Source organism: Heterocephalus glaber, unplaced genomic scaffold (assembly GCF_053883595.1).
Source record: "Heterocephalus glaber isolate CG9 unplaced genomic scaffold, H.glaber_assembly_v1.0 deba00001806, whole genome shotgun sequence".
Taxonomy (NCBI): Eukaryota; Metazoa; Chordata; class Mammalia; order Rodentia; family Bathyergidae; genus Heterocephalus; species Heterocephalus glaber.
The window spans coordinates 2,482,734-2,626,912 of NW_028258481.1; the positions used below are offsets into that span (position 1 = coordinate 2,482,734).

At 38.7% G+C, this 144,179-nt stretch overlaps 4 protein-coding genes and 5 pseudogenes across 4 annotated transcripts in view; 4 read left to right on the top strand and 5 right to left on the bottom strand.

The window, feature by feature from the left end:
- Positions 1-18,666: 18,666 nt before the first annotated feature.
- On the top strand, positions 18,667-19,137 carry LOC147820721 (olfactory receptor 14I1-like). Its single transcript, XM_087203794.1, has one exon. It carries the CDS (start codon positions 18,667-18,669, stop codon positions 19,135-19,137), a length of 471 nt encoding a protein of 156 aa, XP_087059920.1.
- Positions 19,138-26,170: 7,033 nt separating this feature from the next.
- Positions 26,171-27,121, top strand: LOC147820722 (olfactory receptor 14I1-like). Its single transcript, XM_087203795.1, has one exon. It carries the CDS (start codon positions 26,171-26,173, stop codon positions 27,119-27,121), a length of 951 nt encoding a protein of 316 aa, XP_087059921.1.
- Positions 27,122-42,576: 15,455 nt separating this feature from the next.
- Positions 42,577-45,708, bottom strand: LOC106008665 (small nuclear ribonucleoprotein-associated protein B pseudogene; annotated as a pseudogene).
- A 5-nt stretch (positions 45,709-45,713) lies between these two features.
- Positions 45,714-50,879, bottom strand: LOC147820723 (olfactory receptor 2G3-like; annotated as a pseudogene).
- A 754-nt stretch (positions 50,880-51,633) lies between these two features.
- Positions 51,634-52,484, bottom strand: LOC101713005 (arginine and glutamate-rich protein 1 pseudogene; annotated as a pseudogene).
- A 1,267-nt stretch (positions 52,485-53,751) lies between these two features.
- Positions 53,752-74,327, top strand: LOC110347500 (protein PET100 homolog, mitochondrial pseudogene; annotated as a pseudogene).
- Positions 74,328-109,176: 34,849 nt separating this feature from the next.
- Positions 109,177-110,121, bottom strand: LOC101712295 (olfactory receptor 14K1). The gene has a single exon (XM_004875059.1). It carries the CDS (start codon positions 110,119-110,121, stop codon positions 109,177-109,179), a length of 945 nt encoding a protein of 314 aa, XP_004875116.1.
- A 26,721-nt stretch (positions 110,122-136,842) lies between these two features.
- Positions 136,843-137,931, top strand: LOC101711941 (olfactory receptor 14K1-like; annotated as a pseudogene).
- Positions 137,932-141,491: 3,560 nt separating this feature from the next.
- The window catches only part of LOC101711573 (olfactory receptor 14A2), a 2,906-nt gene continuing 218 nt past the window's right edge, over positions 141,492-144,179 (bottom strand). The window contains 4 exon segments of the mRNA XM_004875058.3: positions 141,492-141,730; positions 142,793-142,933; positions 143,438-143,477; positions 143,480-144,179. The exon segment at positions 143,480-144,179 is cut by the window's right edge and continues 218 nt beyond it. Coding sequence (XP_004875115.3) covers positions 141,492-141,730; positions 142,793-142,933; positions 143,438-143,477; positions 143,480-144,179 — 1,120 coding nt within the window.

Sequence of the window (144,179 nt, forward strand, 5' to 3'; positions counted from 1 at the left end):
TTTCCATTTTCTTATATCCTCTTCAATCTCCTTTTTCAGAGAGCTGTAGTTTTCAGTGCAGAGGTCTTTTACTTCCTTTGTTAGGTTGATTCCTAGATATTTCATTTTGTAGATGCTATTGTAAAAGGAATTATTTCCTGAATTTCTCTCTCAATGGGTCTGCTATTTGCATATAAGAAGGCTATTGTTTTTGAGTGTTGACCTTGTATCCAGCTAATCTACTGAATCTGTCATTTAAGTCTAGCACACTTTTGACTGAGTTTTTTGGATCTTCTATGTAAAGTATCATATCATCAGCAAATAATGACAGTTTCACTTCTTCCTTTCCTATCTTTATTCCTTTTATTTCTTTCTCTTTTCTAATTGCTATGGCTAATGTTTCCAAAACAATATTGAACGGGAGTGGTGATAGTGGGCATCCTTTCTTGTTCCTGATTTTTGCATGAAAGTTTTAAGCTTTTGACCATTTAATATGATGTTGGCTGTTGGTTTTTCATAGATAGCCTTAATCAGGTTGAGACAAATCCCTTCTATTCCAATTTTCTATAGCGTTTTTATCATGAATGGGTGTTGGATTTTGTCAAATGCTTTTCCTGCATCTATTGAGATGATCATGTGGTTTTTGTCCTTGACTCTGTTAATATAGTGTATTGCATTTATTGATTTACGAATGTTGAACCATCCTTGCATCCTTGGGATAAATCCGACTTGGTCAGGGTGTATGATATTCTTGATGACCCTCTGTATTCTGTTTGCCAGTATCTTTTTGAGGATTTTTGCATCTATATTCATTAGGGAGATTGGTCTGTAGTTCTCTTTTGGGGTTAGGTCTTTCCCTGGTTTGGGGATCAAAGTAACACTTGCTTCCAGGAATAAATTTGGAAGCCTTGTTTCCCTTTCAATTTCCGTGAGGAGTTTAAGGAGTAATGGCGATAGTTCTTCTTTTAATGTCTTGCAAAATTCAGCAGTGAAGCCATCAGGACCTGGGCTTTTCTTGTTGGTAAGCTTTTTATTACATTTTCAATTCCACTCATTGTTATTGGGGTGTTTAGAGTTTCTATATCATCTTCATTTAATTTTGACAGTTCGTATGTATCTAGGAATCTGTCAAATTCTTCTCTGTTTTCCATTTTATTAGAGTACTGTTTCTCAAAATAGGTATTGGTGATTCTTTTAATTTCTGCTGGATTTCTTGTGGCTTAACTTTTTCATTCTTAACTGCATGGATTTGAGTCTTTTCTTTCCTTTTTTGATAAGGTTGGCTAATAGATTTTATTTATTCTTTCAAAAAACCAACTCTGATTCATTTATTTTTTTGTATCATCCTCTTAGTCTCCATTGCATTGATTTCTGCCTAGATCTTTATAATTTCCTTTTTTGTATGAGCTTTGGGCTTGTTATGCTCTTTTTTTTTTTTCTAGGAGCTTGAGGTTCTGCATTAGGTTATTTAACTGAGTTCTCTCTGTTGTCCTAATATGGGCATTCACTGCTATGAATTTCCCACGTAGAACTGCTTTCATTGTGTCCCAAAGATTCTTGTATGTTGTACTGGCATTATCATTTACTTGTAGAAACTGTCTAATTTCTTCTTTAATTTTCTCTGTCACCCATTGGTTGTTCAGGAGGGTGTTGTTCAATTTCCATGTATTTGTGGGAATTTTGCGTTTTCTTATGTTATTGATCTCCAATTGTATTGCACTATGATCTGATAACATACAGGGGATAACTTCAATTCTTTTACATTTACTTAGATATGTCCTATGAGGTAGCATGTGATCTATTTTGGAGAATGACCTGTGTGCAGCTGAAAAGAATGTGTATTCTGATTTTGTGGAGTGGAACACTCTGTAAACATCTATTAAGTCCAGTTGTTCAATAGCTTGGTTCAGTTCTAGAATTTCTTTGTTAATTTTTTTTCTAGTTAACCTGTCTATTTGTGGTAGAGGGTGTTGAGGTCCCCCACTACAACTGTATTAGTGCTTATTTGGTGTTTCATGTCCATTAATATTTGTTTTATATAGTTGGGGACATAGTTGGGGGCATTCGTATTTTGTGCATATATATTTAGGATTGTCATCTCTTATTCTTGAATTATTCCTTTCACAAGTATGTAGTGACCATCTTTGTCTCTCTTAATTAATTTTTGTTTGAAATCTACTTTGTCTGCAAATAAGACTGCTATGCCTGCTTTTTTCTGGGTTCCTGTCATGTGGAGAACTGTTTTCCATCCTTTTACTTTCAGTATATGGATTTCCTTTAGAGTTAGGTGTGTTTCTTGTATACAGTATATTGCTGGGTTTTGCTTCTTAATCCATTCTGCCAGTTGATTTCTTTTGATTGGTGAACTGAGTCCAATAACATTGATAGTTATAATTGACAGATATTGACTCATTATTTTCATGATGTTTTACTGTTGTTGGCTCTTTTATTTCTTATTTTACCCCCTTTTGCTTTAGTGTCTTACCTTGCATGGTGCCTTCTCTCTGCTGGGCCTCATGGAGTTGTGACCTTCATTGTCGTTTTCCAGGATATTGCATAAAATTGTTTGGAGTCCTGTTTTCGTTCTCATGAAGTTTCTCAGGTGTTCTTTGTCATGAAAGTATGTAATTTCCCCCATCGATTTTGAAATATAACTTTGCTGGATACAACAGACTAGGTTGGCAGTTATTTTCTTTTAGGGCTTGAAATACTTCACTCCTGACTCTCCTTCGTTTGAGGGTTTGTGTTGAGAAATCTGCCATGATTCTCATGGGCTTTCCTTTGTAGGTGATTTGTTTCTTTTCTCTAACTGCCTGTTAAATTTTGTTCTTCTGTTTGGTTTCTGGGATCTTGACTATTATATGTCTAGGTGTAGATTTTCTTTGGTCATGGCTGGTTGGATTTCTATATGCCTCACTCATCTGTAATGTCCAATTCTCTACCTCTGTCTGGGAAGTTTTCTACTATTACTTCTGTGAACAGTTTTTTATGTCAATTGTACTTTCTCCTGTTTTTCGTGGAGTCCTATGAGTCTTATGTTATTCTTCTTTGCATCATCTAGCAGCTGTTGGATTGATTTCTCATGGTCCCTTACTATCTTTAAGAAATCTCTGTTTTCATGGTCCTTCACTGCAATCCTGTCATCTATATCTGATATTCTGTCTTCAGATTCTCTTAGTCTGCTCTGCATGCTTTCAATAGAGATTTGAATGTCTGGAATATCTCTTTGAATCTGTTTTATGGATTCCATTTCTATCTTATGTTGGGTGATCATGTTTTTCATATCTTTCTTAGGCTGAGCATTCATGGCTTCCAGCATGTTTCTGATCTCATCTATTTTCTTATCTGTTTCTGCTCTAGAGCTTCTAATCATGTGTTTCATTCTGCTCACCATGTCTGTATTTATCTGGGAGATTATTTCTGCTTTGATTTTTTTCTAGAGCCTCACGCATCTGCTTTGTCACTTCCTGTGCTATCAGTTCAGGGTGTCCAAGTGGTTGCTTATCAGATTTTCCACCTCATTTTCCCCAGAATTTCCTTTTTGTGGCATGGAAGCCTGTGTTTGTGCCTTGCTTAAATGTCTTCTCATTTTGTTTTTGGTACTGTCCTTGGTTTAATTCCCGGGTTGATATTTCAAAATTGTTTAATGTAGGTATCTTTATTGCTTGTGTTTAGAACCTTTGTGGAATGATTGCTTTTCAGAGATGTCTTTTAGATATAGCTTATGTTTGCCTATTTTATTTTCCTTATACCAGGAAGGAAAGCTAATTAGATCGATCACAACATGTTAGCCCAAATGACATAATCAGCAATACCATAGCATCAAGCACAGCTTAGAAAATGACAATTTGTGGTAGTTATTAATCTATCAATTTTACCTATGTGAGTTAAATTAAAAACAATAACCAACCTAACATAAGTTTATAATAAATAAGCTCTTCAATATAGCATCCTTCCCCATCGGGTGGGGAGTTAAAAGGAGTTGAGGAGGGAGGGACAGGTATAAAGAACAGGTAAGATTAGTGGTGAGGCCCAAAGACACAGAAAGATCACACAAACTCTAAGATGTTGTTAAAGGCAAGAGAAAATGGCAGAATGAAAGAACAACGATGTGAATAGAATCACCTAACAGCAACAGGGAGGCTAGATACCAAATTTCCTTTCCTTTAAACCTAATGATAATTAAGAGAAGGAGAAAGAGAAGAAAAAAACAATAAAGGAGAAATCTGAATTCAGTGCAGAAAGGATCAAATGGGGAGCAATGTGGGACATCAAGAGAATGAGTGAGAGAGGGAAGAAAAGATAAAAGAAAGAAAAGAAAGAAAAGTATAACTTTGCAGAGTAGAGAGAAAGTAAAAATTAGGAATTGAAAGTAGGAGAAAATTTTTTTTTTCTTTTTTGCAAATAGCACTAGAAATTATAGGCCTCCTTCAGGGTATGTCTCTGCTGTCACAATAGGCAACATAGGAATCCATGTGCATATATGAGTCAATGAGTCTCAGCAAGCCAGCACACACCAAGTATAGTGGTCTGATGTGCCTTTATTGTATAGCTTCTATTTACTTTTCTGCTGAGCTTCAGTTTTCATCTAGGATTCTGAGAAGCCCTTTTTCTGTTACTACCTTCTGCTCTATCTTGTGGTGCTCAGGAAAAGGGTCTTTATAATCTCCTGTGCCTCTGTAGTGTGGGACCAGGTAGCAGAAAAGCCAGAAGGCCAGAGGCACACTGGAGGGTGGGGGAGTATTGGGCCTTGTAAGTTGCCACGTGGCTAAGCAGACCTCACCATGGCATGGGCGGGGCCCGGGATGGCCACGTAGCTTCAAGCTGCTCCTCTCACCTAGCCAGTCCAGCTTAGAGAACTTCAGATGGGGGTTGGGCTGTAAGATGCCCCCCGGACCTCACCGAGGCATCTGCGGGGCCCGGGACGGCCATGTAGCTTCAAGCTACTCCTCTCACCTAGCTGGTCCAGCTTAGAGACCCTATTCATAGTGTTTTAAAAGCATTTAACTCCTCAGAAATACTGAGGAACTTTCTAGACCTTATATGAGATACTTGCAGCAAACCTACAGCAAGCAGTATATTTGATTTTGAAATTATGAAAGATTCTTTCTGTGACAGAAAATACACAAAACACTTTCTGTTCTCCTTTCTCTACCAAGGCAATAAGGAAACAAAAAGGAATAAGAAATATAAAGACCAGAAGAGAAGAAATGAATCTGTGAGCAGCAACATAACCTTGTATGCACAAAATTATGTCAGCTACTAACAGTAATGTTTCTAGGAATATTTTTGAAAATGACACTGTTTAAAGCACTTTTACATTACAGCAATAAATAGTTAGAAAAGCATTATTTTTTTTTATTTTGGTACTGGATATCGAACTCGGAACCTTGCACTTGCGAGGAAGGCTTTGGAACCACTGAACTAAATTCCCAGCCCAGAAAAGTGCTATTTAAGAAGTGGAGCTGGGAGATGAGGGGGCTGAGAACAGCGCTGACAGAGTCAGGACACTGCACCAGAGGGTGGCCAGGGCTCAGGAAACTGAGGGCTCATGGGGAAAGGGGGAGCAGCAAACACTACAAATCACAGGAGCTGAGTCTCCAACTCTGGGTCAGAGAGTCACAGACATGGAAATGGAAAAGGCTGGAATTAGTCCTGTAGCTGAATTGCAATGGGAAGAACCAGTGTTAATTTAGTTTTTAACAGCAGCAGACAGAAAAGCATAGACACAGTTGTAGCTGTGTACAAGAATTTATAAAGGCCTTAAAACCCATTCTTTTTTAAATTTTATTTTATTGGTACATTTTAGGTATACCATATAATGACATGAATCATTGGAAATTTGCACCTTCACATAATCTCTCTTGGTTATTATTTTCCTCCTTCCCCTGCCCTCCCTTCAACCCCTCCATCCCTCCCTATTTACAAAGACTTTGTTTGCATTTTTAATTTTCCTAATATTAACTCCATTCCCTTCTTTCCTTTTTCCTTCCCCTTCAACTTCCCCATCCCCTTTGCCCCTTTTCTTCTTATTTCACATTATCTTTTATAATTTACAGTCCTTATATACGCTTTCAGCTTATCACACTAGAGAAACTATTCTATATTTACACATGTATGTCCTATTTATTTCATTTAACAGTAGCGCCTCAATGTGGATCAGTTTAGCTATGTCTCTAATTTTTCATTTTTATGGCTGAGTAATACTCCATTTTATTAAAAAAAGACATTTTCTTTATCCAGTCTCCAGTTGATGGCCATTTGGGCTATTTCCAAGTTTTAGCTATTACAAATTGTGCTGCTATGAACATGGGTGCACATAGATCACTGTGGTATGATTCTTTTAATTCTTTTGGGAATATACCCAGCAGAGTAATAGCTGGGTCAAATGGGACTTCCAGTCCTAGTTCTTTGAGGTATCTATGTACTGATTTCCACAGTGATTGCACCAGACTACACTCCCTTCAGCAGTGGAGCAATGTTGCTTTTTCTGCACAACACTGCCAGCATTTGTTATTGGTTGATTTCTTAATAGCAGCCATTCTTTCTGGAGTGAGGTGGAATCTCAGTGTTTTCATTTGCACCTCTTGAATGACCAGTGATGTTGAACATTTTTTTATGTGTTTATTTTCTATTTCTACTTCTTTGTCTGAGAAATGTCTGTTCATTTCAGATGCTCATTTTTGGATTTGGTATTTAAATTTGGGAGGTCTGATTTTTTAAATTTCTTTAAAGTTTTGAGATAGTAGACCTTTGTCTGAGGAACAGCAGGTGAAGATTTTTTCCCAAATTGTGGGTTGTCTCTCCACACTTCTGGTGATTTCCCTTCCTGTGCACAAGCTTTTTAATTAGAAGAGATCCCATTTGTTGATTATTTGTGCTTGTTCTCAGGCAACTGAGATTTTGTTTATAAAGTCTTTTCCTACACCAATGTCTTCAAGAGTTATACCTAAACTCTGTTCCAGCTGATTCAGCATTTCTATTTTAATATTTAGATCTTTATTCCACTTTGATTTTAGTTTAGTTCAGGGTGAGAGATATAGGTCTAGAGTTAATCTTTAAAAAGTTGAAACCCAATTTTTCCAGCACCATTTATTAAGGATAGTATCTTTTCTCCAGTGAGGGTGTTTGGCTCCTTTGTTGAAGATGAGGTGGCTAAGTGTATCTGGAATTGTTTCTGTATCTTCTAATCTGTTCCGTTTGTCCTCAGGTCTGTTTCTTTGCCAGCACCATGCTGTTTTTATCACAGTAGCTTTGTAGTATTGTTTCAAGTTGGGGATTGTGACACTGCTTGCCATATGTCTGTTACCTAGGATTGCTTTTGCTATTCTGGGTCTTTTTTGTTCCAAATGAATGTTTGTATTGTTTTCTCAAGGTCTGTGAAGTATACTGTTGAGATTTCAATTGCGATTGCATTAAATCTATATAGCAGTTTTTGAAGCATGGCCATTTTCACTATGTTGATTCTTCCTACCCAGGAGCAGGGGATGTCTTTCCATATTGTGATGTCATCTTCAATGTCTCTTTTCAGAGTGCTATAGTTTTCAGAGAAGAGGTCTTTGATTTCTTTTGTCAGGCTGATTCCTAGGTATTTCAGTTTCCTGGATGCTATTGTGAAAGGAATTGTTTGCCCTATTTCTGTCTCAGTGAGTCTGTTGTTCATGTAGAGCAGGACATACCTAAGGCTCATAGAAGGGAGGAAATTATAAATATCAGAGCAGAACTCAATTCAATTGACACTAAGAGAATGATACAAAAGATTAATGAAGCCAAGAGAAATAATAAACAAAGAATAAACAAGATTGACAAACTCTTAACCAAACTTATCAGAAAAAGGAAAGAAAAGGTCCAAATCCATGCAATTAGGAATGAAATGAATGAAATTACCACAAACTCAGCAGAAATCCAGAGGACCATCAATACCTATTTGTCAATAAGTTTGAAAACACAGAAGAAATGTACAGATTCCTAGATATGTATGAATTAGTAAAATTGAATGAATACATAAAATTTCTAAATGAACCAATATCAATCAATGAAATTGAAAACCAAATTAAAAACTTACCAAGTAAAAAAATCCCAGGTCCTGATGGCTTCACTGCTGAATTCTAGAAGACATTTAGGGAGAAACTACTCCCACTACTGTTTAATCTCTTCAATGAAATTGAAAGGGAAGCAATAGCCCCAAATTCATTTCTGGAAGCAAGCATCACCTTGATCCCCAAAGCAGAGAGTACTATATAAAAAAGAGTACTATAAGCAAATCTCACTAATGAACACAGAGGCAAAAATCCTTACTAAGATACTGGCAAATAGAATGCAGAAGATCATCAAGAAGATCATGCACCCTGACTAAGTGGGATTCACCCCAGTGATGCAGGGATGGTTCAACATATGCAAATCAATCAATGTAATACACTATATCAATAAAGCCAAGGGCAAAAAACTATATTATGATCTGAATAGATGCAGAAAAAGCATTTGAAAAAATCCAACATCCATTTATGATAAAAACTCTACAAAAATTGGAATAGACAGTATCAACCTCAATCTGATAAAAGCCATCAATGAAAAACCAACAGCCAATATCATACTAAATGGTCAAAAACTGAAGTCCTTCACGTTAAAATCAGGAACAAGACAAGGATGTCCACTATCACCACTCCTGTTCAATATAGTCTTGGAAACATTAGCCGTGGCAATTAGACAAGCAAAAGAAATAAAAGGAAAAAAAGATAGGAAATGAAAAAGTCAAATTGTCATTATTTGCAGATGACATGATACTCTATATAGAAGACACCAAGAATGCCATCAAAAGTCTTCTAGACTTAATAACCAAATTCAATTAAGTAGCTGGATACAAGTTCAACACTTAAAACCCATTCTGCCTAATCAAAATCTGATCCAGAAAAAAGGAAATGAAACACATCCCAGTTCACTTTAAGAGACCAATGTTACTAGGATAGCCAAATCAAAAAACAAAACAAAACAGAACAAAAAAAACAAATTGTTGTGTGGTGGCTCACACCTGTATTAGCAGCACATGGGAAGCTGAGGCAGGAATATCACTGCAAGTTCCAGTCCAGCCTGTGCTGCATAGTGATTTGAAGGTCATCTGTAACTTCTTAGTGAGACCCTGTCTCAAAAACTTAAAAACAAAACTACAGCATAAAGAAGAAAACCATAAGTCAGTACTCCCCAGGACCATATACACAAAAGTCCTCAAAAATATTAAGGAATCCAGTCAACAATACAAAGAAGAATTCTAAATCATGTCACATTTTTTTTCTAGGAATGCAATGCAGTTCTGCATCTCAAACATAGCCCACCATAAAAAACAGGCTAAACAAGAAAAACAAACTTAAGAAAAACTTTCTCATCAAATATTTTCTGACTCAGCCACAGAAAAATAGAAACTCTAGTCTTACAGGTCCACCAGTGGCCCCCCTTTGCTGTACTTTGAGGTGCACATATTGTATCTTCTATGTTACAACCATCTGTTTATTTTTACCTTGTTTCACCTTTTTATGTCTTTTACAGAAGCTGGAAGAAAAATTGAGGGCAAGTGTAAATCTATAACATTTTTCTATAAACCTTTTTATTGTAATTGCTTTTTAAGCCAGCTTACAGCATAAAAAAAATGCAAAGTGCAATTATACTCTCTCTGGATTAGTTATGAAATTTCCTCTTTTCATTTGTTTCTTGTGAATTCAGATCCCTGTCTGAGGTCACCTGCCTTCACCCCAGATAACTTCCTTTAACATTTCATGAAAGGAAGATCTGCTAGCAATTAACTTTGTCTGCTTTTGTTTGCCTGTGCACATGTGTATTTGCCCCTCATGTTTATACTGTAGAAATGCTCTTTCTCTAGATGTGAGGCTTTGTTCTTTGAATGGATTGACAATGTCTCCCCCTGCTTCAGCCTCTTCCGCTTCTGGTGAGAAGTCAGAAGTTTTTCTGGGGCTTCACTCCCTGTGCTGTGTGATGATGAATCATTTTCCTCTTACAGAACCCAGGATTTCCCTCACTGACTTTCAGGGTTTTTTTCTGTGCTGTGTTTGGAGCCTGTCTGGAGTGTATATCATTTCTTGGATGCGTAGGTTAAAGTTTTTCCAAAAATTTGGGTGTTTTCAGCACTAAGCATTCACTTTGGATTTTTTATTTTTTTATGCTTAAGTAGCTTTCACATTTCTCTGCAGGAAGAGCTGCTGGGGTAAATGTCTGGTGAATCCTTCAGGAATCAGAGCCTGTTGCCTTGGAGTCCAGGGATCAGGTGTTTCTCTCAAAGTCCACCTGACTTTGCAGCTAAGTCCTGGCTCTGCCCTTCTCATGGACTGTGCTGAGCCTGTGTCCCAGTCCCCTGAGAGGAGGGAAAGGCCTGCTCCTCCAGGGCCCTGCCTCTCAGAAACCCATTTAAACTTGCTGAGCAGCCTCCTCATCAGCTGTGGGCTCCTCTGCCCTGCATTTCAGACCTGAGCAGCGGCCTCTTCAGGCAGCACTGAGCCATGCATCATGGTGGACAGATGCTGCTGGCCATGCTGTCCTGGATGCTGGGCCCTACTTCACATGTTCTCATTGTGAAGTGGGGAGAAACTATACATGAGAAACTAACTGGTGTGTCATTCTCCCTCTAGAAACAGCAGCGACATTTAAAGGTCTCTGTTTTCTGCTCACAGAGGTCTTTGGGAGGCAGGTGAGTTTGCTCACTGAGTTTCTTCTGACTATCATGCCCTTAGTGAGCAGGGATTCTCCTCAGCTGCAGCACGGAGAGATTGGGGGCACAGAGGCTCAGTGCTGGGCTGCATGCCTCCCTGTGTCTACCAAGGCTGCTGTAGCTGATGCTTTTCATAAGAATCATGCAGACTGCATGTGTGAGGAGGGCTATGAAATATGAGAGCGATGGAAGAAAAATGAAATTGCACCAAAGCCTTCTGAAAATTAAATTGATGCATGTATAGACTGATGTTTTGTTCAAACAATGAAAACCTTTAGGCAAAGTTTAAGCAATTTAGAGAATCATCCAGGAGCTTGTGCTACATTTAGGCCAATCCTTTGCTTATTCTACCCAGGCCTGTGGAAACTGGGCAGGGATTTCCCAAGTGAGAGCTCCCAGAATGATTCCTCATAGCATTACTTTAAAAATGCCATGTACAAGGCAATGACTAACTTTCCACATTACAGAGAGGGCAGACAGAATTTATACTCTTTTTACATTTCTAAAATTTGTATGACTCCACATCTGCAGTGAATAACAGTGGCCCTGCTTGTGGGGAGTTGGTGCGTGTACAAAACACAGCACAATGCTTTTCACACCCCTTCCCCTCCCTCACTCCTCCTCCTGCATCTATTGATTCCCTTGTCATGGAGGTCGCATCTGAGGAAACCGAGGCAGGATGGGCTGCAGTGGCATGGGGTGCCCATGTGAGGCTCAGGTCCAGTGGAGAAGAGGTGAGCCCACCCCATCTGGAGGCTGGCTGCCCTGGGAAGCAGACTGCAGGCTCAGGAACCTGCAGTGGGCCTTGCAATCCCAGGCTGCAAGGGGGCTGCTGAGCAGGGCAGCACACATAATCTTTCCTCTACAGTAGTTGTATGTATAAACCAAGTAAACCCTCTTCTCCTTTAATATCTTTTTAACTGAAGCAGAACTTAGTCTTGTGAATTGGACTGGTCCAGGACAGCACTAGCTAGAAGCTCAGAAGGGCTACATGGAGAAAGTCTTCCTGGTTTCAGTTTCTAGAGTGCAGACCATGAAGCACGTGAGGTTATCTGCACAGTGCCTGGTCTTTTCCTGTTTCTTGTCTTGTTTCTCAGATAAGGACAGGGAAGACTGGGAAGCTGCAGATGCTGACTCTAAAGTCCCAGAGCTCATGAAAGGTTCCTCTCCAGGTCCTTCAAGCCCAGGCTTTTTGCCTTACAGTCAGGGGCAAATAAACCCCACAAATCACTTCCCACAGTGCAGACACCTGCACTGCTCAGGGGCCCACCTAAAGTTCTCAGGCATTTTTCCTGTCCACCTCCCACAGGCATAGGATGGACCCCACCAGGTCTCCAGGGGCAGCCTTGCTCTGCTCCTGGGCAGTTAGGGTCCTGGCACAGGGCTCTGTGGCTCACCAAGAGAGAGGCTCTCAGTCTCTCAAACTGACCTAGTACATAAATGTTTTAATATCTAAGTTTTTTCTGATTCCATTTCAATTTGACTTTATTCTAATGATTTCAATTTTTGGAAATGCTGAAAAACTAGGAACACAGACAAGACTTAGTAATATGTTTTTATGTTCAATTTCAACAATGTAAAACCTTATCTTGACCTGTTTTGAAAACCTCTCACATGAAAACATTTTAATATGTATATAATGAGTTGAAATGATGTCTCTGATATGGAAACAGAAAAATAGTATTCAAGTGTATCCTGCACTGGAAGCCCATAGCTATAGTCACCTTTATAAACTGAGATATCATATTTTTAAAGGGACATTGAAAACAGCATGCCATGCAAATACATGAAACTGGAGCATTTTTGTAGAAATCCACAGAGGAATATACATAAGAATTGTAAAGGAAACCCTGGCACACAAAAGGATGAAGGAAAACATTATCCATCTTCATAGTATGAGGGGTTTAGTATTAAAAAGTAAGAAGATTGCTTCACAGAGATTGGAAGGGCCAGGAGGAGGAACATGGGGTAGGTTTGATCCAAGGCAGGACAGAAGTTCCCAGCAGCAGGGCTCAGTGTTGCAGGAACATGGCTGCTTTTTTGCTTGGCAGAAGCCTCACCAGTGGTAACCTAGCATCTGCAAATTATAAACAGAGTTAACTGTCACTTGATATGAGTGATTGGTATCATGATCATCATAGACCTCCTCTGGGATTCCATCCTGCCTTCAAACTGCAGCCATGGGGAAGACAGAATTAACTGTGGGTGCTCAACCAAACATGTACCCCATAAATCCAGGAGAGGATACTTGCTAATGTCAGCAAGGAATGAATGCATGGCCTTCTAATAGTGTGTGATGTTATGTAATAATCAGTAACCTAGTGAAGCCTGAAAGACTATTTTATTTAATAGTCATGCCATGTTATCCAATAACTTTTGTTTCTTGGGTACAATTTGCAGGCCAAATATATCAATGTTCCTCATAGACATGGATTTCTTGCAGGCTTAGTTACACTGCATCTATTTTTTCCTAAAAATTTCCACTAATATCATTTCCTTCAAGTCAAGGGATGTTTGAGGAAAAAGAAACAGATTCCAAGTGCTGAAATGTGCTTTGATTCCCTGCCTTTACAGACCTGCCGATCAGGAGGTATTTACCACTCAAATTTAGATTTTATTTGAGTATCTGGATTGTTTAAAAGACAGATTGGTAATTCTCACACAATAACCATTAGTGTTGAAGAATCACAATATGCGTATATCATTGGCATTCTGGTTTTTATTGTATAAAATATTTTCACCTATAAATATAAATTTCTTATTTACTCCCTATAGCAGTCCTGTGTGCTTTATTAGCCCAAACTTATATATAGATAGTGAGGCTCAGGGAACTCGAGGACTCTCCAGGGTCACAGAATTAGGTCATCTGGTGAGGAGGAGAAGAGCTCAGGTCATCCAGCTCTGCGCTTTGTCTCACTGTGTGTCTACTCCATCACTGCAGAGAAAGCTTCCTGTGTAAAGGCACAGAATCAGTGAGGATTCCTTCTTTTCATTTCATACCACATCATAGCAAAGTGACAGTCTGTGACCAGCAACATGTAAAGGTCCATCTCATTATTCTCCTCATAGTGAGAGCAGATAATACACTGCACCAGATATTTCCTTTAGAATTGGAGTTCACATTGCGGGGGGGCTTACTTTCTGGCAAATTAGACCTTTTATGAGCAAAAATGCAAAGCTGGTAACTTGTAAAACAGAAGTAGCCATCCATAGACTAGCTGGAGAAGAAGGTAGACAGCCTGAGATAATAAAATATATATAGACAAATAAGGAGCAAAATAGAAAATAGATACAGAGAAAGTAGGAAGAAGTTCAAATAAACCCCTAAATTACCTACTGTACTGACTCAAAATTATTTTAATATATATGCTAATTTGTTTCATTTATACTACTAATTTCTCTTTGTTCATTGAAAGCTTTTGTACTATTACATTTGTTTCCTTTTTGTGAGAGAGAATCTGTTAGGTCTGTCTTGTAATTTTGAGTAACTGCTTTGAAGATAATAGTATATCAACTATTGTTCTCTTATAATTTTGTTATGAAATTGTTTCTTACTTTCAGGTAATTTTTTTTAAGATTGTAAAAACACTGAAGTGTGAGTATGGACAGAGAGCCTAGAAACATATTTAATGATACAACAGCACACATTTGTTCTCCTTGTTATTGAGGATTTAGGACAGGATACAAGTTAAACCTGAAATGCAGACAGTGTTGAAGAACTGATATGTAGACTATTCCTCAAACTGCATAGTATTTTTTGTAATGCATGGTTTACTAGAGTACATGTATAGAAGACACAAGGCCTTGAGTTTGATCCTCAACATTGCAAATAATAATAGTCATAAGGCAGAAGATACAGATTGTAAATGTGGTAAAATTTCACATAGTATTACAAAAATTTATGAAATCTGGCACCAGTGAGTCTGAAATAATGAAATGAAGTGGATAACATTATTTGTACTCTTAAAAAAGGAGTCCAGATAGTAAAAAGTTATGTGAATACTCAAATATGAACATTTTTCACTAATTGAATTAATGATTATATCCAAGTAAAGTTTTTACAGATTTACAGGGTTCGCACATGTTATTTGGTGGATGCAGTCAAGGTGTAGCTGTTGTTCTGGGCATGGGTGGAACACAGAGTGAGCTGACATTGCTGGTCCAAACACTGTCTCACTAACAGCCTGACCCCAACATGACCCTCTGATTTCTGTGCCAAAGAAGAGGTTTCCCAGCTCCCTGCTTCCTGAGTTGATCTTGGAGACCAAAAATTAACAGATACAAAACACTTCTTAGCACACCTCTGGCAGAGAGTAAACTCTTCACAATGCCATCACCACTGTGGTCAATAGTATAATTTTTTTCCGTACAATTGACTAAAATGTTCATAATTTTAGAATATTAGAGGAGTATTAGATTAGCTTGGTCAATTTAGCTTACAGTTTGGAAAATATCTTGTACATGTTTAGCCTTAAAAGGTGAAATATTCATTACTTTCATAAAGTGTTCCTGATTTTTATACTTTAACATATCCTAAAATTATATGAGATACAGTACATGAGGCACGTTGGCCTAGTTTAATGGAGGAGAAAAGAACAAGTATTGTACAATTCCATTCAGATGAATAATCTAATTCATTCAAATTGAAAGAGAGAAAAAATACTGTAGAGACGTGATTGACAAAAGCTTCCCAAAGGCAGGGAGGGAAAGTTGTTAAAGGATAGAGACTTTCAGTTTTGCAAGATGAACAGAGTTCTGGAGAAGAGTTTCCAATGTGAATGTACATAGCACTGGTGAGCTCAACACTTAAACCTGATTAGCATAGGAGATTTTATTTTAGGGACATTTAATTTTAATTTGAAGAATTCTAAAAATTAAAAACAGCTGAAAACACTATCCACATAGTGGGAGAATAGCTAGCAAAATACATGTCGAATAAGGAACTGAAAATTAGAATAGATGGAACCTGCTATAATTCAATCATAATATCAAATCACCCAATTAAAAGCAGGTGATATCTAAGTACATATTTTCCAAGAAAGATTTAGAAATGTCTGTAAGTACATAAAAATATAATTCATATGACTTGTCAAACAGAAAGTGTAAGTAAAGCCAGATGAGATAACACTCCACACCCTGAGGAAGGCATAGGTTCTATGGAGATAAAAATGTGGTAGGGTAAACGTGGAAATTGGAACTTTCCTAACTTACTCATACTAATGAAAATTTGCAGCCACTGTGGAAGTGTGGCAGTTCCTTACATGATTAAGTGTAGCATTACCTTGTGACTTCAGAATTCTGTTTCAAGTGAACAGTTCCACACCCAAGACAAATAGCAACAGCTGTCCACAAGAAAATCTGCTAAAGTAGTATTTATAGCAATTTTATTCATTGTAGACAACAGTTGGAGAGGTACCAAGTATCCCTAACTACATGATAGATGATGAAATTGTGCTATAGACAAGGTACAATTGAAACCTCCAACGGGTGTTTTAAATTTTTAGATTCACTCTAAATAAAAATAATTGCCATTAATCACTGTCAGAATACTCCTCCTCAATTCTAACACCTGAACACCATTATTCTCCCACTTTCTGAAGAAGTTGTGGAAGTCCCTTTTCCAGAGTGTGTCTATGAGTTCTGACCAAAATATGATGACTGCTGCTGCCAAGTATCATCCAGCAAAAGTGCAACTTATAAGAACATGACAGTGTGAAATATGCATGACTTCTAGTCTATTTCCTCATACTATCTTCATTCCTAGTGAAACCTCCAGAGCCTCATCTTTACTGTCCACATTCTCACTAGCATTCTGATCCTGTGAACTCTTACCAGAATCACCATTATACTCTGTGTACAGCATTCTAGGGCTTCCCTAGTGTGCATCTTCAAATCTTTCAAAACTCCTACATCAAACCAATTCTAAGATTTATGATCAGACAGAGTCACAGAAATGACTCCACTCCAAGTCACTATTTTCTGTCAGGTCCCGACTCTGGGACTGAATACATGACACCCACAATGTAAAAGAATAGAGGATTAATTTGGCTCTTGGTTTTAGAGAATTCATTCCTCGCTCAGCTGGTCCCAGAAAAGCAACATCACTGAAAAAGACTGTGACAAACATATCAGAGAAAAATCATCAGAGAGGAACGAACCAGGGACCAAATATCTGAGAAAATTAATCAAGAAAATTCATGAATCAATGAAGCAAGTGGAAATAAACCCTAAATAAGCCAAAAGAAGGACTTGAATTGTTGACAAAACAGCCAAAGTGTTGGTTTCTTTCAGCAGATATTTTACCACAACAGATGTATTTATCGAGCTACAGTAGGAGGTGTTGGCTGCCACTCCTTTCTACCCTGTTCTCCCAACAGATAGTGCAAAAAAATCTTGTCATCTAAAACAAATTTAGCAAGAAAATTGGAGTTTTCTGGCAACAATAGGCTCTGCAATAAGCTCAGGGAAACTTGAGAATTTGTTCACACTGAGAAGAAGGACATGTAATAAGATGGGATGGAGAATGAGTCTCAGAGTTTTGATGACACCATCTGTCATTTTGACACAGGAAATTAAATCTCCATAGTGTGGTTTGCATCTGTGATCCACACCATGTCAGCAGTAGGAGCTTAATCAATTAATTTGGTTTGATAGTGACATTCTGTGCTCAAATGATTGTCTTTTTATTACAGATAAGACTAAGAGAGGAAGCCAAATATAAGTCAAAGTATTACCAGACAAAACACTTCCTATAAAACATTTTTTTAAACACTGAAAAGCCACATGAATTTACCAGTATAAGAAAATAATTATTATTATAGACATAAAATCCAGGAAAATGATAAATTATTTTCTAATGCCAAAGTAATAATCTACAAAGTATTACAAATGCCACTGAAAATAGTTTCAATGTTATAATACTTCAATTCTCTTTATACCAATGAAAATAAAATAATACAGATTGATCTCTTGATATGATTAATTTAAATACTGAAAATAATTATTAAGCAGATATTTTATTATTTGAATGCTTAAAACAAGTAGAGATAAATAAATTAAAGTTAAATATTTTAACCATTAAGAGATTTTACAAAAGCTCCGAAATCAATTGGAGGGGAGATCGTCAGAGAAAGATGTAACCTCATTAAATATTAGAATCCTTGTCTAGCAAAATGTTGCATCATGGAAGAGCATTTCAACAATTTTTTTTGATAAAATATGCAGTCAAGGAAGGATGAGAATAAAATAGGAAATGTATTGATGGAAGGGAAATAGAACTTTGGCGTCCAGAATGGCATCACTCCTTGCATAGATGAAGGGGGCAAAAGTTAGCGAAAGGGCTCAAACACTGGTCTAGAAGAGCATCTGAAGTGAGAGAAAGGTGCAGCATGATGGGCCTCATGTCCTTTAAATCAAAGCTATTGTCAAAGGTGGCTCAGGTTCATGCACTAGATCTTTTAGGGAAAACAAAGGAGAGCATCAGTCACAGAAGGGCCATATCACACTCATTCTCCACCCAGGACCTAGAGAATGAGGAGCAAATGAGGGATTTCCAAATCCCAGGGCTGACAGACATGCTCTCATAGAGTAGGTGTGAGACTGCCATACAAAACTGAAGCAAATGGGAAAAATATTTGAGGTGTCCAGGTAAAACTTAAAAAGTCATTTTGCAAATACTGAAAAAAAGGAAAGATTGTTGGAACTTGATTTCATTTTAAGTACTGTATTGCTTAATTCTCTCCTCCTATGAGTATAGAAACTAAAAGGATATCAACCATTTGAGGAAAGAAAATCAAAACAGAAATATGTACATTCACTAGATATGAAGATACTTTATTTTACCCAGTTATTTTCTCCTGAGTTCCAGAGTAGAAGACACACTGTAGGTATAATGGGTGCTCAGCATTCTGCTTGCAGCATCCTCTGCGCACTTTAAGCCCTGATTCTCCAGAGACCACAGCAGGTGGGCAGACATGGATAAACTCACTTACTGCACAGAGTTCCTTCTCATGGATGTCAAAGGCTCCTGGAAGCTCCAGTTTCTGCAGGGTGCCCTGTTCTTAGTGATTTATCTTGGAGCACTAACAAGGAATCTTGTGACTGTCACTGTCATCATGACAGACACACATCTGCACTCTCCCATGTACTATTTTATAAGCAATGTGGCCCCAATAGGCCTTAGCAGCATCTCAGTTGTTGTTCTCAAGGCTTTAGTGAATTCTATGACAGGCAATAAAACCATATCCCTGACAAAGTGTGCTGCTCAAATTCTCCTGAATATCCTTTTTGCAGAAATGGAGATTGCTATTCTGGTAGTCATGTCCTATGAGTGCTATGTGGCCATTTGGCATCCTCTGCACTATGGTCTCATCATCACCCTGAGTCTGTGCTCCCAGGCTACCACTGGATCCAGTTTGCAGTGGAAGATAGAGAGGGACATCTGAAGGTGATGGCCATGACTTGAGCTCCTCTGAAGGAGCAAAATGGAGAATTCCCTCTTACCTTCTTATTCCATCCAGGCTACAAGCCTACACCCCAGCAGTGGTTTTCCTCTTCAGTAAGTTCCATCCAGACACACCCAGATCTGTGCCAAACCCATCACCTGGGCATGTCTTATCCATCCTGACATCACAGTTAGCTATCACACATTCACACACTGTTTTTTTTCCTTGAGAAATATGTCTCACCTTGCTTGTATACATGTATAGAGAACAGTTTCCTTCACTGTTTGGAGTAATTTTATATACATATATCAGTCACAGAGCTTACTCTTGATCATTAGTGATGTTAATTTCCAGTGATCACTACAAGCAGGCAGAAGCAAATCATGTTGCCCCACATCCTGCAATTTGTAATTTTTTCTTTCATCTTTTCAAGAATCCTGGGCTTTCTTGTGGTACAATTCATCAGCACTGGGACACAACATGTATCCTAGCAGTCCCAATATCATTAGTCACACTGTCTTTTGAAAGGATACAGGGAACAGAATTTTATTTTTTTCTACTTGTATATATATATATATATATATATATATATATATTTTTTTTTTTTTTTTTTTTTTACCAGGGATTGAACTTGGGTCCTTGCACTTGAGCAGCAGGAGGTGAATCCACTGAGCTAAATCCCTGGCCCTCTATTTTTCTATACTAGTCCCAGTATTAAATTGCTGGTACAGATTTTGCTCAGCTTCACCTTTTTGTCATTTACAAGAAAAAAGACAAAGTTGTTCCATGTTTGGAGGATATATATTAAGTGTAAACATATTTTACTTATTTCTTATTAACTCATGTGACTTTAAGTATGGGTTATTTATGCAGATGATACGTTAAACAGCTCCATACTATATTAGTTTTTCTACTGACAGTTTATCAATTTTGAAATATTATAAGTTAATTTTATTATTAGGAAAATATTGGAAAAGTTATTACATGAACCGCTTATAACTGAAGATGTGCCATCTTAACACATCAAACCAATATTGACATAAAATGACAAGCAGCACTCGCATGTAAATTTTATTCATCAATTTTACTGGGCTCATGAAGGCCCATATATCAAGTAAAACATTGTTTACACAAGTTCTGTGAGGGAGTTTCCAGAAAATAGGAGCACTTGAAACAGCAGAATAGGAAAAGAAAATAATCCTCACTAATTCAGGCCAGTGTCTTTGAACACAGTGAAGGCTGTGATAAACAAAACCAGGGGAGAAAGGAGTAGGTTCCCTGTGAGATTGGAGGTCCATCTGTTCCTGCCCTAGGATGTGGGAGGTCCAGGCTCATGGCCTTGGATTTAGACTGGAGCTTCTGTCCTTGGATCTCCTCCATGAAGGCATGCATGAGTAGACTAAATTATTCACCCATATGACTGATTCTCTACCTGAAAGGTGAAAGACAGTGGAACATCTTTGCCTCCATAATTGCCTAATGATTCTTTTAATATATTTTAATTTCTGAAGATTCATTAGTTTTATACTTTTACAGGGTCAGAAAAAACCCCTATTTTATTCATAAGTGTTTTTCTTGCTTTTGTTTGTTTGGAAATTTGTTGTGTTTTATAGATCAATGTGCTTCTGTCATTTTTTTTTTTTTGTACCAGGGCTTGAACTCAGGTCCTTGAGCTTGCACAGCAGGCTGTGAAACCACTGAGCTAAATACTCAGACCTGTTTTGTTTTGTTTTAAACTCTTCAACAGGAAATTCACAGATCTCTCTTTGTTCCAGATCAGCTACATGAGCTCAAGTTTGTTTGGTTGTTTGTGTTTTCTTTCCTTCCACGATTCCTTATGTTTCTTGGATCCTTGAGCTGCTGTTGTATGTGATATAGTCTCTTGCTCCAGATTTTGTCAGAGCATACCTCCAACAGACACTCTCCTATAGATGTATGGTGCACATTCAGAACTTTTCCATGAATACACCTGTGCCACTCCTCTTGCTTTCTCTTGGGGTTGGGGCTGGATCTTAGGATGTGTGCCTTAATGGAATCCCAGAGTCATGGTGTATACTGAAACATTTTTTAATTTTTCCCATGGGCAAAACTTTTCATATCATGGGAGGGATACAGACATAAATATTCAGGAAGTGACAAGATGACAACCATGACAAAACCAAAGAAAAAAACATAGTACAAAACATATTATAGATTGTGAAAAGGAAAAAGAGAACCTTGAAATCAGCCAAAGAGAAGAAAGGCATACAGGTGAAAAATATACCAAATCTAAGCTTACTTCTGACTAGAAATATTTCAACCCCAGAGAGAATGGGGCGATGGCCTCAAAGTGCCGAATGGAAAAAGAATCTCCATCATGAATATTTTACAGTGTGATTCTCTCCTTTAGAAATCGAAGAGAGATAAACACATGACAACTCCACCAAAGCTGAGGGAGCTTGCTGACCCAAGGGAAGCCTGACAAGACAGCCTCAAAGAGTTCTGTACATTGGAACAAAACTGAGAAATAACGATAGGACAGCAGCAGTAGAGACACACCAAGGTAGCTTCTCAGAGAAAACAAGAAAAAAACCTTAACAGCTGAGGGAGCTCTAGGGCAGGCAGCCACAGAGGTGCACAAGCTCAGGGCTTTCTATGGAGACTTCAGTAGGTAGGCTGTGTTGCTGAGCACATGAAAATGAAACCCTGTACTTGCCATTTTCAGCCAGGCCTCTGATGTCAGGAGAACAGTCTCTGTGCATGCTAATGTCTGGACAGATTTCTGGGAGGTTCTGTTCCATGTGCTCCTGCTTTCTCAGGGCTTGTCAAAGTTTCCTCAGGTCCTTGTTCTCCCTATCCACTGTTTCTCCAACTCCTGGTCTTCTTTCAGTCCAACAGACAGAACATATATTGTTCTCATGGAAGATTCTCAAAGGGAATCATATTTTATTCCTCAAAAATCTTCAGTTTTTGGAATACTAAAATCATATAAGCTATCATTTCTTGATATATTAGAATGAAACCACAAATCAAAAACAGGAGGAATTCTGGACACTCACAAATACTTGGAAGTTAAAATGTATGTTTCTGAATACACAAAATTTCAAAGAAGAAATTAAAAGGGACATTTAAAAATGTCATTTCAGTGAAATAGAAATACAGCACATAAAATAGAGGGTAAAGCAAAGCCAATCTATAGTAGATTATTTTAAGGCTATATTCCAAAAATATCTTAAATTAATATACATCTCAACAGGAAAGATGAAATGAATGAAGCCCAAAAATAAAATATTGGAAAATTCAAAGGATAACCATAAATAAGTGAAACACAGAATATAAAGTCAATAGAAAGAAGAAATATAAGTAAGAATTGATTTTTTGAAAAGATAAACCATAGCCATCAAACTTTTATCCAAAATGTTTTTGAAGGAAGGAAAGTAGTGAAATGAATGAAGTGAAAGAAGATAATGCAACTGATAGAGCAGAAGTACAAAAAAAATATAGTACTATAGATAACAATACTCCAATACATTGGTTAACCTAGAAGAAATGGATATATTCCTACAAACATATAGTCTACACAGATTCAGATAAAGAACAAATGGAAGATATGAAAGGACAAGACTGAGTAAAGAGAGTGGATCAGCAATAAAATGTATTCCATCAAACAAAAGCCCAGGACCAGGTAAGTTCAAGCCACAGTTCTACAGAACATTTTACATAATAATACCGTCTCTTCTCAAACAATGCTCAATTTTTAAAAAAAAAATGTGTGCATTCTGTCACATAATCCCAGAGTAGATTTTTTGAAAAATGCATTGTGTCCCCAAACTAATATTAAATAAATAAGAAGGGGAAAATTTATTTTCTTGAAAATATGCTTGATTTATGACTCTGTAGATGGCAGTTGAATGTCCATATTTCTTTATTCATTATGTTGCCCTGTGTGGGTTTATTTCAACACAAATACACACACACACACACACACACACACAGACACACACAGACCTGCAGCACACTGATTTATACTTATAAAGAGGAAGGGAAATTTTAATTGTAATTTCATAAAAGTGGTGGTATTCTTTGTTTATTCCATAACAACACAGAACAAGAAAATCATAATAAATTAAAGAATAATCACAGATTGGGAATTTAGGGCTATTGATGAATATTTCCAACTCTGACTTGAATTTTTTATTTTGGTGCATGGCACATGACTTTCTGCAACATGTATTATTTCTCTGGAACATGTCCACCCACAGAGCAAAGGCACACTCCCATATTGGACTATGTGATGCCAAATAGATTTACTGTAGTATAGATAAATTACATTCATAATCAAACATAATCTTGAAAATTTATTGAATCTCCAGTGATGTAGGAATTATTTTTGAATGACTCATTGTTATTAAATGCTATGAATTTAAATGACCTCTTAAGGACTCTATTGGAAATTTAATTAGTCTCAATGGTGTGGCCAAAGCTTTGTGGCCAATTAGAGGCTGGAGGAAATGTGGGCTCCTTGGAGGCTGGGATTACCAGGTCCTTGGAGCTCATCAGAAATGTGACCTCCATGTGCCCTTGGTGAAAACTTACTGGACTCATAACTACTTTAAAAGCAGGGCTGAGTGCGGGCTGTACTGGGAGTCTTAGTGAAAAGAGGAGCTTATGTTTTACTCAGAAGAAAGAAGCAGGTGCAAGGACTCCCACCAAGTTTCTTAACATTTTTCAAAACAATATTCATTTCGGTGAGGTTAGACTCATGACTCCACTGCTCTGGTAAGATTTTACATATTAATTAATGTACTTTCCTTAACAGTACTAATGAACAAATCATACACAGATACCTGTGAAATACTTCAAATTATTAAGTCAGTTTAACTATTTTATCCTCATATAATGTACGCTTTGTCTTAGAATAGACAGATTGTTCTGGAGACTAATGTATGTTTTAGGCAATTTGTTCCTCAGATGCTCTTCAAAGATCTATGTCTCATGTATGGCCAAGGTAACAGGACAGAAATCATAGTGGTTGGAAATTACCTTGGAATTAATCAGCAGGCCTCACAAATTAAATATTTTTTTGCATTGGATTTTAAGAGGTAATGAAAATATTTACAAGCTCATCAAATTTATGGGGAATTTGATGGAAATCAAGTCACATGAGCAACAATATTCTTTGAATTGCAAAAAATGTGGAGATATCTAGTATGGTCTTTATTAGGTGTCATTTTGATATCAGCTCAATCATGTAGAATATTAAATTATATTTCTGATCTTCTAAATATTATGTGCCACCCATTTAATAATTTATGGGAAATTAGCCATCCTGTGGTCCACATTTTAAAATTGTGTGCCAAATAATTTCAAAATATTACTGAGAAAATGAGGGAGGAAGAGGAGGAACGATCCAGATATATTCTCTCTCATGTGGAGGACTGTCATGCACTGTGATGTGTAAAAATGTAAGGTGATTTTAGCACAAGGAGACTTGAGGTTTTGGACTTCAGAGAAAGAAGAGGTGTTAAGGAGAGATGGAGATGGAAAGAAGACTGCTAAAGACTCATAACTATTCTATTATTTTGATAAAGGTAATTAACAATAGCCTGAAATACGGTTACATCCATCACATACACCAGCTAAGTACCATTAATTAAGTCAGTCAGCACTGATTTCCAGAGTAACATCCTGTGCTCAGAGGATTTTCTCTTCATGCAGAGCAATAAGGCTAAGAGAAGAAACCACTGGTAATTCAGAGGATGAGCAAGGAAAGCGGTTCAGGTGAAGTTCTTAAGTAAAACAATGAAAAGACATATGAGAAGATCACTGTAAACAAATATTGCTATTATACATATAAAATGCAGAAAAATGTGAACTGTTTTGCAACAGAAATTAATTAAATTTAAAGTATTAACAAAAATACTGATGCTAATATTTTCAATATTATAATGCCTCAATTCTGGTTTTACCCCCCAAAATAAAATAATACTGGCATTCAACCCTCAATAGAACCTTTTTAGTATTGAAAAAAATATCTTCAAATGGGATGTTTGTGATTAGAAATGGTTCAAAACAAGCGAAATTAGGTAAATTGTATTTAAAATAATTATTTCAGCACAAAGAGATTTTATCAAAACCTATGAAAGCAAGTAGAGAAAAGGTCTGCATAGAATGTTGGAATCTCATGAAATATTAGAAACCTTTCCTAAATTAAGCTTGGACTTAGAGGAATATTTCAAACAGTTTTATGTTGTTTGAGAATTTTTTAGATTAAAATATGCAGACAAGAAAGTACAGGAGGGGAACTGGCCATAAGTTGCCCATAGGAAAATAGAATTTTACATCTCCACTGAAATCACATCTCTCATTGAAGATGGTTCAGAGAGGGAAAGAAAGCGCTCACACATGAGTCCTGAAGAGCTACTGAAGCAAGAGAATGGGGTGGCATGACCAGCCTGGTGTCATTTAGATCAAAGTCCTTGGCAACGGAAGCTCAGGTTCATGCCTTAGATCTGTTAGGAGAGAACTGAGGAGAGCATCAGCCACAGAAGGACCACATCACAGTCATTCTCCAGCTCTTGCTGTTAGAGAACAAGTAGGAGATATGAAATTCCCCATCCCCAGGGCTGATACAGAAGCTCACATAGAGAAACTGGGGAATAGTCATGGAAAGATTAAGTGAATGAGAAAAATGCTTGAGGAGTCCAGAGAGGATTAGAAAGATGTTTATACATACTGAATAAATGTAACATAACTTGGGCTCGAGCTCATTTTAACCACTACAATCCTTAAGGTTTTCATCCTATGAATTTGGCATCTAATGAGATATCAGGCATTTAGAGAAGGAAAATCACGATACAAATATGTAATTTCACTAGATTTCTGATACTTTACTTAATCAACTTATTCTACATTGAATTCACAATTAGAGTCCACACACTGTGCCAATGTCAGCACTTTATTATAGTTCTCATGGGTGCTTTGCAGTCTGCTCCTAGCATCCTCTGCTCACTTTAACCTCTGACTCTGCAGAGATAACAACAGGTGGGCAGACATGGACAACCTCACCATCTTCACGAAATTCCTCCTCATGGATGTCACAAGCTCCCGGGAGCTCCAGGTTCTGCAAGGTGCGCTATTCTTAGTGATTTATCTCGGAGCACTAACAGGGAATCTTGTGACTGTCACTGTCATTGCGAAAGACACACATCTGCACTCTCCCATGTACTTTTTTATAAGCAATGTGGCCCTCACAGACCTTGGTGGCATCTCAGCTGTTGTTCCCAAGGCTATAGTGAATTCCATGACAGGAAGTAAGACCATATCCCTGACAGCGTGTGCTGCACAGATTTTTCTGTTTACACTTTTTGCAGTGGTGGAGATTGCCTTGCTGGTGGTCATGTCCTATGACCGCTATGTGGCCATTTGCCACCCTCTGCACTATGGGCTCATCATCACCCCGAGTCTGTGCTTTCAGGCCACAGCTGGCTCCTGGGCCTCTGGTCTGATCTACTCGGCTATCCACACAGGTGCTCTGTTCAGGCTTCCCTTCACCAAGACCAATGTGATCCAGCAATATTTCTGTGATATTCCTCAAATTCTGGGAATATCATCATCAGATGCCCAGTTTTCTGAATATGTAATTATTGTTGTGTGTGTTTGCATTGTCTTAATATGTTTATCATTCATGTTCATGTCATATGTTAATATATTTTCAACTGTACTTAAGATGCATTCCATGGAAGCACGAAAAAAAGCCATATCCACCTGTACTCCACAGGTGGCCATTCTCCTTTTGGTTCTCATTTCTGAGTCAGTGGCTGTATTAGCACCCACTGCAAAGAAACCATCTCTTAGGAATCTGCTGACTGCCATGTTCTACACCATGGTGCCCCCATTTGTGAACCCCATCATCTACTGTCTACGCAATAGGGAGATCAATGCTTCTCTGCAAAGAATGTTCCACAGTTATTTTCAGTTCCCAGTCAAAGATTTTCTAAATTAAAACATAAATATCAATCTATCAACTGAAAGTAGCTTAATTCATATTTGATGTATATTTTTAAGTATGAAGACTAACATTTAGATTATCTTGTTTTAGTTGTCTCTATATTTTTGTTGTCTACATGTGTTATGGTGAAGTAGAAATCACGGTTTCCTTTCCTTGGTGAATTTGTTGTATATTTCATGCTTTCTGAAACACTACAAGTCTGGTTTATACTAACAAAATGTTTGAAAATATTTAGGATGATTTTAAACTAAAAGCAAAAGCAATTTAAGGAGCAGGGTATGGTTATGTGTTCCCCTTAATAAATGCCTGTGCTTTTGAGGGAAAAGAAACTCAGGTCCTGAATCTGAACAACCTAGAGAAGCATACTGAGTGGTCCTGTGAGAAGACCCTGTTGTCTTCACTGTGCTCTTTGGACTCGCTGTTCCACATGGCCTGGGGTAACTAACAAGGTGATTAGACAGGGGGACAACAATGTGACACAGTATGATGATTAGAACTCAGTTCTTTGCTGGCCCATTCTACTGCATCTGTTAAAATTATTTTTCTTCTGTAATTGAAAATTAAGACACAAAACAATTGACCTTCACAAATTGTTGTTTGAGAGTGTTTGGTTTCTCCCTGTGCTCTAGATGAAAATATGCAGCTATGATAATTCACTTTAAGTCTCTGCATAAGGAAGACAATGAGTCAGAGTCCAGCATGGAGACAGATGGAATGATGACTGCTATTGGGATTTGCATGAAGTGCAGCAGGTGATGCTTGCACAGAGTGGAGCACATCTCTCATCAAATAAATTCATTCAAAATGGAAAAAGTTTTGTTTTTTGATTCCCAAGAGTTGAACATGCATTCTGGTGCCTAAAGTACATATTACCAATTTTCTACTTCACAACTGAACCCAAATTCTCCTGTTTCATCTAGAAGCTATCTGGGAAAACATCAGCATGGAGGGGATGGCACCCATTGAATCCAGGTCAGCACTGGAACAACAGTTGCATCAGTCTCCCTGAGTCTCCATACTTATTGTTTCTAGAAGAAGCAAATGGTGTTTGGCCCCATGGACCTCCTGTCATCCAGAGCTCACATCCTGGTGAAGGTCTGGACATGGCTCACCCTCCTCTGATGCCTGAGATACCTCAACTTTCAAAGTTTCATCCAAGAGGAGTCTACATCTGTTCTCCAGCTTTATCTAGGTATAGGTGACTTTTAAAATTGTATAGTGTAAGGTGAAAATCTTGATTTTATTTCTGCATTTGTTGCAAAATATTTGCCCCAACCAAACTAATCAACATATCCACATTTCTTTTAAAAATATGTCTGTACTGAGGTCATTTTCTTAGCTGTTTTGAAGGGAGAAATCACTTTAAAATTTATATTTAAATACCATTTAAAAGGTAGGGAGTTAACAATTCTCAATCTTTGAAAGTTTTAAATGAATTTATTGTGCCCTATTTGTTTCTTTCCATCTAAATTTATATGTAAACTTTCTGTCCGGATTTTTATTCCAAATATTGGAATGAATAAGTAGATTCTTTTATGCTTTCCAGTGTTAATTTATAAAACTATGTTACTCTAGTTGTTCTTTGTGTTGACATTCTACCCAGAACTTATTTTTTATTGAGGGATTTTAAGAATTCCGTTAAATGTGTGCTTGTATATTTTCAGGTAATATACTCATGATTCAATCTCTTTTCCTGGGTCACTTTTATTTCTACTTTTTTTCATTTTTTTGTAAATCTATTTGCTTATTTGTCTATGATAAATAACAATTGTATTACATATAGTATGCAGTGAAATTCATTGATATAAGTTTTACAATGTGGAATGTTTAAATGAGGCAAATTAAGAAATAATCACCCATTATGTTTACCATGTGGGGGTGTGAATCTTTTAAAATCTGCTTATTTCAGGAATTGAAAACTATATATGTATTCCTCTTGTAGTGGCCTTTCTTTTCAGTAGAAGACTAAAACTAGTTCTTTCTGTTTAATTGAAATTTTATGTACTTTGATAAATATTTCCCCATCACAATTAAACCCTCTCTGAAAGGATATGGTGAAATTAATTTTATCCTGTAGAGCAACTAATTCATCATTATTATATTTCACACATACATGAGTTCAGTGAGTGTCTTCTTGTGCCTGGCTTCTGTCACATAGGAGAATGTCCTGCAGTAGTAGCCATGTTGGTGCAAATGAAAAGACTTCTCCCATTCTTATAACTTTATAATATTCCATGCAGTATATAAGGGACATTTTCTTTATCTCTCCTTTTTGGTACCTGGGAACAAACTCAGGACCTTGCACTTGCAAGGCAGGCAGTGGAATCATTGAGCTAAATTCCTGGCCCTCTTTACCCTTTATCTGATGAGGAAATATAGGTTCCTTCCAAATCTTACCTATGTTAAAAATGCATCAATGAACAGAAAGCTGCTATTCCTTCAGTAGATTGATTCCAGTCCTTAGATACAAGGGAGGGGATTCCTCTATCATATGGTGACTCTACAGTTAGTGTTGTAAGGGACCTCCAGACTGTTTCCCATAATGGTTGTGATAATGTGGAAACCCACCAATGGGTCCCAGGGCAACTTTACACCTCACCCACCCAAACACCTTTTGTCTTTGTGAAAATAGCCATCTTAACAGATGTCAGGTGATGCCACCTTGCAGGTTTAGCTGACATTTCCTGTTAACTGGTAGTGATAAGATGTTTTCCATGTATGTATTTGTCACTTTATGTCTTCTTCTGAGAACAGTCTATGTAGGTGCTCTGTCCTCTTGTATTGGATTATTTATGTTCTCCATATTGAGTTGCTTCAGTTCCTTATATATTTCTACATTAGTCACATATTTGTGTATGGATTGCAAATACTCCCTCCCACACTGCAAATTGTTTCTTCACTCTCTACATTTTTTGTCTTTCACAGGAAAAGAAATTACTTCAATGAACTCTTGTGTGCACCTTTGGGTTTTTTGCTTTGTTATCTGAGATTAGGAGTCACATCCAAGCTTTTTTGTCCAGCTGAATTAGGGAAGCAATGAACCTATATTCTCTTCTAGCAGTTACACAGAACAAGGTTTTAAGTGATGATGTTTTTGAGTAGATTTTTGTATGTGGTATCAGATAAGCATCCTGTTTCCTTCTTCTAGTTGTAAATATAAAGGTTTTTAATATCATTCTCTGTTCTGTATTCATGATACTTTGTAATAATTCAGTTGATTTTGGGTGAGGGTTTATTTCTGAGCTCTCTGTCTTAAAATATGAGTCAATGTAAGGCAGGAGATTACAGTATGGCAAAGAAGCTGGTCATTTGGGCATGACCTGTCCTATGGCTTATGTTTAGATATCCACCCAAAGCCGTAAGCTGTCATAGGTGGGGTTTTCAGAGGTGGCTGGATCTTGTGTGTCATGCTGTGATTAAATGTGTGATCCTGAGAAGAAGGGTGGGTGATAACTAAATTAGTTTGCCATAGTTTATTGGTTTGGCATAATTCTGGGAGTACATTATGAGCAGGCCCTCTCTGGGTTTAAGTGGTCACCCAAGGTTGCATAACACAGATAGAATATGAGGAAAAGAAAGAAGGCTACTGTGGTTGCTTGTTGCTGGCTGCTTACCACTTGCTGCCTTCTCCTTTGCTTACCTCTGCCCCCCCAAAACTGTTTTCCTCTGTGCTAGCACTCTGCCATGTTACCCTGCCTTGGGGCCAGCCAACTATGAACTGAAACTACTACAAACTTTAAGCTATAATAAACTTTTCTTCCTTTCACTTTGGATGTCTGGTATTCTGTCTCAGCAACAAGAAAAGTAACTAAGACAACCTGTCAGTCAAAGAGACCTGAAGTGGCCAGTACTCAAGTAGAGAAGAGCTTCCAATCCCTGCATAGGAACCCTGATGTGACATCAGAACAGCAGCATAAAATTTGGCCATCATTGGCCTCAGGACCACTCTCTTCTTTCTCTGCTGTGGCCTACCCTGTGTGCAGGACATATTTCCTTTTTCCACACTTCTTCAGAGCACACTCTTTCTCATGTCTTCTCTCCCTTCTTTTACCTTAAAACAATTGAAATCTCAGTGTTCTTCACTTGTCCAATCCAATTGACTCAACAGGTCAACAATAGCCTGCAAGAGAACCCCAGTATTCAATAGCGAATACAACTGCATTTTATGCTACTCTCAGGCTATTTGTGTTACTATAAATTTGTACTAGTCTTTGAAGTCAGGTATTACAATGATTCCATTTCTGTTATTTTACTTCAAAATTGCTTTGGATGCTTTAATACTTTAAGTTACCTAGAAATTTAAGATTGTGTTTCATGAGAAATAATATTGAAATTTTTAAAAGAAGTGCGCTGAATCTGTAGATGGTTGGAAAGTGTACATATTTTAAGGATTTTAGCAATTCTGATTCTTCCAATCCAGAAAGACAGGGACATTATCTTTTATTTGTGTCACCAACAATTTCTTTCATCAATATTTTATAGTTTTCAATATTCACATCTTTCTCATAGGGCTTGAAAAGGTTTTACTTTTTAACCTCCTTGTTCCTTAAAATCATTGAAGACTTTCAGAGCAAGAAATGATACCACCAGATTTGCATTTTTGAATATCACCATGGCTGTAGAATGTACAATACATTGAAGGAAACAAGGATGAAAATGGTGTGGAGTGGCTGTGTGTGTCCACACAGCAGATGATAGTACTGTGGGCCATGATGGCAGTTGCGCAGTTAGGGAAAAGTGGATGGATTGAAAAGATACTTAGATTGTAAAATTGATCACTCCTGAACAGGATTAAATGTGAAGCATAAGGAGGGAGAAGCTAAAGATTGTATAGGTAAGAATCCGACATATATTTAGAAAGGAAAAGTAACCAAAACAAGAGAGCAGACTGGACAGAAGGATGTGTTAGAGAGAATGAGTGGAGGAATGAAGCAGGAAGTGCCTTGCAAGTTTTAGGGCTTGAATATCTGGTATATCAGAGGAGAGGTGGAGCAGGAGGGAGTCAGAGGGTTGGCTGCCTCTTGGAAGGCAGGGCACACATGCCAAGGAATTGAACCTTGTCAAAGGTAAAGGATGAGACACAACAGAAAAAATTAGGGAAGGAATTTAGGAAAGGACCAAAATCAGAAAGGGAATTCTCTAAACAGTGCCACAGACAGATTAGAGGAGAGGGTCCCTGGAGTGTGATGCAGACCAGGTAGTAAATGAGGGTGACAGATAGACCAAGAACAGACCAGAGACTTTAGTGTAGATAGAAAACAGTTATTGTTCTACTCTGGGCATGTTATGCTGATGTGCCCAGGAAGTGTGAAGTGTGTGTGTGGAAATCAGGGAACAAAGTCCAGGTTGAAAATGAGGGCTCAAAGAATCGGGTATGGCGAAGCTAGAAATAAAGATGAGCTCAGCAAGAGGCTGTGTGGGATATGAGAAGAGCCTCCAGCAGGACAGAGCTGACCAGTGTTTACAAGTTGGTATAGGAGGAGCTGAAAATGAGGATGTGAAGAATACCTGGGCTCAGAGAATGTGCCAGGGAAGAAAATCAAGCAGCTTTCAGAAGTGATCAGAGTGCTAGATATCGGAGAGAAATTGAGTAAAGATTAAAATTTCACCATTGACTTGGCAATTAACAGGTCATCAGATAGGAATTTTTTTATTAAATTCTTTTATTGCTACAATGTAGGTATACAACACAATTACATTTCTCATTGGGAATTGTACCTTTGCATAATGCATCTTGGTTCTTATTTTTTCCCCATTCCTAGCCCTCTCTTCACCCCCTCCACTCTTCCCTATTTACAAAGACTTTATTTCCATTTTTTCCATTTCTCATCTCTTTTCCTTTCCCTTCTTTCCTTTCCCCTGCCCCTCCCACTACCCCTACCCCTTTGGACCTTTTCTTCCTATTTTACATTATCGATTATTCATTCTAATCATTGGTACATTTTAGGTATACAATATAATGACATTCATCATTGGAAATCTGCACCTTTACATAGTCTCTCTTGGTTCTTATTTTTCACCCTTGCCCAACCCTCCCTTCAACCCCTCCAGTCCTCCCTATTTACAAAGATTTTGGTCCTATTTTTCCATTTTCTCATATTAATCCCATTCCCTTCTATCCTTTCCCCTAGCCCTCCCACTTCCTTCCCCTTTGCCCCGTTTCTTCCTATTTCACATGACCTATTATACATTTAGTCCTTATTTACACTTTCAGTTTCTCACACCAGAGAAACTATTTGGTATTTATTCATGTGTGTCCCATTTATTTCACTTAAGCGTATTGCCTCAATGTGCATCCACTTAGCTATAAATGTCTCTAATTTCTCTTTTTTATAGCTGAGTAGTACTCCATTTTATTAAAAAACCACATTTTCTTTATCCAGTCTCCAGTTGATGGGCATTTGGGCTGTTTCCAAGTTTTAGCTATTGCAAACTGTGCTGCTATGAACATGGGCACACATATGCTTTTAATACTTTGGGGAAGATCCCCAGCAGTGGAATAGCTGGGTCAAATGGGACTTCCAGTCCTAGTTCTTTGAGGTATCTCCATACTGATTTCCGCAGCGGTTGCACCAGTCTACACTCCCACCAGCAATGGAGCAGCATCCCTCTTTCGCCACAGCCCCGCCAGCATTTGTCATTGGTTGATTTCATGATAGCAGCCATTCTTTCTGGAGTGAGGTGAAATCTCAGCCTTGTTTTCATTTGCATCTCTCAAAAGACCAGTGATGTTGAACATTTTTTTATGTATTTATTTGCTATTTCTACTTCTTTGTGTGAGAAATGTCTGTTCATTTCAGATGCCCATTTTTGGATTGGGTCTTTAAATTAGGGAGGTCTGATCTTTTTAATTTCTTTATAGATTCGAGATAGTAGACCTTTGTCTGAGGATGAGCAGGTGAAAACTTTTTCCCACATTGTGGGTTGTGTCTTCACACTGCTGGTGGTATCTCTTGCTGTGCAGAAACCTTTTAATAAGAAGAGATCCCACTTGTTGATTGTTTGTGCTGGTTCACGGGCAACTGAGGTTTTGTTCATAAAATCTTTTCCTATACCAATGTCTTCAAGGGTTCTACCTAACCTCTGTTCCAACTGGTTCAGAGTTTCTATTTTAATATTTAGATCTTTAATCCATTTTGATTTTAGTTTAGTGCATGGTGAGAGATACAGGTCTAGTTTTAATCTTTGACAAGTTGAAACCCAATTTTTCCAGCACCATTTATTAAAGAGGCTATCTTTCCTCCAGTGAGGGTGTTTGGCTCCTTTATCGAAGATGAGATGGCTGAGTGTGTCTGGCATTGTTTCTGCATCTTCTAATCTGTTCCACTGGTCCTCAAGCCTGTTTCTTTGCCAGTACCATTATGTTTTTATCATGGTAGCTTTGTAGTATAGTTGCAGGTTGGGGATTGTGATATGCCCTGCCATGTCTCTGTTACCTAGAATTGCTTTTGCTATTCTGGGTCTCTTCTTGCTCCAAATGAATTTTTGGATGGTTTTCTCAAGGTCTATGAAGTATGCTGCTGGGATCTCAAAGGAAAAATGCATTAAATCTATATAGCAGTTTTGGAAGTGTGTATTAATCATTCCTAACCAGGAGCAGGGCATGTCTGCCCATTTTCTGATATCATCTTCAATCTCCCTTTTCCGAGTGTCATAGTTTTCAGAGAAGAGGTCTTTGATTTCTTTCATTAGGATGATTCTTAGGTATTTCAGTTTTTTGGATGTTATTGTGAAAGGAATTATTTGCCCTATTTCTCTCTCAGTGAGTCTGTCATTGGTGTATAGGAAAGCTATTGATTTTTGTGTGTTGACCTTGTAACCAGCTATTTGACTGAATTTGGTTATTAAGTCTAGAAGACTTTTGGTGGAGTTCTTGGGGTCTTCTATATAGAGTATCATGTCATCTGCAAATAATGACAATTTGATTTCTTCATTACCTATCTTTATTCCTTTTTTTTCTTACTCCTGTCTAATTGCCATGGCTAATGTTTTGAGAACTATATTGAACAAGAGTGGTGATAGTGGACATCCTTGTCTTGTTCCTCATTTTAGTGTGAAGGATTTCAGTTTTTGACCATTTAGTATGATATTGGCTGTTGGTTTTTCATAGATGGCTTCTATCAGTTTGAGATAGAGACCATCAATTCCAATTTTTTGTAGGGTTTTTATCATAAATGCATGTTGGATTTTGTCAAATGCTTTTTTTACATCTATGGAGATAATCATATGGTTTTTTTCCTTGGCTCTATTGATGTAGTGCATTACATTGATTGATTTTCATATATTGAACCATCCCTGCATACCTGGGATGAATCCCACTTGAACAGGGTGTATTATCTTCTTGATGATATTCTGCATTCTGTTTGCCATTATCTTATTAAGGATTTTTGCATCTATGTTCATTAGTGAGATTGGCCTATAGTTCTCTTTTTTGGTTGGGTCTTTCTCTGCTTTGGGAATCAAGGTGATGCTTGCTTCCAGGAATGAATTTGGGAGTATTGCTTCCCTTTCAATTTCATTGAAGAGTTTAAACAGTAGTGGCAGCAGTTCCTCTCTAAATGTCTTGTAGAATTCAGCAGTGAAGCCATCAGGGCCCTGGCTTTTCTTAGTTGATATGTTTTTAATTACATTTTCAATTTCATTGGTTGATATTGAGTTGTTCAGAATTTTTAGGTCTTCTTCGTTCAACTTTGGTAATTCATATGTATGTAGGAATCTGTCCATTTCTTCTGTGTTGTCCATCTTATTGGCGTATATGTTCTGGAAGTAGGTATTGATAATCCTCTGGATTTCTACTGGGTCTGTTGTAATTTCACCCTTTTCATTCCCCATTGCATGGATTTGGGCCTTTTCTTTCCTTTTTCTGACAAGGTTGACTACAGGTTTGTCAATTTTGTTGATTCTTTCGGAGAACCAAATCTTGGCTTCAGTGATTTTTTTGTATCGTTCTCTTAGTCTCCATTGCATTGATTTCTCCTCTGATCTTTATAATTTCCTCCCTTGTATGAGCTTTGGGTTGTCCTGCCCTTCTTTTTCTAGAAGCTTAATATTCAGCATGAGGTTGTTTAATTGGGCTCATTCTGTTTTGCTAATATGCGTATTCACTGCTCTAAATTTCCTTCATAAGACTTTCATTGTGTCACATAGATTTCAATATGTTGTATTGTCATCGTCATTTAATTGAAGGAACTGTCTGATTTCTTCTTTAATTTCCTCTGTGACCCACTGGTTATTCAGAAGTGTGTTGTTCAATTTCCATGTGTTTATGAAATTTTTTGAGTTTCTTTTGCTATGGATCTCCAATTTCATTGCACTATGGTCTGATAATATACAGGGGATAACTTCAATTCCTTTGCACTTACTTAAACATGTTCTATGTGTGAGTATGTGGTCTATTTTTGAGAATGACCCATGTGCAGCTGAGAAGAATGTGTATTCTGATTTTGTGGAGTGGAAGACTCTGTAAGCATCTGTTAAGTTGATTTATTCAAGAGTTTGATTGAGTTCTAGTATTTTATTACTTATTTTTAGTCTATTTGACCTATCTATTTGTGACAGTGGGGTGTTGAGGACCCCCACTACAATTGTATTAGTGCATATATGAGTTTTCATATCCTTTAGTATTTGTTTTATATAGTTGGGTGCACTAGTGTTTGGTGAATAGATATTTATGATTGTCATCTCTTCCTCTTGGATTCTTCCCTTTACAAGGATGTAGTGTCCTTCTTCATCTCTCTTAATCAGTGTTGGTTTGAAATCTACTTGATCTGCAAATAGCATAACTACTCCTGCTTTTTTTCAGGTTCCTGTTGTATGGAGTATTGTTTTCCACCCTTTAACTTTCAGTCTATGAGTTTCCTTTTGAATTAAGTGTGTTTCTTGCATGCAGCATATTGTTGGATTTTGCTTCTTGACCCATCCTGCCAGTTTATTTCTTTTGATTGATGAATTGGGACCATTAACGTTGATGGTTATAACTGAAACTTATTGACTTATTATTGCCATGACTTTTTCATTTTGTTGGGTTCTCCTCCTTTCCATTTAATTTCTTGTCATGCCAGATGGGTTCATTCTGCTTTGCTTCCTGGAATTGTGATCCTCAATGTCTGTTCCTAGGATATTGTGTAAAATTTTTGGAGTGCTGGTTTGGTATTCAGGAAATTCCTAAGGTGCTCTTTGTCATGAAAGTATCTTATTTCTCCATCCATTTTGAAAGATAGTTTTTCAGGGTACATCAATCTGGGTTGGAGGCTGTTTTCTTTTAGGGCTTGGAATATATCACTCCAAGCTCTTCTTGCCTTGATGGTTTGTGTTGAGAAGTCTGCTGTGATTCTGATGGGCTTCCCTTTGTATGTGATTTGTTTCTTTTCTCTGACAGCTTGGAGAACTTTGTTCTTCTGTTGTGTTTCTGGAATCTTAACAATTATATGCCTATGTGTAGATTTGTTTTGAGCAAGGCTATTTGTGGTCCTATATGCCTCACTTACCTGTATGTCACGCTCTTTTCCCCTGCTTGGGAAGTTTTCTGCCGTCATTTATGTGAAGAGATTTTTTATGTCGTCTCCACTCCTGTTTCTTCATTGAGCCCAATCAGTCTTATGTTTTTCTTCTTTGCATCATCTAGCAGCTGCTGGATTGATTTCTCATGTTCCTTTATAATTTTGAAGCAATTTTTCTTTTCCTTTTCACTAATTGCAATCTTATCTTCTATATCTGAAATTCTGTCCTCACATTGGCTCGTTCTGCTGTGCAGACTTTCAATGGAGTTTTTCATGTTCTAGAAATCTATTTACATCTATTTTATGGATTCCATTTGTTTCTTATGTTGGGATTCCATCATGTTCCTGAGCTCCTCTCTAGATTTATTAATCATGTGTTGCACTAGGGGCACAATTTCTCCTGTTATCTGAGAAATTATTTCTGATTTCATTTTTTCCAGATCCCCTTTTGTTGCCAGTTCAGTGGGTCCAGGTTGTTGAGTATCAGAGTGTTCCATTTCATTTCCCTTTGGGGTTGCTGTAAGTGATCTGGAAGTCTGCTTTTGAGGCTTATTTACATGTTTTCTCATTTTGACTGGGGCGGGGGGCTTTTCACGCCTGCCCAGATTACCTCCTCTGAGGTGGGAGAGGTGGAACAGGGGCCAAGAGCAGCGGCAGGGATGGTGAGCCAAAAGCCCTTTCCTGTGGGTTGGGAGCAATGGGAGGGATGGTGGCCAGGTAGCCCCTTCCTCTGGATCAGGAGCTGTGGAATGGTGTCTCAGAAGCCCCTACCTCTGGGCCAGGAGCAGTGGGAGGGATGGTGGCTCGGAAGCCCCTTCCTCTGGGCCAGGAACAGAGGGCACAGAAGTTGGCCCAAAAGCCCTTTCCTCTGGGCTGGGAGCAGTGGGAGGGATGATGACTGGGAAGCCCCTTCCTCTGGACCAGGAGCAGTGGGATGGCAGCTCAGAAGCCCCTACCTCTGGGCTGGGAGCAGCAGGATTCAGTACCTTGGTCTGGTGGTCTGGTGTCCTCTGTGTCTTTGTAGTGCAGAACCAGGTGCCTGCCTGTCTGCAGCGGGTGATTTGGTGTCTTCCGCATGACTCGGGACCTCCTGCAGAAAAATTATTGGAATAAATTCCACAGTTGTTCATGGTAAAAGCTATCAGGAGTCTAGTAGTGGAACAGAACCTTCTCAACCAATAAAAGACATGTACTCCATACTTCCAGCAAAAAAGCCTTATATGAATGGAAAAAATACAATGCTTTCTTCCTATGGTGGGGAACAAGGGAAGATATGCCTAGTCTTCATCTGTCCTTTAAAATTTGATACATAGGCAAACCAATATAGTCTGGCAATAAAAAGAAACAAATAGCATAGGATTGGCAAGGTTGAAGTAAAATGTTTATATGTAGACGAAATGATCATCTACAGAGAAAGTACTAAGAAATCTCTAGGAGCCCCTAGAACTTGTATTTGAATTTAGCAGGATTAGAAAACAAAAGGTATTTATAAAAATTCAGATCTATGTATAATTGCTATAAATGAAGAATTTAATATGGGAACTTAAAAGTTATATAGGAGTAAAAGTACCTAGAAAATGAAAAAGAAACAAAATAACAGTGTTGGAAGATATTTATAACCTAATTTTAAAACTTCCTCTAAATCTACAGTATTCAAGGCAATATTGGCATAAGGAAAGACATATAGATCAATAGAATAAAACAGATAGTCTAAAAAAAACCTCAGAGAATCTAGAAATATAACCATACATATATGGTCCACTGATTTTTGAAATATTATTTAACATTAACATTTTATAGAACAAAAACTCCACTCAAGAGCAGAGGAAAAGGTAGTGTTTTCAACAAATGGTACTAAATCATCTAGTATCCGTATTTAAAAAATTGACCTCAACCCCTTATTTCCATACAAAAAATAACTTGAAAGGATCTATGAACCTAAATATGAAAGACTAAAAGTATAAAACTTTAAGAGAAATTATAAGGGAAAATGGTGGCCAGGTATTTAGCTCAGTGGTTCCAGCCACTGCCTCACAAGTGCAAGGTCCCAAGTTTGATCCCCAGTACCCCCCCCCCAAAACCCACCATAATTACAAGGGAAAATGTTCATGAATTTAAGATAGGCAAGAATTTCCTAGGATACAAAAAATATGATGTACGAAAGAAAAAAATTGATAAATGAGATTCTATCAAAATTTAGAACTTTAAAAGACATTGTTAAAAAAATCAAAAGTATTCCTTAAACAGAACATATTTATAATACATATAACCTATGACTAGAATATATAAAGAACACTTACAGCTCATTCATAGACAACCCATTTAAAAAGTAGACACAAGGAGATGATAAATAGACAGTAGAGCACAAGGAAATTTATACAACACTAGAATTAGAAAAATACTAATCAGTACAATAACATACACTCATTAGGGAGATAAAGTTAAAAGTTTTAAAAGAACAAATGTCAGCTTAGGTGTGAACCTGTTAGAACTGTCTAATACTGCTAATGTGAATGTAGAATGATAAAACCATTTTGGAAAACAATATAGAAATTTCTTGTATTACTGTTTAAGAACCTTAAGTTTTTCCTTAAGAGAAATGAAAACTCATGTTCACAATAGATTTGCACATACAAGTTGACAATCCCTGATCTGAAATTCTTGGGACCAGAAGGGTTTCAGATTTTGCTTTGAAATCCCCTTGATCTGCAAAGAGGATATCTACTCCTGCTTTTTTTCAAGTTCCTGTCACATGGAGTAGTGTTTTCCACCCTTTAACCTTCAGTCTATGAGTTTCTTTTAGGATTAACTATGTTTCTTGTATGCAGCATATTGTTGGATCTTGCTTCTTGACCCATTCTGCCAATCTATTTCTTTTGATTGTTTTTTTTTCTTTTTGGTACTGTGGATCGAACTTGGGACTTTGCACTTGTGAACCAGTTGCTGGAACCACTGAGCTAAATCCCCAGCCCCCTTTTGATTGGTGAATTGAGACCATAAACATTGACGGAAATAAATGACACATATTGACTTATCATTGTCATAAATTTTGTTGGATTCTCCCCCTTTGCATTTAATTTCTTCTCGTGCCCAATGGATTCATTCTGCTGGGTTTCCCATGGTTGTGATCCTCATTGTATTTTCCTAGGATATTGTCTAAATTTTTTTGCAGTGCTGCTTTGGTATTCATGAAGTTCCGAAGCTTCTCTTTGTCATGAAAGTATCTTATTTGCCGATCAATTTTGAAAGATTATTTTGCAGGGAACATCAATCTGGGGTTGGAGGCTGTTTTCCTTTAGGGCTTGGAATACGTCACTCCAAACTCTACTTGCCTTGAGGATTTGCGTTGAGATGTCTGCTATGTTTCTGATGGGTTTTCCTTTGTAAGTGATTTGTTTCTTTTGTCTCACTGCTTGTAGAATTTTGTTCTGTTGGGTTTCTGGAATCTTAAATATTATATGCCTATGTATATATTATTTTTTGGTCAAAGCTAGTTGGAGTCCTATGTTTCTCACTTATCTGTATGTCAAGTTCTTTTCCCCAGTTTGGGAAGTTTTCTGCCATCACTTCTGTGAACAGTTGTTTTATGTCATCTGTTCCCTCTCCTGTTTCTAAATTGATTCTGATCAGTCTTATGTTATTCTTCTTTGCATCATCTAGCAGCTACTTGATTGATTTATTGTGGTCCCTTACTATTTTAAAGAGATTTTTCTTTTCCTTGTCACTAACTGCTATATTATCTTCTATATCTGAAATTCTTTCCTCTCATTGGCTCATTCTGCTGTGTAGACTTTCTTTTTTTTAATTCCTTTATTGGTACATTTTAGATATACAATACATTTACTTTTTTCATTGGGAACTTGTACTTTTACATGATGCCTCTTGGTTATTTTTCCCCATTCACAGCCCTCCCTTCACCACCTCCACCATACTCTATTTACAATGATTTTGTTTCCATTTTTTCCATTTCTCATAATTTTTCCTTTCCCTTCTTTCCTTTTCCCTGACCCTCCCAATTCCCCTACCCCTTTGGACCTTTGCTTCCTATTTCACATTATCAATTATTCATTCTAATCATTTGTATATTTTAGGTATACAATATAATGACATTCATCATTGGAAATTTGCACCTTAACATAATCTTTCTTGGTTCTTATTTTTCCCTCTACACCTGCCCTCCCTTCAACCCCTCCATCCCTCCCTATTTACAAAGAGTTTGTTTCCATTTTTTTATTTTATCATATTAATTCCATTACCATCTTTCCTTTCCCTACCCCCCCACTTCGTCTTCCATAGGTGCAGTTGTTGGAAAGATTAGCATTATTAAAAAGAGGAAAAACAACTGAATGGCACCAGAAGAAAGATACCTTAAGGTCAACTCAGGAATTAGAAAGGTCTAATTTATTATAGGTTCAAGGGTGCAAAAATGTAAATGATAGAGAAATAATGCAGGGTCTTGCCTTTCCCTTGCTTGCCTATATGTTTTTTCCCCCACAAAATGTTTTGTTTCAGAAATGTAACAGTTTGTGCTGCACAGTGCTCAGGCCCAATGTGTCAAAATGTTTGCAACTCTTTGAACTGCTTGACCTCTTTCAAGAATATCTTGTCAGCTCCACCCCCTTACAGGAATGTTCTGCTAACTCTGCCCTCCTGCTTCAGTGAGCATGCTCACCTACCCCTATATAAGGAGGATTCCATTTCTGATGAAGGGTCAGACTTTGGAGTATGAACTCCTCTGAGTCTGCTGGCATAATAAAAGGCTTTTCTCCACTTCTTTGAATGACCTTCAGATTCTCAAGTTTTCAAATTGCAATAGCTGTGACCCAGAGCTTAGACTCTGAGCTGTAACACTCAGCTGTGCCTCAGAGCTGTGGCACTTGGCTGTGACACTGAACTGTAGCACTTGGCTATAGCACTGAGGTGTTCCAATTTGCCACAATGTAATCTTTTTCACATGTTTAATGAAACTCTGGGTTTCTTGCTTGAGAAGGACCTTGAAGGGTATTGGTCTCTGGGATTCATTTCATTATGCTCAGGCCCCATCACTCCAAACCCATAGCTGTCATGTTTCAAGGGGACCTGACCACTGCTATTATGAGATCTTGGTATTGTCCACATGAGCACACTTTTTTTCAGAGTGAAGAATGTAAGAGGCGTGGGTTCATAAAATTTTCCTTTCAGATTTGAAAGGGAGGTGTTAAAATCCACTCAATGTACCCTTACAGGGCAGTGTGTGAATCTGAGGAAATGGAGACCCCTAGAAGTTGGAGACTCTAGGAACATGAAAATCAGGAAAGCCTCAGGCAGAAAGCAGAGCAAACCCAAAGGAGAGACTGTGTGTGCTGCAACCGGGAAGGGCATTGAATTGGGCCACAAAGCTCTCCAAAGATCACATCTCACCATCATATGATCTGAATGCAAGGCATAGAACTGCATGACTTTATGTTTGCTCTACTTGTTTCTGGAACTTCTTTGGCCCAAATACATTCTATTTAACTGTCTCTGCCCTTTGGAATGGGAATTTACTCTATGTCATTGTATCTTGAGATTCTGTAATGTGTTATTTGAATTTTACAGGGAATCACAGCTAAGAATTTATCTTGAGTCACAGGAGAGACTTTGGACTTGAGCATCTCTCAAGCCACTCAATTTCACAATCAAGGTTAGCCATCACAGAAAGTATACATCGATTTTAAACTTGTGGTGTATTTTTTGGATTTGCAATGTTCTTTTAAAATAGTTTATTATAAATCAGTCTCAAGAAGCACAAGGGGACAACAAGGAGTATGTATACCCTTAAAGGAAACAAGCAGAGAGCAGAGGAGGGCCAAGATGAGTCTAGGGTCTTGGAAGATGCATTTCCTTGGGGTAAGGGGATGTTGTAAGGGAAACCAGACAACCCAGTGAGTCTTTGTAAAAAACAGCACACACACAAAAAGTAAACAGTTCTGTGGTAAGATGGCCCTGGGACATTGGGCCCATGCTCCTGCAATGCTACTCCCATAACTTTGTGGCCAAGGCCAAGGTCCTATTATGGGGGAAAGTTCTGCATTTCTGCAGGTGGCATGCCCATAGGAGCCCCTAGTCCAGGAAGGATCTCTATTGGAAGATTCACTGTTGGATGCATGTGAGGAGGAGGGGCCCTTATGCCTAGAGGAAGTGACCATTGGCCCATAGGTGGAGGAGAACACCCATAACCAGTTGGGTATTAGGTCTGCAATTCTAGATGTGGTAGCTGCCACAGTGCCTCTTCTTTGTGGGGTCATCACCTCTTGTGATGGCCCACCCACCCCATGGACTGGCCCAGCAAATCCTGCAGGATACTGCTGTATGGAAACGCCAACCAGCATGCCTCTACCACCAGTTCTACTGATTTCAGGGCCACAGTAGCTCCAGCAAGGGGTACTCTGGCAACTCCAGTACCTTTAGGAGGAGGTCCTTCTACTGTCATCAAGACAAGGTTCTCCCCTCACAGCAGCACCACACCAAGGACTGGTTTCTCCTCCCTTTCTGCTTGCTTAGAGTCCTTTGGCTTGATCTTCCTGACCCCATCATGGTCACAGAGGAACAAATTCTCATGCTTGTTGACAGCCTGGAAGTTACCAGAGAAGAGTCGGCCTTGCACAGTGCACTTTATCCTGTAGTCAGTGTGATGAACCATCTTGCTGTTCTGCCTACCATCCTGGCAGTGGTTATGATGACTTGAATTGGTGCCAGACTCACCTTCTCAGGGGCCTAGATGGAGCCCACAGTCTGTTTTCTGTGGCTTCTACTGGAAGTTCTGCTGCTAGTAAAATGCACCAGTGGTTTTTTGTAGTGGATTTGCCTGAGAACACAGGGATAAGTTGCCAGTCAGTTTCTCTGCCCTACTCACTTTTTACAAACTCAATTCCACTTCACAATAAACAAGCATTTTCTTACTGTGAATATTACTAAAGAGCACTGCTGTCCTTGCTTTGGCAGCATATATACTAAAGAGCATTGCAATGTGGTAAAAACTCCCTTAGAAAAGAGGAGAGATTATGAAAAGGCATTGTGTGTGCCAAACAGCACTGAAAGTGCAGAGGGCTTAGGTGTAAGATACTGTAGGTGGCATGGCCTGATCCCTCCAGAGATGAACATGCTGAGGCTCAGGATGCCTCCCTCTCATCCTTCCTTATCCATCAACTGCAGCCATCACCTCCGTTTTGCTCTTCACCTCTTTGTTAATATCAACTTTATTATTATGATCCAAACATGAGAGAGATATCATAGACATGCATGATTAAGACATTTGATTAAAAATACAGAGGTTATTTCAGATGAAAACGTATTTGATAAGCCTGGTTTATTTGTAAATGAGGACTGTAACTCCTCTTGTAGTTAGTTGGGATACTTTTTTCAAAATTCAATTTACCTATCATTCAAGTCCAGATTTTATAAAAATGTATTAATGCAAAAACATGGTGTGACATAGACATTACTCTCTAATGATCATTTCTTCATCTTCTCAAATAGCAACCTAGTTTTAAAGACTTGTTTATACTCCATGTAAAAGTGAGAATAGGTAATGTTTATCTTTCTGTGTTTAGCTTATTTCATTTACTATAAAGTTCTTCAATTCTATACATGTTATCACAGGTAGAAGAATTTGTTTTTTGGGGACAAAATAATATTATTTTGCATACATATACTACATTTTATTTTGCCTTCATTCATCAATAGGTACTTAGTTTTATTCCCATACCTTGGCTATTGGGAATGATGTGACAATCACCAATAACATGCAGGTATCTCTATAGATGAATGGACCATGCTGCCTACTGTGTCTATTGCATACAAAATGTCAGGCAGATTGAGAAAAAGCACAATTACTCCATTGATGATTTCAGAGGAAAACTTTCTTACCAAAATTTTTCTCAAGTTATTAGATTAATTTTTGAAGAAGGAAATTCTTTTCTTTGAAGTTATAGATGTTTGGAAAAGCAGATAGAATAGGCCAGTATTCATGGATGTGTTCATGTAGTTGCTCAGGATACAGACAGGTATCTTCCAACTTTCCAAGATTTCACCTCACCCTGGGATTTCAGGATCCTTTTCCATGCTGTCTACACATCCTTGTTTCTCAGGGTGTAGATGAGTGAGTTGAGGACTGTGGTGATAACACAGTAGAAGAAGGACATGAACTTGGCTTGTGTACTCTTGGTGGGGGGCTGGAGATACCTGTAGATGCCTGGTCTGAAGTACATGATGACCAAAAGCAAGTGGGAACTGCATGTGCTGAGTGCCTTGTGTCTTCTGTCAGCTGAAAATAGTTTCAGTATAGCCCTGGCAATGAAGATGTAGGACAAGACCACCATCAGGGAAGGCACCATTCCAAATGGGATGTCTCCTAAAGCCAGGGCCAGCTCATTAGCTGTGGTGTCCACACAGGCCAGGTTGATGAGCACAGGCACATCACAGAAGAAGTAGTCCAGGGTGTGGTGCCCACAGAGGGGGAGCTGGATGGTGAGTGTGACATGGAGAAGAGAACTGGCCAGGGCACTGGACCAGGAGGCAGCTGCCATCTGTGCACAAACATAGGGATGCATGATGAGAGTGTACTGGAGGGGCCAGTAGATGGCCATATAGTGATCAGTGGCCATTGTGGCCTGCAAGATGCACTCATTGGCACCTGCCCAGCTATAAACATAGAGCTGTGTGATACATCCCTAGGCAGCAATTGTGTTGTCTGGTCCCCAGAAGTTGACCAACAGCTGAGGCACAATGGTGTAGGTTACACTGAGGTCCAGCAGAGAGAAGTTGTCCAGGAAGAAGTACATGGGTATCTGGAGTCTGGGGTCCAGAAGGGAGAGGAGGAGGATGGAGCTGTTCCCCACCAGGGTGAGGATGTAGGAGACCAGGACAACTGCAAAGAGTGGCCTTTACAACCATGGAAACTCAGAGAAGCCCAGCAGGATAAAAGTGTTTGGAAAACTCACATTTTTTACTTCCATGCCATTTGTTTCTAATATATGGTTGGAAGGAAAAAGGTTAAGGATGAAGTTGAAGATGAACTTTACTTTCCTATTTCTATTATCCTATACCTAATTCTTATGCCTTTCCTTTTGTTGTTGGAATGATTCCCATGAATATTAGGACATGTCCTCAAATATCACACTGCTGCTCTATAATTATTACCTTTCCCTTGACTTTGAAATAGGGATTGGGGTGTCCTAGAGAGTATGATTCTAGTGTGATATCAAGAGGCTAATAGGTTCCTAGAACACAGACACTAAAGTCTGTGTTGATGAGGTTTTAGAAAGAAAAGTGTTTTGTCATGGCAAATAGACCAGCATTCTTTCATGTTACAGGTTGACAAAGCACTTGTCTGAATTTTGTCCATCCTCCAAGACATTGTGGAAGGATAAGTTTAAAGGTGACAGACTAATTAGTCTGACACAGGAAATTTCACAAAGATCAGAATTCAAGCTATAGCATGAGCACTGCTCCATGCTTTCAGCCAGGTTAACAGTGAGAATCAAGAGCAGAGAGGAGAACAGAAGGATTTCAAAAGCTCAAGTAAGTTATGGTTGCTGCAGAGATTAGTGCCATTAAACAAAGCCAAGTACTTTAAAAGGGGACAAGAGAAAAGATGCTTTGTAGGCATCTTAGGAATCAGCATGGCCCCACCTACGTAGGGTCAAGTATATATAGTATAAAACTTTCTTTTGGGAAGAGAACCCCTGAGTGCTGTCTAGAGAAGGTATGCCTAGAGCACTGGTTCACTCAGCTTCATGTTACCACGCTCAGCCATCCAGGCACTCAGAGGCCACAGCAGCCATTGTCCTTGGGGCCCTGGCTACTGCTCACACTGGTGTAAGACCTTGGTTTCATTGACATAGTGCTTGCTTTGCAGGTATGAGAATTGAAGGTGTGGGTCAGGGAGGCTTCTAGCAGGATTTCAATGGGAGCCCTGGGAGCCAGACACTGTGTGGCAGGGTGCCAGTCCCAAAAGTGGGCACCAGAAAGCTTGATACATGAAGCTGTGAGGGAAGCCAAAGCTGGAGTGAGGGAGTCTCAGGGGTTTAGAGATGCCAGGAACATGAAACATCCTGGGAGGAAAGGTTTGGGCAGGGATCAGAGGCAGAGGAGAGAGAGGCCATGAGGGTGCAACTGACAAGGCCCGGGGGCTGGGGCTGCAGCTTTGGGATTTAATACTTCCCCTGCTGGGTTTGGGTTCCTCCTTGCTATTTTCCTGCCCATTGTTTTTGGAATGGGAATGTTTACCTGTTTACCTGAGTGCCTGTTGCACTCTTGTATGTTGGAGACATGGAATTTGCTTTTTTGTTTTCAAAAGAGCTCCCATCCAAGGATTGCCTTGAGCCTCAGAGAAGACTCTGGACTTGACATTTTTTTCACTTTTATTTAAAAATCAGCACATAATGGTTATACTGGCAAATGGGTTTACTTTTGGTAAGTTTGTACATTTAGTATTATACTCTGACTTGGAGTTGGAGCAGTGCTGGAACTGTTATTTTCAGAGGACTCCTGGAGATGGACAGAGTGTTTTTCATAAAGATATGGACATGAGAATTTGGGGGCCAGGAGTGGTTTGCTGTGCCTTTGGGCCTAGAATGAGTGCAGCTGGCTCATGTGTTCAGAGGTGGGATTTCATAGAAGTTTGATCATGAATGTTCTCACTTCATCAGTGGGTTAATACTGAGGATAGCCTGATAGAATCACTGGGAAGTGAAGGAGCATGGGAATCAGGGCCTGGCAGGAGGTAGTGGGCTGTAAGGCATGCCCTGTGCTGTACTCTGCCTGTGGCCTTCCTGTCTGGCTCTCTCTGCCCTATGGCACCATGAGGAACACAGCTGTCCTCTGCCTCAGCCTTCCACTCCATCCTCTGACCTCAGGCCCAATAACAGTGGAACAGCTGACTGTGGACTGAAATCTGTGGCATCGGATTCCACAGTAAATCTTCCATCTTTCAGCTGATTTTCTCAGTTACTTGGTCCCAGGGTGATGACTCAGGAGTGCACTCACTCCCCAGCCAGTCTCCTCTGCCATTCTTTCTTTCTTTTAACAAGTTCAGTAACCACACTGCTCTACCACTATCCCTCCCCAGAGAAAGGCTATGCAGTGCTCTGCACTTGGCAGTTGTGCAGAAGTGTTCTGCCCACTCTTGCTCCTCTTCCTGGCTGTCCACTTAGGGAATGATGGGGTAGAGGCGGGCAGTGCTACTGCAGCTACATAAAGTTCTGGATTTTTTTTTTCTTCAGAGGAAGAAATCATCATGTAGAGTTATTTTAGGTATTGCCTCTCCCACTTTTCTCATACTTTTTACCTGACAAGACAGATGCAGCATAAAATCACTGTTTTATCCATGTTTAAGTCCACCATTCAATGGTATTATGTGCACTCATATTGTTATCCAATATAACCTCCACTAATCCCTAGAATCTTTTCATCTATCAAACTCAGACTGAACCTTCTGAGTAATGTCTATGTATTCTTTCATGCACACAGACCCTGGCAACCTTGAGTCCACTTCTTGTCTCTACATATTGAACTACTCAAATATCTCAGAGAAATAGAATCTGACATTGTTTGTGCTGTTGAAATTAACTTATCTCACTTTTACAATCTTTTCTGGATTCAACCATGCAGCAGCATGTCAGAACTTCCTGTTTTCAAAGGTAAATCAATATCCCATTGCATGTATGTACTATATTTTGTCTAGACATTGTATTTCTTAAAAATTAATTATATTGGTACAATTTAAATATACATAGCAGTCACATTCGTCAAAGGGAATTTGTTCCTGTACATGATATATCTTGATTCCTCATTTTCTTCCAATGGACTACCCTCCCTTCAACCCCCTCCCCTTTTTAATTACAGAAGTGTTGTTTCCATTTTTCTGTTTTCATTTTTTCTTGTCTCTTCCTTTTTCTTCCCTCCTTCCTTCACTTTTTCTTTTCCTTTTGAACAATTTCTTCTTAATTTATGTTATCTATCATACATTTTGGTTCTTATTTATTCTTTCAATTTCTCACACCAGAGAGACAATGTGATAATTAGAAAATGTTTGATTTATTTCACATAAGAGTGTAGTCTCAAGTTGCATCCATTTAGCTATAAATGTCTCCAGTTTGTTTCTTTATGGCTGAGTAGTACTCCATTGTAGAAAAACACTACATCCTTTTTGAATTCATGAAACGGTTGATGGGCAATTGCTTTTATTTTTTCAAGATTTAGCTATTATAACCTGTGTTTCTATGAACATAGGTTCATACATATGGTTGCAGTACAATACTTTTAATTCTTTCAGGAAGATACCCCTCAGGGGAATAAGTGGGTCAAATGGAAACTGTAATTTTAATTTTTTGAAGAATGTCCGCACTGATTTCCACAGTGGTTGCACAAGTCTGTACTCCCACCAACAGTGAGAAGGGTTCCTTTCTCCCTACCACCCCACTAGCACTTGTTGTTGGATAATTTATTGATAGAAGCCATTCTGCCTGGAGTGAGATGGAATCTCAGGGTTGTTTTAATTTGCATCTCTGGCATGAGCAATATGTCAAACATTTATCACAGTAACTTTGTAATATACTTTTAAGTCAGGAATTATGATGTTCCCTGGCTTACCTTTGTTGCCCAGAATTGTTTTTGCTATTCTGTTTATTCTGGTTCCAAAAAAATTTTAGAATTTTTAAAGAAATTTTTTAGAAGTCTGAGGTTCAATAGTACATTGTTTATTTGAGGTTGCTCTGCTTTCGTGATGTGAGAGTTCACTGCTATAAATTTCCCTCTTAGGACTGCTTTCATTTTGCCCCATAACTTGCGGTATGTTATGTTGGCATTGTCATTTAATTGTAGATACTGTTTAATTTCTCCTGTGACCTATTGATTGTTCAGGAAGGTGTTATTTAATTTCCAGGGCTTTACAAAATTTTAGTGGTTTCCTTTGCCATTGATTTCCAATTTCATTACATTATGGTCAGGTTTACACATTCTTTAGTAGCTCACCTTGGGTACTTCTGGCTTTCACTGTTGTGCATAATGTTTTATGAATATATTTGCATAAATTCCTCTTTGAGAATTTGCTCTCAGTTCTGTTGAGTGCACCCTGGAAGTGGAATGCTAGACTAGATATTTTCATTAGTTAATTAATGAATGTATTTTCTGGTATCAGTATCAGCTTAATTTCCTACCAATGGTTCTAGAATCCTCCCAAACTCACCATTACTTTCTCTCATTTCCAACAGCTCTGTCTTGGGCTGGTTCATTGGGTCCCATTGGTCTTTTATCTGTCCACTGTGCTCCAATCCTTTTTCTCTGATTCTTCAGACTTGGCAGTTTTCATTGTCCTATTCTCAAGTTTGCTGGTTCTTTTTTTTTAATTTAAGACTTTAATTTATTCAGCAACATCATTTATTTACACAATGGGGGCTGCTGCTTTGATTTTGTCAATGAAACAAAAGTAAGCTGAACAGAGACAACCCTCAACTGTGCACGCTGTGTCATCCGAGCTGACCAGCCATCTTCTTACCTGTATCAGAATTATCAAGAGCAGCGCCACATGGACAGTGGCAAAAAGCACATGACACAGGTCAGTAAAAATCTGGAAATTCTCCACAATGACTGACTTTTAATTTTTATATAAATATATTTAAAAAGTCAGCAAACCCAGCATTGTGATGCATTACACAGAATATAACCCGGAAGACAGTAGAGCAGATCAGTAAAAACCTTACCAGACCATCCATAGTTTCACAGTGATCTCTTTCGCAGACCACAGTACAGAATCCAAACAGATGAAAAATATATCACTTTATTTAGAAGACAGCAAAGATCTGATAAGGATTTGACAATGGAAGTTAAGGGGAGTATAAAACGGATTGCAGAGCATAGCCCCTATTAGAACAAGCTATCTTTCCAGATTTTCCAAATTTAAAAAAACTAAAGAAAGAAACACTTCAAAGTAAAGCTATCATACAAAGTTCTTCCATTTTTCTTTATAAAAAGTTCAGGGCATGTAGTTTAATCCTGGGACTTTAATGTGAAGGACAATATTGACCTGGACTTTCCCTTGCCCAGGATAATATTTTGTTTTTCTCTTTGCTGCCGTTGCCATTCTTGCTCTAGTTTCATTCTTTCTTCATGAATCTTTCTTTGTTCTTAAACATTTCTCAAGTGTTGTTCAGCCAGTTTCGCTTGTGCTTCTGCAATTTTTCGGTTATTTTCTTCTAGTATTCACTCTGGCTCCTCACATTTTTCACGTTCTTCCTTCTCTCTAGCTTTTTGTGCTGCAAGCTCAGCTTGTCTCTGTTGCTTAAGTGCTTCCAGCAACTGCTTTTCCATGATGCCTTTGGCTTCCTCCACCCTTCAGAGAACTTCTCGCTCAATTTCATCCTTCCTTTTCTCAAATTCTTCCTCTACCCTTTTTGCCACCAATTCTTCCACTCTTCCTGCTATTTCTTCCTTGATTAGTTTTTCTTCTGTTTCCTGCTGCTGAATCTTTCTAGCCCATGCTGCTTCGCTTGCTCACAGAGAGCCCAAAGGCGTCGATGCATCCGGCTGTGGTGAGGGGTGCTCTTGGGGATGCCAGCACGTTGGTGGAACACTATAGAGACCCGGAGAAGCTGCGCTGCTTGTGCTTGCTGCTCTTGGCATGCTTGGAGGATGATGAGTTCTGGCTCCGTGGCAGCCCCATCTTTCTGTGATACACCAAGGACCACCAGCCTCTGGCCCCTGGCACACACCCCTAGCTGCTGGCCTGATGCCAGCTGGCTAACCAGTGAAGGCCCCGATGTCTGTTTTTCTTCGTGGCCAGCACCACTATGCAGGCCGCCTCTGAGGGGAAGGCCACAATGCAAGGATTCCTGGTTCATTCTGCTGTGTATGTCTAGAGGGAATCTTTCTCACCGGGCACTGTGCCTTTCATTTGTGGACTTTCTGAATTTTGATCCTTTCCCTTTCTTGGCATTTCCAGTTTGTTCACACCTTCATCCCCACTTATCCATGGCATGACCTTCTACAGCTGCAAATACTTGGTGTCTACTGTGGTTCCATCATTTCAAATGGAATAGTCCAGAAATAACAATGAGTACATTTTAAATATCCCCAAGTATGGTATTTTTAGCAGAACTTTATTTTGAGAAATGGGACTCAAGTTGTATCTTCATTTTAAAAAATGAGTGCAAAATCAAAGTTAACAGTATACAGTGATAAACTCTAATAACAGAAAAAGATTAAAATATAAGAACTCCCCTTCAAACACAAAGTTTTCTTGACTATGGTATAATTGTTTTATTGGAGTAGGAATCATCTTCCCAGTGTCTTCCTGTGCCTGCTTAACTATTATCCAGTGTTACCACCACATGCCCCAGCTGCACACACACTGGACACTGGGTTTGGTGTCTCCTGCTGGTTGATGTGGAGCACGCTCCTTCTGAATGAGCGGATTCTTTACCTTGATTTCCTGACCTTCTCCTTCTCTCCTTCTATTCTCTGGGCACCTTAAAGATCAGTGTTTCAAAGTGTTGGTCTGGTAGATCTTCCAGCAGGTCTCAGTCAGGATTTCTTCCTGTTGGTTCCTTTAGTTTTCATTTGCATAGGTCTGCTCTCCTATGTCTTTATGCATCTTGTTTGTTTGTTGAAAAGTACACATTTAAATCTAAAAATGGGAACTGCATCTGTCCCCTTCTCTAGGTTTGCAGTTTGTCCCCTGTGTTTGTTTCTCATGGTTGTAGCTTCCTTGGTTTAGGCCATCTGTGTCCTGGACCCCAAATGGGTGTGGGCAGCCTCTCCCAGGCCTTCCCCAATCTTTACCTGTTCTGGGCATGAGCCATGAGTCTTTCTTCTTTTGACAAGAAAACTGCACACCATGTGATATTTTACTACATCTTATAATGTTCAATCAGGGCAAGCATATCTACCGCCCCACACATGTCTTATTTCTTGGTGGTGAAAACACTCACATCAATGTTCTATCTCCTAAAAATAAACAGTACATACAGTAATCTGTAGTCATCCTGATGAGCTGGTGACACTAGAACTTATTTCTAATTCTTTGTACCATGTCCTGGAACTCACTTCCCTGGAGCTGGGGTGCATAATGGTGACCTCTGCACCTGCCCTCCAGTGCCTGTGAAGCAGATGCCTGCTCCCTGGTATTGGGGAGGAGTCTACAGGGGTCCCCCAGCCTTGAACTGCAGTGTGGACTCTCCAGAAGCTGAGTCACTGCTGGTCCTCCTCTCAGGTGAGATATGAGATACAGACTAGTCCTGCATCAACCACAGTTCATGTCAGGAACTGTCTCCAGGCTCACAGCCTCCACTGGACACCAGGGATCTGTCAGTTACCAGGAGGATTCTGTGGGCTGAAGCCAGGATTCTGGTGCCTTTGTCCCCTCTGCTGTTTTCACTTCTCTCTCTTATTTGATTACACCCTAGTCTCTTGTCAGACATTTTGTGTCCTTATGTATTTTTAAAAAATAAAAGTATCGTATAATTTTTGTAGGCCATGAATGTTCAAGCCCTATGATTCTATTTCTGTTTCAGATGCCCTACTTCTTTTATAAATACACCTCTGCAGTGCATGGTGAGTGACTACATGCATCATGGGAGTTGGTGCAAGTAAGTAACACATCCCGATTCTTTTTCATCCCCTCCCCGCCCCTTAGTCCCCTTCCAGTTACACATGGAGACTTCAATCTGCAGTCCAGCCTGTGTCTCAGCCTCAGACATCCTGAGTTTCTGAATTTGATTGTGAGGTGACCCTTCTATCCTGCCCTTCTCAGAGTCACCTTCCTTCCATCCAAAGGAATCAGGGTCTCCCAGCTGGGACCCAGAGCACTGAGACTGCAAATGATATGCAGTGCTGAGCAGTGCACAGAGGACTCATGCCCCTGACTGGTGTGTGCACACATCCCTTTTAGCTCTTGTGTCCCTGGGCACAGTGATCTTCAGATCACAGCTCCTGCCTCAGTGTTTGAAGAGGAGCATCCTACGAGGCTGGAGCCTTGAATGTTTTAGTGGACATTTACACTGCACATTTTCCATGTTGTCTTCTCAGTCTCACCCCAGGTCTGGCTTGGGTGCACGCATTTGCTGTCTTAACCACCTCCCCAGAACTCAGTGGACCCACAGGATTCACTCAACAACAGTCCCATCAGCTTTAGAAGTCTTCCTTTTTAATGTTTTTGTACCTATCCATTTATTTAAACATCTAACTGGCTGATTTCTTAGTTAATTAAAAGAAACCCTTTCAGAATGTGCTTCTTACACTCCCTAGGAGAGTTGCTATTTGTGTCCTTTTGTTCACAGTTCTGTGAGGCAAGAAATAGTTTTTGGCTCCTCTGCTTAGCTGCTAGCACTGTGTGGGCCAGGCTTGCTCTGAGACAGCTTTATGCCATAAGTGTCGGCATCACTACTTGAACACAGCACTATTTTCATGGTTGTATGTTATTCCCCATGGTCCTCTGTTGCCCCACATGGAAATCTGTTCATCACAAGTAGTGTGCAATATTTATACAAACATTACAATGTCATCTCCTGTGGACCTCTTTGTTTCTCCACAGGTCTTATGGTGAATCCAAAAAGAATAGCTGTATCAAGGAATCAACCAAAAACAAAATGCTGGAGAGGCTGTGGAGAAAAAGGAACCCTTCTCCACTACTGGTGACAGTTCAGACTGGTGCAACCTATATTGAAATCAATATGGAGATACCTCAAAAACTAAAACTAAGGTTCCATTTGACCCACCTTTTCCCCATTTAGGTATCAGTGATTTATGCACATCAATGTTTATAGCAACACAATGTGTAATACCTAAATATTGGACTAGCACAGATGCCCATTAATGGGAGAATGGAGAAAGATAATGTGGTTTTCATATACAATGGAGTACCACTCTGCCATAAAGAAATACAAAGGAGACATTTTTAGGTAAATGGACACACATTTAAGATCACATTGTTTGTCTTTTCTGAGAAACCAAAAGCATAAATAAGGAGCAAAGTTGATGATACATATTGGGAAGTAGGAAGGATATGCTCAAATGAGACAGGGAACAAAGGAGGGAGAAGGGGAAATGGAAAGAAGGGAAAAGGAAAAAAGAGAATAGAAGAAAAAAATGGAAACAAAGCTTTTGTAAAAAGGATTGGAGGAAGGATTGAAGGGAGGAGAGAGGCATGGGGAAAAGAGAAGAATCAAGATAGATTATGTACAGGTACAAATTTCCTATGATGAATATGATCATTATGTATATCTAAAGTGTACCAATAAAATCAATTAAAAACCACCAATAGTATGGTGAAGCCCTCACCCCCAGGGGACTGCATCTGGGGACCTTCAGGAGGTCTCCTATGTTATGGGAGGTGCAGAAGAGGCCCCCATCTGTTAGGCTTGTAGCCTTTGAAGAAGGAGACTCCCCCCACAACCTCATCAGGTGAGGACACAGAGAAATGATCTGTGGCTTTCTTTTTTATTTTTGAGACAGAGTCTCACTATGTAGTTCAGGTTGGACTTGAACTTACTATTGAGCCCAGGTTGACCTTGAACTTGAAGCAAGCTTCTTGCCTTGGTCTAGTAAGTACTGAGCCTACAGGTGTGTGTCATCACACCCAGCCAAATGCTGGCTCTCTACAAACCAGGAAGATAATGCTTAATGGAAAGCAAACACTATTACAACCTTTATGTAGCACTTTTCAAGCTCTGGATCTGTGAGAAAATAAATACTTGTCTTACTCCATGCAGTACCAGCCCTAGTTGACTAATATCTTTACTACATGATGTCACTCTTCCTTATTCATCCTTCTGTATTTTACCCTAACTTAAAAACTGTCTTTCACTAAACAATGTAAAGTTGGAATAAACAGTAAATGTTTTCATATGTTCTACATTAAGAAGAACATTTTTATCTCACAAATGGAAAGTATCTCCATGAGATACTTCCAAACTAAATATAAGCTTGGAAAGCAATTGTGCAGAGGCTAAAAAATAAACCACAGGGTAAGGTTTTGGATAGTGTTGTGAACAATAATAGTTTTCTTTACATTTGAAAAAAAAACTAAACAAGGTAAAGTAATAATCATTGTTAATACAATCAGTCTTATTAAGAAAAGTGGATGTTAGAACCTCCCTTGAGCTCCACATTGTATATCTACTAGGAAAGAGGATCTTGTGGTTATGACACATTTTTAATGATTGCAGTCCTGGAAAATACTTGAGGATCAGAAAAAGCTTCCACAGATCAGAGTGATGAATGCTATGCAAAGTTTCAAAAGAAGAGAAAGCAAATCCCAGGGTTATATATCCATTAAATTTGGGGATCACCTCTGGGAAATCTAGAAGAGAGTAATAAACAGTTTGTAAGCAGTTGGAAAAAGTGTGGCCAGCAGCACAGCATATGGGTTAATTTGATGCACACATGAAAAGTGGCTCTTTGGGGAGAGTGGAGTGGGTACTTTTGAAGGTGGCATGGATGCAGGGGATGTCTAGTCTGGGGCTAAAGCACAGTGTTTATACCCAGAGTTGGCATGTCTGAGCCCAGGATCTGCAGACATAGAACCCAGACTCCTTAGAGCCAGGGATGAAAGTGCCTCTGTCCTCAGCCTTCTGCAGGAGTGATCCAGAGGCTGGGCCTAAAGGTGTCCTCAGGGCATCTCAGGGCAGGAGGAGCTCCCACCTCTGCCTCCCTGTCACATCTGACTCTGCTGTTACCTTAAATCCTATGAGTCAGTGCCTGTTCAGCTCTGCACACACATTAAGCACTTAGGGAGAATCTGTGGAAAAGCTGACAACATGAGGTTTCCCAGCCCTGAATTTCCCTACATTGTCTCATCTTCCTTCAACATGGAGGACATCAAGACCACAGAAATACAGTATAGCACAACTCTATCAGTCACTGAAAAATTGGTTCAAACATCAATTTTTACTAAACTACTTGTCTCCACCATTGTGTAAGATATGGAATGACTAGGGTTTATGTTCTCTGGTCTTGTTTTGTATGTCTTTATGTGACATTTAGTGTAGTACTTGACTCTTCCTACAGGTTCCATAATTTCCTTGGAGGATTATCATTCTCTGTCTCTCCTCTCGTGTGTGTGTGTGTGTGTGTGTGTGTGTGTGTGTGTGTGTGTGTGTGTGGCTACAGCCTTTTCCACTAGTATTTATCCTCTATTATTTAGAAATTTATACATACTATCAGAACCAATAATTTCTTGCTCTTGAAAACTACATTTCTGAGTGGGGAATTGAAGTCATTATTTTGTTTAAGAAATCAGTCTCCCCATGCTTTTATTTTTGGACTTATGTTTTTGCCTCTCAATATCTATAACAACCCAGCTTCATTAGGAAAGTGAGGAAATCTATTTCACCACTGTTTATGAGATCTTCTAGAAGAGAAAGGAATTTCAGCACAGGCTCAAGCCAAATCTCACCCTCTCATATATTTATTGTTGTTGTTTTGGTGCTGTGTGTTGAACCCTGAGCCTCCCCCACACTAAGTGCACATTTGGTATGGAGCTACATCCTGACTCCTACCAGTTCTTTTTATCTGAGATCCAGGAGAACCAGGTGTGGAGACATGAGAATCCTGCATGAGACATTGAGATCTAGGCAGAAAACACAGACTGTCTTCAGAGGGCCTGGATTTAGTGGAGAGTTGCAACTCATAAAAATCCATAGGGAGTTAATAAGAATCCAAAGGGGGAGAGGCAGGGGGAGAGGCAGGGAGAGGGAGAGGGAGGGGAAGAGGGAAAGGGAGAGAGTGAGGGAGAGGGGAGAGGATAAGAAGGAGGAGGAGGAGGAGAAGAAGGAGAAGGAGGAGGAGGAAGAAGAAGAGGAAGGAGGAGGAGGGGGAGGAGGAGGAAGGTGGCTGCTCACTTGGGAAACGTCTTGAGATTTATTCCCTTAGATATTGTGAGTATTAGTATGTAGTGACTTTCTTTGCCTCTTCTGATCAGTTTTGGCTTTGAAGTCCACTTTGTCTGGAAATAAGATTGTGACCCCTGCTTGCTCTTATAGTTCTGATTGTGAAATATTGTTTCCCATAATTGTTTTATAGTGTATAATTATTTTGGATTAAATTTCTGCAACAAATCTTTGAATTTTGCTTTTTCACCCAGTCTGCCAATCTGTGCGTTTTGATTGGCGGTTTGAGGGCACTGAAGTTATTACTGAAAGGTATTGAATCATTTGTATCATTGCATTATTTTGCTGTTTTTAATTACTTTATTTTGCCTTTTGGTTGAACTCATCCTGCCTGGTGTATTCATTACATGAAACTATTTGGTATTATTGGTTATATTTTCTCTGTACTGTATATTTTTGAGAATTTCTGGGGTCCTGGTTTTGCAGATATAATTTTAAGGGCTTCTTTCTTATGAAATGTCCTTATTTCTGCATCAATTTTGGGGGGGATACCTTGAATCTAACTTAAGACCTTGTGCTTTCCAGGCAGGCATGGCACCACTGAGGTACATACATGTCCCTTTGTTTTGTTTTTTGAGAAAGCATCTCACTCTAAGTTAAGTTGGCCTTGAACTCACTGTGTAGTCCAGTGTGGCCCTCCAACTTGCAGCAATCTTCCTGCCTCAGCCTCTCAAGTGCTGAGATTACAACCATGTGTCATCATACCTGCCTTGACATCAATTTTGCAAGAAAGTTTTTCAGGATATTTTGGTCTGGATTGAAAGGGATTTTTGTTTGTTTTCAGGGCCTTAAACCCTTCACACCAAACTCTCCTAGTCTTCAAAGTTTGTGATGAAAAATCTTTTGCAATCCTAATGAGTTTAACTTTATACTTGATTTTTTTTTTAACTTTTCCTGACAGCTTTTAAGATTTTAACCTTGTATTAGCCTTCTAGGATTTTGATTATGATGATTTATGAGGTGCTTTGCCACTTGTTATAATTATTTAGAGTTTTGTATGTGTTACTTAACTATATTATGAGTTGTCTTCCCATACTTGAAAAATTTTCAGCTATGATCACTAAACATTTTTTTAATTTCATGCATACTGACTGCTAATATTCCAGTAATTCCAAGTAGTCTTAGGTTAGTCTTTTTTTTGCATCATCTAGTGTTTGCTTGATCAATTTTCCTTGGTATTTGTTGTTTTAAGATATCTCTTAGTATATTTTCTTGTGCTTCCTATCTATTTTCAAGATCTGGCACTCTCCTGACATTGATCATTTATACTGCCCATATATTCAACAGACTCCTTTATCTTTGTGTATTAAGTTTGGCACCTCTTTGCAGACTCTATGTCTTTGGTAAAATTGTCCTTCATGTCTTTGTGTGGTTTTGGTTAGCTCTTCTACATTTTACTTGATTCTTGTTTAACCATATTGCTCAGTTTTTAATTCCACTATTGGCTTTTTTTTTGCATCACCTTTGAGCTCACCAAGTTCCTTTGCTTCCTCTTTGATAATTTTGTATAATTCAGCTACTTGGTGTTTAATTCCACCCCCATAAGTGTCTCTTGGATCTATTCTGGGAGAGATGGAAGTCTTTGAAGTATTTTGTTGACTTTTTTATGTTCCCTTTTTGTGTTGAAGGTTGAGGTCAAATACAATGAGAAGAGTTGTTGTTGGGAGACGATCTCTTTAGGTTCTGTTTTCCAGTAAGATGATCTTGGTTTTATTTGTTAAGAGGTATTGTCTACCACTTTAACATGTTCAGTTTAATTAAGTTGGAACCAGTATTGTGTTATATGGAGATAATTACTGTGGCTATCATAGCATTCACAGATTAAATCATATATCACTCATGTACATTAAAACTTGTTCTCGTAATTTTTCTCTTTTATCATTAACCCTCACAGACTGTACTATATTTCTATTGGCAATTGGGCTGGACTGTGATGGGATGGGGGAAGAATTGGGGGTGGTGAAAAAGAAAGAGGTAAGTCAGTAAGAAGAGAGGGAGATAAGAGATATTTCAGTAGGTAAATATAGAAGGTCAGACTCTGTTAGAATAATTTTTATAGCTGGAGTAAATGACTAGTGTTGAAGAATCTTAAAGAATAATTGTGGAGGCTGGAGGAGAAATGGAGAGGGAGGAATGTATAACTAGAGATTGAGGAAGGTTGTAACAATGTTTATAGTTAGTTTTTGTTGAATCTTCTAAGCATATTTCCCCTGAGAGTTACCCATGTGGCTTCCAGTGGTCCAACTCAAGTTAAAGCACTGGTCAATTCTCATTTGCTATTGGATAAATATGGAACTTACAAAAAATATGTTACAAAAAAGTTGAAAGAAGAGAGAAAAGAGAAGGTGTTAGGAAAAACTAGGACAATCAAATATGACAGAATGTAAAACAGAGAAAAGGCAGACTAAGAGAAAAAAGAAAAAAAGGAAAAAACCCTAAAAATAAAAATGATATTAATAAAGTACCAAGTGGCAAGCCCTACTGAGGTCCTGAGTTGCACAGAAGATGCCAAATCAAACCGCTGCAGACAGGCAGGTCTGCCCCCACCCTACTGAGGTACCCAGTGAAATGGAACACACTGAATCAGCCCGCTGCAGACAGACAGGTCTGTACACTCCTCACCAAGGTCCTGAGTCACATGGAAGATGCCGAATCACCCTGCTGCAGACAGGCAGCCACCTGGTTCCACACTACAAAGATGCAGAGGACACAAGACCAACAGACCAAGGTACTGAGTCCTGCTGTTCCTGGACCAGAGGTAGGGGCTTCTGAGCCATTGTTCCACTGCTCCTGGTCCAGAGGAAGAGGCTTACTGGTCAGCATCCCTCCTGCTGCTCCCAGCCCACAGGAAAGGGCTTTTGGGTCAACATCCCTAAGGCTGCTCCTGGCCCCTGTCCCACCTCTCCCACCTCATAGGAGGTAATCCGGGCAGGTGCTAAAAGCCCCCCGGCCCCAGTTGAAATGAGAAAACACATAAATAACTCTCAAAACCAGACTTTCAGATGACCTACAGCAACCCCAAAGGGAAATGAGATGGAACACTCTGATACTCAAACACCTGGAATCACTGAACTGGCAACAAAAGGGCATCTGGAAAAAATGAAATCAGAAATAATTTCTCAGATAACAGGAGAAATTGTGCCCCTAGTGCAACACATGATTAATAAATCTAGAGAGGAGCTCAGGAACATGATGGAATCCCAACATAAGAAACAAATGGAATCCATAAAACAGATGTAAATAGATTTCCAGGACATGAAAAACTCCTTTGAAAGTCTACACAGCAGAATGAGCCAAAGTGAGGACAGAATTTCAGATATAGAAGATAAGACGGCAATTTGTGAAAAGAAAAGGAAAAATTGCTTCAGAATTATAAGGGAACATGAGAAATCAGTCCAGCAGCTGCTAGATGATGCAAAGAAGAATAACATAAGACTGATTGGGCTTAATGAAGAAACAGGAGTGGAGACAACATAAAAAATCTCTACACAGAAATAATGGCAGAAAACTTCCCAAGCAGGGGAAAAGAGCTTGACATACAGATAAGTGAGGCATATAGGACGCCAAATAGCCTTGATCAAAAAAATCTACACATAGGCATATAATTGTTAAGATTCCAGAAACACAACAGAAGAACAAAGTTCTCAAAGCTGTCAGAGAAAAGAAACAAATCACATACAAAGGAAAGCCCTTCAGAATCACAGCAGACTTCTCAACACAAACCATCAAGGCAAAAAGAGCTTGGAGTGACATATTCCAAACCCTAAAAGAAAACAGCCTCCAACCCAGATCGATGTACCCTGCAAAACTATCTTTCAAAATGGATAGAGAAATAAGATACTTTCATGACAAAGAGCACCTTAGGAACTTCCTGAATACCAAACAAGCACTCCAAAGAATTTTACACAATATCCTAGGAACAGACATTGAGGATCACAACCGCAGGCAGCAAAGCAGGATGAACCCATCTGGCATGACAAGAAATTAAATGTAAAGGGGGAGAACCCAACAAAAGAAACAGTCATGTCAATGACAAGTCAGTACATTTCAGTTATAACCATCAATATTAATGGTCTGAATTCACCAATCAAAAGAAAAAAACTGGCAGGACGGTTCAAGAAGCAAAATCCAACAATATGCTGCATACAAGAAACACACTTCATTCAAAAGGAAACTCATAGAAATGAAACTTAAAGGGTGGAAAACAATACTCCATGTGACAGGAACATGAAAAAAAGCAGGAGTAGCTATCCTCTTTGCAGATCAAGTAGATTTCAAATCAACACTGATTAAGAGAGAAGAAGAAGGACACTACATCCTTGTAAAGGGAATAATCCAAGAGGAAGAGATGACAATCATAAATATCTATGCACCAAACACTAGTGAACCCAACTATATAAAACAAATACTTACAGACATGGAAAGTCATATATGCACTAATAAAATTGTAGTGGGGGACCTCAACACCCCACTGTCACAAACAGATAGATCAAATGGACTAAAAATAAGTAATGAAATACTAGAACTCAATTGAACTCTGAACAAATGAACTTAACATGTTTACAGAGTCTTCCACCAAACAAAATCAGAATACACATTCTTCTCAGCTGCACACAGGTGGTGTGGTCTCCAAAATAGACCACATACTCACACATAGAACATGTTTAAGTAAGTGCAAAGGAATTGAAGTTATCACCTGTATATTATCAGACCATAGTGCTATAAAATTGGAGATCCATAGCAAAAGAAACTCAAAAAATTTTATAAACACGTGGAAATTGAACAACACCTTTCTGAATAACCAATGTGTCACAGAAGAAATTAAAGAAGAAATCAAACAGCTCCTTCAATTAAATGACAATGACAATACAACATATCGGAATCTATGGGACACAATGAAAGCAGTCTTATGAGGGAAATTCATAGCAGTGAATACGCATATTAGGAAAACAGAACAATCCCAATTAAACAACCTGATGCTGAACCTCAAGCTTCTAGAAAAAGAAGAGCAGGACAACCCCAAAGCTCATACAAGGGAGGAAATTATAAAGATCAGAGGAGAAATCAATGCAATGGAGACTAAGAAAACGATACAAAAAATCAATGAAGCCAAGAGTTGGTTCTTCGAAAGAATCAACAAAATTGACAAATCTTTAGCCAACCTTGTCAGAAAAAGGAAAGAAAAGGCCCAAATCCATGCAATTAGGAATGAAAAGGGTGAAACTACAACAGACCCAGCAGAAATCCAGAGGATCATCAATACCTACTTCCAGAACCTATATGCCAATAAGATGGACAACACAGAAGAAATGGACAGATTCCTAGATACATATGAATTACCAAAGTTGAACGAAGAAGACTTAAAAATTCTGAACAACTCAATATCAACCAATGAAATTAAAAATGTAATTAAAAACTTATCACCTAAGAAAAGCCAGGGCCCTGAAGGCTTCACTGCTGAATTCTACAAGACATTTAGAGAGGAACTGCTGCCACTACTGTTTAAACTCTTCAATGAAATTGAAAGGGAAGCAATACTCTCAAATTCATGCCTGGAAGCAAGCATCACCTTGATCCCCAAAGCAGAGAAAGACCCAACTGAAAAAGAGAACTATAGGCCAATCTCATTAATGAGCATAGATGCAAAAATCCTTAATAAGATAATGCCAAACAGAATGTGGAAAATCATCAAGAAGATCATAGACCCTGATCAAGTGGGATTCATCCCAGGGATGCAGGGATGGTTCAATATATGAAAATCAATCAATGTAATACACTACATCAATAGAGCCAAGGACAAAAACCATATGAATATCTCCATAGATGCAGAAAAAGCATTTAACAAAATCCAACATGCATTTATGATATAAACCCTACAAAAATTGGAATAGATGGACTCTACCTCAAACTGATAGAAGCCATCTATGAAAAACCGGCATCCGATATTATACTAAATGGTCAAAAACTGAAATCCTTCACACTAAAATCAGGAACAAGACAAGGATGTCCACTATCACCACTCTTGTTCAATATACTTCTGGAAACAATAGCCACAGCAATTAGACAAGAGAAAGAAATAAAAGGAATAAAGATAGGCAATGGAGAAGTCAAATTGTCATTATTTGCAGATTACATGATACTCTATATAGAAGACCCCAAGAACTCCACCAAAAGTCTTCTAGACTTAATAATCAAATTCAGTCAAGTAGCTGGTTACAAGGTCAACACACAAAAATCATAGTTTTCCTCTACACAAATGACAGACTCACTGAGAGAAAAATAGGGCAAATAATTCCTTTCACAATAGCATACAAAAAACTGAAATACTTAGGAATCAACCTAATGAAAGAAATCAAAGACCTATTCCCTGAAAACTATGGCACTCTGAAAAGAGGGATTGAAGATGATATCAGAAAATGGACAGACATGCCCTGCTCCTGTGTAGGAAGGATTAATATAGTGAAAGTGTCCATACTTCCAAAACTGCTATATAGATTGAATGCAATTCCAATTGAGATCCCAGCAGCATACTTCATAGACCTTGAGAAAACAATCCAAAAATTCATTTGGAACCAGAAGAGACCCAGAATAGCAAAAGCAATTCTTGGTAACAGAGACATGGCAAGGGTATCACAATCCCCAACTTGCAACTATACTACAAAGCTACTGTGATAAAAACATAATGGTACTGGCAAAGAAACAGACCTGAGGACCAGTGGAACAGAATAGAAGATGCAGAAACAATGCCAGACACACTCAGCCATCTCATCTTTAATAAAGGAGCCAATCACCCTCACTGGAGGATAGATAGCCTCTTTAATAAATGGTGCTGGAAAAATTGGGCTTCAACTTACTAAAGATGAAAATTAGACCTGTATCTCTCACCATGCACTAAACTAAAATCAAAATGGATTAAAGATCTAAATATTAAAATAGAAACTCTGAACCAGGTGGAACAGAGGTTAGGTAGAACCATTGAAGACATCAGCGTAGGAAATGATTTTATGAACAAAACCTCAGTTGCCTGTGAACGAGCACAAACAATCAAGAAGTGGGATCTCTTCTTATTAAAAGGCTTCTGCACAGCAAGAGAAACCACCAGCAGTGTGAAGAGACAACCCACAATGTGGGAAAAAATTTTCACCTGCTCATCCTCTGACAGAGGTCTACTATCTCGAATCTATAAAGAAATTAAAAAGATCAGACCTCCCTAATTTAAAAACCCAATCCAAAAATGGGCATCTGAAATGAACAGACATTTCTCACACAAAGAAGTAGAAATAGCAAATAAATACATGAAAAAATGTTCAACATCGCTGGTTATTCGAGAGATGCAAATGACAACAAGGCTGAGATTCCACTTCACTCCAGAAAGAATGGCTGCTATCATGAAATCAACCAATAACAAAGGCTGGCAGGGCTGTGGGGAAAGAGGAACCCTGCTCCACTGCTGGTGGGAGTGTAGACTGATGCAACCAATGTGGAAATCAGTATGGAGATACCTCAAAGAACTAGGACTAGAAGTCCCATTTAACCCCGCTATTCCACTGCTGGGGATCTTCCCCTAAGAATTAAACGAATCATACCACAGTGATATATGTGCACCCATGTTCATAGCAGCACAATTTGTAATAGCTAAAACTTGGAAACAGCCCAAATGCCCATCAACTGGAGACTGGATAAAGAAAATGTGGTTTTTTAATAAATTGGAGTACTACTCAGCCATAAAAAATGAGAAATTAGAGACATTTATAGCTAAGTGGATACACATTGAGGCAATACCCTTAAGTGAAATAAATAGGACACATGAATAAATTCTGAATAGTTTCTCTGATTTGAGAAACTGAAAGTGTAAATAAGGACTAAATGTGTAATGGGTAATGTGAACTGGGAAGGAACGTGGCAAAGATGAAGGAAGTGGGAGGGCTAGGGGAAAGGATAGAAGCGAATGGGATAAATATGAGAAAATGGAAAAATAGGAACAAAATCTTTGTAAATAGGGAGGACTGGAGGGGTTGAAGGGAGGGCTGGGCAAGGGTGAAAAATAAGAACTAAGAGAGACTATGTAAAGGTGAGAATTTCCAATGATGAATGTCATTATATTGTATACCTAAAATGTACCAATGATTAGAATGAATAATCAATAATGCAAAATAGGAAGAAAAGGTGCAAAGGGGTAGGGTTAGTGTGAGGGGCAGGGGAAAGGAAATAAGGGAAAGGAAAAATGATGAGAAATGGAAGTAAAGTCTTTGTAAATAGGGAAGGGAGGAGGGCATGAAGGGAGGGCTAGGAATGGGGAAAAAATAAGAACCAAGATGCATTATGTAAAGGTACAATTCCCAATGAGAAATGTAATTGTGTTGTATACCTACAATGTACCAATAAAATAATTTAATAGAAAAATAAAATAAAAGTAAAGTAGCAAGAATATTTTTAAAAAAAGAGAATATAAAACCAGAACAGACAAGGGGGAAACAAACAAGAAGCCCACACACAACTGATATACCATGGAGCCAGAGTGTCCACATGGCTCCCTTCATGCTGTCTATGTAGTTCCACTGCAGTTTTCCCTACAGACTTCATAACCACCTGACTGGGCATGGTAGAGGCTGTCAGGGTCTGTGAAACTGCCTCCTGGCAGCAAGCCATGGGTCAGGTGTGCCAACTGCATACCTTTGTCTCTGTCTCAAAGTTGAACCTTCTGAATTAATTTGGAGGAAGAGCATGTAGTGCAGTTTGCCCAACACCAAGTTCTCTGGTGATCTCCACCAGTGACCATCCCTCTCTTACCCCTCACTGCAGGGCAACTCCTGTGGTCATCTCCACACTCTTCCTCAGGGGCCTTCTGACCTGTGTAGTAGCAGAAGCCCTCAGCTCATGCAATGGTTTCTGTTCCTTCACACTCAGACATTTACCCACCCTTGGTCCCTGTCCCAAGAGCTCTGCTTTCCAAACTATGGAGCTCAAAACAGTCCCCAGTCTCAGCAAAAGGGCTGCCTTTCCCATGTGGGGAATTGGTGCTGGGAAGGATTTCAAGCTGTTTCAGATCTCTCTGGTGCCTGGGGAAGCAATAGGAAAGTGCCCACTCTGTCCAGCTCCAGGGAATCCCTCCCCTTCCTCATGTCTCCCAGAATGAGATCTCCAAGCCCTTCCCTGTGAGCACTGGGCTAACCAAAGTTCAATGTGTTTAGCCTCTCTGTGCTTATGGTGTGGGGCTTTCCTTTTTGTCCCTGAGTGATGGGTGGTGGTGAGGATGCTTAGGAGGGTGCTTGGGGAGATTTCCTAATTTTATCTGGCTGGCCCTCCCTTTCTTTGTTTGTAGTCCATGTTTTCCCTGGGCCCTAAGTGCAGTTCACCCCATGCTGGATTTCCCATTCCTTCCAGGTGGGAGGGAGGGAATGTCAGAGCCTGTCCCAGAAATCTGTCCTCTGCAGTGCTGCCTCCTTCCCTCAGCCTGTTAGAATCATTCCCAAAATGGCCCTGTAGCTCAGTATTAATCAACGAACAGGTTTCCTCATTAATCACTCTAATCCAGGCTGTGCACTTAATTTCTTCTCAAACTCTAGACTGCCATGTGGAAGGCGTTACTTTCAGATAAAATTCCATGCTCTTTTTCCAGTTTACAATAACTCTGGGCTTCTTGGGATTTAGAATTACCATCCTGGTCCATTGCTTCTCCCTGGAGCTGATAATCTCCCATGCTTAACCTGTTTTAGTGGAACCAGGACCTCTCTTTGGGACCTGGGGATAGCATTTAAGACTGTTTCATTACTTTGCACTGTGCTCAGCCTTTTCAATTTTCCTATATTCCCACTTTCCTTAACAAGTCTTTCCTGATTTCTGGAGGTCTACTTTTAATTCTTCAGGAAAAAGGAAACAACACAAGATCCCAGGCAGTGCATTTATCAGGTGTCTGGATTCTAGGTCCCTGGAATCCAAATAGGCTATATTTTGCTGCTGGTTTTACTCTGCCATTTTAAATCTCCATGTGTATTTGTTTTGGTTCCCTTTAATCTGGTCTGTGTGTCTGTTTTGCACCAGTACCATGCTTCTTTTGTTACTATGGCTTCCTGGCCAAATTTGATTTGGGGTATTGAGATGCCTCCAGACTTTCACTTTTTACTTAGCATTGCTTGGCTACTCTGTCTTTCCTGTTTTCACATGAATTTTAGGATTTGTTTCTACTTCTGTGAAGAATCTCATTGGAATTATAAAGGGGATTGCATTGAATCTGCAGATTGCTTTTGGTGATACAGCCAATTTATTAATATTAATTCTGCCTCTCCATGAACATGAGAACTCTTTCATCTTCCAGTGTCTCCTTCAATTTCCTTCTTCAGTGTTCTGAAGTTTTCATTGTGGAAGGCTTTAACATCTTTGTTTAGATAGACCCTTGTATATTTTATTTTTTTCAAACTATTATGAGTGTAATTATTTTCCTTCTTTCTTTTTTAGTTAGTTCATTAACGGTGTATACAAAAGCTATTGATTTTTTTACTAGTACATATCTCAGTGCATAATGCTCATGTTCATCATGGGGAATTTTACATATACATAATATATTTTACTTTTTTATTGTCCTCTTCCCCTCTTGTTTCCTCTCTGAAAATATTCTTCACTTCTCTACTTTCAAAAGCTCTATCTAATTTTGTATCTTGCATTTGGCTTTTAAAGACTGCACCACCCCGGGATTGAGGGATCCTCTTCCATGCTGTCTTCACATCTTTGTTTCTCAGGGTGTATATGAGTGAGCAGAGCACTGGGGTGATAACATCATAGAAAAAGGACATGAACTTGGCCTGTGTGCTATGGGCAGGGGGCTGGAGGTACATGTACATGGAAAGGCCAAAGTACATGGTGACCACCAACAGGTGGGAACTCCACTTGCTGAGTGCATTGTACCTTCCTTCAGCTGCAGAAAACTTCAGGGCAGCCCTGGCAATGAAAGAGTAGGAGATGAACACCATGAGGGGAGCCCCTAGTGCAAAAGAGATGGATCCTAAAGCTAGGGCCAGCTCATTAGCAGAATTGACCCCACAGACCAGCTTGATGAGTGCAGATACCTCACAAAAGAAGTGGTCCGGGTTGTGGTGGCCTCAGAGCAGGAGCTGGAGGGTGGGAGTGGTTTGGAACAGAGAGTTCACCAGTGTTCTGTACGAGGAGATAGCTGCCATATGCATGCATACCCAGGACCCATACCGAGAGTGTACTGGAGGGCCTAGCAGATGGCCACATAATGATCCATGGCCATCATGTCCAGCATGATGCATTCATTGCAGCCCATTCAGGTGAAAATATATGCCTCTTTGATGCAGCCCCAAGGAGCAATGTTCTTGTCTGGTCCCCAAGGGTGAGCAGGAGCTCAGGCTCTTTTTTTTTTTCTTTTCTTTCTCTTTCTCTTGCTCTCTTCCTCTCCCACAATGTTCATCTCACTTTTTGTTTCCGTTCCTGCCCTAATTTGGATTTCTTCTTTCTTTTTATTTTCTTCACTCTTTTCCCTTCTCCCAATTGTCCTTAGTTTCAAAGGAAAGTGAATACAGTTTCTAGCTTTCCTATTGCTGCTAAGTTGCTCTGTTCTTGTCTTTGTTGTTTCATTCTGTCTTTTCCTCTTGTCTTCAACAGTTCCCTAGAGATTGCATGATCTTCGTGTGTCTTCTGGCCTCACTTCTAACCTTTCCCTATCCTTCTACCTATCACTCCCTCCCTCCCTAACTTCTTCTAATTTCCCATCCTGAAGGGTAAACTTGCTATATTGAAGAGTTTATTCACTATAAACATATTTTGGGCTGGTCTTTGATTTTTATTTAATTCACACATAGGTGATAGATTAATAACTACCACAAATTGTAATTTTCTAAACTGTACTTTATAGTATTGTTATTGCTGATTTTATCACTTGGGCCCAGGTGTTGTGATTGATCTAATCAGTTATTCTTCTGGTATAATGGAAATGAGATTGCCCCAGAGTCACTAGAAACTCAAAAACAGAAGACCAGCTACATTTGGAAGACACTTTGGAGAAATCCTTCCATAAGTGTTCTAAATATAAGCAACAATGATACCTACAATAAGAAATATTGAACTATTAACCCTGGAATTAAACCAAGGACAGTTCCAACAACAAAAAAAGAAATGAGAAGACATTTAAGCAAGGCATAGTCCCAAAAGTCCAGATCAGCAAAGGCAAATTGTGGGGGAAATGAGGTGGAAAATTCTGATAATCAACCACCTGGACACCCTGAACTCATAGCACAGGGAGTAACAAAACAAGCAAATGAGGCTGTAGAGAAATTCAAAACAGAAGTAATTTTTCAGATAACTACAGAGATCATGAGTAGAATAAAAGCCATGATTAGAGACTGTAGAACATAAACACAAAATAATACATGAGTTCAGGATCATGATGGAAGTCATGAATCCCCAGCATATGAAAGAAATAGAAACCATGAATACACAACATAGGAAAGAAATAGAAACCATGAAAAAGATTCAAACAGATATACAGGAGAATAAAAACTCTATTGAAAGTATACACTGCAGACTGAGACAATCTGAAGACAGAATATCAGATATAGAAGACAGGATGGCAGACAGTGACTATGAAAAGAGAGATCTATTAAAATTAGTAGGGTCCATGAGAAATAAATGCAATAGCTCCTAGTTAATGCAAAGAAGAAGAATATAAGAATGATAGGAGTCCATGAAAAAGCAGGAGAAATTACAAATGACATAAAAAATAACTGATAACAGAATTAATGACAGAAAACTGCCCAAACAGAGCCAAAGTATTTGACATACTGATAAGTAAGGCATATAGGATTCCAACTAGCCATGATCAAAAAAAAAAATTCTACACCTAGACATATAATAATCAAGATCCCAGAAACCCAACAGAAGAACAAAATACTACAACCTGTTACAGAAAATAAACAAATCACCTGTGAAAGAAAGTCCATCAGAATCACAGCACACTTTTCAACACAAACCCTCAAATCTAGGAGAGCCTGGGGTGAGGTATTTCAAGCACTAAAAGAAAGCAACCTCCAACCTAGACTGATGTATGCTGCAAAACAACCTTTCAAAATTGATGGGGAAATGAGTTACTTTCATGAGAAACAAGACCTGAGAAACTTCATGAATACAAAATCAGCACCCCAAACTATTCTAAAAAATATCCTAGAGAAAGACAATGAAGGTCACAACTCCATGAGGCCCAAAAGAGCAAATCCATCAGGCAAGGCAAGAAATTAAAAGGAAAGAGGGAAAAATAAAAAAGAGCCAACAACAGGAAAATAACATGACAATGACAAGTCAGTACATATCAGTTATAACCATTAATGTCAATGACCTTAAATCACTAGTAAAAAGAAACAGACTGGCAGAATGTATTAAGAAGCAAAATCCAACAGTATGCTGTATACACAAAACACACCTAGTTCAAAAATTAACTCATAGACTGAAAGTAAAAGGAGGGAAAACAGTTTTCCATGCAACAGAAACCTGGATAAAAGCAGGGGTATTTATCTTATTGACAAAAAAATTAAATTTCAAACCAAAAGTAATTGAGAGACAAAGAAGGTCACTATACCCTTGTAAAGGGAACAATCCAAGAGGAAGAGATGACAATCATAAATATACATGCACAAAACACTAATGCCTCCAAGTATACAAAACAATTATTACAGGATATGAAAAACCAAATAAGCACTAATACAGTTGTAGTGGGGGACCTTAATACCCCACTGTCATAAATAGACAGATCATCTAGATAAAAGATCAGCAATGAAATTTTGGGGAAAAAAACAACCTTTTGAACAAATGGACTTAATGGAAGTCTACAGAGTGTTCCACCCCACAAAATCAGAATACACATTGTTTTCAGCTGCACATGAGTCATTCTGTAAAATAGACCACATATTAGTTCATAGAAAATGTTTCAGTAATTACAAAGGAATTGAAGTTATTCCATGCATATTATCGACCATAATGCAATTAAACTGGAGATCAATAGCATAAGAAACTTCAAGAACTTCACAAACACATGGAAATTGAATAGCACTGTCCTGAAAAAAGAATGGGTCACAGAGAAAATTAAAGAAGAAATTAGACAGTTTTTCCAATTAAATGATAATGCCAATACAACATATGGGAATCTATGGGACACAATGTAAGTAGTTCTATGAGGGAAATTCATACCACTAAATGTCCACACTAGGAAAACAGTGAGAGTTCAAATAAACAACCCAATGCGGAATCTTAAGATCCTAAAAGAAAGCAAGACAAACACAAACCTTGAACTAGGGAGGAAATTATAACGATCAGAGCAAAAATCAATGCAATGGAGACTAAGAGAACAATGAAAAAAAATCAATGAATCAAAGAGTTGGTTTTTCAAAAGAATAAATAAAATTGATAAAACCTTAGCCAATCTTGTCAAAAAAAAGGAAAGGAAAGGCTCAAATCCATGCAATTAGGAACGAAAATGTTGAATTCACAATAGAGCCAGCAGAAATCTAGAGGACCATCAGTGCCTACTTTAAGAACTGGTACTCTAATAAAATGGAAAGCACAGAAGAAATGGACAGATGTCTGGATACATATGCATTACCAAAGTTTAATGAAGAAGATACAGAAATTCAAAACACCCCAATTACAATGACTGAAATTGAAGTGAAATTAAAAATTTACCAACAAAAAAGCTCAAGTCCTGATGGCTTCACTACTGAATTCTACAAGACTTTTAGAGAGGAACTATTGCCACTACTATTTAAACTTTTCAATGAAATTCAAAGGTAAGCAATATTTCCAAATTCCTTCCTGGAAGCAAATGTTACTCTGATTCCAAAACCAGGTAAAAACTCAACTAAATAAGAGACCTACAAGCCAATCACCCTAATGACTAAAGATTTAAAAATCCTCAACAGTATACTGGCAAACAGAATACGGAAGGTTATCAAGAAGATCATACCCCCTGACCAAGTCAGATTTATCCCAGGGATGCAGGGATGGTGCAACATATGTAAATCAGTAAATGTAACACACTATATTAACAGAACCAATATAGTGAAAATGGCTGTACTTCCCAGGCTGGTCTATAGATTCAATTCAATCCCAATTTAAATTTGATCAGCATACTTCAAAGATCTTGAGAAAACAATCCAAAAGTTCATTTTGGAACACGAAGAGACCTAGAATAGCAAAAGCAATTCAAGACAACAAAGGCAAAGTAGTGGCTATCACAATCCCCAACTTGAAACTATACTACAAAGCTACTGTGATAAAAAACACTATGGTACTGGCTAACAAACAGACCCAAGGACCAGAGGAACAGATTAGATGATGCAGAAACAACTCCAGACACACTCAGCCACCTCATCTTCAACAAAGGAGCCAAACATCCTCACTGGAGGGAAGATAGCCTTTTTAATAAATGGTGCTGGAAAATTTAGTTTTCAACTTGCCAAACATTTAAAGTACATGTATATCTTTCTCCATGCACTAAACTAAAATTAAAATGCATTAAAGATTTAAATATTTAAACAGAAACACTAGCCTGGGAAAAACAAGATTGGGGTGAAGCTGGAGGTGTTTTGGATGACTGTATACCTCACTTTCCCTGTGGCTATGTTCTGGATCTCCAATCCTGATGATTGGTTTGAGAGTTGTGTCATACAGCACAAGAGAGAGCTATGGCCACCTGAGAAAGAGGGCCAGCACCAAGAGCTGGAAGAATTCAAAGAGAGAATCTGGAAGCAACAGGAGTAGAAACAGTTTTGAGCTGCCCAGCAGAGCTCCTGAGACAGACAAGCACTTTAATCCCAATCCCTCTGCCCACAAAATAATGCAGACTCACTTCCTTCTTAAAAAAAAATGGAAACACAAAACCATCTGAAAAAGGGATTAGGTAGAACTCTTGTAGACATTGGTGTAGGAAAACATTTCATGAACAAAACCTTAATTGCACATGATCAAGCATAAAGAATCAACAAATGGGATATCTGCTTATTGAAAAGCTTCTGGGCAGTGGAAGGTTCCCACCCACTGAACTTACCCATAGAGCCTGTGACTGGGCAGCAATCCACTGGATTCACCCTCCCCCCACTCCTCTGGCCTCTTGGCTGTACTGACATCTGATTCCACACTACAAAGACAGAGAGGACAATGGACCACGAGACCACTGTACTGGGTAAGTCAAAGCAATCATCACCTCCTATCAGATTTGGGACTATCTTCAGGAGAAGGGCAGCTGGAACCTGCAGTACAACTGTGCAGAGTTCCACCCTACCAGAGGGCAGAGAGCTCAAATTGGGACTTGCAGCCAGAAATCTGCCCGAATCTCATGGGACTGTGGCTGGCTTACTGAGACTCATTGATTTATATCTGCACACTGCTACCCATGTTGTCTATTGTGACAACAGAGACATACCCTGAAAGAGGCCCTACAGTTTTATTCTATTTTTTATTTCTAAAATTAGTATTATTGGTTTGTTTCTTTTTCCTCTTTTCTTTTTTCCCTCTTAACTTTAATTTTTTTCTCCTACTCTGCAAATTTTTTCCTCTCCTTCTTTTCTTCTTTCTTTTCTCCTTCCTTACTCTCTCTCTCTTACACTCTCTTGCTGCCCCCATATTGTTCATCTCCCTTTTTGTCCCTGTTCTGGCCTTCATTCAGAGTTCTTTATTTTTCTATTACTCTCTTTTTCCTACTTGCCTGTGTCCTCTGCCTCACAGCTAACCTTCCCCTATCCTTCTACCTATTTGTCCCTCCCTTCCCAACTCATTCTAACTCCCCACCCCAAAGGGTAAAGTGTTATATTGAAGAGTTTATTCACTATAATCATATGTTGGGTTGGTCCTCAACCTTGATTTAATTTACACAGTTAAAAGTGATAGATTAATAACTACCACAAAATGTTATTTTCTAAGATGTACTTGATATAATGGTGTTGCTGACTGTATCATGTGAGCTAAGATGTTTTTATTTATCTAGTCAGTAATCCTTCCTAGTATAATGACAATGAGATAGCTTCAGAGTCATTAGAGACTCAAAACTTAAAGACCAGCTATATTTGGAAGACACATCTGAGAAGTAATCATTCCACAAAGGTTCTAATTAGAAGCAAAAAAGTTATTTACAATAGGCAATTCCAAAGTATCAACCCAGAAGTTAAAGCAAGGACAGTACCAAAAACAAAAATGAGAAGACACTTAAGCAAGTCACAAATTCAGACTTCCACCCCACCAAGGGTCCCTGGGGGAAATAAGGTGGAATAGTCTGATAACCAACCACATGGTCACCCTGAACTGATAGACAGGAAGTAACAAAACAGATGAATGAGGCTATAGAAAAATTCAAAGCTGAAATAATCTCCCAGATATCTGCAGAGATGGTGAGCAGAGTGAAAGACATGATTAGAAGCTCTAGAACAGAAACAGATAAAAAAAATAGATGAACTCAGAAACATGCTGGAAACCATGAATACCCAACATAAGAAAGAAATGGAATCCATGAAACAGATTCAAACAGATATTCAGGAGATTAAAAACACCATTGAAAGTATCCACACCAGATGAGGGAAATGTGAAGATAGAATATTAGATTTAGAAGACAGAATCGTGGATAAAGACCATGAAAACAGAAATTTCTTTAAAAGTAGTAAGGGACCACGAGAAATCAATCCAACAGCTGCTAGATGATGCAAAGAAGAATAACATAAGACTGATAGGAGTCCATGAAAAAAACAGGAGAAAGCACAATTGACATAAAAAACTGTTCACAGAAATAATAGTGGAAAACTTCCTAGACAGAAGTAGAGAATTGGACATACAGATAAGTGAGGCATATAAAACTCCAACTAGCCATGATAAAAAGGTCTACATCTAGACATATAATAGTCAAGATCTCAGAAACACAACAGAAGAACAAAATCCTACAAGCAGTTAGAGAAAAGAAACAAGTCACCTACAAAGGAAAGCCCATCAGAATCAAAGCAGACTTCTCAACATAAACACTCAAGTCAAGGAGAGCCTGGAGTGAAGTATTTCAAACCCTAAAAGAAAATAAATTCCAACCTAGACTGTTGTATCCTGCAAAATTATCTTTGAAAATTGATGGGTAAATTAGATACTTCTATGACAAAGAACACCTGAGAAATTTTATGAACATCAAACCAGCACTACAGGCAATTCTAAACAATATCCTTGAAAAAGACAATGAAGGTCACAATTCCATGAAGCCCAACAGATGGAAACCACCAGGCAAGGTAAGACACTAAAGGGAAAGGGAGAAAAAAGAAATAAAAGATCCAACAAAAGTAAAACATCATGACAAGGATGAATCGATATCTATCAATTATAATCATCAATGTTAATGCCTCAATTCACCAATCAAAAGAAACAGACTGACAGAATGGATTAAGAAGCAAAATCCAACAATATGCTGTATAAAAGAAACACACCTAACTCAAAAAGAAATTCATAGACTGAAAATAAAAGGATGAAAAACAGTTCTACATGCCACAGGAACAGAGAAAAAAAGCAGAGGTAGCAATCTTATTTGCAGAAAAAGAAGATATCAAACCAAAACTAATTAAGAGAGACAAAGATGGTCACTATATCCTTGTGAAGGAAACAATCCTAGAAGAAGAGGTGACTATCCTAAATATATATGCACCAAATATGAATGCCCCCAACTATACAAAACAAATATTAATGGACATGAAAAACCAAATAAACACTAACACAATTGTAGTGGAGGATCTCAGTATCCCACTTTCACAAATAGACAGATCATCTAGACAAAAAGTTAACAAGGAAATTCTAGAACTGAACCAAGCTATTGAACAATTGGACTTAATAGATGTTTACACAGTGTTCCATCCCACAAAATCGGAATCTACATTCTTTTTAGCTGCACACAAGTTATTCTCCAGAACAGACCACATGCTAGCTCATAGGACATGTCTAAGGTAATATACATGAATTGAAGTTACTCCTGTATTTTATCAGACCACAGTGCAATAAAATTTGTGATCAATAACATAAGAAACTGCAAAACCCCTACAAACACATGGAAACTGAATAACACCCTCTTGAACAACCAATGAGTCACAGAAGAAACTAAAGAAGAAATTGAACAATGTCTACAAATAAATGAAAATGCCGCTGCAAAATACAGGAAGCCATGGGACACAATGAAAATAGTTCTACATGGGAAATTCATAGCAGTTGTTCACAACCATATTAGGAAAACAGAGAAAACTCAGATAAAAAACCTAATGTAGAACCTCAAGCTGCCAGAGAAAGAAGAATATAACAAATCCAAAGCTCATACAAGAAAATAAATTATAAAGATCAGAGCAGAAATCAATGCAATGGAGACTAAGATAATGATACAAAAAAATCAATGAATCAAAGAGTTGTTTTTTTGAAAGAATAAGTAAAATTGATAAACCTTTAGCCAACCTTATCAAAAAAAGAAAGAAAAGGCACAAATACATGCAATTAAGAATGAAAAAGGTAAAGTCACAACAGACCCAATGCAAATCCAAAGGATCATCAATACCTACTTCAAGAACCTGTACTCCAGTAAAATGGAAAACACAGAAGAGATGGACAGATTCCTAAATACATACCAATTGCCAAAGTTAATTGAAGAAGATATAGAAATTCTAAGCACTCCAATTACAATGAGTGAAATTGAAAATGTAATAAAAACTTACAAATGAAGAAAAGCCCAGGTCCTGATGGCTTCACTGCTGAATTATACAAGACATTAAAGAAGAACTATTGCCATTACTCTTTAAACTCATCAAGGAAACTGAAATGGAAACAAGGCTTCTGAATTCATTCCTGCAAGTAAATGTTACTTTGATTACAAAACCAGGGAAAGACACAACCCAGAAAGAGAACTACAGGCCAATCACTCTAATGAATATAGATGCAAAAATCCTCTACAAGATACTGGCAAACAGAATACAGAGGGTCATCAAGAAGATCATACACTCTGACCAGGTTGGATTTATCCCAGTGATGCAAGGTTGTTTCAACACTTATAAGTCAAAAAATGTAATGTATTATATAAACAGAGTCAAGTCAAAAGCCATATGATCATCTCAACAGATGCAGAAAAGGAATTTGACCAAATCCAACACCCATTCATGATAAAACCCTACAGAAAATTGGAACACAAGGTCTTTATCTCAACCTGATTAAAGCTATCTATGAAAAACCAACAGCTAACATAATACTAAATGGTCAGAAACTGAAAACTTTCATGTTAAAATTAAGAACAACAAAAGGATGCCCACTGTCACCACTCCTGTTAAATATAATCCTGGAAACATTAGCCACAGCAATTAGAAAAGAGAAAGAAATAAATGGAATAAAGATGGGAAAGGAAGAAGTTAAACTGTCATTATTTGCTGATAATATGATACTTTACATAGAAGACCCAAAAATCTCTGCCAAAAGACTTCTAGGCTTAATTGACAGATTCAGTAGAGTAGCTGGATACAAGGTCAATACTCATAAAACAATAGTCTTCTTGTACAAAAATAACAGACTCAGAGAGAATTTAGGGAAACTATTCCTTTTACAATACCATCTAAACAAATGAAATATCTAGGAATCAATCTAACAAAGGAATCAAAAGCCCTTTCCACTGAAAACTATAGCACTCTGAAAAAGGAGATTGAGGAGGATATAAGAAAATGGAAAGACATCCTTGTTACTGGGTAGGAAGAACCAATATAGTGAAAATGGCCATACTTCCAAAACTACTATATAGATTCAATGCAATGCTGATTGAAATTCCCATAATATACTTCATAGAACTACAGATACCAATCCAAAATTTCATTTGGAGAAAGAATACACCTAGAATAGCCAAAAGCAATTCTAAGCAACAGAGACATGGCTGGGGGTATAACAATCCCCAACTTGAATGTATACTACAAAGTCACTGTGATAAAAACAGCATGGTACTGGCAAAAGGACAGACCTGAGGATGAATGGAATAAATTAGAAGATACAGAAACAACTCCAAACATACTCAGCCACCTCATCTTTGACAAAGGTGCCAACCACCATCATTGGAGGAAAGACAGACTATTTAATAAATGGTGTTGGAAAAACTGGATTTCAACCTGACAAAGATTAAAACTAGAACCATAGCTATCACCATGCACTAAACTAAGATTGAAGTGGATTAAAGATCTAAATATTTTAAAAGGAACACTAAACTTGCTGGAAGATAAGTTAGGTAGAACTCTTGAAGACATTGGCATAGGAAAAGACTTCATGAACAAAACCTCAGTAGCACAGGAACTAGCACAAAGAATCAACAACTAGGATCTCACCTTATTAAAAAGTTTCTGCACTGCAAAAGAAACCACCAACAGAGCTAACAGATAACCTACAATGTGGGGAAAAAAATTTTAGCAGCTGTACCTCAGGCCAAGGATTACTATCTAGAATATACAAAGAATTGAAAAAAAATCAGATTCCCCAAATTCAAAGACCCAGTTCAAAATTGGGCATCTGAAATGAACAGGCATTTCTTAGAAAAAGAAATAAAACAGAAAGCAAATATATGAAAAAATGTTCAACATCACTGATCATTTAAGAGATGCAAATGAAAACAACACTGAGATTCCACCTCAGGCCACAAAGAATGGCTGCTATCAAGAAATCAACCAGTAACAAATGCTGGTGGGGTTGTGGGGAGAAAGGAGCCCTTCTCCATTGCTGGTTGGACTGTAGACTGGTGCAACCACTGTGGAAATCAGAATGGAGATACCTCAAAGAACTAGGACTAGAGGTCCCATTTCACCTAGCTACTCCCATGCTGGGTATCTTCCCCAAAGAATTAAAAGAATCATACCACAGTGATATATGTGCACCCATGTTCATAGCGGCACAGTTTTTTATAGCTAAAGCTTGGAAACAGCCCAAGTGACAATCAACTTGAAACGGGATAAAGAAGATGTGGTTTTTCTATAAAATGGAGTACTACTCAGCCATACAGAATGAGAAACTAGAGTCATTTATAGCTAAATGGAAGCATATAGAGGCCATACTCTTTTTTTCCATAGTCTTAAGTGAAATAAATAGGACACACATATATGAATACTGAATAGTTTCACTAGTGTGAGAAACTGATAGTGTAAACAAGAGTTAAAATGATTAAAATGAATAATTGATAATTTGAAATAGGAAAAAAGTTCCAAACACAAAGGGGTGAAGGGAGAGGAAGGGGAAAGGAAAGGAGGGAAATGAAAAACTATGAGAAAAGAAAAAAATAGAAATTATGTCTGTGTAAATAGGGAAGGGTGGAGTGGGTGAAGGGTGCACAAGTAATGAGGAAATAATAAGAACCAAGATGCATCATGTACAGGTACAAACACCCAATGATAAATGTAAACATATTGTATACCTAAAATGTACCAATAAAAGAACTTAGAAAAAAAAAGATTTTTGTTATATGCTTTCCATATCCTTTTAAATTCTGTAAAATATGTGGTAATGTAGTCTAAATCTTGATATGGTAATTTTAAAAATGCATAATTGATATTGTATAATAGGAAGAAAAGGTCTAAAGGAGTGGGGGAAATGGGAGGGGTAGTGGAAAGAAAGAAGGGAAAAGAAAAATATGAGAAAAGAAAAAAATGGAAGCAAAGTCTTTGAAAATAGGGAAGGGTGGAGGGCTTGAAGGGAGGGCAGGGAAAGGGGAAAAAATTAAGAACCAAGATACTCATGCAATGGTACAAGATCCCAATGATAAATGTAACTGTATTTTATACCTAAAATGTAACAATGGACTTAATGGAAACAAAACAAAAGAGAACAAAAGAAAACAAAGCAAAAGCTTCTGCTCAGAAAGATAAACCACCAATAGTGTAAAAAGACAAACTACATTGTGGGAAAAAATTTCAACCACTATTCCTCAGACAAAGGTCTACTATGTAGACTTCATAGAGAACTTAAAAAATCAGGCCTCCCAAATGTAATGCTCCAATCCAAAAATGGGTGTCTGAAATGAACAGACATGGCTCAGACAAAGAAGTGGAAGGTAGAAGCAGGAAATAAACATATAAAATAATATTAACACCAGTGGTCTTTCAAGAGGCTTCAAATAAAAACAACAGTGAGATTCCATTTCATCCCAGAAAGAATGGCTGCTATCATGAAATCAACCAATAACAAATGCTGATAGGGCTGTAGGGAAAACAAACACTTCTCTACTCTTGGTGGGAGTGTAGACTGGTGGAACCACTGTGGAAATCAGTATATAGATACCTCAAAGAACTAGTACTAGAGGTTCCGTTTGACTCAGCTATTCCCCTGCTGTGTATCTTCCCAAAAGAATTAAAAGAATCATACCACAGCAATGTATGTGCACAAATGTTTATAGTTTCATAGATTGTAATGGCTAAAACTTGGAAACACCCAATTGCCCATCAACAGGAGAATGGATAAACAAAATGTGATTCCTTTTTGTATAAAATGTAGTACTACTCAGCCATAAAGAATGAGATATTAGAGATATTTATAGTTAAAAGGTTGCATATTGAGAAGATTCACTAAAGTAAAATAAACAGGACACAGATGTGCAGATACCAATATTTTCTCTGGTATGAGAAACTGAAAATGTAAATAAGGATCAAAATGTATAATGAGTAATGTGAAATAGGAAGAAAAGTTACAAAGGAGAAGGGAAAGTGGGAAGGGTAGGGGAAAGGAAAGAGTGAAAGGGGAATGGAATAAATATTCAAAAAGGAAAAAATGGAAACAAAGTCTGTAAATACGGAGGGGTAGAGGGGCTGATTGGAGTGTATGGGAATGGGGAAAAAATAAAAATCAACATATATCATTTAAAGGTACAACTCTCCAATGATAAATATCATTATATTGTATACCTAAAATGTACCAATAAAATTAATTTAAAATTGAAAAGAGACAAGAAATCATCATTGGAAATTCCAAGCTGCCATATTCTTGAATGTGAATTGAAGAATAGCAACTAGAAATGTGCAATTTGCATTATGACATGTATTTAATTTCTAAGTTTCATAGATATTAAAGTGTAATATTTTAACATGTTTATGTTCATAGAAAATTGTCTGATTATTTGAAAAAGTTCACTATACATGAAGTGAAATATTACACAACAGTTGTAAAGCTGAAAATACAGAAGTCTGGGATTAAATATTCACTATTCTTCATGATAAAACCTGAGTAATCCAGAGGGGATGACTAAATAAATCTCCCTGAAGCATTTTATGATGATACGATCAGAAATGTTGAGATTCTTGGAGACCACCATGGGGATAAAGGCCAGGTACACTCTTGAGGCCTTAAATTGCTACTCATTAAACCATGATGTGTGTCTTCTTCTGAGGCAGTTGGGACTTAAAACCTTTTTATAGAAAACAGAATCTCTTTGCTTGGGCCTATTGAGGTAGCATGAACAATTGAAAGCAGAACAAAGCTTCCCCTTAAGTTTTTTCTGCCTTTATTACCTTAAAACTTTGGGTCAGATCACTTTTCTTCTCTCACATCAGCATGCTAGCCTTGTATAGAGTGTCTTTCTGCAACCGGCAACACAGGATAAAGTAACCCTGTATTTATACAACCCATCTCCTCCCCTTCAAGACAGAGGGCACCGTGATAAGACTGACAGTGATAGTCAATTATTGATGAGTGCTGGAAGTCTCTGTCACTGTCTTAAGTCAACCATGGAATATAGCAGAAACTGAAATCAGACTCTGCCCTGTGGAAATGAGTAACTCATAGAGATTGGATTTCATCCTCTAATGCTAAGGACTTCTCTAGAACCATTGTAAAAAACCCAAACTGAGACAATGATCAACCTGAGCCTAGCCATGCACAGCCCTTTTATACAAACTGGACTCCTTTCTTTGTGGCCAAGGCTGAACACTTCCATCAGAGCTGTGCCTTCTTCAGCTCCTCAAGTTAAAGCCCCTCTCCCATTTTCTCTTACATCCTAACTCTGACTAATGAATCAGCACTTGTCTCTCACTGACCCTACCTGAAATGCTTTTCTGCAGTGAGACATCAAGAACCTGCCTCATCTGTATTAAGGTACACATCTCTTCTCAGGGTGGGGGATTCCTTGGATGCTGTCCAGTGAGAGTTTCAAATTCAGGTTAGTTTGAAGCAAAGGTAAAAGACAGAATGATTTGGAGAGTGAGGATTGGATGTTGGGTGCAGGCACTGTGTGTAGGTGTGTGGAATAGGGAAATGGGCAGTGTTCCCATGGAGATTAATCCTGTCTAACCTATGTTCTGCCAGCCCACTCAGTGACCCTGAGGGTGTAGGGTTGGGGATGTCACTACCTCAATTGTCAACCTGATTGCACTAAAATCTTCCCTTCTCAGAGTTTAGAAAAACTCAGTGGATAGTAGCATGTGTGGGAACAGAAGGCATGAGGACATTAATTGTTTCTTCATTCTAGAAAATATTGTGTTTGTGAATAAGAAACAACCAAATACACAAAAACAAGAAAAACCACAACACCACACAAGATCCAGTGTCAGAAGAGAGAAGTTTTGTTGATTGGGTTTAAATCCCATTTCCTTATCACATGATAAGGAGCCTGTGCCAAGGATATTCTATTCCTGGTCTCTGGGCCAAGGGTTGTCCCAACCTACACACAATTTGCACTTGATCCATGGGGGTGTAACTTGGGACACATGTATCCTGTGCAGAGGAAGCAAAGCAGATTCACTGGGCAGGTAAGCAGAGAGGGCACAGCACAGCCATATCAGAGCCAGAGTCCTCTGAGCCCCAGGCCTGGTCCTCCTCACTGCCTTCTGAAGCAGAGCTAACACTGCATTGGGAGTCTGAGGTAACCAAGATTGCTCCATTAGAGGAGATGGGAACCTTGGTCTGGGAATTAAACCTGTAAAAGAATTCTGATAGGTTCCTTTGATCACACAAGGAAGGAAAACAGATTATTGGAGAAACCTAAGAATTTGTTCCTTAGTGGAGGTACATTCTAGGCCATGACACTTACAGAAAGTATACACTCTATATTGCAAAGTGACATCTAGTTTTGTTTGTGACTTCATGCCACATCTTAAGTTGATCCGCTGGTGTTGTGAGGGCCTCTAGTGAGAGTCTGCGGTGTGCTGTGGAGGGTTGGCTGTGAAGGTCTGGGTGCCATTGGCAGCAACAATGATGCACAGCAAGAGTACCATTCTTGTCTTGGGTTCCAACTTGGAAGAGAGATATGCACATTGAAATTTTCTCACCAAGCAAATTATTTAAATACATTTAAGGGGTAAATTGTGGATAAAGTAAAGATAATACTTTTTTTTTCAAATTTTGTTGTAAGTGTATATATAAAAATATATGCATTTTTGATGTAGAAAACAATATTTTGGAGCACACGTAAATTGTGGAAAGGTAAAAGCTAATTAATTAAATTGTGTATCATCACCCATAGTTGTTTTGTGGTGAGAACATTTAACATCCACTTTGGTAAACTGTCCAGTGTTACAATATGTCACCACTTACCCGAGTCCCCATGCCATAACACAGATATTCTCCCTCTTGCTTTCTGGGTGGCTGTGACTCTGAACCTGTGACCACTGTCACCCCAACCATAAGGAAGCCACTGCCTGATCCTCTGGCAAACAGCACCCTGCACTCTGCTTCTAGGAGATTAACTCTTTCACCCCCACATATGAGTAAGAGCAGGGAGTGTTTATCTCTCTCAACTCACTGCTGCTGGAGGGGCTGTTCTAGAAAGGCAAAGATAAATGTTGGCAAGAATGTGGAGAAAGGGGAATACTGTTGGTGTAAATGTAAGTATTGCCAGTATGGAAGTAGGATTAGAGCTCCTCAAAAGATTTAAAGTAGAGCTTCTATATGACCCAGCAGTTGCACTCCTGGGTAACTATCCACAAGAAGTGACCAGTGTGTGTAGACACATCTCCACTCCCCTGGTCACTGAAGCATTGGTCACTGCAGTTAAAGTATGGAATGAACCAGTTTCTAGCTATGGATGAGTTGGACAGATAATGTGGTGAATGTAAGCATCAAATATCATCCCACCTTAATGAAGAAGCAGATCCTGCTCCCGATGGCAGCACAGGTGCACCTGAAGTCCATGACATTAAATGAAAACCCAGGAACAGAAAAGGCCAATTTTTTTGTGTTCTCACTGTGCATCAACACAATGACAACTGATTTGTTTCTCTTTGGGTCACCAGCATTTGAGAATTAAAGACACTACTCCTGAAGGCAGGAATGAGTTTCAGGCCAACCTCAGATCTCCTCATTGACACATCTGACTCACTACCAGCAACTGGGACCATCCTGTTTCCAGATGCACCAAGCCTCATCTATACCTCACTGTCCCCTGGGTGAGGATCCCCAGGAATCACAGCCCTCACTTTATCATTCATTGTTTTAAAACCCACAGGGTCCCACCAAACAGCCCCAGTGTTGGGCAGGTTGTGTGAAATTAGCTGGCATGAGGGACAAGGGGGTGCAAACAGAATGTTGTGTCAGCTACAGATAAATGAGGAAACACAGACCTCAGGGTGTGACACATTTCAATCACTTACTAGGTAACAGATCCAAGCACATAGGCCTCCATGTGGAGAACCAGGAACACAGCATTCTGCTGCATATCCTGAGCCAAAGGACACCAGGAAGGGAACATTCTTTACTCAACCTCTTGCCTGCCTGAGACCTGAGTTAGGTTGGAGCTTATATTTTAAAATTGTTTGGTACCTTTCTTAAGTGATTACAGCCCTTGAGGTTAACATGGACTGTCTGAAAGGAGCAGAAGACACCTGGCAGTTCCAGAGTCAGCTCTAAGAGAACTGGTCAGGCAACACCAGTCACCCCAACTCCAGGAAGCCCAGGAAAAACTCTTCTGCACAAAGCACACATTAGTCTTGAACTCAAGACAGAGGCCTGTGTGGCATTGCCTACCTTTTCCTGAGAGTGTGAAGCTCTGTGTATTACCTTTGTGGTAAAGTCTATGTGTACATCTGCATGGCAGCCTATGTGTGGAGTGAATTCCTTCATGAAGACACAAAAACTGAGGGAGAGTGTGGACTCCCCATGGTGTCTGGCCTTGTCTTCCTGGTGACAGTCATATGACACCCAGGCAATCTCTGTTGAGATACCTATGGTGTGCCATGCCTCCTGGGTCCCAACCCCATCCTCTGCACTGCTTCATTGCTCCTTCTGGGCCTTGTACATCTGGCTTCTCCCTCTGCCTTCCACCTGATCCATGGGGAGCTCATACACCATGTCCCCTGCACCAGCATGGCTGCACTGTGAATCCTCTCTCAGCCTTCCCGACTCTGTCTCCCCGTGTTATTGTGAGTTCCTACACATTTGCAGTTACTCTGTTGTCTTCCATTCTGCCTTTGAATGTTTTGGGAGTTTAAGCACAGTTCAAGTTTCTTGCCTTCCCACCACCTTCTGGTGGCCTGGAGCAGCTATTTAATAAATCCATAAATTAATGTCTAGATTCACTGGCAAGTGACATTTCTTTCACTTGTGGAGAAAAATGCCCATTTTTTGCCCCCAATGTTGCCCAACACTCTGAACTTGCTTGAAATTTGTTTTCCCAAACTGTTTGTCTCTGTCACCATTTAGTGTACAGAGCTACACATTTTATGTTGTACTTTTTTGTGTTTTACCCAATGCCCCATGCAGAGCTTCATGCATACTACAAGCAGTGTGAGTTGGGTTGATTATTATTTTCTCTCCCTTCTGAGGTCTTTTGCTATTTATTCTTTTTTACCAATGACTTTTTTAAAAATTAATTTTATTGGTACATTTTATTGGTACACTTTAGGTATACAATTCATTTACATTTATCATTGGGTGTTTGTTCCTGTACATGATATATCTTGGTTCTTATTTTTTTCCCCATTACCTGTGCACCCTTCACCCCCTCCATCCTTCCCTATTTACATAGATTTCATTTCCATTTTTTTTCTTTTCTTATGGTTTTTCCTTTCCCTCTTTTCCTTTCCCCTTCCCCTCCCTTCACTCCTTCATCTTTGGGCCTTTTTACCTATTTCAAATTATCAATTATTCATTTTAATCATTTTAACTCTTGTTTACCACTGGCTTTTGAAAATGTTTATGATTTTTCAGTCTTCATCTTTTCTGGACCTGAAATCCTGTGTGGTAATAGAGGGTTAGGGGTCAAAATTAGGCTTGAGAATGTTTTCTCCTAGTAATTTCATTTTTCTCCTATGATTTTAGTGCATGTGGCCAAGAAGAGTCCACCCTCATGTGGTAAATGAGAGAGTCTGGACTGTGACTTTCCATGAAATTAACTGGAGGAGAAAAAATGAACTCTCCTGCTCAAGAACCCCCTGACCTCCTCTCACTCACCATGAGGGGAAGAAGGCAGAGACATAAGAGAGGCCAGGGGTGGACAGTTGGGCTGTCTCTAGTCAGGCAGGTTCTCTTCAGAGCCTGGGTTTCATGGAGAGCAAGGTGGGAGTGATCTGTAACCAGGCAGGAGAGAGAGAGTGATGAGTAGGGGGCTCCTGAGAGTTCATGGCACAGCTGGTCTGAGACCTGAGCTAGTGCAGGGAGACCATTAACTCAGAGCCTCATGTGTACAGATGAATGCTCTACAGGGAATTTACCTCCTAATTTGTTTGTCTGTAGAATCATCTTTCTCTGAGAAATATGCCTGAGGTAGGTGAAGATGAGAGCCCAAAACAATAAGCTTATCATATTGATGGATCGATGTGCAGACTGTGGCCACACCATGCTGTTTCCATGGCTCTCTATGAAAAATTATACACAGGGAAGACTGATGAGACCCCAGGGAAGTTTTTCTTAAAACTTTCATGGTTTATTACATTTGAAGCAGTACATTGCATGCAGAAATGTGACACTACTGTAGAAAATGGAGGAGCTCTTCAGCTGGTTAGATATTTATTTTCCTTCCAGGAGACAACTTTATGGAATGTTATGAAATATTGCATATGCCGATGCTATTTTTCTTGAAGTGTCCTTCCTTCACCATATGAAACTGTTGACAACAGCTGGTGTCAGTCTTACACCATAAATCCAGCTATTCCTGTCCTGAACAAGGAATAGAGCAGAACACACATCAGTAGTAAGGATGGAGGAATTTGTTAAAAGAAGGTACAGTGCTCAGGTGGGGCATGGGCTGATGAGAAAACTCGAGTTTATTTTACAGGAGCGGCCCCACCTGCTTTAGAGTCTGACATTTTCACTGGGAACTTTCCTGTGTCTTGTGGTGGGACTAAAGGGACACCGTCCTATTGGGAATCTCCATTATAACATCAGGAGGAACATTTTTACCTTTATATGGCCCTTGCTGGAACCAGTGTTGGAGGCTGACGAAGGCTGTTGGAGGAGGAGTGTCAAATCCACAAGACTAATGATGTAGTAATGGTCATGTGGTCACCCTTGGGTTCCCCAAAACAGATAGAGCACATATTTTGGGGCTCGTGGCAGAGGCCAAGAAGTGCAATGAGTGCCCAAGGGGATTTTTCAAGCTCTTTTCAGGATGTTAAGGAAATATGGTCTTCAAGTGTCAGAAGGCACCCTGTTTATCATGAACTTGATTATAGAATATGTCCCACACTGTCTATCTCCTGTCTCAAGACCATCACTTTCATTTAGTCTTCCATTCTTTTTTTTTTTTTTTTTGAGTAGTGGGAATTTAACTCCAGACTTTGAGCTTGCCAGGTAGGTATGGTCCCACTGAGTTAAATCCCTGGCCCTAGACTTCCATTCTTGTTATTTGTTTCCCCTCAGAAAACTTTGGAGGAGATTAAACTGCCTGGTTTGGCTTTGAACACCTTGTTGAGCACAATGGCTTTTCCTCATCATGGGGACTATTGAGCTGGGATAAGCTGAGTTCAGAAAGCAAGTTTTCACCTAATGTCTACCACTGAGGCTCAGCACAGGTCTATGATGTCTCCACCAAACTTCTTCTTTGCCCACTCTTTTGCAAGGAAAGGTGATGTGTGTGTGACCCACTGAAGCGGTTCTGCCCCTGTGGCCACAGGTCCCCATCAGCGGTCCCGCATCCTAGGAACCAGGACCAGGTCATTGGGCAAGGGGAAACAGAGCTCTCAGCTTTACCTGGAGAGGGGTCTAGAATCTAGAGAGCACCAATGTGGAAGCTGTGACACCTGTGGGAAGAAGGAGTGGGACCAAGAGCAGAGGTCACATGGAGGTTGGCTGAAGGAGTGGTGAGCAAGGTGAGCTGTCAACAAATGATGTCATCTCCATCGGAGTCAGAATTCATGAAACCCAAAAAATAACTTGCACTTATTGTTCCAATAGTTGGTGAACTCAGCCTTTGTCTGTGTGGGCTTCTTTGGGTTTACCATTTAGTTTTGATAGCATCACAACTTCTTTGTATCTTTGAAATATTAAAGTCCTTGAAAATATATTGTCTCTCAGAACGGAACATAAGCTTGCTTTCAGAGGTGTTATGTTTTCACCCTATTGATGATTACATATGATACTGTGGCATTATTTTATTTTAAAAGTATGTTTATTGGCAAGTCATAGTTGCACTTCCTTATATGATATAATCTTCTGTTTTGACACATTTGTACATTGTTTGTTGATTAACTGAAATACTCAGGGTTTTGATCAGTGCAAATAAATATTCCTGCCATCTGATGAGGTCCTTTTCATCTTCTCTCTAGCTATGTTGAGCTGTATGATACAATATTATTAATCATAATACATATCTGTGTGGTATGACACAGCATTCTTTCCTCTCATGGGCTATTGTTTTGCACCTGTTGAACAATTTCTCCTCTTTCATCTTGTTCTCCCCCTCCTTTGTTTTGAGGGAACACTCTTCTCCTCACCAGTTCTATAAGGTCAGCTGTGTTAGCTTCCACATACGTGCTAAATCATGTGTAAATTTTCATGCTTGGTTTATGTTTTTATTAGGATCTCCAGTTCCATCCACACTGCCACAAATGACAAAATATTTCCTGCATATGACTATATTCCACTGTGTGTGTCTAGCAAATTGGTTTTATCCATTTATCAAGGGGTGGGTGCTTTGGTTGATTCCATGTCTTAGTCATTGTGAATAGTGCTGAAATACACATGGTAGTGCACATGTCTCCTGGATGACAGGACTTAATTTTCTTTTAAGAAATATGTAGTAGTGGGATTGCAGGATCATAGGTACTTCTACTCTAATTCCAAGGAACTTTCATACTCTGTTCAGTAATGGCTCTATAAATGTACACTTCTACAGTGTTCAAAGACTTTGTCTTTAGTCTCATATTTGCCAGTATTTGTCTTTTTATATATTTTTATAATATCCATTCTGAGTTGTGAAGGTATTATTATGATATTGATTTGCATTTCTCAGCTTCCAATCATAAAACTGAAATAAGTAGCAAATCATCATGGTATCGGCCTAAAAATAGAAACATAATCCAGTGTTACAGAGTAGAAATTCAGAAACAAATCCGCATCATTACAGTCAAATGTTTTGACAAATTGGAATAACACATATGTAATCAGAACATGCCCTTCAATAAGCTTTCCTGAATAACTTGGTGTCCACATGTAAAAGAATGGAAGAGGTCTTTCGTATCACACCATATATAAGTATCAGGTCAATACAGATTAAAGATTTAAATGTAAAAGAAGAAACTATAGAAATTGTAGATAAAAACTGAAGGGAAAGACTCTATGATATCCCTCTGCACAAGTGTATCCTAATTAAGAAGGTAAGTACACAGGCAAGAAAAGCAAAAATAGACTAGTGGGATTACCTCAAATGAAAATTTCTGCACAGCAAAAGGAAAAGTAACAGAGTCGAGACAACCTACCATATGGGAGAAAATAATAAAGTATTGAACAGACAATGGCATAATATGCCAAATACATAAGAAATTACAAAACCACAGAAAAATATAAGTAACATTTAAAAAATCAAATAGCTTGGTTAAAAATGCATAAATGGCATGAATAAGCATTTTTCAAAATAAAATATACAAATGGCCAACAAGAATATGAAAAATACTCAACATCACCCTTATTTTTTAATTTCTCAGCTTCTTAGGTGTATAACTGAATAAAGATTATTAATCATACTTAAAGTACAGAATGTGGTGTTTTGGTAGATCTGTACACTGTGAAATGATTATCATCATAAAGACTATAAAGATACCCATCATCTCACACATTACCTGTTTTGCAGTGAAAACACTGAAGATCCCTTTGCTTAGAAAATTTCAAGTATATAAGAGAATTTTATTAATTATAGCCACCATACTATAAAGAGTTTATTTACTATTCATAACTAAAACCTCATGGTCTCTGATTAACCTCTCCCATTTCACTCATTTCTTGTCTATGGTGGTGAGCATTGTCCTCTCTGTTTCTCTGATCTCATTTTTTGTACTCTAAATATATTTGATTATGTGTGTTTATCTTTTGACATGTTATTTATCTAATTTAGCATAATATCTCTGGGTTTATCCATGTAGTCACAAAAAACATTATTTCTTTCATTTTAAAGCTTGCAGCTTCATATCACTCTCTGCATTTTCTTACCCATTTCTCTATCCATTCATCCTTCTGATGGAGGCTTCTATCCAGATTTCAAAGGGAATGTATGAGGCAAAACCATGTGCCCTTGAGGCACAGTATGTGAAGTCAGGAGACAGAGCCAAATGTGGAGCAGAGACACCAGGGAGATCATATCAGGTTAGGCCTCTGACTGTTGCTTGTACGCCTGTGTAGCTTTTTTCCAGGCAGACCTTTGGCTGGGCCTTTAGGTTCCAGCTATTTTCTCTTTTCATTTTGAACATAAAGAAAAACCAATTTTTCCAGCACTATTTATTAAAGAGGTTATTTTTCCTCCAGTGATGGTGTTTGGTTCCTTTCTGGAAGGTGAGGTGGCTGAGTGTGTCTGGAGTTGTTTCTGCATCTTCTAATCTGTTCCACTGGTCCTCAGGTCTGTTTCTTTGCCAGTACCATGCTGTTTTTGATCACAATAGCTTTGTAGTATAGTTTTCAGTTGGGAATTGTGATACTACCTACGTTGTCTTTGTTGTCTAGAATTGTTTTTGCTATTCTAGGTCTCTTCTTGGACCAAATGAATTTTTGGATCATTTTCTAAAGGCCTGTGAAGTATGCTGTTGGAATTTCAATTGGAATTCCATTGAATCTATAGAGGAGTTTTGGAAGTATAGCCATTTTCACTATATTGGCTCTTCCTACACAGGAGCAAGAATGTCTTTACATTTTCTGATATCCTCATTTTTCTCTTTTGTCAGAGTGCTGTAATTTTCAGAGTATAGATCTTTTATTTTCTTTGTTAGATTGATTCCTAGGTATTTGATCCTTTTGGATGTTATTGTGAAGGGAGTTGTTTCTCCAGTTCATCTCTCAGTGAGTCTGTTGTTCACGTATAGGAAGGCTATTGATTTTTGTGTGTTGATCTCGTGTCCAACTATTCTACTGAATTTGGTTATTAAGTCTAGAAGACTTTTGGTGGAGTTCTTGGGGTTTTCTATATAGAGTATCACGTCATCTGCAAATAAAATCATGTAGAATTGCTCCTGACACATATGTATGTAGAAATCTGTCCATTTCTTCTATGTTTTCCATCTTATTGGTGTATTGACTCTCAAACTAGGCATTGATGATCCTCTGGATTTCTGGTGAGTCCCTTGTAGTATCACCCTTTATTTCCTAATTACATCAATTTGGGTCTTTTCTTTCCCCTTTTTAAAAATTAACTGTATTGACATTTTAGGTATACAGTGTAATGACATTCACCCGTGGAGATTTATACTTTTACTTGATATATCTTGATTCTTATTTTTTCCTCATTCCTCTGCCCTCCCTTTAACCCCTCCACCCCTTACTAATTACCAAGACTTTATTTACATTTTTTGATTTTCTCATATTAGTTCCATTCCATTCTTTCCTTTCCACTGCCCCTCCCACTTCCCTTCCCCTTTGCCACTTTTCTTCCTATTTCATATCATCTATTTCACCTTTTAGTCCTTATTTACACTTTCAGTTTCTCAGACCAGAGAAACTATTCAATATTTACACATGTATGTCCTGTTTATTTCACTTGAGTATCACCTTAATGTGCATCCATTTAGCTATAAATGTCTCTAGAGCTGAATAGTACTCCATTTTGTTAACAAACTACATTTTCTTTATCAAAAGTCCAATTGATGTACAATGGGGTTGTTTCCAATTTTTAGCTATTACAAACTGTGCTGCTATCAACATGGGTGCACATATATCACTGTGGTGTTATTCTTCTTCCTTTTTTTTTGGTACTGGGAATTGAACTCGGGTTCTTAGGCTTGCACAGCAGGCAGTGAAACCACTGAGCTAAATCCCTGGCCCAAGGATTCTTTCAATTGTTTTGTGAAGATCCACTGCAGGAGAATAGGTGAATCAAATTAGACTTCTAGTCCTAGTTCTATGAGGTATCTCCATACTGATTTCCACAGTGGTTGCACCAGTCTACACACCCACCAACAGTGGAGAAGGGTTCATTTTTCCCCAGAGGCCTGCCAGCATTTGTTATTGGTTCATTTCATGATAGCAGCCATTCTTTCTGTGGTAGAGGTAGAGTCTCAGTGTTGTTTTTCTTTGCATTTATTGAATGACTAGTGATGTTGAACATTTTTTCATATGTTTATTTGCTATTCCTACTTTGTCTGAGAAATGTCTGTTCATTTCAGATGCCCAATTTTGGATTGGATCTTTAAATTGGGAAGGTCGGATTTTTAAGTTCTTTATATCTTCTAGAAAGTACACCTTTGTCTGAGGAACAGATGGTAAAAATTTTCTACCCTTTTGTGGGTTCTGTCTTTACACTATTGGTGGTTTCACTTGCTGTGCAGAAGCTTTTTAATAAGAAGAGATCCTGAAAGGCCTGCCCTGATACCATCAGCAAATGGATGTGGTTCTAAGCAAGCAGTGCTGTGGATCAGAGGGGTGTGGCTTCAGGCAGGTCCAGCCAGGATGCTGCCCCCTCTGCAGCCACTTGGGTCCACAGGCCCAAGCCAAGGACTCACCCATAAAATAGTTGCACAGGTGCACAAGCAAGAGCCACAGGCTTGCCCCAATACCATTGGTAAGTGTGGGGATATCCTAAGCAGAAGCCTGTTCACACACCAGGGATTTTGGTGCATATTCCTCAGCCAAAGCCCCTCCCAGACAGTAAGAAGAGATCCCACTTGTTGGTTATTTGTGCTAGTTCACATGCAACTAAGATTTTGTTCATGAAATCTTTTTCTATGCCAGTGTCTTCGGGAGTTCTACCTAATCTCTCTTCCACTAGGTTTAGTGTTTCCATTTTAATATTTAGGTATTTCATCCATTTTAGTTCAGTGCATGGTGAGAGATTTAGGTTTAGTTTTAATTTTTGACAAGTTGAAACCCAATTTTTCCAGCACCATCTATTAATGAGTATTTTTTCCTCAAGTGAGAGTTGAAGATGAGGTGGCTTCTGCATCTCTAATCTTTTACACTGGTTCTCAGGTCTGTTTCTTTGCCAGTACTATGCTGTTTTTATCACAGTAGCATTGTAGTATAGTTTCAAGTTGCAGATTGTGATACCTGCTACCTTGCCTTTGTTGCCTTGTATTGATTTTTCTATTCTAGGTCTCTTATTGTTGCAAATGAATTCTTGGATTGTTTTCTTATGGTCTGTGAAGTATGCTGTTGGAATTTCAATTGTGATGACATTGAATCTTCACAGCAGTTTTGTACGTATGGCCATCAGGAGCAAGGGATGTCTTTCCATTTTCTAATATCCTCTTTCATCTCTTTTTCAGGGTGCTGTAGTTTTCAGGGTACAGGTCTTCTATTTCTTTTGATAGGTTGATTCCTAGGTATTTCATTTTTGGGGGATGCTATTGTGAAGTGAGTTGTTTCTTCAGTTCCATTTTCAGTAAGTCTTTGTTTTATGTACAGGAAAGCTATTGATTTTTGTGTTTTCATTGTGTTCAGCTATTCTACTGATTTGCTTATTAAGTCTAGAAGACTTTTGGTGGAGTTCTTGGGGTCTTCTATATAGAGTATCATGTCATCTGCAAATAGTGACAATTTGACTTCTTCCTTTCTTATCTTTATTCCTTTTATTTTTTCTCATGTCTAATTGCTGCTGTTAATGTTTCCAGAATTATATTGAATAGGATAGGTGATAGTGGACTTCCTTGTCTTGTTTCTTATTTTAGTGTGAAGGATTTCAGTTTTTGATTTCTTAGTGTGATATTGGCTGTTGGTTTTTCATAGATGGCTTTTAGCAGGTTGAGGTAGAGACTGTCTGTACCAATTTTTGTATGGTTTTTATAATGAATGCATGTTGGATTTTTTCAAACTATTTTTCTGCATATATTGATATGATCACATGGTTTTTCTCCTTGGCTCTATTAATGTAGTGTTTTACATTTATTGATTTGTGTATGTTAAAACAGCCCTGCATTCCTGGGATGAATCCCCCTTGGTCAGTGTGTATGATCTTCTTATAATCGTCTTCATTCTGTTGCCAGTATCTTATTGAGGATTTTTGCAGAATCTTATTGAGGATGTTCATTAGTGAGATTGGCCTATAGTTCTCTTTTTTTCAACTGGATCTTTCTCTGCTTTGGGGATCAAGGTGTTGCTGGCTTCCATGAATGAATTTGGGAGTGTTGGTTCCCTTTTAATTTCAGTGAAGATTGTAAACAGTAGTGGCAATAATTCTTCTCTGTCTTGTGAAATTCAGCAGTGAAGCTCTCAGGGCCTGGGGTTTTCTGTATTGGTAAGTTTTTAATTCTGTTTTCAATTGTGTTGATAATACTTGGTTGTTTAGAACTTTTAGGCCTTCTTCTTTCCACTTTATTAATTCTTACATGTCTAGGAATCTGTCCATTTCTTTGGTGTTCTCGATCTTATTGGCCAATTGGTTCTCAAATTAGGTATTGACGATCCTCTGGATTTCTGCTGTGTGCATTGTAATTTCACACTTTTCATTCCGAGTTGCATGGATTTGGGTCTTTTCTTTCCTTTTTCAATGAGGTTGTCTAGGGGTATGTCAGTTTTGTTCATTCTTGTGTAGAAACAACTCTTTGCTTCATTGATTTTTTTTGTATCCTTCACTTAGTCTCCATTGCATTGATTTCTACTGTGATCTTTATAATTTTTTGCCTTTTATGAGCTTTGGGTTTGTATTGTTCTTTTTCTAGGAGCTTTGAGGTTCAGCATCAGGTAGTTTATTTGAGCTTACTCTGTATTCCTAATATGGATATTCACTGTTATGAATTTCTCTCATAAGACTGCTTTCATGGTGTTCCATAAATTCTGATATGGTGCATTGGCATTGTTGTTTAATTGTATAAACTGAACAATTTCTTCTTTAATTTTCTCTGTGGCCCACTGGTTTTTCAGGAGGTGTTGTTCAATTTGTATGTGTTTATGAAGTTCTGGTTTCTTTTGCCATTGATCTCCAGTTGCAACATATTATGATCTGATAATATACTGAGAATAATTTCAGTTCTTTTGCATTTACTTACATATATTCTATGAGGAAGTATGTGGTCTGTTTTGGAGAACTGCAGCTGAAAAAATCTGTATTTTTATTTTGTAGGTTTGGACACGCTGTAGGCATCTATTAATTCCATTTTTTCAAAAGTTTGTTTCAATTCTAGTATTTCATTGCTGATTTTCTGTCTAGATGATCTTTCTGTTTGTGAAAATGGATATCAAAGACTCCCACTACAATTGTATCAGTTCTTATTTGGGTTTTCATGTCCATTAATATTTGTTTTTTATAGTTGTGGGCATTTGTTTTTGGTGCATATATATTTAGGATTATCATCTCTTCCCCTTGGATTGTTCCCTTTATAAGGATGTAGTGACCTTCTTTGTTCCTCTTAATTAGTTTTGGTTTGAAATGTACCTTGTCTGAAAATAAACTAGCTACCCCTGCTTTTTTTTGCTTCCTGTTACAGGGCGATTTGTTTTCCATCCTTTTACTTTCAGTCCATGGATTACTTTTTTAATTAGTGTGTTTGTTGTATACAGCATATTGTTGTATTTTGCTTCTTAATCCATTCTGCCAGTCTGCTTCTTTGGATTGGTGAAATGGCGCCATTAACATTGATGATTATAATTGGTACATATTGACTTATCCTTGTCATGATATTTTCCTTTTGTTGGGTCTTTCATCCCCCCCCCCCTTTTCCTTTAATTTTTGCCTTGCCTGATGGCTTCACTCTGTTGGACCTCATAGAGTTGTGACTCATTTTCTTTATCTAGGATATTATTTCAAATTGTTGGAGTGCTGATTGGGTGTTCATGAAGTTTCTCAGGTGTTCTTTGTCATGGAAGCATCTTATTTCCCCATCTATTTTGAAAGATAAATTTGCAGGATATAGCAATCTAGGTTAGAGGTTGTTTTCTTTTAGCACTTGAAATACTTCACTGCAGGCTCTCTTTGACTTGAGAGTTTGGGATGAAAAGTATGCTGTGATTCTTTTTTTAAGTAGGAAGATATTTATTGATAGGAAAGCTCCTGAGGGGTAAAAGGGGTCCTGAGTGGTAGCCAAAGACCCCACTTTATGGAAGTTTTATAGGGTGAAACCCATGTGGATGCAAGTGGGTCACAGCCAAGAACATCCAATAAGGTTACAAGTATAGTCACTCAGGTAATGCTGGTCCAATTGGGAGGCAAGTCATGCAGCAAGTGTACAAGGATTTTTCAGTAAGGGTGGGGGTCACAGATATTTCCTGGAGGGTCTAGGTTAAGACTTTGAGCTCCCACTCAGGTGATTGACACCTATTTAGAATATCAATCACTGCTATTTATACCCAAGGGAAGCAAAAGGGTGTGTAGTTTCCCTCCTTTCACAATTCTGGCCTTCAGTGAATATGCCTTGGACCACAACTGTCCTCCCTGCTGAAGGCTCAGCTCTGTATAACCAGTTGTAATACCTAACTTACCTGTCTACAATACCAGTAGGCCCCAATAACCTTCCAGCAAATTCATTTGGCTTAGGTTGGTCCATCCCTCTCTATGCATACAGCCAGGATGTCTAATTGATGTGGTGCTCTGGTTTGTTTCACCATTGTCCTGGTCTTCTTGAGGACTTAGGCCTACCTGACTGCCTATAATATTTCTACCTAGCTTATTTATATTTAATATTTCCCTCTCTGAAGAAGTATCCCAACTGCCATGAGTGGTCAAGGAATGATGACCACTTGAGCTACTTCAGGCTGGAAGGGGTTGTAGTTGTGGTTGTCAGTCATGGATACCCTTCAGAAGGTCTATCTAAAGATCCTAAATAGGCATCATGCATTTCCATCATGGGAAGGCATATAGCTTTAAGTCTGGAGGAGACAAGGCCAGAAAGACAGTTAAATATACATAGGCCAAACAATAAAATCAACAAGAATATCATGAGTATAACCAACAGATGTTTCCACCAGGAAGTTTTAGTACTTATCCTCCATAGGGAGGATAAAGAGAAATCCTAGAGAACTTCAGGATCCATCATAGAAGTAATTTAGCAGTTATGAGTTATTTACAAGGTCAACTGGTGGGTTCCAGTGAAAGAATTCTAGTACTTTTCTTGTTGGTTCCATTTGTATGACTGGAGTATGGCAGCCTCTAGGCAAGAATAAACAAAACATTTAAGAAATTAGAACATGCATAATTTAAGCATGAGCACATTAGAATGGAAGGGCAATTTGGGAAGAAAGTCACACTTAGAAATTGAAATAGTGATTTTAATCTGCTGGCTCTTATAGATTCTACCATAGTATTTTTCCTAATGATCCATAACTGTGGTGAGCTACTGGTGTAGCTAGAAATTGCCAAAAGCAGTCAATGACTGGAGCCCCTTTTTGTATCTACATTTATTACTATGGAATTATTTTGTACCTCTTTTGGTTATTCTTTTCTGCTGGGTGTTTAAGACCAAGTTAAAGTGAGACCTGTGTCAATTAATATGAACTTCTTGCTGTCTATCAAAGTCAGTTAAATCTCCTCAGGCATTACTTTGGAACCATGCATAGAGCCTCTCAGCTCCTCTGTCAGTGTCAGCCATCAGGATGGGTCACAGCCTTGCTTGACCATGTTGCTTTTGGTGAAAGCATGAGAGACTTCTCTATCTTTGTGAGACTCCTTTGGCACATGGTGCACTTGTCCTCTGGTGCCCAGCTATTTCTTTGTTCAGGAGGTTGTGTGACTTACCAAAGATACAGGATCCTGTATGAAAGGTTCCTTTGTGTCCTGGAATTTTGTCAAACTTGAGTGGCCAGGACCAAAATATTGGCTGTCCTCATAGCCCAGTTACCTTTCTAGTTTTGATCTCCAACCTTAGTTTGGAGATCAGTGACATAAGTATTTCAAACAGTGAGCCTATTTTAAGAGTTAAAATATCAAATACTTTTGAAGTATATCACAGAATTAGAGGGCTGTTATTTTACTAGCAATGGTTGTTTTAGTGGTTGAATCCCTGCAGAATGCTAACAGACCACAGTTATATATTATACAGAAACCTGAGAACAAAAGCTCTACATAGTATTTTAGCTTGACAATCATGATGACATTTTCTTTGTAACACATATATGTCCATCTTAATATGGAATAGTCTTTTAGTGAAACACCTCCATCTGGTCACAAGACATTAAATGACATAAAGAAAACTCTTATTTGTTATCCTTTAGTAGGATACTATCTAAAAAGAACATACATATTGGCCTATAAATGTACCTTAGGAGTTCATAATATCTAGCCTCTAATTTTAGTGTGTGTTGTTGTTTCAATTGTTTGTCGACTGAACATCCCTAAGTGTGGTGATACATATAACATTCATCACATAAGTTTTTAAGAAGACTATTATTTGACTGGTTATCTCATTTTAGCTTGACATGTACCTCTTCTCACAAGTTCTTGTAATGCAAGGGAAAGGCAGATACCTGAGTCAAAAAAGATCCTTAACATAAACAATATCTTGGAAGACCTGTTTATCCAGAATGCATGGATATGTATAGCATGAAATAACAAGTATCAATTTGTCCCTTAATTTTAGTTTGTACCAAGAACATTTTAAATAAAACCTTGTTTTCCCACAGAAAACTTAGCCGATTTCCAAGTATACATATCAAAGTAATGTGTAGCAATATATTTCCCATGAGGCTATGGAAATTATTGTGGTCCCCTTTCTGAACAAAGCCTGGAATAAATTTTTTCCAGGCAGCTTCTCCTTTATTTACCAAGGGAAGTCCCCGTCTGGAAGTTTTCCTAAGCCCAGGGGTCTTTAATTATCCTAACAATTTTTTAGATGACCTGTGAGAGCCAGACACACACTTAAGACAACTTGTTTATAAACAAGAGTGCACTCAGATGTATTTGGCCAAGTTGAATTATAATAACTTTTATAATTTTTAGGTTTATAACTATAAATATTTCTAGTCAGAGCTTTGTAGATTAACAGAGATCTCTTGCAATAAGAATTAAAAGGAATAAAAATCTTCTACACCTGTGAAAGCAAAGATGGTTTTAAGAAAAGCCTTATGCTGGCAGCTTATCTGACTGGGATACCCAGCTACACAGGCTTCTCATTGTTGTTTATACCAGCACAATTGTTTGATAGCCACATGTAATTATTTTCTCTTAAGGGATAAACTGTTAAATATCTCTGGGCGGGGGGGTGGTTGTGTTCAGTCCAGGTTTGGGTATAGAAGAGACTAAGTGACACTCTTTGGAGCTAAGTATGAATTCTAAACAGTGAGGGAAGAAGCCCTGTCAAGGCTCCAACCTGCTGTGCAGCAGATGTCTTCATATGATAGTTTTTTTCCATTTTGAAAAAAAAAACAAAGGAAAAGAAGGCATCTCTATCTATCCCTCTTGTTCTGTGCCCAATCTAAGGTGTCCCTTAGACTTCATCTCATCCAGTATCAGTGGCAGCTGACTAGACCTTCAAGGAAGTGGCCAGAGCTAGGTTACCTGTCCTTACCATTCTCTAATTTTGCCTAAGGTTTGAAAGACAGATAAATCTGGACTAAAACTTTTACAATTTTTTCTTGAGAGTTTTAAGGTTAAACTTAGACCAGTTTGCTGCATGGGTCCATGATAAAAGAAGGTCAGCTTTACTCTGAAAGGACCCCAGGGAGGGGAGACTCATCATTCTGGAAGATTTTTCTTGAAATCCAGCAGCCACAGAGAAGGAAATTGCCTGGAACCAAACACTGTTGAGAACTGTGTTATTTCTCAGGGAGCAGGGCAGTGGAGAAGAGACAGAAGAGTCTCTTTAAGTATGGAACAAGAACTAAATCTTAACCATTTCAGGTGTAGAAGAACAATTAAGATCAGGAGCCTTTACAGAGTGGATCTGTAAGCCTTACCAAAACATATCTCCAGAGACAAAAGCTATGACTGGCTCCCACTGCATTGCCAAGCATTAATATCAAACTAGTAATCAAAGAACATGAATGTCTGATTTTTACCTCTTGAACAAGAATAAAGGTGTTCTACCTATATTGTTTAGTGCTTTTTTAAATAAATTACTTTGAATCTATAATATCTAATTTATGACTTAAATACCCTATAGGATGTTGAGCAGCTCCCTGATCTTATAGAAATATTCCAAAAGACATGTCTCACCTTTTATTAGCATACAAACTAAAATGGTGTCCTGTAGGTAGGCACTTAGAAGTGCTTGTGTGAGCTTCTTGAATGAGCCTGGGAACTAGGTTCCCAGGTTAAAATATGGCTGTCTTTTGTGGTTTTTTATAAGCTAATAGAGGGGTCATGCAATCTCACTATATCCTGTTATCTGAAGGCCAAGTAAGTCTGTAATTCCTAGCAATGTCCTCAGCTGTTTTAGAGTCTTGGTCTGTGGAAAGGAAAGAATTGGTTTAATTCTTTATTCCCCCAGTCTTTGAGTTCCCTTAGATACAATAAGGCCTAAATATTTTACTTCAAGGCTGCAAAATTGTGCCTTAGATCTAGAAATACTATAAATTATGTCTGTTTTGAAAATTCACCAGAGCCAAATTCTTGGCTAGAAAGCTCTTCTGAGGAGACACATAATATTATACTACCTACATATTATAAGACTATGACTTTGGAAACACTATAGTATTTTCTTTTATCAAATCTGGATCTAGAGATGTCCTCATCTTTTTCATGATAAATAGTTGACAATTTAAAATAATTGAAGGTCTTAGTTCTCGTCTTTCTTAGATATTCCAGAATACATGGCAGAAAATGTCTGCTATTTTAATCTATCTGATTGATAGGCTAGTAGGGGCTTGTATAGAAACTTCTTGTTTTCCAGTAGGAGCCAGTTGTTCCCTTGGCTGCCTGACTTTTGTGCTTCCAAAATTAAGATAATATTTGTCTCTATATGTGGTAGCAAATTTTAATACTACTTGTCTCTCAATGCTTCATTTAAGAGCAACATTAAATTTTTCTAATCTAGTCCATAGGTTTGAGTAAGCTTTACAAAGACCTCAATATACACATCAGGATCATCTGAAACCATTTAGATCTCATTTGATCTTAGATCCCTGAGAGAAAAAGACACGTTAACAGTGGTAGTTCCATATTTGCCATTTACTTCGTGGAAAGGATATTGTCTTTGAGGGGTTTGAACAAAGTCAGCTGTGGGTGGAGATAGTTCTGTAAAAGTTTTAATTACAGCTTGCTTGAGAATTTCACCCTTAGATTTTATTTTTGTTTTGTTTTTGGTTTTGGGGGGATTTTTGTTACCAGGGATCACACTCAGGGCCTTGCACTTGTGAGGCAGATGTTGGAACCACTGAGCTAAATCCCTGGCCTTCACTCTTAGATTTTAAAGGGTAAGAGGGAGGGACCTCAGTCTCTAAAGGGCAAGTGGGAAAAACTTCAAGTTTGGTGGTAGGTGATTTCACTTGGATTGCCTCAGAAATTTTGTCCTCGGGGTCCAACAGACAAGTGTGGAAAGCCTCATGTTTGGAGACAAGGACTGGAGGAGTCTGGTCTTCCTGAAGCTTATATTTATACTTTGAACACCAATCAGAATTATCTCTTAATGCAAAAACAGATCTGGGCATATGGCAATTCTAGTTGTGAAATGGCTTTGTAATTAATACTTCCCTCTGCATTCCATCTTGGCTCTAGAGGATAGGCAGGCTATGCATGGGTGCAGAAGAATGTTAGGCTGTTCTTCCTCAGTATTTGAGGATCAAACTTCTGCCAGTGTTTAAGAATATATTCCAAAGGAGTAAGAGACTTTGACTTGGTATTCCAACATTCTGGAAAAAACAAACAGAAACAAGAAGTCCCTATAATTCTGATTGTTTTTTTATGCTCCTAGAGTGTCTTCTAGGATCACAGCTCCATGACAGGTGGCTGCCATCTGGAGAGAGCCCAGAAGGTAAATTGGACTGGAGTAGCCATGCTTTACCAACACACAATCTTACCTTCCCAGGGAAACTTGTGTTTTTACTCCCATATGAATTTCAAAAGCCCAAGATACAATTGATTTTAGTTGTAAAATCATGTCTTTTTGAAGGAAACATTGTTAGCCAAACCAATAATCAAAAGTAACTTAGTCACTGTTTTCTAAATCTTTGAATGACAATGAGGCAGATAGATTAAAGGGCCATGCCTTTTTCCTGCAAAAGAGATCAATTTTTAGAGACAGAAGCAGACAAAAGCCTCAGGGAATCTTCACCCTGAAGAAATCCACCAAGACCTCTGTGCTATCTGATCAACTATGTAAACTCCAGCAGCAAGACAAAGAATACACATTGTTCAAGGTTCACCAGGCACATTCATCAGGTTTCCACAGGCACATAGAAGAAGCAAAAAGCTGGTTGAGATCCCTTTGATTCCTAGTCAGCAAAGCACAAATGGAAACCATTTCTCTATTACCTGTTCTATGTAAGGCCTCCTAGAGAGGTGCTAATAGTAAAGCAGCCAAAGGGTACTAAATTTAATTCACAAGTGCTTCAGAGTTTCTAACCTATTAAATATTTGTCAAACAGCCTCTACTGAGTTACTGTTTTCTATTTGTGTCTATCTTGCTATCAGAGAGAGAACAGTCCCATCCTGTAGCTCAACTCTAAATGCAAGTTTGAGAAAGGGGGCTACCAGCATTGTTTCAAGTCACTCTGAGTCAGAGGATATCTGATCATCACTGGAATGGTTGCCTTTCACCTCACAGAGGAGTCCAGTTAGGGGATGATATTTACTTGGAGACATTTCTACTGATTACCCATTTGGGCTGTCAGGAGCCAGTTTCCACTGGGGACCTTCACACATCTGCCATGGAGTAGCCCTGGCCATGAACACTGAGTTGTCATTCCAGTTTTCACTAGTTGATGCAATCAGAGATCTATCTCATGAAAGGAATCTAGCTGATTTTCTTGTCAGCATTTAGTCTACAATTTGTTAGCCAAAGTATTTTTTCATACATAAATGATAAAAGCCAGACCTGTGCAGAGATGGAGAGAGACAGAGAGAGAGAGAGAGAGAGAGAGAGAGAGAGAGAGAGAGAGAGAGAGAGAGAGAGAGAGAGAGAGAGAGAGAGAGAGAGAGAGAATAGATTCTCCCTTAAACTAAATGTGTTTTGATCCTTTAAGTGTTGTGCTTATGGAAATAGCTGTCTGATTTCACCAGGAAGTTGGTAGTTTCCATAGGGTCTCAGGTGCAGTCTCCTGAGGAAGATTGTTGCCCAGAGCACTAAGTGGAGACATTGGGTTCACGTGCTCTCCTGGAAGGACAAAACCTGGATTTCTCATCTAACTCAGAGACAGGGTATGTTTCTTGATCTAAAATGACTTCCCTATCTTTGGCATTGGCAATAATGCTCATTTTCTAAGGACTTAACTTAAAGGATCTTAGGAGAAATACCTTGAGGATTTCAGAGATCCTTTCTCACTTTACATGCCTCTATAAAGGAGAGTCTAAAGTTGCCAGGAGAGATTGGAAATGAGACCAGGAAAGGAGGTCTCTTCTTCTCATGCTCTCAGTGAGTTATTGAGACAACTTGGCCCTGAGTCATCACTCTCAGCCTGGAAAGGTGAGAATAGGGAATCTCAAGGGCTAAGACTATCTCTGAACCAGTGGAAGACCAGAAAGGAAACCGAGGCAGAGCTGGCTCAACATTTTCTCTTGAGTATAGAGAAAGATTTGGCCAGACTCCTCAGTGAAACCTGTCCCCCAAGTCTTAAGAGTGGCTGCCAACCTAGTGCACTATTAAGGCCTAGTGCCTTATTAATTGACAGCTGGGATCACACATTTTTCAATAATTATGTATATTTTTCAACTATAAACTAGATTTTACAGAGAGACCTATTTTAACTACATTTTCTAATTCACTAGTAATTATTTGTAAAGCCTATTAGATGATGATCTAACATTACTTTTCCTCATCAATATCTAACAAATCAATCAAGCAATCAATACAGAAAAGAAACATAAAACCTCTCCTATAAAAGTAAAATATCCTTTTAAAGAAACATCATTTTAACAAAATGACAGTGTATAAGAACTCAAAGTACAAAGCATTTAAAAGAGGAACAAGCAGTGACAAAAAGAATAATTGTGTGACAATATAGTTTAATAATCAATAAAAGTAAATTCTTACCTCCTATTAATTATTATCTCAGTGGGACCTCTAATAATGTCACAGGAAATATGAAATATGAAATGTATATCTCCCAACCTGTTAACTGTATAATACACTGAGTTCTTGTTCTCTAGAAATCAAAGAATGAGTCCTAGGAATGACAGAGGTTAAAAGTAGGAAGGTATTTATTGATAGGAGAGGTCCTGAGGGGCAGGATGGGTCCCGAGTACGTACCCCAAATTACTTTTAAATACTTACCTATAATCTGAAGTCTTTTAAAAAGATAAAAAGTCACTTAATATTAATTTTCATGAAATGTTAATGATGTGTTGAATTAGAATACAAAATTATTTAATGTACAACATAATTGTTTTATTTCTTAATAAAATTCAAAGGAAAATTACAATATTGAAACCATAATTCTGAGTGCACCTTTGTGCATTTCCATTGCCTGATCCTCTGAAATCCTTTACTCCTTACTACTGAATTCACCAAAGAACTCTTGGTTATCTTTCTTTAGATGCCAAGACTTTAGAACTGTGGTATAACCCTAGTTTAACACATCTGAATATTTTCCTAATTGTCATTTGCAGATGCTGAGATTGACATCTCCTAAGTATATTACTTGTGTTTTCCCTATGAATCAGAACACTGATTTCTGGTCAAAATGTAATGCAGACAAAATAATGTTGCAAAACTTCACACAGCAAGGAAGAAGTAGTCAGGAAACACCTTCATTTACTCTCTTTCCAGAGTTAGAGGATTTATCATCTTTAGCATTTAGGATAAAGAACTTCTTTGAAATTAGTTTTTGAATCTTTCTAAACACATAATTATAGAATTTCCAGCACAAGTTGAAGAGGGTGTGAAAGATTAATATTGAATAATTTCACCAATATGTGGGCTCTAAAGAGTAGAGGCCATAGGGGGGTCATAGGGTAGAAAGTTTAATGAGCTGTTTCCCTGTCTGAAGAAAGTAACAGTCCCCAGACACTCCAAGCTCCTCTTAGTTAAGGTGGATATAGTATTTCCATGATTCCTGTGATCATCACTATGATTGTAGGCCTTTGGAAAAATAGAGAAGGCAACAAATAAGTGACTACTATATTCAGGGTTCTCCATCACTCACAATGTCACAGCCTCAGCTGACATATGTCAGGAGGTAGGGAAGAAAACCCCATACACAAGGTGGAGGACATGCAAGTTGATGAGGAAGCATTCACCACAAAGTCTGGCAGAGGTAACATAGCCCGTCTGTGACTCTGCAGGCCATGAGGATCCCAGCCCAGTCACACTTCTATTGTCCTGGAATTTAAACATAAAAACTCATCTCAGTTCTCTTCCATCAGGCAGCCAATTACATTATTTTCCCACTTAAAATATTAGTTGTATTTGTGACTGATGTGTACATGTGTGAACTATCAGTCATTATGTCTGCTTGGAAAGATTCAGTCATTTGCTGATGCCTTCATTCTCAAATGCACATTTTTTCATATTTCAATTCAGTGTTTCTATAAAAAGGAGTCAACTAAAAGTTGATATGTTTCTTCAATACAATATTTTTCCTCAAATACTTGATTAGTTATATTGAGCATTTGAAAAAAACTGAATTAGGATCAATACTTGTTAAAGGGGGAGTAACCACAAAACTGACTTATGCTCAGAATTATAAATTTCATAATAAAATAAATTAATGAGTTCATGCTTCACTTCCACATCCAGGCATACATACCTGAGTTCTTGTGTGATATCAACTTTCTTACCCAAATCGATGTTTACATTACTTTAATCTACGTATTCATATTTTATTCTCTGATTTTCACATGTAAGTGTTTAGAGATTGAAAAGAAAACCAAGTGCTTTGTACTTCTTCTGAGTCACATTCTATTTAAACTACACTTTGAAATTGGCATAGAATTTGTGCCACTAGTATATGTATTACTGAAGCAAGCACAGAATTTGTACAAATATGAGAGTTCATGAGACAGGTACTATGAGCAAATTTCAAAGGTATTCAGTGAGGCTACAGCGCCTGAAGGCATTGCCAGTGGCCACAGCCTTTTCTACATCCTATGTTATGGGCTCCATACCGAAGGCTACACTGCACCTCCATGGGCCTCAGTTGCCCCACCTGCTCTCCCAGAGGCTCCTCCTGCCCTCGGGAGGACTGGTGGTGTCAAATTGTGTGCTATCAAGATGGCAGTCAACAAACTTGAATTCATTCTCCTGATGGAAGCAGTGAGCAGACTGACCAGGGAGACAGAACTGTGTTCTCTAGCCAGGGCAGGAAAGGATTTTTGCACACTGAGGATACTTGAAATGCCACACAATAGTGAGTGTCTGGAAGAAGTAGAACTTTTCACATTGTTAGAAGCAGTACTCCTTATCATGTTCATAAATTCCAATGTATAATCAGAAAATGTCTGGAATGTCCATAGCAAAGACAAAGAGCTTTCAGTAAATCAAAAGATGTCTGCATACAGAAACAGAATTTATTTCAGAAAAAACAAAAATGTGACAGATTAAATCTTTTATTGTATAGAATACATCAAAAAAGTATTCAACAAGCAATACTTGTGATAAAATTAAGGACATTTTAAAAATTGCACAATTATGTTTGAATCATACTTTAAAATAATTTTCACTGAAGAGTGATAATTGGAAATTATAATAAAGTCTAATTAACAAAACTTCGGAAGCACAGGGAAAAAATCCAGAAGTTAAAACATTGACAAAATACAGAGAAATCCAGGAAAGATGAGTGCTTAGGAGGAAGGAGAACATCACACAATTCTTCTGCAAGTGGAACTTCAGGGCAAGAACAAAACTCATCAAAGGCTAAATAGAAAAAGCCTAATATCTGTAACACAAATGTTGTCAAGTGAAAAAGTGTTGGAAATGATTTATTTTGTACTAAAACTGACAAGTTGATATCTCTGAAGGAGGACCCCAGGATCTACTGATTTCTAGAGAGAAATCTCCCCAAATGGCTTCTTAGGGGAAAAATGGTGGCGGGAATGTTGCTGCCTCCTTCAACTTTAGTATTCTTCTCTTAGTCCCCTTCTCACATTCCTCAGGACTTTACTTAGAGCTGATTCAATGTCCCTGTTCCTCAGACAGTAGACAATGGGGTTAAAGGCTGGGGGTGCCACAGTGTAGAATGCAGAGCACAGCACATCCAGAAGAGGAGGTGCATTGGAGCTCGGCTTTAAATAAGCAGCAGCACCTGTTAGGAGAAAGGTGCCCACAACCACCAGCTGGGGCACACAGGTGGAGAAAGCTTTGGACTGGCTCTGCCTGGATGGGATCTTCAACACAGTAGAGAAAATAAACACATAGGAAACAATGATGCAAACCAAACAGGAGAACCCATAGAGAACCCCAAAGGCCAGACTGACACTGACAGCAACACGCTCGTCAGAACATGTGAGCTCCAGAAGGGCAGGGACATCACAGAAAAACTGGTGAATCCTGTTGGAGCCACAGAACTCCAGAGAGAAGGTCCCTGCTGAGTAGAAGATTCCCAGGGCCCCTCCACTGAGCCAGGACACAGCCATCAACTGGACACAGCACCCTTTGCTCATGACAGCCTCATAGTGCAGAGGGTGGCAGATGGCCACATAGCGATCATAGGACATGGCAGTAAGGATTCCCATCTCTGACCCTGCCAAGAGGACTATCAAGAAGAGCTGACACACACACCCAAAGAAAGAGATGGAATCTCTGAGGGTGATGGAGTTGAGAATGCATTTGGGGACTGTAGTGGAAATGAGACACAGGTCCAAGAAAGACAAATGCCTGAGGAAGAAGTACATGGGAGTGTGGAGTTGGTGGTCAAGAACTGTAAGGAGGATCACGGTCAGATTCTCCAGTGTGGCCACCACGTAGACCTGGGAGAAGAGGGCAGCCTGCAGCCCCAACAGCACCGTGCTGTCTGTCAATCTCAGGAGCAAGAACCCCCTCAGAAGTGTCTGATTCTTCATATTATAGAGTTGTGAGGTACCTGTTGAGTCTGAAAGAAAAATAGTGAATTACAAACAAGATATATCAGGGATGCAGGCACACCCATATTTGTAGCATCAGGGTTCTTTATAACTCAATCTTAGGAGTGGCCTCTGTGCCTATCAACAGATAAATGGACAGAGAAAATGTGGTATTTAGACACAATTGAGCTTCAGGCCTTTAGTAGCATAGTGAGTACACCTGGAGACCATGACGCTAACTGAAGTAAATCAGACACTCAGGCTTAAAATCACATAGCTTCTCTTCCATGAGGAACTTGAAGTATAAATAAAGATAAAATAAAAGAGATAGTAGGATAGGAGAAATTCTTTGTAAAAGGAAATGGTACCAAAAGATGGAGGGAGAGGAGGGGAAAGGGTGTAGAAAGAATTAAGAGTTGTTATGTGCACATGCTAACTCCTCACTGTGAATGTAGGCATCATGCACTGCAAATATGTACAAGACAAACCAATATTATAATACACAGAGTACATCACCTGCTATGTGTCTCTCCATTCTTGACACATGCATAGATTAGCAAATGAGTTACATAGAATGATTAAAAACACAAAAATATTCAACTTTGTATTCATATGAGGTATAAAACAATTCTAATGTGCTTTAGTTTAAATTATTTTGAGATAAAAAAGAAATTCTACATATCTCCAAAATAATGTGAAATCACTGCTGACTTTTTTCCCATTAAGATTTACAGGACTTGCTGTGTAATAATAACTGAAATAGGGTATAGGGTACACCTTTTCATGCATCAATATTATCCTCTTTGGTGTGATTTGTGTGTGGATTACAAGTCATGGGTAAAACATCTGCTGGCTGCATATGCAATATGTAAACCTGGCATTAATTTGGCCTTAAAGTGGCTGAGCTGTCTGAAGTGGAACCTAAAGAAATGTCTCTCTGTTACAGCATATTCCATGACTTTGGAAATCTAGTAGATCATTCATTAGAAACATATAAGAAGAAAAAACTAAAAATAAGAATTGAAACACTTATTAAAAAGTGATACCAATTAATTATTCACTTCCCTTTCACAAGACACTAAAATTGTTTCCCATGTTTTCATAGAATAAGCAATTCCTGGGTGTAGTTGTTATCATAGAACCTATTTGTTTTTACTTTAGTGCAGTTATTTAGCATAGCACAGAGGACTGAAAACTACTCAAGCCATTTTGGCAAATTGAATTTTAAATATACAGCACCATTGTGCATTAAAGAGCAAAACTAGAGACTAATGCAGACAATTGGGGCCATGTTCTAGGGGGGATTCTGTCTACACTGAGAACAGCCCATGCTGGCGACCAGGATACCCAGCAGAGAGGCCAAGTATCCCCCAGGACCAGCTCAGTGGGCTCCCCCACAGGAGTGGATTTGTCTTGCTCTCTCTCTCAGGTACTCAGTCCTTAGAGCCTCTGTGTCCTTTCCCTAACCTCAGTGACCTTGCTTTCCTTCTCCCCCTCAAGGTTAGAGATGTTTCTGGAAACATCCAAAGGTGTCTCCAGGCCAGGCCATGTAGGCCATCCTGTGATTCACTGGAATGAGTGTGTAGTAGTCAGTGTGAGACACTTCCCTTCAGGTCCCAGTCTATGTTGTCCTCCAGAGGCCATGAGGGCCAAAGACTTGGGGACTTCATGGTCCTACCTAGGTACATGCATCTGCCTGAGGAGATTCTGCTCCCTTTAAGATGAGCACCTTAATTCCCTGGTTCTCCACGACTAACTGGTTTGTTCCATCAGGAGGGCAGAATGTGCTCAGCCTGATGGTTCAGCATAGTAGCCTTTGGATCTGAAGGATCCTCTGTCCATACTTGGTGAACAGGCTCAGCCTTTCCTTCTGTCCTGCAGAGGAGAGTTTCCCACCCCCCTGTGCTGAATTCTCCACTTCTGACAAGCTCTGTTCTCTCTCACTGAACTGTACTCCCAAGAGTGGAGCTGGGTTGTGGAGGTGAGATGCAAATGAAAACAACTCTGAGATTCCACCTTACTCCAGAAAGAATGGCTGCTGTCATGAAATCAACCAATAACAAATGCTGGTGGGGTTGTGGGGAAAGAGGAACACTGCTCCACTGCTGGTGGGAGTGTAGACTGGTGCAACCACTGTGGAAATCAGTATGGAGATACCTCAAAGAACTAGGACTGGAAGTCCCATTTGACCCCACTATTCCCCTGCTGGGTATCTTCCTCAAAGAATTAAAAGAATCATACCACAGTGATATATGTGCACTCATGTTCATAGCAGCACAGTTTGTGATAGCTAAAACTTGGAAACAGCCCAAATGCCCATCAACTGGAGACTGGATAAAGAAAATGTGGGTTTTTAAAAATAAAATGGAGCACTATGCAGCCATAAAAATGAGAAATTAGAGATATTTATAGCTAAGTGGATGCATATTGAGGTGATACTCTTAAGTGAAATAAATAGGACACACATGTATAAATACCGAATAGTTTCTCTGGTGTGAGAAACTGAAAGTGTAAATAAGGACTGAAATGTATAATAGGTAATGAGAAATAGGAAGAAAAGGGACAAAGGGGAAGGAAGTGGGAGGGTTAGAAGAAAGGAAAGAAGAGAATGGAATTAATATGAGAAAAAGGAAAAAAAGGAACAAAATCTTTGTAAATAGGGAGGAATGGAGGGGTTGAAGCGAGGGCTGGGCAAGGGTGAAAAATTAGAACCAAGAGAGACTATGAAAAGGTGCAAATTTCCAATGATGAATGTCATTATATTTTATACCTATAATGTACCAATGATTAGAATGAGTAATCAATAATGCAAAATAGGAAGAAAAGGTCCAAAGGGGTAGGGGTAGTGGGAGGGGCAGGGAAAAGGAAAGAAGGGAAAGGAAAAATGACGAGAAATGGAAAAATTGGAAATAAAGTCTTTGTAAATAGGGAAGGGAGGGCTAGAAATGAGGAACAAATAAGAACCAAGATGCATTATGTAAAGGTACAATTCCCAATGAGAAATGTAATTGTGCTGTATACCTACAATGTACCAATAAAATAATTTAACAGCAAAAAAACCTAAAAATCACTAATACTCTCTATTTTCATCATGTACAAAAAATAGTTTAATGTCACCTACTACAAAATACTGTCTTAATGAAAACATAGCCATATTTTAATGTGGAACATAGGTTTTAAATAACTTAATATTTTTTAAAAGCATGAAAATTTTCTTCCATCACATTTAGACAAAATCTCTATCAGGAGAACAGAATTTAAAGTCTATTTTATACTCTAATTTCACATTTGCTTTCAAAGATAAAGATCTAGTGAGTGAAAAACAAATTTGAGTAGATGGCAAAAGGGAATGAATAAAAGTTTTGCTTTATGATCATTTTTAATGAAAGCACAGGAGAATAACATAAAACAGAGAAGACTAAAGGGAAAGGGAAAATAAATTTTAAAGTGGCTCTTGAAAGATGAAAAAGAAGATAAAATTACTGGAATATACAGGACTTGAGTCAGTCAATCTACACATGCTCACACACACAAGTGCACACACACACACACACTCACATAAACATGCACAAACTCCCCATGCTGCTCCCCAGACCTGTGCCTTGGAAGCTGTCTTAACATTCTGTAGTCACCATGGATGAAAATCGTCTTCATTATTCCAACTACAGTGGATGTGCACATGAAAATTTGTGACATCTACTGATGTTCTGAGGATGAGGTCCACTTCAAAGGCTGTGAAAAGATGTATATGTTTACGATGCATAGGTTTCCTGAAGTAGTTCTTCAAAGACTGTAGAAAATTATTAGTGATATGAAGAGGAAATAAGGGTGGTTAAAAGTTGAAAGGTATGGAAGGAGCTATGGGATTGAAAATCATGTGACACCTGTACTATAGAGGTCAGTAAATACAGAGTTTCACATAAAAAGAAATGGGATACAGCATTGGATGCCTCAGCTCTTATCTTGATGCAATCTTATCTTTTATTACAACACAGGTTGAGGTGTAAGGGGATAAACTGAATACAGTTCAGGGTCAGCAGCTGTGTCAGATGAGAGCAAGGAATGATGAGCGTTAAGGATGCTCCTTCCATGTGCTGCCTAGCATGTGCTTGAAGTACTGAGCTGCACTTAATAAATCAAAGGTGGGTGTAAGAATGGTGAGGAAGCGGGGAGAAAGACAGAATGGGAGCAGAAGAAGGAAGAGAGGGACACAGAGGGACAGAGAGCTAAGCAGTAGTTGGGAGAATGAGGGAGTGAGGAAGCAAAATACATAGAAGTGAAAAACCTTGGTAGGAAAAGAGACACTGTTTCACTTGGAAGAGAATATAAGCAGAGCATTTTAGTTTTCTCCTCCACTCCCCACCACACATACCCAAGTGAGTGAGCAAGACTGGACAGAGCATCTTCAGGAGGAACACTCCTACTAACCTTCATAGAAACCAGGCATGGCAATGAAGGCAATTTTTCTGAGAAAATTAATGATTTTTGGGGAGAGTGAAGGGGAGTGTGGCTCCTGTCCCTGTGGCTCTGTAAGCTTTTTGTACAGGAAGGGCATGCCCTTTAAACACTCACAAGCAGACCTTGCAGGGCTTCTCCCAGGAGGACACACAGTGGCTGTCCACTCTGCTTCCTCTGATCCCAGACCCTAGAGACCAGGCAGGTGCTCAGGATTGCAAGCTGCTCCTGTGCCCTTTCCACCAATGAGACCCAGGGGAGAGCTCTGCTGCTCCTTAGAATAAACCTCCAGCAGCTCTCTCGCCCTGTACCTCATGCCTGGGACTGGAATCTATGCACCCCTAAAGATGCTAGCATGTAAAAGGCTGTCTCCACGGGACCTTTGAGTTTAGCAATCTCAGCTCAGTTTCAACTGGGAGGGACCCTAAGAAACACAGCACTGTGACTTGGCATCTCTCAATGGATTTAGTTGAAGTCCTTGAGCTGCCACACCTCCGTAGGACATTGATTCTCCTCTGGATTTCAGTCAGCCTCAGTAAGCTCAGCTTACCTTCCTATTGGCACCTTGCCCCAGAAGCCTGTGCAGGGATTTCCACTGAGCAATGAAGGAGCAAATTCCTAGGTGCCCTTCTGGGTGTGGATGACACCCTCAGGAGCTCCCTAAGAATCCTGGCTCCACTTGGGTGGAAGCTACACCCAAAGACACAGGGCATGGGCTTCTCCAGCTCTGGGTTAAAATGGGGATTATTTTCAGAGCCTGATCCTACAATGTTCCTATATTCTAGTAACAGACTGAACGAAGGCCCCCAGATACCATTGATAACATGCTCTCCACTTGCCTGTTTCTAGAATGCTCTTGTTGAATCCCCACTTCTGTCATGGAGTTGTTGCTCAGTTACACTTTCTTCATCTTCTTTGCCTGGCATCCTCCTGGGGTTTCTTATGAGCCTGGTGCAGTTATGGACCCACAGACCATCACAGAAACTTCAGCACCAGTTTACCAGTTTCCTACAAACCTGCAGGGATTTGGGTGGGATGGACCTAGGTTCATGGAGACAACATTTCCACAGCAATGTTGCACATGGAGCAATGAAGTTTATCCATCTTTAAGACTTTCGGAAATTGTGTCAGCAAAAAAAGAAAAATATAAATTGTCTCAGCAATGTTTTATAGTTTCTATATTTTTGATAAACTCATATCTAATTATTTCAGTTTTTATCCAAATCTGTATTAATCTGTACGGATGCCAGAATGAAACACCACAGACCGGGCAGGTTGCACAAGAGAAACTCAATTTCTCACAATTCAGGAACAAGATGACCAGGATCATCATTTGGGTGGGAATAGGGCTCCACTGCATTCAGTCCTCAGCTGTGCTGGCCCATCTTGCTACCTCACCCATGGCCATGTGCATGCATGCATGCGTGCATGCGTGCGTGTGTGTGTGTGTGTGTGTGTGTGTGTGTGTGTGTGACCCCTGGTCTCTCCCTGCTTTTCCTGACCACCTGGTCTGATGGGGCACCAGAAAGCCTGACAGACAACCACCCCATCTTACCTGAGTCACTGCTTTACCAGGACTGGCTCCAAACACAGTGCTGTTATGTGAGATGCCAGGGATAAGAACCTCAGCATTTGGATGAGGTGAACCCAGAACATAATATGAGTGATAATGTTCTGCTTTTCATTTGCATTTATCTTCCATAACCATACAACAAACACATTTCATCATGCAGCATTTTAAACTACATGCTAGCACTCATAGGTGTTTTCAGTTTGTAAACCTTTGAGTTTTTAAGAGTTAAGAGGGGAGAGATCAGTGAAAAACGTTTGCCTAGTGTGCATGGGCCCCAGGTTTGATACCCACCAGCTTAAAGAAATGATTGAATGGATTGATTTTGTGTACATATATATATATTTTTTTTTTATTAAAAATTTACTTCTTCCTCCCTTATGCCATTTTTGCCTTTTTAAAGTAATGAGGGACAAAAGAGTGGATAAGACAATAATTACAAATTTTTTAGATCTGTAGCATAAATCATTCTGGTCTCCAACATCAAGGATGATTCTAGCTCTAGGATTTTGGTGAATTACTTGGCTAGTTTGCTTTGATTTTCTTCTTGCATTTTTTAAAAATTAATTTTATTGGTGCATTTTATTGATACATTTTAGATATACAATTCATTTACATTTATCATTGGGTGTTTGTGCCTGTACATGAAATATCTTGGCTCTTATTTTTTTCCCCATTACCTGTGTACCCTTCACTACCTCCGCCCTTACCTATTTACATAGATTTCACTTCCACATTTTTTCTTTTCTCATAGTTTTTCCTTTCCCCCTTTTCCTTTCCCCTTCCCCTCCCTTCTCTCTTTTGTCTTTGGACCTTTTTTAAAAGAATCATACCACAGTGATATATGCGCACCCATGTTCATAGTGGTACAGTTTGTAATAGCTAAAGCTTGGAAGCAGCCCAAGTCCCCATCAACTGGAAACTGGATAAAGAAAATGTGATTTTTTAAAAATAAAATGGAGTACTACTCAGCCATAAAGAATGAAAAACTAGAGTGCTTTATAGCTAAATGGATGCATATCAAGGCCTTACTCTTAAATGAAATAAATAGGACATACATGTGTAAATACTGAATAGTTTCACTAGTGTGAGAAGCTGATAGTACAAACAAGGGTTAAAATGATTAAAATTAATAATTGATAATTCTTGCAATTTTAATAATTCTTTTTTGTTTTTAGTTAGCAGAGATCTTATATAAAAAGATGATTTCCATAAAGAGAAGGAGTCCTGTTGCAGTAGAGCAGAGAGGAAGCTTCCAATAGGAAGGATCCCCTGACCATAAGATCTGTAATCATCTATGGTCAGGAAAAAGAAGCACTTTTCACAGGGAGGAGCAAGGAAGGCTGGAAAGAACCTGCCATGGGAGTGTACACTGGGGAGGCAGCCTAGTGGGACAGGAAGTGGCTTTGGGGTTTGGAGGGCTTGCAAAGGAGGAAATGCTGTCCAATCTAATTCTTCTTTCAGGTTTCTTGCTTTTATTTTTGTTAGTTGTTTTATTTCATTTTTCTTGTTTTGATAGATGCCTTTTCTTAGTTAAACAAGTTGCTCTCACAACTAGATAGCTAAAGACTTCTGTCATAAATGATTGTTGAATCTTCCAATTTCATTTTTTATGTCGGAGGTAATGGCATGCATTTGGTTTTCATCTTTATCTTCATAATAAGAATCATTAAATCTTGAAATCATAGCTGAAATATGATCACTTGGAACAAAGGCACGTGAAAGAGTTAACTGCTAGGGTTTTCAATGAGATGAATTTCTCCATGCAGTCAGGATGGGGATAGGGAGATGCTCTGAGGGCTGCAGAAGATGCACATTGGACAGTCATGAGGCAGAACTCCAGGAGACCAGCAGCTAAAATTCTGAAAGGTAAGAATTTTGGGAAAAAATGCTCTTGGGTTTGCCAGAAGAGTGGAAAGGTAAAAATGATGAATTCTTTCCAGAGTTTTCCCCATCCCAAGACTTCTCTTTAAGGAAAAGATCACTGCAGATGTATCACACCCGGAAAGGGCTGTTCCCACTCCAGTGTGGTCTAGCACTGCTGCTCACCTAGGGGGGAAAGAGGCCACTCAGTGGGTGACACTCCAGTGTGGGTCTCACCAGACAGCCAGGTCATGACAGAGTGGAATGGGTGGAAAGAGCACAAGCTCCCATCCTCCCAGTCCCCACAGGGCTGCAGGAAAAGACATTGAGCTGTGAAGGTCAGGTACAGACACAGCTCTAAGTCACTAGGAGATAGGAGGCCAGAAGGGGAAACACAAACAAGGACTTTACTAGGGTCTGAAGCTTCAGATACTTGTACCTACTGCAAATAATGAACATAGGTAATTTCCTGTACAGATTACCCTCAGTCTTCACACCAAGGGCATACTAATATCATCTTCTGTTATCTAATATCATAGTTCTAGTGATAAATAAAAAAGTAACAGTGGATAAAAAATGGACACAATCTCCAGGGGCAGTGTAAGCATCTACAGCAGACTCAGTCATGGCACAGATATTCAAGCTGCCAGAAAGATAATTTAAAAGAAATAAAGTTAATACATTAACTCTTCCATAAGAAATAGTACACTACAAGCAGAAACAGATAAGTGATTTTAAAAAGAGATGGAAATTTTGAGAATTCAAATAAATAGAAATCTCTGACAATCTGAATACTATTTAAGATGAAGAATAGGGAAAGTAAACAGCTCCATGGATGAGGAGCAGGAGGGAGGGCAATATATAGTGCACAGGGAATGTTAGGGCATGGACTCTTCTCTCTTACTCTCTAATAGTGAATACAAGACATGAAGGATTTGTCGAAATAGTACAATATCACCAAAGCAACAATCCTACAGTACAAAAACATCTATGAAAATCTGAGAATTGTTGTTATTCAAGGAAGAATACAGAACAAGATCATGAAAACCTAAAAATTACAAACATCTGCATAAGCTTCACTGGAGAAGAGGAAATGGTGCTGATGGAGCTGTTTGGAAATGAGCAAATTCTGTGAATCTTCAAGGGAAGAAACTGCATAAACACAACATGCCAGTGGATAAAGTGGCCCCAACCTGCCATGGGGACAACAGATGGGATCCACTGTACACGTGCAGTAGAATAGGAAAATAAGAAAAGGTCCTGGCCTGGGTGTGCTGCTAGAGTGGAGTAACAGATAAGCATGGAAATAAGGATAGCTTGACCAGCATGGGGATGAACTAGCTATGGTGGCATCAATGTAAATTGCAAGTCACCTTCATTCAGATGCAATGAAGATACACAGAAGTGTTAGAGCCCTATTTATGCATTCTTGTGTATTTTCTTGTTCTTTTAGCTGAGAAGGCCTAAAATCAACAACACAGCATAGTGCAGTGCAGCCTGGTGTCTGGCTCCTGGCTCCTGCTACCTCCTCTACTGGAAGACAGAGGCCCTGGAAACCACCTCTTTCACTAACCAGGGCAGGACAGCTATGAGCTGATCTTGTAGGGTAGTATCTAACTTTTAGTCACTAACAGTCAGAACATGATCAAACCATCAAAATCTACAACAGCAAAGACTACATTGATAGGGTTGATTTCAAAAGAACCAACTGAAAGGATTCCCAAAGGACAGAGGTGAAACAAAGGAAAACTAACAAAGTAGTATGAAATGACATGCCAAAGTGCAATCTAAGTACACATGGTCTGCATTTACATACAAGAATGAATGTGTAAATGGGAAAAGGATGTAGATTCCCATGCAGAGCATAGAATGCTTCATTTCTGTCATGTGACATAAACTATCTCCCAGACCTCATCCAGGGGCACACAATAGCTTTTCCCTGTGGAATACCTTGTGGATTGATAGGAGGGCTGGTGTGTCACTGTACAGGTGTGAGATTAGACAGGTGATCCTCACAAACACCCGGAGATGAAAACTGCTGCCCCTCTACAACTTGGCAAGGGGGAAAAGCTGGCACCTTGTCTTGTGATCATCTTTCTAAGAACACCCCTAATATTCATGAGAAAGAATCAGACAAGTTCAAGCCAAAGGAAATTACAAAAAAAATGTCTGACCAAAATTCTCCAGTTCTCAAGGTCATCCAAATGAGGAAATTCTGACCAATGTAATATATATGTAATGTATAATAGATAGGATTGTGAACATAAAGTGGCATTAGGTTACTAAAATTCTAAATAAAGAATGGTTTTTAATTAATAACATTACATCAGTAATTTTACACAGATAGTGACAGATGTACTATAGCAATGTAAGATGTTACCATTAAAGGAAACCGGATGTGTGGTATATGTAAACGGTCTAAAATTTTCTAAATGTTTTGTAAATCCAAAACTACTGTAAAATCAAAATTTTAGAAATATATCTCTTGTGCTTCATGTGCTCAAACCTACATTAATATAAGCAGAGGTTGGTGACATATTTTCTAACTGTATAATTTCCACTTTTCCAAATAACATCAATCAAGTCCAAGTGATCACTCAGTGGCACTTCTCCACTTAGAAACACAAGTTTGAAAACCTCACAGCTTATATAATTTAACCATTTTAGGTACATTTTCACTTGGACTACTGTAATCCCTTCATACAATAAACTAAGTCACAGAAAAGAAAAAAGGAACACAGAGAAAGTAAGATCTGGACAAAACTGGCTGTCACCCATAAGGCAGCAGACATAGTTGATATCCAGTCAAGAAATCAGCTTCTCAAAGCACAAAAAATATTCATTTACAAACAAGGAGTAAATTGGAGAATCTCTACAGTTGAGCATTCCTGATGTTCAGAAACAATCAGACTTGGGCTGGGGATTTAGCTTAGTGGTTCCACCACCTGCCTTGCAAGCAGAAGGACCCAAGTTTGATCCTTGGTTAAAAAAAAACAACACAGAAACAATCAGACTTAACTGCCATATGGAGACCCCCAAAATAGAGTATGTGAAGATGAATCAGACATTGCAAGAAACACACAGGGATATTTAATTTATGTCTGAATTAAGTAAAGAAAATACATTTTCAACAGATACAGAATCTCATCAAAAAACAAAATTTCTCAACAAATAGATACTTAACACACAAATAGAAAATATCAAATCAAAAATTTCAACATCTGAAATTAAAATTTTACTGAAACTGTAAGTAAATTGAAGGTAAAGTAATAGAAATTATGTAAAATGGTGAGCTAGATAAGAAAGAATAGAGATGATACCAGAAAAATATTTGTAGGTATCATAGCAAAAATTTTTCTCAAATTTAAAGGTGTTCAAATTTTGAAGGGATAAGATACTAAAATAAACAAGCAGAAAATATAGATGGAAATAGACAAAAACAAGTAGCAGTAACACTATTAATAGGAAAGTATAAAAAGCAGTCTTGAAAGCAGCAAGATAGAATATATATAAAGCAGAAATAAAGACAAGTGGTTGTTAAAAATACTTAGGGCTATCAGGAGGGGAGAGGAATGTTTTAGATGTTGAAAATGAAACTTAGAAAACAGAGCATGAGCAACTGTACACTGAAATTTTTATGTTCATCAAAAACATGATTAAAGAAGAAAACAAAGCTAAAAATTTCATTAGATAACAGAAGACTATACAAACGTGTTCGTGGAGGATGTGAGCTACAAAAAACACTGAAGAAATTGAGACAATGCAATTATTCAATACATTAAACTTCAACATTTCTCTCATACTTAACACTCAAGGAAAAACATTAGTAATAGTCAAAAATGCATTGCTGTGCTTAATTTCATACATTGACCTGAGTGGGTGAAAGTGCACTGGGTACCTGGTGAGACACTGTTTCTGCATGTGTCTTTGAAGCTGCTTACAGAAAGCACCTCATGCACAGGAGGCTGAGTGAAGAAAACAGCACTCTACAGAGTGGGCAGCATGGAAGAGTGCACCAGGGCTGACACAGAACTAAAGAGGAAGGAAGAGTGAATGTGCTCTCTCCTTCAGTGGGGACACCTAGTTCCCAGCCCTGTCAGCCAAGGGGCAGGGTCTCATACTGTAAGATGGAAAACAGATTAAATTCCACCATAATAATTTTTGGTTTGTCTGGACCCTCACCAAAATATATGTAAAGGCCAAAGAATATTCACTTGTGTGTGTTTGGACTATTCTCTGTTTTCTTTACACACCATAAATCCATTTAAAAACTAAGGTTATAATATTGATGATGCATTTGTTATAATGAGTTTACAAGCAACATATATGACAAATGAACATAATAAATGGGAATTATATGATCTTGCAGACTGTAAGATTATGTCCTCTATACTCCTAGCTGTACATCTAATTCCCCATGGAGGAGAAATCAAGCTTTTTAAATTTTCACATTTTTTTCTGTGATATGTAGGAGATAAATAGCATTTTGGTAATTATATTTCTTATAGCCTAAATTAGTTTTGAAGAACCCAGCTAAAAATTTTAGCTAATCTCATTAAAATTTATTAGAGGACAAAACATTCACAAGCATAATTTTAAAATTCTTACAACTCTATCTTTAAAAAATTTTCATTTTCATTGCTCTTCATTGGGGGATTTTAAAAGATTATTGTTATAATTTATTTCACTTTTCATGTCATTAAGGTTTGGTTTTGCATAACAAAGTGTTTTAAAGCATTATCTCCACTTAAACCACCAAGCTGATTGACCAAATGCACATCGTGAACTTCTCTTGGGACCCTCTCAGTCAAACTCATTAAGAGAAGAAAGTTATTAGGAATATTTGACAGGGGGAAATCTTCCAATCTTCACTTTAAACAAACTGCCCAAATTATAAACTTTTGCTTACAACTATCCTAGATTGGATAATTCTATGACATAAGGAATTAAGGGAGTATTTAATCAGTTCACTATAGTACTGGTAAATATCTGAGTCAGGCTGTTCATGGTGCTGTTTCAGAATGATTTCTGTGGCCAGCAAAACTATGTATAGAAAACAACAGTGATTAAAATGCTAATGGTCTTGACACATAACCACTTAATTAGGCTATTCAGACCTTTTCCTTTGGGGATCCTGGGTATTAGCCATGTGCCTTTACAAAGATATGCTGTGTACCTTATACCTACAGAGGTTTTCACGTGATGCAAGACTTGAAATTTACTAAAGACAAAGGACTTTCCTGTTTGGTTTACTTTCCACCCTTTCCTGTAAATTCACCAGAGATTAGCAGGAATCTTTGAGTCTTACCAGAAGCCTAGAGGTGCCCCTGTATGCCATGAAGACAGTCTCCAAAGACAGCCTGAGGTTCTAACTCACTTTCAAGTGAAAATATTTCCACTTCAGTAGACCTTTTGGAATCATTTCCTAAAAATACATTTGAGAAGTAAGTCTTTGTTTGGGTAATTATACTTCAGAACTAGGATTATTTGAAAGTGTGAATTTCAGATTTCTTTGGATAAAATGTTAAAATATTCTGTTTAAAAGAGATTTTTAAATTTTTAGTAGAGTAAGGAACTTTAAGAAAGAGCCAAAAAATAATTTTAGCACCTGATTTCTCTGGTTTCGTTCTTCTTTCTGCACCATGTTTATTTGCCCAGATTCACCCTCAGCATGGGCTGACCCACAGGGTATTTTCCTCCCTCACCCTCCACAGCTCTCCAGAGTCACCACTGCCTGCTTCTCCCCAGGGGAACCAGATGCACACAACCTTTATTGATTTTGAGCTGTGTTTCCTAAGTCCATCCTCCACACAGCTCTTGTCTGTTAGCTCTGTCTCTGCTTTTTAGGGTCAACACCTGGGTCATGCCAGTGAATGCTTTTCCCCAAACTTAATCTCCAAAATAAAACTCTTTCCTAATTTAAGAACTGTCAGTACCTCAGATTTTTCCTTATTCGTTCTTTTATTTGTTCTTCTTTCATGCCTCTTCCAATGAAGAGCAAGCTCCCAGAAAAAAAAAAAATCTCTATCATTTAGTTCAAGTCTGATATAAATGGGACATGATTTTATTCTTTCAGTAAAGAATAAATAACTGCAGTCATAACCAATAATGTATAGAAATATTATGAACACAGAAAGAATGTATCTAATATCATTAAAAAGTAAATTACAGAAATCATGACATCAGGGAAAATAAGCAGGGAAAATGAGAAATATATTCTGTCATGGTCACCTTTTAGAAACAAATGAAACAGCAAGAATCCTCATACCAAGGCTGTGGTACACGAGTGACCAAAAGGACATGAATTGTGTGGAATAACTCATTTTTCTTCTCCTGGTCCTGTTCAGTGTTTTAGGATCACTGGGCCGGGGAATTAGCTCAGTGCTTCTGCCCCCTGACTTGCAAGTGCAAGGTCCCAAGTTCAATCCCTGGTAACAAAAACAAAAAACAAAAAAACCCCAAAACTCTGAGAGCCAAAATTAACCTCTTCCTTGGGGCTGTGGATTTAGCTCAGTGGTTCTGCCACCTGCTTCAAAATCACAAGGTCTCAAGTTTGGTCCCTGGTACCAAACAAAAAACAATGCATTAGGATTGCATGAGCTCGAGATAATACAGACATTGAACAACAAAGCTGCACTTATATCCCATTGCTCACATCCATGAGGACAAAGGAAGTAATTTGCCTGTGTTGCATTATTTAATATAAAGGTATGTGTGAGTTCATGATGATACTAACACATGAGAACACATGTTTTGCTTCTGTACAAATATTGGGGATAATAACAAACTCTAAAGACATGGGACTTTACATGTTTTCTGAAGTTTGTCATGAAACACGGCTCAGTAATAATTGGACACAAACACACAGTGATTTGGGAGAGCTTCCTGTTTAGAGAAGTTGTATTCATCTCAGAGCAAGGTTAAGTTAAGGCTATGCCATGGGGTAAGCACTTATAATGATTAGTTGATGCCGCTTCATTTGTCTGTATTTTGTGTGTCTACAAAATGTTTTTAATTCTTTTATTGGTACATTTTAGGTATACAATACATTTAGATTCATCATTGGGTGCTAGTACCTGTACATGATGTACCTTGGTTTTTATTTTTCCCCATTACCTGTGCACCCTTCTCCCTTTCCACCCTTCCCTATTTACATAGACTTTGCTTCCATTTTTTCTTTACTTATAATTTTTTCTTTCCTTTTCAAAGGGGTAGAGGAAGTGGGAAGGGAAGGCGAAAGGGGAAAATGAAATGACTTTTAATGATAGATCTGAAAGAATTTTAAAATTATACTTGTGTATCAGTTTTGTCCCCTAATAAATTTTAAATTGGCTAAAATATTTTAGCTAGGTTCTTCAAAAAATTAGGCTACAAGTAATGTAGTTAGCAAAATGCCATTTATTTCTTACATAGTCCCAGAAAAAATGTTAAAATTTAGAAAGCTTTATTTCTCCTCTGTGGGGAATTAGAAGTATAACTAGGGTATAGAGAACATAGGCTAAAACTCTGTAAAATCACACAACTCCCATTTATTATGTTGCATTTATCATATGTGTTGCTTGTATACTCATAATTATCCTGTCATCAGTATTATAACCTTAGACTTTAAATAAATTACGGTAAAGGAAAGAGAGAATAATCCAAACACATATATGAATATTCTTTGGCCTTTACACATATTGTAATTAGGCTCCAGAAAAATAAAAATTTATTAGGGTGGAACTTAAGTCTGTCTTACAGTCTGAGGCCCTGACCCTTGTCTAACAGGGCTGGAGAACTGGGTGTCCCACTGAAGGAGATAACACATTTCACTCTTCCTCCCTCTTAAGTTCTGTGTCAGCCCCAGTGCACTGTTCGATGCTGCACACACTGCAGAGTGCTGTTTTTTTCACTCAGCCTTCTGCCCATGAGTTGCTCTCTTGAAGCAGCTCCAAAGCCACAAGCAAACATAGTGCCGTACCTTCACCCAGTCAGGTCGATGTATAAAATTAACCACTACAACACATTTCTTACTATCCCTAATATTTTTCTTTGACTTTTACTATGAGAGAAATGTGGAAGTCTAATATTTTCTGTAATTGTATCCTGTCTCAATTCCTTCTGTGTTTTTGTAGCTCAGGTCTCCCACTCACACGTTTGTATAGTCTTCTGTTATCTACTAAGGTTTTTATCTTTCTTTCCTTCTTCCATCATGTTTTTGCTGAACATAAAAACTTCAGTGGACAGGTGCTCTTGTTCTGTTTTGTAAGTTTCATTTTCAATGTCTAATATATTCCTGTCCCCTCCTGATGGCCATCAGTATTTTTAACAACCCTTGACTTTTTCCCTCTTTATATGTGTTCTTTCTTTCTGCTTTCAAGACTGTTGTTTATTCTTTCCTTTTAATAGTCTCACTACTATTTATTTTTGTCTATTTGTATGTATGTTTTATGCTTGAATGTTTTTGTAGTACCTTATGCCTTCAAAATTTGAACTCCTTTAAATTTCAGAAATTTTTGACAATCATAACTACAAATATTTTTCTGGTATCATCTGTATTATTTCTTATCTAGCTCACAATCTTACATAATTTCTATTGCTATACCTTCAATTTATTTACTGCTTCAGTAAAATTTTCACTTCAGTAATTGGAAATTTTATTTGATAATATCTATATGCTTGTAAACTTTCTATTTCTAGAGAAAATGTTTTTATGAGATTCTCTATGTGTTGAAAATGTATTTTCTTTTAAAAATTCATATTGAAATGACATATCCATGTATGTTTATTGCAATGTCTGATTCATAGTCATGTACTCCAGTTTTGGGGTCTCCATATGGGGGTTAGGTCTGATTGTTCCTGAACATCAGGAATGCTAAATTGTAGAGATTCTCCAATTTACTCCTCATATGTAAATGAATATTACTTGTTCTTTGAGAACCTGATTTCTTGACTGGATCTCAACTGTGACTGCTGCCTCATGAGTGACAGCCTCAGTTTTTTCTAGATCTTACTTTCTTCTTTTATTAATTTTATTGATACATTTAAGGTATACAATACAGTTGCATTCATCATTGGAAATTTGCACCTTTACATAATCTCTCTTGGTTCTTATTTTTTCCCCCCTTCCCCTGCCCTCCATTTAACCCCTCCATTCCTCCATGTTTACAAAGTCTTTGCTTCCATTTTTTCATTTTCTCATATTGATTCCATTCCCCTCTTTCTTCTCCCTACCCCTCCCACTTCCTTCCCCTTTGCCCCTTTTCTCCCTATGTCACATTACCTACTATACCTTTTAGTCCTTATTTATACTTTTAGTTTCCCACACTAGAGAAACTATTCAGTATTTACACATGTGTGTCCTATTTATTTCACTTAGGAATATCATCTCAAGGGCTGGGGATTTAGCTCAGCAGTTTCACTGCCTGCTGCATAAGCACAAGGACCAGAGTTCGATCCCCAGTACCAAAAACAAAACAAAACAAAAAAGAATATCACCTCAATGTGGATCCATTTAGCTATAAATGTCTCTAGTTTCTCATTTTTTATGGCTGGGTAGTACTGCATTTGTTAAAAACAAACCACATTTTCTTTGTTCAGTATCCAGTGGATGGGCAATTGGGCTGCTTCAAAATTTTAGATTATAAATTGTGCTGCCATGAACATAGGTGCACATATATCTCTGTGGTATGATTATTTTAATTCCTTGGGGAAGTTACCCAGCAGGAGAATAGTTTGGTCAAAAAGGACTTCCAGACTTAGTTCTTGAGGTATCTCCATACTGATATCCAGAGTGGTTGCACCAGTCTACACTCCCACCAGCAGTGGAGCAATGTTACATATCTTACTTTCCCTGTGTTCCTTTTTTCTTTTCTTATGACTCATTTTACTGTATGAAGGGCTTACAGTAGTCCAAGTGAAAATGGAAATCACAGGGCTACACTACACGAGCATTGAGGTTTTCAAACTTGTGACAAGGGACACAAGGGAATTTCTACTTATGGCAAGGAAACCCTTACTTCAGTGAGCCACATACATAGGCATTTGTAAGCACATGTGACTTAGGGGCTACAGAGATGTAGCTACACAATGTCTGACCTTCTCTTTTTTTCTGTCACTTTGTAGATCTTTTCACTCAGAGCTCATGATCACCAGTTTTCTATTTTCTAGTTCCCTGATTCAGAAATATGTTCCATCTATCCATTTCAAGTGTGGCCAGTGTAATCACTAGCAGTACTTCTGTGTTGTCATGAAAATGTCACAGATACCAACACTAAACTCTTGAAAAAATTCACCAAAAGCTCTCTTACTAAGTTTGCCCAGGTGAGCTTGAATTACTGGCCAGTGTACCCCGGACTATTCATTGTCTAGGAATTTCAAGGAATGATTGTTTGTGTTATGTTCAGGTTTCACATGTATTTTCCCTCAGTGGAAAGACATGGTTGCACAGGGTTTCTTCCTGGCCCATCAAATGTAAAAGAGAGCATCACCCATAGTACTCACCAACTCAGTCTGTGGGTACTTACTACAATGCTTCAAAAATGTATACCAAACATTGCCTGGATCTTGGTGTGTGTAGAGGTCTTATTCAGCACCATCAAAACTAATATCAATTCTGTAATCCCTCAGTAAGTGAAGGATTAAGCATAGGTCAACAATACCTGAAAATAACAGGGCACAATATTAATCCAGATAATAACACAGATGTTTCTAAGTGAAGAAGCCACACTGGGCAATCACATATGCTTGATTGATGTCTTTTGCCAAAGGGGAAATTACATAGATAGAACATGTATCAGGCACTGCCTGCTTAGATTAATGTAAATTTGAGCACTTGCCAGACCCCAGGCTGTGCTGCACTATGGTGTGTTGCTGATTTTAGGTCTTCTCATCTTAAAGAATAAGAAAGTACAAAAATGTGCACAGATAGGGCTCTAACACTTCTATGTGTTTTCTCTGGATTTGAGTGAAGGTAAGCTGCAGTTTACACTGATGCTACCATCTCTAGTTCAACCCTAAGCATGGCACTCTAGCCAGATTTCTGTGCTTATCTGTGACTCTGCTCTAACAGCACACCCAGGCCAGGAAAAGTAAGTTTATCCTCATCTTCCTATTCTCCTGGACATGTACAGTGGATCCCACCTGTTATCCCCATGTTGGGGTGGGGCTACTATATCGATAAGCATGTGGTGCTTATGTGCGGTTTCTTCCCTCAATGATTAGAAAATCAGCTGGTTTCCAAATTTAGCTCCATCAGCACCATTTCCCCTTCCCTTTCAGCTGATGCAGATGTATGCAGATGTTTGTGGTCTCATTCTGTATTCTACCTGAAAAAACAAAAATTCTTCTCAGATTTTGAAGAAGTTTTGTACTGTAGGATTGATACTTTCTGATGTTTTACTGATTATGGAAAATCTGTGATGTCTTTGTATTCACCATTACAGAGAAGTGGAGAAGATTCCCTGCCCTAACATTCCCTGTGCTCCATATATTTCCCCTCCCTCCTGGTCCTGATCCCTTGAGCTGTTCATTTTCCCTATTCATCTTAAATAGTATTTGGATTGTCAGAGATTTCTGTTTGAATTCTCTAGATTTGTAGCTCTTAGAATTGCTTATCTGTTGCTGTTTGTTGTGTAGTATTACATGGGCATCAGCTCATTTAGTAACTTTAGTTCCTTTAAATTGCCTTCCTGTCAGCTACAAGTATAGGAGGCTTCAGACCCTGGAAAAGTCCTTGTTTGTGTTTTCCCTCCTTTCCTAATGTCTCCTAGTGACTGAGAGCTGTGTCTGTACCTGGTCTGTCACAGCTCACTGTCTTTTCCTGCAGCCCTGTGGGGACAAGGGGACTGAGAACTTATGTTTTTTCCACTCGTTGCACTCTGTCCTCTGACATGGCTGTCTGGTGAGACCCTCACTGGAGCATCTCCCACATAGTGGCCTCTTTCCCACTAGGTGGGCAGCAGTGCTAGCAGAGACTAGAGTGAGAACCGCCCTTTCCAGGTGCAGTGCTGTTTTCATTGAAGAGAAGTTTTGTGCTTTCATGAAAACTCTGGAAAGAATTCATTATTTTTACCTTTCCACTCTTTTGGCAAATGCAACAGCATTTTCCCTTTATTCTTACCTTTCCTAATTGTAGCTTTTGATTTTCTAGAGTTCTGCCCCGTGAGTGTGTGAGGTGATTCTCCTTCTGCCGCCCTCAGAGCTTCTCCCTTCCCCCAACCTGACTATATGCAGAAATTTAACAGAATTATGACCCTAGAAGTTAATTTTTTCACTTGCTTCTGTTGTGAGTGATCAGATTTTATCTATGACTTCCAAGATTTTAGGATAAGTCTTCCTATTAGGAACCTAAAGTTGAAAGGCAAATGCATACCATTCCCTCTGACATAGAAAACAAACTTGGAGGATTCAACAAACATTTATGACAAAATTCTTCAGTGATCTTGTAGTGAGAGCAGCTTGTTTAACTAAGAAAAGACATCTATAAAAACAAAGAAAATGGTGCCAGGATGGGGATTTAGCTTAGTGGTTCTACCACCTGCCTCAAAAGCACAAGGACCCAAGTTTAATCCCCAGTACCAAAAAAAAAAAAAAAAAAAAAAAGGAAAATGAAATAAAACAACTAACAAAAATAAAAGCAAGAAACCTGAAAAAAGAAAGAGATTGTACAGAACTTCCTCCTTTATAAGACCTTCAAACCCCAAAGGCCCTTCCTGTCCCACTAGGCTGTCTGCCCAGGGTACACTCCCATGGTAGGTTCTTCCCAGCCTTCCTTGCTCCTCCCTGTGAAAAGTGGTTCTTTCTGCTGAGCATAGATGATTACAGATCTTATGATCAGGGGATCCTTCCTATTGCAAGCTTTCTTCTTTGCTCTAATGAAACAGGATTCCCTCCACTTATGCCAATCATCTTTTTATATAAGATCTATGCTAAATAAAAATCAAAAAGTATTATTAAAGAATACAAGAAGAAATCCTAAACCAGCAAGTGAAGTAATTCACCAAAGACCTAGAGTTAACATCATCCTTGATGTTGAAGACCAGAATTCTTGTGCTATAGATGTAAAGAAAAAAAATATATTCTCTTATCCTCTGTTTTTACCCTGCATTACTTAAATAAGACCAGAAAAATATAAAATATATATATATATATAAATCAATTCATTCATTCATTTCTTTAAGCTGGTGGGTATCAAACCTGGGGCTCATGCACGCTAGGCAAGCATTTTCCACTGATCTCTGCCCTCTCAGCCTTAAAAAATTCTTAAAGATTTACAAAGTCTGAAAACCACCTGTGAGGTCTAGTATATTGGTTTAAAATGCTGCATGATAAAAAATATTTTGGTATGGTTATGAAAGATAAATTCTGATGAAAAGCAGAACAGTATCACTCATATTTTGTTCTGGGTTAAACTCATTCAAATGCTAAGGTTCTCATTCCTGGCATCTCACATGATGGCACTGTGTTTGGAGTGGCTCTTGGTCAGGCTTACTGCCCCATTAGACCAGGTACCACAGATGACAATGGGTGAGGCAGCAAGATGGGGCCAGCACAGCCTAGGGTCAAATGCAGTGGAGCCCTTAAACTGCACACACCCTGATCCTGGTCATCTTGTTCCAGAATTGTGAGAAATTGCATTCTGTTCTGCAACCTGCCCAGGCTGTGGTGATTCATTCCGGCACCTGGACAGATTAATTCAGATTTCAATAAAAACTGAAATATTTAGTAATGAGTTATCAAAAATAAGTAAAATATAAAGCATTGCTGAGATAATTTCTGGAAGACTTAAAAATACACTGATGTGCCATCCTTATTCCTTTATGTCCAACCTTGCTCTGGAAATATAGTCTAAATGGACCTGGGGCCATCTCACTCAAATCCACGCATGTTTTTAGCAAACTGGTAAACTGATGCTAAAGTTCCTGTGATGATGATCTGTGGGTCCATAACTGCATCAGGCTTGAAGGAAACACCACAAGGATAACAGGCAAAGAAGAGGAAGAAAGTGTAACTAATGGAGCATCAACTCCATGACAGAGGTGAGGTTTTAACAAGAGGGTTCTTGAAGCAGGCAAGTGGAGAATGTGCGATCCTCAGTATCTGGAGAGCAATAACTTGAAGCAAAATCATGAACAATGAGGGGGGCTTTGTGGGTATCTTACTAGAACATAAGAAGAACGTTATAGAATGAAGCTCTAAAAAAAAAAAAAAAACCCCATGTGATGCCACAGCTGGAGAAACCCATGCTGATTGTTCTTTGGGTATAGCTTTCACCCAAGTGGAGCCAGGATTCTTGAGGAGCTCCTGAGGCCATGTTCCACACCCAGGACAGTCCAGAAGCTGGGTCTGGCTTGCTCAGGGGAAATCCCTACACAGGCATCTGGGGCATAGTGCCAACCTGAATGGAAGCTGAGCTCACTGAGGCTGACAAAAATCCAGGGCAGAATCAACGTCCTAGGGAAGTGTGGAAGCCCAAAGACTTCAACTTAATCCATTGAGAGACCCCAAGTCACAGAACTGTGTCTCTTAGGGTCCCTCCTAACTGAAACTGAGCTGAGATTGCTTCACTCAAAGGTCATGTGGGAACAGCCTTTAAGGTGCTGCCATCTGGAGGAGAACATGGATTCCAGTCCCAAGCATAGCATATTGGGAGAGAGGGCTGCTGGAGTTTTATTTTAAGGATCTGCAGAGCTCTCCCCTGGGGCCCACTGGAGGAAAGGGGACAGGAGCACCCTGCACTCCCAAGCACCTGCCTGGTCTCCACGCTCAGGGATCACAGGAAGCCCAATGCAGAGCTGCTGTATGTCCTCCTGGGAGAAGACTTTTGAGGTCAGCTTTTGAGAGCTTAAAGGACCTGCCCTCTTGTACAAAAATCTGTCTGAGATACAGGACAGAAGCCACACTCCCCTTCACTCTCCCCTAAAGTCATTAATTTGCTCCTCAGAAAATCACAGGTAGTGGCATGCCTGGTTTCTCTGAAGGTCAGTAGGAGTGTTCCTCCTGCACATACTGTGTCTATCCTTGCTCATTTTCTTGAGTGTGTGTGGTGAGGGGTGGAGGAGAAAATTAAAATGCTCTGCTTATATTCTGTCCAAAATAAAGTGGTGTGTCTTTTCCTACCAAGGTTTTTCCCTTCTACAGTATTTTGCTTCCTCAATCCATTATTCTCCCAAACTAATGTGTAGCTCTCTCTCCTTCTGTCTCCCTCTCTTCTCCCTTCTGCTCCCACCCTGTCACTTTCTCCCCACTCCCTCACCATTCTCACACTTGACAGTCCCTTTGATTTATTAAATGGCCAGCTCACTGTTGCGTGAACTTCCTAGGACACCATCTGCCCCACATAACACAAGATCTAAGTTTCTCCAGCTTTAGGGCTGCACAGGGAAAATGCATCCTTAATGCTCAGCATTCCTTGCTCTCATCTCACACAGCTGCTGACCCAGTGCTCTATTCAGTTTAACCATTACAACTCACCATGAATTGTAATAAAAGATGAGCTTGCTTCAATATAAGACCTGAAGCACATGATACTGTGTCCTTCTTTTTACACAAAACTCCCTATTTTCTGACTTCTATAGTATATGTGACACATGATTTTAAACCCCAAAGCTCCTTCCATACCTTTCAACTTTTTAATCACACTTATTTCCTCTTCATATTACTAATATTTTGCTAAAGGCTTTGGTAGATCTTCTTCAGGAAAGTCATGTATCATAAAGATACATTTTTATAGAGTTTGAAGTGGAACTCAACCTCAGAAAATCTGTAGATGTTACAAAGTTTTACATGCAAGTCCACTGTAGTTGGAATGATGAAGACATTCTTCTTCTCATAGTGACTGCAGAATGTTAAGCCAGCTTTCTGGGCACAGATCTGGGGAGCAGAATGGGGAGTTTGTGTGTGTGTGTGTGTGTGTTTCTGTATATCCAATTTTGTGTGTACACTTTTGTGTGTGTGCATGTGTAGATTTACTGACTCAAGTCCTGTATATTGCAGTAATTTGATCTTCCTTTTCATCTTTCAAAACCCACTTTAAAATTCATTTTCCCTTTCCCTGTAGTCTTCTCTATTTTATGTTATTCTCCTGTGCTTTCATTAAAAAATAAAGGGAATTTACCTTTTACCATCTATTCAAATTTTATTTTCAGTCACTAGTTCTTTATCTTTGAAAGTAAATGTGAAATTAGAGTATAAAAGTGTCTTAAATTCTATCTGTCATCTTGATAGAGATTTGGTCTGAACGTCATGGAAGAAAATTTTCATGGTGTTTTTAAAAAACATTGGTTTTTTTGTTTTGTTTTTGTTTGTTTGTTTGTTTAGTTTTTTGTACCGGGGATCGAACTCAGGTCCTTGTGCTTGTGTAGCAGGCGGCAAAACCACTGAGCTAAATCTCTGGCCCAAAACATTAAGTTTTTAAAAACCTATGTTCATCATTAATGTATGGCTATATTTCCATTAAGACAGTATTTTTTAGTAGGTGACATTAGACCATTTTTTCTACATGATAAAAATAGAGTGTATTTTTTGAAATTTTGTAAATGTTATCTCTTCCCAATCAAATCATAATAGTCAACTGTGTTAGGATTCATATTAACAATGCAAATAATTTTATTTATGAAAGTTGTAGGGGTGGCATTCAGATGTTATTATAAATTTCTTTTTTGAGGGGTACCAGGGATCGAACTTGGGACCTTGCAATTGTGAGGCAGGCAGAAGAACCACTAAGGTAAATTCCCGGCCCTAAATTTTTTGTTATTAATGGCAATTATGTCTAAATTCTGAGAGAGAAACTGCTCTGCTTAGATCTCACCTCCACATCCCAGCTCCACTCTTGGGAGTACAGTCCACTGAGAGAGAACAGAGCTTGTCAGAAGCTGAGAAATCAACACAGGGATGGGAGGATGGAAACACTTCTCTGCAGGACAGAAGGAAAGGCTGAGCCTCTTCACCACATAGGGACAGAAGACCCTTCCCATCTGACTGCTTCCATGCTAAATCATCAGGCTGAGCAGACTCTGCTCTCCTAGGAGGGCACAAACCAGTTAGACTTGGAGAACAAGGGAATTCAGCTGTTCATCTTAAAGGGAGCAGAAACTCCTCAGGCAGATGCATTACCTGGGGAAAACCATGAAGTCCCTGAGTCTTTGGCTTTCATGCCCTCTGCAGGGGAGCATGGGCAGGGAACTGCAGGGACATGTCTTACATGGCCTACTGCACACTCAGCCCAGGGCATTACAGGACAGCCTGCTTTGCCTGGGTTGGATACACCTTTGGATGTTCACAGAAACACCTTTAACCTTGAGGAGGAGAAGGTCTGCCCAGAGAAGGAAAGCTGGGTCTCTGGAGTGAGGGAAATGTCAAAGAGGCTTTAAGGACTGAGGACCTTAGGGAGAGAGTAAGGACAATCCTCTACCCTGGGGGAGCCCAGGTGAGCTGGGGCTGGGAAACATATCCTCTCTGCTGGGTACCCTGAATTTCGGCATGGGCTGCTTTTCAATGTGGACAGAATCCTCCCTAGAACATAGACCCAATTATCTGCATTGGTCTCAAGTTTTGCTCTTTTATTCTCAATGCCACTGCATATTCAAATTCAATTTGTCATAACTGCTTAAGTAGTTTTCAGTGCTTTATCCTCTGCTAAATAACTACACTAAAGTAAAAAAACAAGATGCTATGATGACATCTACACCAAGGAATTAAATATTCTATGAAAACAAAGGGAACAATCTTAATTTCTTGTGAAAGGGAAGTGAATAATTAATTGTGGTATCACTTTATAATGATGTGTTTCAAGTATTATTTTAAGTGTTTTCTTCTTATATCTTTTCTTCTAATGAATGGACTACTAAATTTCCAAAGCCATGGAATATCCTGTCACAGAGAGACATGTCTTTAGTTTCCATATCAAACAGCTCAGCCAACTGATGTCCCAATTAATACCTGGTTTACATATTGCATATTCAGCCAGCAGATGATTTACCCCGACTTGTAATTCACACACATCACACCAAGGGGGATAATATTTATACATAAAAAGGTGCACCCTTTACCCTATTTTAATTATTATTACATAGGCAATCCTGTAAATCTTAATGGCAAAATATAGTCAAAATTTATTTCACATTATTTTGTAGATGTATAAATTCTTTCATCTTTCAAAATAAATTCAAACTGTATCACATTAGAGTGTTATATCACCATTGTTTTATACCTCATTTGAGTAAAAGGTTGATGTTTGGTGTTTCTAAACTTTCCCTCTAACTCATGATGCTAATCTCTGCATGTCTAAAGAATGGAGAGACATATAACAAGTGATGTGCTGTATGCATTTTAGTATGACTTACCTTATTACATATTTGGAGTGCATGATGACTACATTCACAGTGAGGAGTTGGCATATGCTCATAACACCTTTCAACACTTTCTACACCTTATCCCCACCTCTCCCTCTAACTTTTGGTCTCCTTCACTTTTACAAACGATTTCTGGTTTCCTACTATCTCTTTTATTTGAACTTTGTTTGTACTTTAGTTCCTCATGAAATACAAGGTATGTGATTTTAAGCCTGTTTGATTTACTTCAATTAGCATCATGGTGTCCAGGTGCACCCACTTTCCTACTAAAGGCCTGAAGCTTATCTTTCTGTGATGATAGTAAAGTAGTGCTCCATTGTGTCTAAATACCACATTTTCTTTGTTCATTCATCTGTTGAGGGACATACAGGCCACTCCTAAGATTGAGCTGTAAAGAACTGTGATGCTACAAACACAGGTGCGCTGGCATCCATGTAATATGATGTTTTGAACTCATCATTTTTTCTTTTATACTTGACAGGTGCCTCATGCCTCTACAATATGAAGAATCAGACACTTCTGAGGGGGTTCTTGCTGCTGAGACTGATGGACGGCACGGTGCTGCTGAGGGTGCAGGCTGCCTTCTTCTCCCAGGTCTACCTGGCGGCAAGGCTGGAGGATGACCATCCTCCTCCTCACAGTTCTGAACTGCCACCTCCACATCCCCATGTACTTCTTCCTCAGGCATTTGCCATTCTTGGATCTCTGCCTCATTTCCACCACAGTCACCAAATCCATTCTCAACTCTGTCACCCCCAGTGGCTCCATCTCTTTCTTGGGATATGTGTGTGACAGCTCTTCTTGGTGGTCCTGTTGGCAGAGTCAGAGATGGGAATACTCACCACAATGTCCTACGATGGCTATGTGGCATTCTGCCACCCTCTGCACTATGATGCTGTCATGAGCAAAGGGTGCTGTGTCCAGTTGATGGCTGTGTCCTGGCTCAGTGGAGGGGCCCTGGGAATCTTCTACGCAGTGGGCACATTCTTCCTGGAGTTCTGTGGCTCCAGCAGGATTCTACAGTTTTTCTGTGATGTCTCTGCCCTCCTAGAGTCCACTTGTTCTGAGGAGCATGCTGCTATCAATGTCAGTCTGATCCGTGGTGTCCTCTTTGGGTTCTCATGTTTGGTTTGCATCGTTGTCTCCTATGTGTTTATTTTCTCTACCATGTTGAAAACCCCATCCAGCCAGAGCCAGTCCAAAGCCTTCTCCACCTGTATGCCTCACCTGGTGGTTGTGGGCACCTTTCTCTTAACAGGTGCTACTGCTTTAAACCAAGCTCCAATGCACCTCCTCTTCTGGACATGCTGTGCTCTATGTTCTACACTGTGGCACCCCAGTCTTGAGCCCCATTATCTACTGTCTGACAAACAGGGATATTCAATCAGCTCTAAGTATTGAGTCAGGTGAGATGGGAGTAATAGAAGAATATTAAAGTTGAAGGAGGCAGCAACATTCCTGCCAAGATTCTTTCTCTAACTATTAATTTGGGGTGATTCTCTGGAGAGGTCAGTAGATCCTTGAGTCCTCCTTTGGTGATCTCAGGCTGTCAGTTTCAGTAGAAAGTAAATTGTTTCCTACACTCTTGCACTTTACACATTTTTGTTCCAGAAATTATTATGGTTTTTCTAATGTGCTTTTGATAAGTACCATTCTTGTCCTGACATTCCCCATACAAAAGGATTGTGAGACTTTCTCCTGCCTCCTAACCATTCATCTTTCCTGGCTTCCTTTCTATTTTGTCAAAGTTTTATTTTTCTAAATTTTTCATTGTTTTTCCTAAGCTTTCTTAATGAAACTTTATTATAACTTCAAATTATCACTCTTTAGTGAAAATTATTTTACATTTATGATTTAAACATAATTTTGCATATTTTAAAATGTTCTCAATTTTATCACAGGTTTTACTTGTTGAATACTTGTTTGATGTATTCTATGTAATAAAACATTTAATCTTTCATAACTTTGTTTTTTCTGAAATAAATTATATTTCTGAAGGCAGGCATCTTTCTTTTTACTGAAAGCTCTTTGTGTCTAATATGCACATTCCTGACCTTTTCTAATTATACCTTCAATCTATGAATGTAGCATTATGAAGGAGTCTTCCAGACTCTCACTATCTTGTGGCATTTCCTGTATCCTCATTCTGTAAAATCATGTCCTGCTCTTGATACAGACCACAGTTTGGTCTCACTGGTCAGTCTGCTTACTGCTGCCTTTATGAGAAGGAATTCATGTTTGTTGACCACCATCTTGATAGCATACACTTTGACACCACCAGTTCTCCCCCAGTCCAGGAGGAGCCTCACATGGAGCAGGCAGATGAACTGAGGTCCAGGACGGTATGGCATGTCCTTTGGTACTCACCCCATAACATAGGATGTAGAAAAGGCTGTGGCCACTGAAAAGGCCTTCAGATACTGTATGCTCACTGAATACCTTTGAAATTTGCTCCTAGTACCTGTCTCATGGACTCTCCTAGTTTACAAATTGTACTCAAATTTCAAAGTATAGTTTAAATAGAATGTGACTCTGAAGACTATAAAGCACTTTGTTTCATCTTTTCAATCTCTAAACACATATGAAAGTCATAGAATAATTTAAATATCTCTTCTAACGAAGCATGAATACAATGATAAAAGTAAAGTAAATACCTATTTTAGTAATCAGGTCAATATCACACAAGAACTTAGGTCTATATACCTGCATGGGGAAATGAAGAAGGAACACATTAGTTAATTCTACTATGAAATTTGTAATTCTGAGCATAAGTCAGTTGTGTTGCTACTTTGCCATGATGCTAATTCAGCTTATTTCAAATGCACCATAAAAGTAATCATGTCTGTGAAGAAAAAGATATTGTATTGAATGAAAATATCACTTTTTAGTTGACCCCTTTATATAGAAACACTGAATGGAAACATGAAAAAATATGCATTTGAGAATGAAGGCATTGGGGAATGAATAAATCCTTACAAGTAGACATGATGACTGATAAATCACACATGCACACATCAGTCACAAATACAATTAATATTTTAAGTGGGAAAATAATACAATCGGCTGTCTGATGAAGGAGAGCTGAGATGAGTTTTTGTGTTCAAATTCAAGGTCAATAAAAGGGGAACTGAGCTGGCATCCTCAGGCCCTGAAGAATCACAGATGGGCTATGTTACCTCTGCCAGGCTGTGTGGTGAATGCTTCCTTGTCACCTTGTCCATCCTTTACCTTCTGTATGGGATTTTCTTCACAACCTCCTGACATTTTTCAGCTGAGGCTATGAAACAATGAAGGGCAGAGAGCCATGAATGTAGTGGTCACGTGTCTGTTGACTTCCTACATATTTCTCCAAATCCCTATGATTATACTGATGATTCACAGGAACCCTAGAAATGCTGTATCCACCTTAACTGAAAAGAGCTCTGTGTCTTGGGACAGTTGCTTTCCTCAGACAGTGAAACTTAACTGGGCCTCTAGGAGCTCACCTTCTGCACTACTAGGGCTATATCTAGAGAGTCCGCATTTTGGTTGAATTATTCACTATTAATCTTTCATATACTCTTCAATGAGTGCTGCAACATTCATAAAATACTGTTTAAAGAAAGATTCAAAAACTAATTTTGATGAAGTTCTTTACTTTAAATGCTAATGATGCTAACTCCTCTAACTCTAGAAAGAGAGTAAATGGAGGTGTGACTATTTGTTCCTTGCTGTGTGACTTTTAGGAACATAATTTGGTCTGTATTACATTTTCACTGGAAATCAGTGCTCTGCTTCATAGAGCAGATACATGTAATACACTTAAGAGATGTCTATCTCAGCATCTGCAAATGACATGTGAACAAATATTTAGAAGTGTTAAAGTAGGATTATACCACAGTTCTAAAATCCTGGCATATAAAGAAGATAACCAAAAGTTCTTTAATGAGCTCAGTTGTAAGGACTAAATGATTTCTAAGGATGAGACAATGCAAATACACAAATGTTCAGTGGAAGGTATAAGTATTATAAATCATTTTCAAATTTTATTAAGAAATAAAGCTTGAGCATATTGTGGAATACAAATCTAATGTATATAAAACAATTTTTACTCTAATTCAGAAATCATTAACATTTCATGAAAAGAAATATAAAGTGATTATTTATTTTTGAAGAGACTTCAGATTATAGGTAAGTATTTAAAAGTATGTTAAATGTTTTTAAAATTACCTTATATATACCCTGATGTACAGAGGAGCATAGGGCATCTCAATACTTAAGATGGGTATGTTCAAAGGATAAACTCTATTTGTGTCCGTATTTTCCTATCATGAAAGGAAATTGCAAAGTAAAAGTAGCTGGTGTCTTAGTATAAATATATACACATGTATATAATACTCATATATATATATAGTATAAATATGTCTGGGTAAGCATATATAATTTTAAAGAGTAAATACATTATTTGTGATATGTGAAAGGAAAATTTCCAATAAAATAAATTTAAAATGCAAATAGACTAAAAAAATGAAAGAAATCCATTGTTATATTAAGCCTGACATAAAAATGAAATTAGAGATAAAATTGGTTTTTTTGCATATACTATCTGAAACCACAACTATGAAATGCTGAAAATTGTTGAAGAAATGTCATGTATTAGGGTGGTGTGGAAATTGTTTGCCAATTACCCACAAATATCTGAAAGTGTAAGTGGGCAGCAGCCAGATTATCAGTTCATTTTCCTTCTTTAAAGATAGTTTTGTCATCAAACCTCAGGCAATTTTGAAGGGAACAAAATCTCTTCAGTTTCATCATTATTCTACAGACCTCAAGCCCATACCTTTCATTTTTCCATCAGTCTTTTACATTTCTTTGATTACTATGAGAAATCCCTAATAAGTACAAAAGAACTATGAATGTTTTCAGTTTAGCTAGAGAGGTGTCATAATAAACATATTTTTGAGTATGGCTACTGGTACATAAAGAAAATTTAACTTATATTTCACAACATCTTGTAGCATTTAATTTCTTACAAGTGATTTCCAAAATTGAATGGCAGTTCTGGGATTCTGTCCAAAAAGTTTCACCCCTGCCAAGATCCTCACTATATTTTTGCACCTAGTTCCATCATTGAATCATTCCATTTGGTTGCATGATCATTTTGCACCATTTCAACTAGTCAAGTATATACTTATATTGCTCCTCTGTTCATCATCTGAATGAACTAGTTCTGCATTCCCTGTGTATTGCTCCAATTCACTGGAACAGGAACATTGGCTCCCATGGTCAATATCAAAATCATTGTCATCTTCATCATCCATGCATAAGTAATCTGATGATTCAAATTTGACCTTCTCCAAAACTTGAAAATCCTGTTTTTCATGTGCCATTGTACTGAATTCAGCTAATTCTATCAGAAAAACCAAAAGAAAATTTTTTAAGTGCACAGAAATTTACCAATGAGCATTTCATTGATATACCCCAGCAGTTGCTGCTATGGACCTCTCATACACAATTTGCCATTCCATTGGTAACTGGGTGAATGCATAGATGAGATTTTGCTTCTCCCAGGCACAGGTTCTATGAGGAAACACCCACATTCCATTATGGTAAAATGCATGTTTACTTAACAGAAGAGTAGTGTGGGTGTATTTTACCCCTTGTGATGCTCAGATAAACATACTCACAATCCCTTAGATGGAGGATTATGAGGGTAAAAATCCTGGTTTAACATTTTGTACATGTGTACACAACTTGCTATTCATCATGCCAAGTGAGTAAATACTAAGATTGCTTCCTGTGTTACCCCAGGCACCTCTACTGAGACACACAGCAGGCTACTGTTATGTAAAGTACAAATATACAGAAGAAAATTATGGGAGGATTTGTTGTAACCTTATGTTTTTCTTCTTTAGGTGTAGGACTCAAAATTCTACCATTTTCTACAGGCTGTTTGAGGAAATTTAAAGATAAGTTTACATTTAAGTCATATCATAAAAGTTATATTTCATTATTTACAATGTTTTTAAAATAGTAAAAATAAAAATAGGTATCAGGGAATATGTAAGGGCATGATTAAATATGTGTGCCTACATCTCAATAAAAATATCTGGTTCATTAATTAGTCAAAATGGCAATAAAATGTTGTCAATAAGACTGAATAAGAGCATAAACCACAGAATATTATTGAAAAACATCCTTTTATTTCCCTAGATAATTAAAGGTGAAGTTCAAAAGTTATTCTGATAAAATCTAGGGTCTCTATGTACATTACAGAGAAGGCCAGGACAAGTCTTGCATTGTGGATACTAGTGAATAAGCCAAAAGAAATCTGTCCTTGCCCAGTGAGTTCTGCTACAATTTGAATAGATTCCATAGTTTCTTTCAGACTCAGATTAAAAGCACTGTCCCAACTTGAGTTAAATTCAGAAATTCTGTACTTTTTGAATTACATTGAGGCACAAAGACACACCTGGGTCTGCTACATTGGAAATGCCCTGGCCCTGCTGAACACTGTCTGCTTGGGTGAACAGGGTCTCTCTGAGAGGATGCAGCTCAGATGTTGCCTCCTGGTGGTTTTGCAGGTAGATGTTCTGCCTTAGCACATGCCAGTCTGCTTTTTGAGAAAGATATAAACACTTTTCATATCAGTAGTTCACATGGTTTCCACATACAGGACCCACTGTGCTGTCTCAATATTGTTATTCTGTTTAGGAGGTAGCTCTTTCTTTTTGGTAGTAGCCATAAAACTCAGGACCTTATGTTTGCCAAGCAGGCACAGAACCACTGAACTACATCCCTGACCCTCAACATTTGCATTTGTATTCAATAAATGAAACACCAAAATTGGTTAATAAATGAACCAAAATGAAATCTGATCACAAGTCAACCAATATTTTCAGAAATCTAAACCACCAAAGGAGAGATGTTTTCTCATAGAAGCACAGCAAGTGATTCCATGACATACACATTGGCCTTGTGGGCTGCAGCTTCCAAGCTCAGGTGTCTCTTGGGGTATGTTCTTCCTAGAGCCACACATAGATAGGTGCATGGCAGGCCTCCCCAAAGTGAGAAATGGAAAGTCTCTGTGCCACCCTGGAGGTCCTGTGCCCTGAACAGGCACAAGTTAATGTTAGATGAATGGCACCTGATGAGCAGTCAGGGCTGGCAGCAGCTTCTGCAGACCCCGTTTCATGTCCCCATTCCTCAGGGTGTAGATGACAGGATTCAGGATTGGAGGCAGCACAGCATAAATCACAGGAGGCAGCCTGGCAATGACTGGGGGTGAATCTGAAGGTGGCCTCAGGTAAACCATCAATGCACTTAGCATAAAAACAGTGAAGACGACAAGATGTGGGAGGCACGTGGAGAAAGCTTTTGACTGACTTTTCCTGGATGGAATCCTCAACACAGTGGAGAGAATGTGAACATAAGAGAACCCAATGCAAACACAACAGGACAGGCCCAGACACAGCCCAATTCCCATGCTGGGATAGACCGACAGGAGTGTGTCAGAGCAGGAAATCTTGAGCAAGGAGGGAACATTGCAGAAAAACTCTGGGATCACACTGGATCCACAGAAGTGCCCAGAAAATGTGCCAGCAGTGTACATGCCTCCAAAGAGGCCCCCCATTGCCCAGGAAACTCCTGCCATCAGCATACAGGCATCACCATTCACAATGGCCTCATAGTGCAAGGGACAGCAGATGGCCACATAGCGGTCATAGGACATGGCAGTGAGAATAAATGTCTCACTTGCTGAGAAGGATGTCATTAAAAGGAGCTGGAAGGCACAGCCTGGAATGGAAATGGAACTGTTGTGAGTCAGACTGTTAAGGATGAACTTTGGGATTGGAACA

What these genes read in the sequence shown, in the direction of transcription:
- LOC147820722 (XM_087203795.1), top strand. Translation starts at nt 26,171, where the DNA reads ATGGACAACCTCACCATCTTCACGAAATTCCTCCTCATGGATGTCACA.
- LOC147820721 (XM_087203794.1), top strand. Translation starts at nt 18,667, where the DNA reads ATGGATAAACTCACTTACTGCACAGAGTTCCTTCTCATGGATGTCAAA.
- LOC101712295 (XM_004875059.1), bottom strand. Translation starts at nt 110,121, where the DNA reads ATGAAGAATCAGACACTTCTGAGGGGGTTCTTGCTCCTGAGATTGACA.